General features: G+C 37.4%; 2 protein-coding genes and 1 long non-coding RNA gene across 16 annotated transcripts; 1 reads left to right on the forward strand and 2 right to left on the reverse strand.

The window, feature by feature from the left end:
* Positions 1–984: 984 nt before the first annotated feature.
* On the reverse strand, positions 985–68,992 carry RGS10 (regulator of G protein signaling 10). Of its 2 annotated transcripts, none has more exons than XM_072623997.1 (5): positions 68,216–68,992; positions 46,094–46,212; positions 43,874–43,960; positions 27,107–27,250; positions 985–2,124 (listed from the first exon to the last, which is right to left on the reverse strand). In XM_072623997.1, exons 1-5 carry the CDS (start codon positions 68,262–68,264, stop codon positions 1,978–1,980), a joined length of 546 nt encoding a protein of 181 aa, XP_072480098.1. In that variant the 5' UTR covers positions 68,265–68,992; the 3' UTR covers positions 985–1,977. The 2 variants fall into 2 exon arrangements, with proteins under 2 accessions (XP_072480098.1, XP_072480089.1); XM_072623988.1 differs by lacking the exon at positions 68,216–68,992 and adding an exon at positions 53,600–54,007.
* Positions 68,993–100,987: 31,995 nt separating this feature from the next.
* On the reverse strand, positions 100,988–120,028 carry TIAL1 (TIA1 cytotoxic granule associated RNA binding protein like 1). Of its 13 annotated transcripts, none has more exons than XM_072624124.1 (13): positions 118,625–118,846; positions 116,051–116,111; positions 111,912–112,008; positions 108,728–108,877; positions 108,427–108,481; positions 108,193–108,280; positions 106,225–106,300; positions 104,812–104,920; positions 104,206–104,301; positions 103,973–104,057; positions 103,518–103,641; positions 103,064–103,203; positions 100,988–101,363 (listed from the first exon to the last, which is right to left on the reverse strand). In XM_072624124.1, the coding sequence occupies exons 2-13, from the start codon at positions 116,089–116,091 to the stop codon at positions 101,246–101,248; spliced, it is 1,179 nt and encodes a 392-aa protein (XP_072480225.1). In that variant the 5' UTR covers positions 116,092–116,111; positions 118,625–118,846; the 3' UTR covers positions 100,988–101,245. The 13 variants fall into 13 exon arrangements, with proteins under 13 accessions (XP_072480225.1, XP_072480178.1, XP_072480195.1 ...); XM_072624077.1 differs by lacking the exon at positions 116,051–116,111 and adding an exon at positions 117,455–117,559 and having other exon boundaries at positions 118,625–118,738; XM_072624094.1 differs by lacking the exon at positions 116,051–116,111 and adding an exon at positions 117,455–117,559 and having other exon boundaries at positions 108,728–108,826; positions 118,625–118,736.
* LOC140514113 (uncharacterized) lies at positions 119,922–137,730 on the forward strand. The gene is made up of 2 exons (XR_011970440.1): positions 119,922–120,057; positions 136,588–137,730. It is a non-coding gene; the product is annotated as an uncharacterized lncRNA (long non-coding RNA).
* Positions 137,731–144,179: the final 6,449 nt, after the last annotated feature.

Here is a 144,179-nt window from a genome sequence, read left to right on the forward strand (position 1 = left end):
TCTCAAATTTGAAATATCTCCTTTCAGGATGGGGTAGACTCAGAAGCAGAGGAGCATACTCTAAAATCTTTTGAAGGTGGGGTCAACCGTCAGCTTGTGTTGCTAGCACTTAAACTCTGATGAAATAAAGGGCAGACCATATAACTGAGAATTTCGGTTAACTGAAAGTTAATCATAAATGCTTTTCATGATAATCTCTCATATAGAGAGGAGGGGGCTTTTAACCAAGAAACATAAATATAAGGCTTCAGACTAACCTGGGTAAGTCACTTCCTACTAACAGAACCTCTGTTTCTCCCTATAGAAATATAATTTTTTATCTCTAAGATCCCTCCCAGCTCTGAAAATCTATGATTCTAAGACTGGGTTTGTTTGTTGTTTTTTTTTTTTTTTTCAGTCAGTCCTTGAGACATCATAAGATAGGTCACAGAGTAATTGAATTACTGGAATTTGGAAAATGGAGATGTTAGGTTGGAAACTCCACCGTATGGTTTATTCTTTGTTTCTAAATACATGGGTTTAAAGCTGGCAAGTGAGCTTTTTTAAAAAAAAATCCATCCATTTTTCTGGACTAGACAATTATTTGGGAACTATATCCATGCCTGGAGGGAAAGCACCAAAAAACCCACTCACCTCCTAATTCTATTGCCCTGTCCTGAAAAAGGGAGAACAACTGGTCTGGCTTGGCCTGACCTGGCCTTGCTGGGCATCTGGCCAAAGCCTCTCAGCCTGGTGTAAGGAGATCCTTGGATCTACTCACCCCCCTTTCCTTGCTGAATTCTCTTCTCCAGTGTGAGGTCTCCCAAAAAAACCATCATCTGACCTCTTACACTCAAGGAAGCTATGCTTTAAGGGGAAAAGTCTCTTTTGGGGAGGGAAAAGGGAGGAGGTTGGGGAGAGGAGAGATAGAGAAAGTAGGTAGAATTGAAAAGCATGGTTTTGGAGAACCATCTACCGAAGAACAAGAAGAACCAAAAGTCACTGTTGAGTTTCAGCATGCATTTAATGTCATTCTTTCACTACACTATAGCTTATGTTGCTATGGGGATCCTGCACCGTTTTCCATGTATTTATTTATTGTTCACCACTAAGATCTTATTTCTGTCAAGATGGGCTATAAGACTGGGTTTCCCAGAAAGGTCAATAGCCTATTGCATGAAATGTCATGAACCATGGGGAAAAGCAGAAGAAATAATAACCCATTGATTACACACACATAAATCCACACAGAAGAAATAATAACTCTTTGATTACATGGACATATAGAGCTCCCCAAATCTTTACAAGCTGTTGACAATTCATTTCTTTCCATTAATATATTTGCCTTCAAGAAATATTCAGACCCAAAAAGCATGGCTGCATGGTTGATAAGCCCTACAGTGACCAATAAATAAACCATCCAAACAAGTAATTCCTGAACTAATTTGCAAGGCAAATTGGAGAAAATGTCCCAAATCTCATCCTGGGGGCATCTGGGTAAAGAACAAAAAAGCAAAGCCTATCTATTTTCCCTAAGCATTTTACTTGGCATCAACTAGCTGTGTGACCTTACTTAAGTCCCTTCCTTTCCCTTCCCTGGGCCTCAGTGCCCCATTCTGCTAAAAAATAAAATAAAGAAGAAAGTCTTTAATAAAAATGATCTCTAAGGTATCTTCCAGCTCTAACATTCTGTTATCCTAAGTGAAGACAAGATTTTTTTGGAAGTATCTTAATCCATACAATTATTGAACATAGTCAATGCTTTGAGAGTCTCCAGCATGTGGAAAGAGCTGGAAAAACTTTTTCTTCAAGGGCATTGGGCAAGATTAGCTTTCATGCAAAACTAATGGCTCAAGCAATTAGTAAGATACACACAATACCACAAATAAGTTTCATATTTCTTAGTCCACATATAGATAATCAAGCAGTTCTATACACCACATGGTTCCTGAGAATTAAAAAAAAAAAAACTGTTGCCAGTCCTCATTCTCCTCCAGATCATGTGTTATAAATTCTTGAAGCTCTTTTGGCTACCGTTTGGGAATCAGATGCATCTTCTTCCTCTTCCTCAGTTCGTTTGTGTTTTAAAAATAAATCCGATTTTAAGAAGCGACTGTAGCTGTCATACTTCATGAGATTAAAAATCTGAGGAGTGAAAGAAAAATAAGTCTGAAGACTGAGTCAACAAATACTTAATCTAGAATTACAGTTATCTGTGCATGCATCCCGTTCATAACCATCTATGGCTCATTTATCACTCAGGAAGGCAGGGGCTAAGTCTTAACTAAGTTTTTATCTTGTTCAGTGCTACCCACAAAACTTCGCTCACCATGGGTGTTTAAGAGGTGCTTGGTCAGGTGAAATGCAGCATCTCCACGTGCTTTGCTTGTAAGGTGCTATGGGGCAGCCACAGATTTCTACATGACTAATGTCCCCTTCAGTTTACAGTTACAGTTACGTAGCAATTCACAGTTTTTCAAAAGCTTTTAGTATTCATTATCTGCTTTAATGTTCAAAACTACTCTAGGAGATAGGCAGGGTGGGTACCCGCAGCCATTTGAAAGATGAGAAAACTGAGGTTCAGAGAGGTTGAGTGACCTGTCCATGATTATCCAGTTTCTATGGCAGCAGATGGCACAGTGACTAGAGTGCTGGGCCTGGAGTCAGGAAGACCCCTTCAGAAACTTGCTAGCTATGTGACCCTGGGCAAGTAAGTCACTTATCCTCTGTTTGCTTCAGTTTCTCAACTGTAAAATGGTAATAATAACAGCACCGACCTAACAGGGTTCACCGAATGAGATACCACTTATAAAAGCACTTAGCACAGTGCCTGGCGCACAGTTGGCATCATATAAATGTTTATTCCCTTCCCTTCTCTTTCTCTTCTAAAGGCCAGAGACAGAACTTGAATGCACATTTTCTGACCCGTCTAGTGCTCCTTCTGTGTAACTCTACAGTGTCAGGAGACATTTTCTGCTTCTAGTAAGCTTACTTACTGACTGGATTGAGAAAAAATGCATACACAGAGAAAAAGAAAACCAATAGTGTAAGGCAATAAACAGCTTGTACCAGGTAAGCATCTTCCCTGGATGCTTTTAATCAGTGTGAATACATGTACGAGAATATGAAATATATCTGTGGTTTCTGTTCAGTTGTATCCAACTCTTCATGACCCTGTTTGGGGTTTTCTTGGCAAAGATACTGGAGTGGTCTGTCATTTCCTTCTCCAGCTCATTTCACAGATGAGGAAACTGAGGTAAACAGGGTTAAGTGACTTGCCTAGGGTCACACAGCTAATAAGCATCTGAGGCTGGGTTTGAATTCAGAAAGATGAGTCTTCCTGACTCGAAGCCTGGTACTTCATCCACAGCACCACCTAGCTGTCTGCTCTGATCCTCAGTAGCTGTGTAAACTTAGGCAAATTCTCAACCTTTCTGAGCCTTAATTTCCAACTTTAAAATGGGGATACCTGTGCTATTTGCCTCACAGAGCTGTGTGAGAGTTGAATGAGATAATTTATGAAGTATTAAAGAACTGCAAACAATAAGGATATCTCAATGAAGAGAAAATCTATGAAAAACTTTAAAGCATCATGTATATCTCAGATATTATTATAGCTTTATTTTTGCCCAACATTGATTTATAGTGTAGTATCAAAAAGTCATTTGTAATTCTAATTTACCTGGAAAGATAACAGAGGTCTTATTTCACTTAACTTCTGAAAGGTTTGGGGCATTTTAGGATAGAAATCGTGGCTGTAGAAATATTGGTCACAGTATAATTATGGTATCATATGACATGATTCCAATATTATGATGATGTCTGAGATTCCAAACATATCTGTGATTTTGCCAAGGAACAATACAGTTGCATATTCAGGGTAGGAAAGCAGCAGTCTTGCCAGGGAGAGACTCTCAGGAGGAATTTGTTTAAAAGAAAACATGAGAAGTCCTTAGACAGCAAAAAAGTAAGGGGTAAGACTAGCTATGTCATCTGTCTCTGTGAAGGAAATCATTCCAATCAATCATTTTACCAAGAGCTAAAAGGATCTTGAATAAACAATGAAGAGAAAGAATGTCTGAGCCACTGAGTTCCAGTGGAATGTGCTGTGCTCAAGCTGAAAGTTGGGGGTTCCAGACTCATCATCTCTGCCTGAATGAACATTATTAAACCTCACTTTCCCTCTTCATTAAAAAAGAAATAGTAATATTTACATTATTTGCAGCAAAAGTTTGCCCAACAAAGAAGATGGAGCATTTAAAAGGACAAGGTAGAAAGAAGCATTTTCTGACTGATAAAAGGATGTGGCCCATAAGGGGAAAATCCCTTTACCACTGATATCTATCATGGGCTTTTAAACATGGGTTTTGGCATATTCAATAGGGAGATAACAAAATTAAATTATCATGAAAATGGAGATAAGAAAAGCCAGTTTTTTGCTTGCATCAGATCACATTCAACAAAGTGGAATGCTGCCCAAGCTTCTCAGAGCTCAGAGAATCACAGGGTTAAAAGGACATTAGAGGTCACCTAGTCTCATCGGGGCTTCTGAAATTTTTTGTCTCATGGACTCCTTTGACAGTCTGGTGAAACTTGCAGTCCTTTTCTCAGAAAAAAAAAGTTAACATATGGAATAAAACAAGCATTTCTATAACACAGCAGAATTTTTTAAAAGATGCACGCGTACGAAACTGCTAATTTATTATATACAATTTGTTATTCCTTTTAAATATATAATAAAGTCATCATATAAATTTCTTATGTTTTCTTCCTTCCTCCCACCATTAGATACAAATATATGTGTGTGATATATACATATACACACATACATATATATGTAAAATCATTCTATACATACTTCTATTTATCAATTCTTTCTCTAGATGCAGATAGCATCTTCCTTCATAGGTTCTTTGTAGTTAATTTGAATACTTATAATAGTCAAAATGACTCAGAATAATGTTTTAAAATGCATAGGATTACAAAGGAAATTATATTGAGTTATCAAAATATTTCTTAAAAGCCACATGTTCGTGAACCTCATGTTAAGAACCATGCCCCTGTATGAAGCATGGACCATCCCCTACCATCTCTAACAAGTGGACATCCAACTTCTAGAACCCCTCCAAAGGAGAGCTAGAGGAAGAAGGGGAGAGAAAGTTGGTTATCCTGAAAAGTGGTCCAGGGCACTTTTCTAAATGCTTTGTCTATTTATCAAATACATGCTATTAAAAAAAATTCTATAAGTGATTATCTTAAACATCTTCAAAGCACTTATTTTACCATAAGTATGTGTGTTCATCTTTCATTGCCCAAAGAAGACCATGCTATCAGAGAAATGATGACACAACTTGTTTTGAGGGAGGGAGGGCTGTGCAGGTCACCAGCCTCACTTCTCCTCCAGAGTCATCTGAATCCAGTGACCAGATATTCATCAAGATGACTGGAGATGACCCAGGATGAGGCAACTGGGGTTAAGTGACTTGCCCAAGGTCACACAGCTAGTGAGTGTCAAGTGTCTGAGTTGAGATTGGAACTCAGGGCCTTCCTGACTCCTGCACTAGTGCTCTATCCACTGCCCCACCTAACTGCCCCACCATAAGTATGTAATTCATGGAACAAGGAAGGACTGTTATTCTTGTTGCTTTTTACCCCAGGGTATGTGTGTATCCTTTAGCTGTGTGAATCCCAAAGATTCCTTTCAAACCTTTCCTTAGAACTCTAGTAATTGTATTCAGAACCTACTCCCCTAACTGGAATCCCCTTTTCATTCCTTCACCTCCTTAACAACAACTTCATCTTTGACTTCTGATGGAGTTTCTTGGGAGGAGGAATGAGAAATAGTACAGTATATAATTATATCTTGCCTAGATTGGGAGAAATTTGGGGGAAAAGATCCTTGGAGAAAAGGCAAAAAGTGTAATTCTTTTTAAAAAAGAAATAACCCATCACATAAGTCTTCTCTTGCATCACCTCTGGGTTCCAGACTCATCACCAACTAAGCCATGAGCCACTATTGACTACATTTCATAGTTCTCCAAGTCACTAGAGTCTCCAAGAAGAATTTGTGGATGTTTGGCTGGTTTAATAAACAGGATGTGCCAAGCGTGACAAATGAAAACAATCTTACAAGTCTCTCTCAAGTGTTGCATTTGCAGACTTAGGGGACAGGGAAGAAAATGTCTTATTTTACACACACACACACACACATACACACACACACAGCATTCCTGTTTATACAGAAAAAAAGACAAATTTAAGTTGAAGACACACAAATCAAAGAAAGATTAAGTATAACCCAAATGTTTTATGGGAACTTTCCATGTGTGTGGGTGTAACATCCTGTTTGCCTAAGGTAGATGCTTCAGAGCAACTCTCTCAGAGTGAAAAAAAACAAAAAAAACAAAACCCCAACACTTTATTTGGAGCCATACCAGGTAGGCAGAAGAGGGAGGGGAGATAAAAGAGGTAAAGTTTGTCTCATTTTAGTGAAAAGTGCGAAAAGTCATGGCAAAATGTCTAAATGTTTTGAAGGAAGGTGACTTTTAACAGCACCCAAGAGAGGGAACCTCCAAGTGGGTGTGGACCATGGAACACAAGGATGAGATATTTCGGTCAATACCTCCTTGTGTAATCAAATACCATTTTGTTGGGCAGCTCTGGTGCACCCTAAGTATTTCACAAGAGAACGTAAAAAACCTTTCCTGCCTTGTTTAGATGTGAAATGCCCCACTGGTCAAAAAAAAGTCTTCCTAGATTAGGCCTGGAGTTCTGTCCTATACTGAATAAATGAATTTGTAAAGAGTTTATTATGTGCAAAACATTAAACTAACATTGGAGATACAAAAAGAAAACTAAGACTGTTTCTCTAGAATTCGAAGAGAAAGACAAAGCTTCTAAGAAATTTTAGCTGCATGTCAGATGGAAAGGCCCAGTGGTCTCTTGACCCAATAGCAAGGTAGATGTTAATGTATCTTCCTTGGTGCCATTTTCATTAACAAAAAAACCTATCTGCTTCTGATACGGAAATCATCGAAGGTGCCAAGGATTTTGATGATGACAAGCTTTCTTTCTGGAAGTTCAGTAGCTGTGCCTTCTGAGAAGACAAGAGCTATGGTTCCAAAAGAGGCAGTACCCAGAAGTCGCATGTCTACAAGGGATTGCTTCCATGTATGATGGGACCAACGGAATGGGGTGAGATAGATGGTGTGGGGAAACTCTGTTTCATGGCTTTGGGGCTCATCCATTTGTAGCAGTTGGGTTTGGTGGTAGGAAAGGGGATGGTAGACACTTCTCCACAGGGGTTGTTCTCCTGAATGAAAGCTGTAAAGTCCAGCCTGGGAAAAAAGAGTAAGTGATCTAATACGGTAGGTGTACTGTTCTTCCCAGAGCTCTTGGACAGAGTCTTGGATTTTCTCTACTAGGGTATGAGGGGAGTTGGGGGTTGAAGCAATGATTTGACCCAGGAGTGGAGAACCTGTGGCCTCAAGGTCACATGTGGCCTTCTAGATCCTTGGGTGTAGCCTTTACACTGAGTCCAAGTTTTACAGTTCTATGAAGTCTTGATTCAGTCAAAGGGCTGTACTTGAGTTCTTTGAGGGTCACACGTGGCCTCGAAGCTGCAGGTTCCCCACCCCTAGTTTGACCCAATTGGCACATTATCTATCTCTGTCTCTTCCTCTGGTTGCCTTATTACCTCTTTAATTTCTATAACTTAGTTATATTGAACCATTTTGCTGTCAGTCTAAGAACCATACAGTGTTGAGAGGAAAGGTATATGTCTATGACTAAAGCTGTACAAAAATGCAACGGGATACCTTGGGAGGACAGGGGGTTTTTCCTCATTTGATATCTTCAAGCAAAAGCTGGAAAACCACTTGTTGGGGTACATTGCAAAGGAGATTCTTGTTCAGGGGTCAGTCAGACTTAATAGCTCTGAATACTATGTCTTCATCTTTTTGAGTTATAAGATGCCTATTATATTCACTCACTCAATAGCGTCCCAAAGATCTAAGACTTCCCAAAAGTCCTTCTAATCAAAGGGTGCAGTACCCAAGGCAGCCTTGCCTGCAGGCTGTGCTCTGACAATAAAGAAGTCTTCTGTAGATGGATCCCAGAAAGCTCTTGATTACAAGTCCTTGATAGGAAAATGAGTAAGTGAAGACAGCTAAAAGGCAGTTCTACCCAAAGACATCACACAAACCTGATAAGCTGGACTGATAGATTCTAAGAACTAGAAAGGACCTAAAAGGTCGTATAACAATAATATTGACAGCCATGCCTTTGACACTGACACCCTGAGCAAGTCACTTGCTGCCTGTTTCAGTTTCCTCATCTGTAACAAAGGAATGATAACAGTAACTACCTATCAGAGGTGTTATGAGGATTAAATGGGATAATATCTGTAAAGCCCACGGCAAAGCTTAAAGAGCTACATAAACACTAGCTACCATTAGGTTATCACTTAGCTACTATTTATAGAGAGATTTAAGCATGACTACCTCATTTGATTCTCACAACAATCCTATGAAGTAGGTGCTTTAAGATGAAGAAACTGAGATCTGAAAGAAGTAGAGTTACTTTTCCAGGATCACAAAGCATATATCCCAGGCGGGGTTTGAACATAGGTCTTCCTGATTTCTAAGTCTAGCACTTTACTGTGCCACCTAGTTTTCTCCTGTTACAAATGGCAAAAGTGAAGCCTAGAAAAGTGAGTGACTTGACCAAGGTCACACAACTGGTGAGTGGTCAAGCCCCAGAACCAGGACATACATACATACATACATATGTGTGTATATATGTATATGCATGTATGTACGTGTATGTACATACATACCAGGATGTACATACAATAAACCCAGACATATATATGGGTGTATATAACGTGTACAGTTGTGTATAGTTGTACGCATAAATTTATATTTACATATAGATCCTATCCAGACCAATAATATTAGGAGCTCTGGCTACATTTGCTAGCTTATCATTAATTCTGAGCTGTACCACAATTACACTGGGAAGAGGGCAATCAAGAGTCAAATTATTGACTGTTTGGGGAAAAACAGAAAAGAATTGGAGAGGCCAAAAGGAGAAATTTGTCAGGATCTGACTAGAAGACTAAGTAGAAACATAAAATTAAAAGAACGAGAATAGAGAAGAAATGAAAAAACCAGGCTGCCGATAGATTGCGGTCGTGTGCCCCTTTTTTGGCCAGATAACTGTGGCCCAGAAGGGCTTTGGGTTTTGGCACACACACTGCTGGCTGCCTGTGAGCTGTGGGCCTGGAATGTAAATTGTTGAACTTTGCTGTACTGGAATTCAGCCCTATAAGCAGCTGGAGGTTGGACGCCCTCTGAAAAATGAGAAATGATCCTTGCTGCAGACATGCAACTTCTCACAACCATTCCACATCAGAAAGGGAGCAGCCTTTTTCATGACCAGCAGCTTTCCCTTCCACCCTCAATTTCCCCTCCCAATCTTGGCTCTGATCTTTCCCCATGTTTGCTGCAAAATTAAAGTGACATCTGAAAGTATTCCTCCCCCCCTAATTGTTGAATACTACCATATTTAGTGTATGAAAGAAAAAATCTAAAGGTTAAGTTTAAATTTTCTAAAGTTCACTACGTTGTGATATAATTCCTTTACAGAGATATATATAACCATAGCATATGAAAAATGAAAAGACTAAACTGAAAGTCCATAAGTACTTAATAAAGCCCCTTGAACCAAAATTTACTACTATTACTTTACCTTTATGGTCCTCAGTTTCCTCATTTGTAAAATGAGGTCACATTAATGATCTTTAATATTGCTTCTAGCTCTAAATTCTATTTGCTTGGCAAGTTATATTCCAAGACTAATAAGAATTTAAAACTTTTCAAAAATAAATACCTGAAGGACCTAATGAATCCTCCCCTCCAGCAACTTGTTTCTCCTTTTTTGGCGGGGGAGGAGGCTCATAATCTGTCAAAATCCTTCATTATATTCATTTCAGGGAGGCATAAGCAAGAATTGAGAGGGAGAAAAAATTAGCAACAAGTAAAATATAAACATATTTTTAACATGACTGTTTATAACTTGTGCAAAAATCTGATTGCAGTTGAGTAGATTGGAGCATACCTATAGTTGCTATATTTTCCAAATCAAAAATCAGGATATATGGCGTTATATGTCATTTTGTTTTTTGCAAAGTTCTTGTGGGGAAAAAAACACAACCACTTTCTTTTTTTAAAGTCGAGACTGTCTCAAAAAGAAAAAGAAAAAATACAGGATGTGTAGTCTCTCTCAATGTACCCCGCAAAGCATTCTGACATTTGAATTGCAGTTTGTAGACTCTTTACAAACACACGTGCTTTAAGCAGGAAAGGGCAGAGGAACATTTCCACACAATAAAGTGATTATAGGATTGGCACAAGAATATGAAGGGTTCTGGTTTTGTGAAATGCAAAAGGATTATATCACAAGGTTCAGACTGAAGTAAGGAGGGAAGTTTGCTTGCAGAATATGGGAGGGAAGGTTGAAATTAAGAACAGGAATGAAAATAACAAAAACTCTTACTTCAAATTCTTTCCTGGAGTTTCCTGAGGAGGTCTTGTAATGGGTTGGGGCAGAGATATCCAGCTCTTTTCAAACTGAACTCACAATGTTCTCCCAAAGGGAATGAAATCACAGTGCCAAGACTTTATAAAAGCTTTCATAGAGATATTAATGTACTGACAAAGTCTGGACATTTTGACCTATAGAGGCAGATGCTGGCACTAACTTTGCTAGCTCAGAAATTACCTCAAAGGCTAGTCATTTTAAAAATTCTTTCTTGTCTGGAAAAAGATAACGGTGCTTTTAAGAGGAAGATAACCAGATTAGTGCTAGAGGCTTAAGATAGCCAGAGTCAGTGTCCAAAGAACAGGTTTTCAACTTGAATCACCAAAGCAAAGGCAAAGAGTGGGGTTGGTTTTAACCTTGAGTCCTTTTTCCACCTGTGTTCTATGCTATTTATTCTCCTTTCATTTTTCATACACTTTTATAGTCCTTTTGGCCAAGCTTTTTTAAAAGGAGAATTTAGCACCTGACCCTCCCCCCACTGATATCCAATATGAATTTAATTCTGTAAAAAACTTTTTTTAATTCTCAGTTAAGATGGCATTGGTAATAGCCGTAGAAAAGTCTGGCCTTCCTACATAAACTCCAGCAAATACTTGGAAAAAGCCTCAAAAAAGCTGATGAAAGGTCAAGAAATCATAAAAGACACGGAAACTCCTCCTTCCAGTCCAGAACTGTCCAAAAAGATGGCCAGAAACAGGAAGAGACAAGGAGAACGGTAGAAGCCAACTCAAGGCAAAGAGGGAAAGGGAGTCAGTAGAAAACCCCCACAAATGGATCGGGAAAAGAGGATTAAAAGCCAGTGCCAGGTCCAGTAACTGGGTGGCTGAAAACAAATTCCAGTCCTGGCCTTTCATAACATAAATGGGTGACAGAATCATCCCCAACAGGTCAATGAGCAGGGATACAATGCCAGTCAGTATACTCCTTGGAGCACTGAGATCTACAAAAGGAGACAAAGCCAACCCAGGCCTTAGATGCCAACACCTGAAGGTGTGGAAACCCGAGACCAAAGTTTTATCCAACAATGCATTGAGGCTTCATAAGGCCAGAGTGAAAGGACAGAACCAGCCTTTAATTGAGGATCATGCAAAAAGAAAGAGAAAAGAGACTAGCTGGGGTCTGAATCTGCACTGGGACACCAGGAAGTTGAGAAACAAGTCAAGGATTGAAGCACAAGGTGAGACCTAATGCCAGCCATCCAATTCAGCAATAGCAGCAGCCTCCAAACAGAGTGGGCAGGATAAAACAAGGCCTACCCAACTGATCCAACAGGGTTTGAGGGGACTAACCTGAGCACAAAATCCCAAATGGAGAACTAAACAAGCTAAAACATGGGCATAATTAAGAAATAAATTGTGTTAGGAGAAGTCCAAGAGGTAAACGTAGAAGAAGAGAGATACTCTATATCAAGTATAAGTAAAGTCTCAGAAGAAGAAGAAAAAAAAGATTTGGCCTCAAGCACCACAAGGGAATAAGGGGGAAAAAATGAAGAGGAAAAAAATGAGAGTTTAGGAAGAAAAAAATTTAAGAAAAATAAATAGCATAGAAAAGAAGTTAGAAAACTTCATCCAAGAAGCAGACTTTATGAAAAACAGAAAGAGAGAAAAGAGAATTCAATGACTAAATGCTAAGAAATATTAGAACAAAGTCAAAAATTGGAAAAATAAAAAGAAAATATAAAACCCCTTTTTTCAAAATTCCTGGAATACAGGTCAGGGGGAAATAATTCAAGAATCTTTGTACTTCCTGAAAACCATGACTATACGAAAACCTGGATGCCATATTTCAAGAAGTCATATATGACTATTAGAACTAGAGAGCAAAGTGAAAATAGGAAGATTCCACCAATCACCTTCTGAAAGGAACTCCAAACTGAAAACATCAAAGAATGTTATAGCTAAAATCCAGAGGTTCCAAGTCAAAGAAAATTAATGCAAGCAACCAGTAAGAAAGAATTCAAGAACCAATGGACTACAATAAGGATTGGCTGATCCTTGGCAATATATCACTATAAAGGAGAGAAAACCTGGGAACAGATTTTCCAAATGGCAAAGATAAAGACTTACAACCAAAACTAGCTTATCCTGCAAAAAAACTGAGTATAATTCTACTGAAAAGACAGTCAAGGGTAAGAATGGATCTTAAAACAATCTTTCAAGAATTCCTGAGGAAAGAGCCAAAGTTAAGCAGAGACTTTGAAATGCAAACACAGGAGTCAAGAGAAAGCCAGAAAAGTAAAGACATTTGAGCAATTAGAAGGGCTGAAACAATGATAAAGTACTCACATTCTAATGGAGGAAGAAGACCAAATTTCCTTCAGAATTCCCAATGTCTTCATGGGTCACAGAGGAGGTTAAATAAGACAAGCATAGGGTCTGGGTGTGCTTTTGTTGTTTTATTGGCTTAACAAGAGGAATGAAAAGGGAGAGAAAAAGGAAGATACTAGAAAAGAACAGAGGAAGAAGAGGAAAGCCCCTGTTTCATATAAATAGAATGCCAAAGAAGAGTATAGAAATCTATATTCAAAATTTCAATAAGGAAATTGTAAGGAGACTGAAGTTCCCACCCACCCACTCAAAATAGAACACCAAAGCACTGGTTTTACTCCCATCAGATATGCATTGGTGGATGGAGAACTATGAAATTTGCCTTACCTTCTGTCCAGGCTCAAATCACTTACCTGCCAAGCCAGAGAGGATTTAGGGATTATCTAACTCTAGATGAGACAGTTGTCTAGAACAGACAACTGTGATCTCCAAAGGAGTAGAAAAGATTTACTCTCAGCCTAAGGATGCTCTGACTTGACTTTTGTTAACAGAGCAGAGTGGCTATGACTGAAAACCAGTCAGTTTGCCCTCATCATCAGAAGGCTCTAGCTAGACCCTCACAGACTCATGCTGCCATAACTGGCAAGTAGCCTTGAAAAAGTGGAGCCCTAAAATTGGTACCAGGGAACAACTCCTAGCAGACTACTCACCCAGCAGTTACTAGCAGCAAGACCGACAATGTATCCAGCAAACACGCTACACCCACCAGGAAGGAAGCCAATGAGAGAGGTGAAGTAAAATCCCCATAAGACTCGGAGGATTCTGTATTATCAGAGGCAGGAGTTACCTCTCTACATTTGTTTGCTGACTACGTGTCCCCACCTCCCACCAGAGATGATCCCTAGAAGTCACGTAGTCCAATTCTCTCATCTCCCCATTTCACATGAGGAAAATAAAGTCTAAATAGTTTCAGTGACTTGCCCAAGGTCACATGGATAACAAGAGAGAGTTTGTACTTGAATTGGCATCCTCTGCCTTCTAATCTGGCATTCTCCACTGTACCATGCTGCCTTTTCAATTTTCCTTGTATTTGAATCTAAAATCTGCTTTTCACATTTCTGTCCTGATAATGCTGGAAAAAAAAATATATTTCACATGTGTATATATAATTGGTATATATATACAACTACGCTATTTTGTACTTTGAATTTAAAATCGATTTTTCACCTTTTTTTATTCTGATAATACTGGAAAATACATATATGTGTGTGTGTGTATATATATATATATATATATATATATATATATATATATATATTTCACATACATGTATAATTGGTATGCACCTACAACTATACTATTCTGTATTTAGATTTAAGAAATGATACCGTTTAGCATGCATAATAAATCAAGGTAGAATGCTCACTAGTAACTGGTACGTTGTTCATAACTAAATTCAGGAGATGGCAACATAAACTGGAAGAACAGGTCAAAAACCCAGGGTCTTTCTAAAGTAGTCTAATGGCAGATGGGAGGGGTCCAGTAAAGGGTTCCAGGTAGGAAGTCCAAGGAATAAAGGGCCCAAAGGAAGAAACTGACTGTTCATCCACAAACTTGCTATCATGAAAGCTTGTCTAAGGTATGAATGAATGAATAAAAGTTGCCTTTATTAAGCCTTTCCTGGGTGCCAGGCACTATGCTAAGCCCTGGAGATACAGATATGAAAGCAAGAATGCCCTGAAGACATTCTAAGGGGAGAGATAACACATGTTCTCTCAATATTATTCTTTTAGTGACACTACCCTTTCTGAATACTATAATTTTGTACCAGGAATAAAGGACAAGTAAATGCATTTGGGGGTTATCACTTAGACACTTCACCTTGAGGAAATTCAGTTTCCATATCTGCAAAATGGAGATACTCATCCTTCACAGACAGGTTGCCTTTATAATTGTTTGCCAATTGTGATTGATCTGGGAATTCCCTGATCAATCTAATTAGCTTACTGCTAAGAGCTAAGTCTCTGTAGAGGACCTTGGATGGGCCATACCTCTCTCCTTGAAAGCCCTACTGGAATGGAAGAGAACAGAAGACAATTTCTAATTAAATTGCCCTGACTAGAAGATTAGATTCTGGCATAGCACTACCTTCCTCTAATTAAGAGGCAGAGGTGCAGAAGTGACACTGTCTAGGTCAGAGGGGTGGGGAACCTGCAGCCTCAAGGCCACATGTGGCCCTCTATGTCTTCAAGTGCCTCGTGCCTCCCTTTGACTAAATTCAGTTGGACTGTCTAAATTTCTACTCTTTTTGAGGGGGAGGCAATTGGGTTTAAGTGATTTGCCTAGGATCACAGAGCTAGTGTCAAGTGTCTGGTCCAAGGCTGGATTAGAACTCAGGTCCCCCTCATGCCAGGGCCAATGCTCTAACTACTGTACCACCAAGTTGTCCTTTTGTCTTGTTTTGTTTTAAAATAAATATATTTTATTATTCATAGCAGTATCAATATACATTTGAAAAATAGTAAAATAACGCACACATATATATATATGAGACATGCTATTTAATCATTCTACAGAAGATATGTTTGCTTTTCTATGAGTTCACATATGAAAACAAAGACTATTTATGATAACCCTAATCCTCCAAGTTTCCATGAGGACCCAGAGGGTTGGAAACTGCTGTCCTAATGTATTTGTGTCTATTTGAGAAAAATAAATAAACTACAGAAAGAACTGTACACTTTGGGAGAGACAGAAAATTAATTAAGTAATGAGCATTAACTGTTTATCTATATTTGCCTTCTAAACCTAAAGGTCATCACCATGGGTCAGGCTTTGCACTATCATATTCCCTTTGATATTACATTAAAATTCCTGTGGGCATAAATTTACTGATCTAGGCTGATAACAGTGCTTGAGATAATAAAAGGATTTCTGTTTCTAGTCCAATACTCATCATCCAATATTTATCACTTTTCATAAGCATTATTCTCCCAAAGAAATCAGGAAAAAAAGATGTTTTTTAAAATTACTTTTATTATGATCAGTCCAACTAGATTCAGTCAAAGGGCCACATTTGAGGACCTAGAGGGCCACATGTGGCCTTGAGGCCGCAGGTTCCCCACCCCTGGTCTAGGAACTTGCCTCTTACTCAGTTGGATTACCTATGTGTTTTTGCCCCAAAGCAGCCATTAATGGTCTTGGGAGTGGAGTGGGGACAAAAATCACCTATACTCCTGAAGAAATGTTCATGGGCCAAGTGAAAAAAGGAGCCAGAGAGAGGTCTGCCATTTCTTTTTTACAGGCCAGCTCAGGGACAACTTCTCTGACAATAGTCCCAAGGTCCCAGTCCACCAAATCATCTAGGGGTCAGCCCTTTCCAAGAAACTTAATCAAGAGCTGCCTTTTGTCCTCTTAATAAGGTGATAAGTATATCAAAAGAGACCCAAAAGGAGACTTACATCTTATCAAATTGAAGGTAGGAGGGATGACTCCCTTGGGCCAGATAAAAGCACTGTAAACTTCAAAGGGTCATAAAAAAGGTGAGTTATCTTATTTTTTCCACCACTATCCCCCACCTTGTAAAAAGATAATGATTTAACCTTCATTTGACCATCTGGGAAATCAAGAGAATGTTCTTTGTGCTAAGAAGGGTCACTCCATGATCCTTTTCACCAGGGTAGATAGGGAGATGTGTGTATTAGACAACTGTTTGGATGGCCACACTCAATCTCCATTGGAGTACCTTAGGGATCTGTGCTGGACCCCGTGCTATTTAACATTTTGTCAATTACTTAGATAAAGGTACACTCCTCAAAACTGCAGGTAGCATAAGGCTGGAAGGAATGGGAACCACAGAATCAGGATCCAAAAGAATCCTAACAGACTAGAGTTTCTTTAGGGGGTCCAGGAGCTTAAATGGTTTTTTAAAAATGCATCTTTATTTTCACTGACCTCAAAGTTTGCACTTTCCTTAGTTATTTAAGAAATTATTCTGAGCAGAGATCCATAGGCTTCACCAGACTATAAAAGGGATCTGTCACATAGAAAGAAAATTAAACATCACTGGACTAGAGCACTGGGCTTAACTTAATGATAATTATTTAATAATAATTTCTACCTTTCCAGGCTTCTTACACCTTAATTCCCACTACATACTATGATCCAATGACTTAGGTCTCCTTGCTGTCCCAAGAATAAGACATTCCATCTCTAGCCTCTGGTCATTTTTTCTGGCTGTCCTTCATGTCGTCTCCTACTGACTTCCTTTAAGTCCTAGCTAAAAGCCCATCTTCTACAGGAAGCCTTTCCCAACCCCCCTTATTTTCATACCTTCCTTCTCATGTTGTTTCCTATTTAACCTATACATAGCTTGCCTGTACAAATTTGTTTGCTTGTTGTCTTCTCCATTAGATTGTGAGCTCCTTGAGGACAGAGACTATCTTTTGCCTCTTTTTGAAACCACAACACTTAGCACAGTGCCTGGAACACAGTAGGTGCTTAATAAATATTTATTGACTAATAATATGAAATTCAAAAGGGATAAATGTACTTGGATACAAAAAAATCAATTTCACAAGTTCAAGCTGAAGGTGAGTGATGGTATTAGTGGACACAAGCTCAATAAACATCAGCAATATGATATGGCAGCCAAGAAAACTAATGGAAAAGATATAACTTCTAGGAATTGGAAGGGAATAGCCCCTCTGTACTTTGGTCTGGTCATTCATTCATCTGGAGCAGTAGTCCTCAAAGTGTGACCCAAGATTATGTTGAAGTCCCAAAGACCCTTTCAGTGGATATAAGAAGTCAAAAATATTTTCATAATAATACTAAGAGATGCTTTAATTTCTAATATGATAGATATCTATAAACATAGTCCACATAAACAAAAGCTCTTTGGGAGGACTTTGAAAAAATTTTGAAGTATAAAGGGGTCCTGAGACCCAAAATTTTGAGAAACACTATCCTAGAGTAGTACTGTGTTTACGCCTGGCGCACTGACACAATGTCTTTTAAGAAGGACACTGAAAAGGTAAAGTATATCCGGAGGAAGGCAACCAGGATACTGAAGGGTCTTGATTCAATGTCATAATGGGATTGAAGGAACTAGACAATATGTAGCCTAGAGAAGAGATAAGTTAAGGCAGGAGAGGAGTAGTGAAAAACATGGAGACTGGATACAAAAGATGTCTTGAAGTGTTTGAAGGGCTATCAGGAAGAGGATGGCCCCAAAGAACAGAACCAGGAACAATGATACAAGACGCAAAGAGACAAATTTAGGGTTGATACAAGGAAAAATTTGCTAAAAATTAGAGGTGTCCAAAAATGGAACAGACTATAAAAGCACTGGGCTCCTCTTCTAGACAACCACTTGTTGGGTGTTACAGTGGAGTTTCCTTTCCTGTATAAGTTGGGTCAGATGGTCTCATTCAATTCTCCAATTCTATGATTCTGTAATGATTTTTTTCTCCCAATTCCCCTGATGGAGGGCCAAGAGGAAGAGTTGGTAGAATCTTTGATTCCCCCACCACTCCTGGATCTTCTCCCTGCCACCATCACTCAGCATCCATCCATCTTCCTTTGAAGATCACTCAATCCCCAACAAACATTTGTTAAGTAATTACTTTGTGAAACGCCCTGTTCTAGGTGCCAGGGATACAAAGACAAAAATGAAACATTCACATAGCGATTTGGGGGAGGGAGAGAAGCACTAGCAACTGTGAGAATCAGGAAAGACTTCTTGAAGAATATGGTCTTTGAGTCAGGCTTTGGAGGAAACTAGGGATTCTGGGAAACAGAAGTGAGAGGAGTGCATTCTGAGGGGGCAGGTGAGGGGAGAGAGGCTCTACCTGTGCCAGCAAGGAGTATGAAGAGGGCACACAGCAAGGTCAGATTGGCTGGATCATAGAGTGCACAAAGGGAAATAATGAATAATAAAACTGGAAAAGTATGTTGGAGCCTACTTGAAAGGCTTGAAATACCAAATAGAGAAGTTAGTATTTGACCCTATGGGTAACTGGAGGCCTCTGGAATTTATTGTCTTTGCCCAGATTCTTGGTGCTGTCAACTCTAGTCCTTCAGGTCATCTGAACTGTCCCAAATAAGTTCAATACCTGATTTGTTGGTGTTTTCTACCCTCATACCCTTACCTTTCCAGGATCTCTCTCTTCAATTCCCATGACCTGTGTCTCCAGTTTACTTTAATAATACCTAAGCATACTAATACTTTAGAGGATGATTCCTCCCTTCCCTAACCCCACTCAAATGAATTGCCCCAAATGCTAAATTTCCCAATTGTGGTTCTGTCTGTGAGGAAGAAAAGGCAGGAAGTGACTGACTCATGGTCATAAGGTAAATTGTAGGTTCGCATATTCATTCATACATGTGTGTGTACACACCAATATACATACATACATATACATACACACATACATATATATACATATACGTAAGATAGATAGATAGACAGGCAGATAGATAGATAGATATAAACTCTTACTGCTATAGTGACCTTTTCTGGATAAACTGTAGCTGACAGCAGACTCTGACCCTAAAGTGTACAGAGGAGAAACTGAGGTTCTTTCTATCCCTTGAAAAATTATATGCCTATCTCAATCTCTATAAAAGGGTGTATGCAAAGAAATCACCAGTTACAATTCTATTTCACAGCAGTAGCCCTGGCAAAAATCTTCTCCTCATTCCAGAGGAAATAGCGATAGGGTTCTTTACAGTACAAAGAGCACTGGCAGGAAAGGGGCAGAACTGGTGCTGAGTTGCTACTTGGACAAGAAAGAAAGAAAGAAAGAAACAAAGAAAGAAAGAAAGAAAGAAAGAAAGAAAGAAAGAAAGGAAGGAAGGAAGGAAGGAAGGAAGGAAGGAAGGAAGGAAGGAAGGAAGGAAGGAAGGAAGAAAGAAAGAAAGAAAGAAAGAAAGAAAGAAAGAAAGAAAGAAAGAAAGAAAGAAAGAAAGAAAGAAAGGAAGGAAGAAAGAAAGAAAGAAAGAAAAAAAAAAGAAAGAAAGAAAAGAAAGAAAGAGAAAGAAAGAAAAGAAAGAGAAAGAAAGACACAAAGAGGAAGGAAAGAAGGAAGGAAGGAATCTTTCACTTTAAATCCTTCACACCCATGTCACCATGAAGCTCTTTTATTTTAAAATCCAGCATCCTGAGTGACAAACAATTTTCTTCCTCCCACTACCCACAATTTGGTCAAATACATGCTGTTTAGTAAGAGCCACTTATTAGGATGTCCTTCTCCAGAAAAACTGTGGAATCCTCTTCCAGTGGAAGGTACTTGTAGCCCCTCAGATCCCTGCCAATCACATATTCTAGGCAGGAACATGCTTAATCATGTTGACCCAAGATCTGATGGCAGTCCAGACTGACCCTAACATTTTCTTTTCCAAAGAAAAGTGTTTGTTAGACTGCCTGTGACTAATTGGTCTCTTTTCACATTATAAGTTGAACTTTCAAAGTTTCCATTAGTAACCAGGGGAAATACTCCAGAACCAGCCTGGCTTTCTTAATGTCAAACAACAATGAACACAATCGTCAGAAATTTGATGGAGATGTTTGCTGCATGAATACGTGCACATATAATAACAACAGCAATAATAATAACTAGCATTAATATAGTGCTTTAAATTTTGCAAAATGCTTTACCAACATTTCATTTTTGAACGTTTTTAAACAAATAATTAAGAAGAAACTTCACTATAGACCAGAAAGAGCAAAAGTTATGAATGTTAAAAAAAAAACAAAGAAAGATGTAGGTGCCAATAAAATTTTTGTTTATGTAGATTTAATTCATAAATGTCTTCATCAAATTCACTGACTTTGATGATGTAGGCACCTATTATTAACTACATTTTAAAGTGAAGAAACTGAGGGACACAGAGGTGAGTCATTTGAACCATGCCAGATTATGCTCAGAGGGCCAGTCTTTTGAAGCCTGAATGCCACATTCCTTGTGGGTGCTGTTCGGTCCTGTCAGTAATGTTTGATTGTTCGTGACCCCATTTGGGGTTTTTTTTGCCAAAAATACTAAAGTGGCTTGCCATTTCCATCTCCAGCTCATTTTACAGATGAAGAAACTGAGGAAAATAGGATTAAGTGACTTCCTGATGCCAAGCCCAAGTTCTCTATCCATTGTACCACCTAGCTGCCTTCCTTTTGTAACACTAACATCGGGGCATCTAAAGGATAAATAAGGGGAAAAAGAAAATGTGATTATCATGATTTGTGAAAAGAGATAGGATCACTGGACCCCAGTGGGCATTTTCACAAGCACAGTGCTTTGGGCTGGTTTCAGCCTCTCTCTACAATCTTATCTAGCATTACTCTCCTTCACACAACCCACATCCCAGTCACCCTCACCCACCGGGTGTTTATCCTTCTATTTTTGGTCTCAGTGTCTTTGACTTGCTCACCTTCTCTAAATTCTTAACTTCCTTTCAGTTCAGCTCAAGTGCCATCTCTTAGCAGAAGTTTTTCTTGATGTCCCCTAATTGTGAGTGCTCCCACCCTCCTTCAATTATCTTCTACTCAGTTTTCTGTATAAATGTTGTATCTCATAGTAGAATATAAGCTCCTAGAGGAAAGGGATTGGTTCTTGGTTGGTTTGTTTGCTTGTTTTTGTCTTTGTCTCCCTAATGACTTAAATGTTAGCACACCTAAAATAAATGGTGAATTCTGTTGAATCTACAGTCCCATGAGATGCGATAACAAAGCCCATCTTAACAGTTAGACACTTGTTGGAAAGTCAGGTGATTAATCTGACTGCTGACTCCTGACTGCCAGCTTATAAAGCCCATTTATCTTTCTAATAATAATTATGGATGGTGCTGATGACAAGAAGGTGGCAGATGAATCAGACTTTAGTATTCAGAAAGAAATGAGGAGAAAGAAGTATTTCACTTTTTTTAAAGGTAGTATCCTTAGTGTACAAAGATGATCCCACCAAATACTTAGAGATTTTTTTTTCAGTAGAAAGGATATATTTACACTGAGATAATCACTCCTACTGAACAAAGACACACTTGCAAGTCAACTGGCCAGAGTCAGACCAGAGAACTGAAACTGGGCCATGCAGTAATCAAACCCAGGATCTTGGCCTCACTGGCATCATTTTCTAACCAACTGAGCTAAGTAGACTGTGTGTGCATATAAGAGTCATGGCCACTGAAATAAGTGGTTCTTTAACAAAATGAAGAAAATGTTAATTGACTGTTGCTTCAGGAGCAAGGTAGCACAGTAGATAGAGTACCAGGCCTGGAGTCTAAGTTCAAATTCTGCCTCAGACGTTTCCTAGCTGTGTAACTCTGGACAAAGTCACTTAACCCTATTTACCTCAGTTTCTTCATCTGTAAAATGAGATGGAGAAGGAAATGGCAAACGACTCCAGTATCTTTGCTAAGAAGATCCCAAATGAGGTCACAAAGAGTCAGACACGTCCGAAAGACTGAACAACCACAAAAGCAGGAAATGAAACAAATGAAACAAAAAATAATATGTTTAGAGTCATGAAAGTATTGGAGTCAGAGGAAACGTATTCAGATCCCTACTTGGCTACTTACTCCTGTCAGTTCTTGGCAAGTCACTCAGCTTTTCTTAATCTCAATTTGCTCATATATGAAACGAGGGGATTGAACTGAGTAATTGCTGAGGCCCCTTGAAATTCTAAATATATGATCTTATAAGCATAATTCTATTGTGGCTGGATAACATTCAAAGGGCAGCTAGAATATTAAAGGGCCTATGAAGATCAATTAAAGGACATTTAGAATTGGAGCCATTTAGTTCTTAGGAGGTCCATGTCAGCCATTTACAAGAACCAAGATGGAAGAGAAATTAAACTTGTTCTGGCTGGTCAATAGAAGTTGCAAAGAAGGACATTTATCCTTGAGAAACAGGGAAAAAAGAAAAGCTTCCTATCAACTATAGCAACCCCAAAATGGAAAAGACTGCCTCAGAAAGTAATGGGCTCACCCTCACTAGAAGTCAGTCACACACACACACACACACACACACACACACACACACACACACTTGTGTGCTATGTTATAGAGAGTTCTTATTCAGTTATGGCTTAGACTAGATGCCTTCTGAGGATCCATTTCTGAACTTGGGCAATTGTGAACATCAACTATTTTATGATTCTGTAATATACTGATGCTCTTAGGAACTATTGAGTTGTGTAGGGTTATTGATTACCTTGCTAAGTTAAATGACCTAGACCGCTGAGTTATTCATTTGTATGTCTGGTTTTGTTTTGTTTTGTTTTTTATCATTTTCCTATGTCTTACATCAGAATCAGGTTGTCAGATATCATGTTACTGCTGTCAGGACTGAGTTCAATTCAACCAATATTTAGATATCTGTTATCTAGATGGGAATTGAGTAAACTGAGGAATTGGAAAGTTAGGGCATTTGAGAAGATACCAATATGTACGAAAGAAACTGTAGAGGTTATTCAGTTCTAATAACACAACCCTAGGGTATACACAACAAAGGAACATCAGACTGGGAGGCAGGAAAACTTAACATTTGAATCCTACACACTAGCAATGTGTGCCTACACACTTCGCCTCCCTCAGTCTCAGTTCCCTCTCCTTTATATTTAATCTCTTCTAATAAACTGGATCCTCCCCTGCATGTCTCTCTCATCCATGAAAAACAAACAAAAAGCCCACCTCACTTGATCCAACTATCTCTGCTGACTATAATCCTATATGTCTCCCCTTCAAAGCTAAACTCCTTTAGAAAGCCATCTATATTATGTGTCTTCTGTCTTACTCTTTTCTAAACCCTCTGTAAACTGGCTTTTGTCCTCTTTCTTCAACAGAAACTGCTCTCTCAAAAGTTACCAAAGATCTCTTAACTGCTAAATATAACAGCCTTTTCTCAATTTTTATTGACTCTCAGCAGCATCTGACACTGTTGGCCTCCTCCTCCTCCTCCTCTTGGTTACTATCTCCTCTCTAGAATTTCATGATACTACTCTGTCTTGGTTCACCTCCAATATTTCTAATTGCTCCTTCTCATTCTCTTTTATTGAGTCACATGACCACTGTGAGCATTGGCTAGGGTTCTGTCTTGGGTTCTCTTTTCACTCTATATTATCTCACTTGGTGATTTTGTTATAATGTGAAAAGAGACCAATTAGTCACAGGCAGTCTAACAAACAATTTTCTTTGGAAATTAGTCATAAACTAGCCATTTAAGTGATCATTCAGTGCCTATTTGTTCTTTAAAGAAAACAAATCAGAATTTTTGAAAATGTAGTTAAGCAGTTTCTTGGACTGTATCTGATTAGAAGCAGCAAAATATATGGGGTGTGGGACTTATTAAAGGGACACGAAGAGTCATCTACACAGATTGCCTCTACTTCCTCACTCTGTATTTATTTAAGATACATACATACATATCTGTGCAGGTAGGTGGTGCAGTGGATAGAGTGTCAGTCCTGGAGTCAGACACTTACTAGCTGTGTGACCCTGGGAGAGTCACTTACCCCTGTTTATTCCTCATCTCTAAAATAAGTTGGAGAAGGAAATGACAAACCACTCTAGTGCATTTGCCAAGAAAAACCCACATGGGGTCGTGAAAAGTCAGATAGAACTGAAGTGACTGAACTGTGAACTGTGAACGTTTTAATATCTGTTTTAGACAGTCGGAGGTCTTTTCCTTCAGGTTCTTAGTTGTGTTCTGGATAGTTGAGGCTGTCAGATAAGTGAAGTGCTTCTATACTTGGATGCAGACCTAAAGACATTCTAAATTTTCCCTGATGAGTATGTTCTGGGAGAACTGAAAGTGCAGAACAATCTATTCTGGTGTAACACAAAGCCAAGAGGCCCCATGCAAAGCCAAATCTGCTGAGATGTGCTTTTATTTTAAACTGCATGAAATCTATCAGTTCAAAACATGCCCCTGCTTAGTTTCTCCCTCTTTTACTTATGGAAACAGGACTCATATAGGAGGCCCTTTGGGAAAGAAAGAGAACTAGAAACCATTCTGAAAGTGTATTTTGGTGGTTGCCAACAAAACTTCTCCAGAGCTAGAATTTTAAAGAAGTGAAATGGGAACCAAAGTGTGTTTGGAATATTTGTTTTAGAATCAGTCCTGATTTTAAAGAGGGCACTTTCATTCATATATCAATTTGGAGAGAGTGAACTTTTCCATTTCCTCAAACAAAAGGTTTTAACAAGGGGCCCTAGAAGTTACTTACTTTTAGTCACTTAAAATTCCCTCCTTCACCACCTGTACTCCACACTGCTACATGTGGCTCAGTCCCATAGCATGGAACTGAACAAAGCCATCTGCTTCTTCACTTGTGCCAATATTATTCTGATTATTTCAGTCTCAGTTTTAATGTCTTTTTGTGTATGCATCTAGAAAAAATTTTTATCCTTCGAAGTCTGCTAGTTAGTCAACTGTTTAGCAACTTCGGATCAAATTTTCACAAGCTATGCCACTCTCATTTTTCTTTGGAATGACTTAAAATAATTGCATTCTCTCTTATAATAATAAACATAATAGTGAAGGAAAAAAGTCCTGCCATCAGATTAAAAAAAAACACAATAAACCATACAAGTATAGGGGGAGGTGGAATTGGCCAATAACATGTATGAAGAAGATTTCTATGGACTTACAACCTCAAATGGTACATCACTCAGATTACCCAGTTGCCAATACAGTCTTAGTTTCCATTAAAAAAAAAATGGATGGTGTCCAGAAAAAAGAGGTGCATATCTTACTGCATTCTGTCTTGATCTGACCACCTCTCAAATATAGTGATCAGAGTGGAATGTTGTTTGTAAAATAAGGAGGCTGGACAAGATGACCGATAATGGAATGCTTAGCAACTAATTAAACCAAAGGCCAGTTTTCATATGAGTATACCACAGGAAGGAATGCTCATCACACATGCAACGATATCGTTATCTTCAAATAGGACATCACTGCTATATCTACTTTATGTAGATACAGGTCTATAGAATAAAGTTAATGAATGCAATATTCTGATAAACCAAACCTATAAATTTAGTCTAAAATTTAGAAATATAATCACTTCATTTATCAAGCATAAACAAGGGAATGATTTATTGCAAATAACTGATTTTTTTCTCAGATAACAAAAATAGGAAGTATTATATCATGAAAAGAGCACTGAACCCTGAGTCAGGAGACCTGGGTTTGAATATTGGCTTATTAGCTATGTGAACACAGTCTCCTCATCTGTAAGTGATGAATGTAAAAATATTTGCATTTCCCACTACCTATAATTGTGGTAAGAAAAGTGCTCAGTAAATCTCATGTCAATTTACATTTTACAGCTTTAAGTTTAAAAGCATAAAACTACTGTAAGACTTTTGGAACACCATAAACACATATATACATGCATTCATGTATGGGTGGTACAGAACACATGACTTCAATACTTTAATGGAACTGGATTCAAATTCTAGCTCTGCCTCTCATTATTCATGTGACCTTGGGAGGCATTTAACTTCTCTGGCTTCAGCTTTCTCATCTATAAAATGAGAGGGATGAGATATATGGCCTCTAAGGTCCACTCTTATTCTCTACCAAAGCAAGACAATAACTGTTCTGCAACTTGGGGGTGCAAAATGTGCCCTATACTTTTTGGAGATGGCCAATGCAGGAATTTGTTTTGCTTGCCTATAATTAGTTACAAGGGTTTATTCTCCCCTTCCATGGCGGGGAAGGAGGCAGGGGAGAAGGGAAAGAAAATATATCTTCGGGATTTTTAAAACTTTTATTGCTATGTTTTGGTTTTTACATTACAAACACTTAAAGATTAGTTCCACTTCCTGACAGGTCTCTTCTAACAAAGCAAGATAGTTAAGTAAACCTAGTACAGTGACCTCATCTGAAAGTGTGTGCAATGCTTCATATCTCAGCAAACCCCCACCCCCAACTTCTTAACTTTAAAAAATTAACAGAAATCTTTTCTCTCCCTCCCAACCCCACCCCATGAAGGAGAAAAAGAAAAAAGAAAAACAAATTCCTTATAACAATTATGCATGGTCAAAGAAAGGAAATTCCCTCAATGGTTTTACACACACACACACACACACACACACACACACACACACACACACATTCACTCTGTATCCAGAGATTTGTTACATCTCTATAATGAATAACATATTTCATCATCAGTCTTCTGGAACCATGAATGGCACTGTAGATCTTTGTTCATTAAAAAAAAAGTCAGTTGAAAAAGGAAACACATTACCTGGTCCTGCAGCTTCTGAAACATCAAGGGATGAGGTTCCTCTAGGATCTTCTCATTTAGGCGAGACTGTCCCTCCACATTAACTTGTGATGAGGCTTTACTGGACAAGAAGGTCATGTAGATGTCTTTTGCCTTTTCCTGCATCTACAAGAAAGCAAAGCAAAGACCTATTAATTATCTGCCAACATAGCTCTTTCTACAGCCCTTCCAGGCTTGTCAGCATCTCCTAACCACGTACATATGGCAGCCAGAGGGTACAGCCATGTGAAAGGAAAGAATGTATCTCCCCCTGCTTCTTCCCTCCGACTAAGACCTATATAATCTATATTTGTCACAGCAACTTGTTTTAACCCTTATTTTCTTTCTGAATGACAGCTAAAAAGTGGCTGTCATTTCCTGGCTTTCTTACTGAAGGTCCTTAATGAAATATGCAAAAAAGTACATATGAGAAAAGAAACAATGCTTCTAAAGAACATAATTCAGGGTTAAGATACTGCCCAAATGAAGCAACGAAACATCAGATACATGATATGATCATCGGTGAGTAGAAAACCCTACATCAATCAGAAACAATAATTCAACAAAAATGTATTAAGAGACTACTATGTACAGAGCAAGTGTGCTGCGCACTAAGGACACCAACATAAAATGACAAACGGATGCTCAGCTGCATCAACCCCAGATGTTCATTCCTTTCATGTGATATTCTTGATGGTTCAATATGTTACTGAGGCCAAGAGATGTTTGGCTCTTTTTTAGGTCAGTAGGTTACACAGTGAAAAATACAACTTACTTTTAAACATAAAACCAAAAGCCAGGAACAGTCCTGCTGAGGAGACTGTGAAGTCAAATGGGAATCCTCTTATGAAGGGCTTTCCCATTCAAAGATTAAACAAGGATATTCAAAAACGGAAGTTATGGAGGAATGATTTCGCACATAAAATACATTGTAAGCTTCAAAGTACAATATAAAAGCTATTATTATGACTAAAACTCAGAGTAACTGTTGTCATATAATGCGTGTAACAATGAATAAACTACATTGTAGTAAGTATACTTTGTTTAAAAAACAAAACTGTAGAACTCTGTTGACTAGATCAAAAACCTCAAAGCCCTTTGTCTCATCCCGTACAATTCTTGCCTGATTCTTTCCTCTCTATTGGCCAACTAAAGGGGGAAAATGTGGGGGCAGGGTTAGGGGAAAGAGCTGTGTAGTTATTTACAGAAATTCTTACAGAAAGAGTTGGAAGGGGCCTTAGAGTCAATCTAACTCGAAGCATTCTTTCATTCTACAGAGAAGAAAAAAACTATGCCACACTGTCTGAGAGAAAGGAAGAGTTTTGATTTTTTTTTTTATCATTGCCCTTGAACAAAATATGAATTTTCATGTCAAGTATAAAGTCAATGAGTTGTTTATCTGTGGTGAGATGCTATATGGGCTACAGAAGCTTGTAGGTAGCCAGTCTTATAGACTCCTGATTCTCAATGTATTTTTGTCATGCTGGTCCTAAAAAACCTCATTGTGCTCTTACAGTTACAAAGTTTTCATATTTTTCACCTTGGGGAAGCTGACAGGAAATTGCTACTACTCTCCTCGGATGACTGAAAATCCGGACTGCCTGGAAAAGAGTTTGAGATGTGGTTCTTGAAATTCCTCCACTGGGAGACCCACTCCAATTAAAGAGAAGAGATCCCAGAATGAGAACTTAAAGGGATCTTGGAAGTAATGGCCATCAGAGTTAAGAATGGGGGAGGGGGGCATAGGGAGGGTAAAGGAAAGATAGGAGGATTTCCTAAAGATCACATAAGTCGTAAATGGAAGAACTGGAATTTGAACTTCAATCCTGACTTCAGAGCCAATCCTCTTCTCAGTATATCATCATGTCTAATCATGTGCCTACTTATGCTTGAAAAAGTTTACCTTGAGCCTTCTGGCTCAAGAGGAGATCCTGAAAAATACCCTCTAGGAATACTCTAAAAAAATGTATCAGAAGGAACAATTATAAATAAAACCAAAGAGAAAAGACTATAAGACCCTCTATGCAGTCCAGGATTTAATAAGATTTCCAGAAATCTGTGAGGGTTCAGTAGGTAAAAGCACAGTGTACAAGCTACCCATACCTGCAGCAGGAAATAGGGCCAAATCAGCAGGGCTACAGTAATACCCAGGCAGCTACTGACCAAGATATAGCAGGTGATAGAGCATGACCAGTTACTAGTATCGGACATCTAGAGCCCATCAGAGCCACATCAGGACAAAAGGCTAACACAGGACCAGACCAGCAACCAGGAAGCCTATGCCCAAACCATTGTGAGAACTAGATTGTTTCTGGGCTGTTGAAAGAGCCTGGGCTAATATAGCACCTACCAGAGCAATCAATATCTTTTTGGGGCCAGTCATACTTTCTCAAGAACGAAACATAGAAGAGGTTGAGGTCAAAACCTAAGTCAATCCACCAGAAGCCCATGCCAAAACCATGGAACTCCTATAGAGAATGGAGTCTAGTGTTGGTCACAGTACCCAGGACCAAGCAAGACCTACTCACAGCAACCAAGATTATAGAAGGGAGCAGATCCTGGCCTGAGTTTACAATCCCAGCCCAAAAAATGAAGTTGGAGCTATGAGTAAACAGGAAAAAAATAGTCAACATGTTAAATACTATGGATTGAAGGTAGCCCAAAGTACAAACCCAGAAAAAAGAGAGTAACTCCACAATGAGTCCAAATAGAACCTCAAAGGAAAAAGGACTCTTAAGACAGGAAGAAATTAATCAAGAGACATAAAATTCAATGTTAAATGAAAAACGTAAAAGAATGGAAAAAAGAAGTAATAAATATAAACCTAAAAAACAGAGAAATATTAATTGCTCATGGGTAGGCTGTGCTAATATAATAATATTACTTAAATTAATTTACTTATTTGGTGTCATATCAATCATAACACCAAAGAATTACTTTAGACAGCCAGAAAAGATAACAACAAAAAAAGAAAACAACAAAAAGATCAAGAATCCCAAGGGATATGATGAAAAATATGAGAAAGAAGGGGGCATAACAAGTACCATTTCTCAAATTATACATCATCAAAACTATGTGGTACATTTAAAAATAGATGCCAATTACTGAAACATAACCTACAAAATCAAGCAAATATAATAGCATAGTGTTCAATAAATCCAAAGACCCCATCTCCTGCCATAAAGATTCACTATTTGACAAATACTACTGGGAAAATTAGAAAGCAATATGGCATAAATTAGGTATAAAACAACAACTCACATCATATACAAGCCCAAATGGATACAAGACTTAGATATAAAAAGTGATATCAAAAAATTAGATAAAAGGAAACACCTTTTGCAGCTATAAGTAGGGAGAAAGTTCATTAGCAAACAAAGGATAAAAAGGATCACAGAAGATAAAATGAACAATTCTAATCATATAAAATTAAAGTTTTTGAGGAAAGCTGATACACAAGTTTCTCTGATAAAAGTGTCATATCCAAGATGTATAAGAAACTGATGTAATATAAAAGAACAAACACCACTTTCCCATAGATTAAGGTCAAGGGATGTGAACAAGCAGTTTTCAGAGGAATAACTCCAAGCTATCAATAGCCAGTTTAAGAAAGTACTCAAAATCATGAATAATTTCAGAAATGAAAATAAAAGAAACTATAAGGTTCCACCTCATACTCATTAGACTAGCAAAGACAAAAAAAAGCAAAATGATGATTGTAGGATGGACTGTGGGAAAAGAGGCACATTAAATGTGCTGCTGGTGAAGCTGTGAACTGGTCCAGCATTTTGGAAAGCAACATAAAACTATGCCCCACCTCAAAAAAATACTCACTGTGCATACATTTGGACTCAGTAATACTACTAGGTCTATACTCCCAAAGGTATCAAAAAAAAAAGGAAAACGACCTCTATGTACAAAAAACATATATTTATGGAAGCTTTTTTTGTTGTCATAGCAAAGAATTGGAAAGTAAGGGGTGGTACTGCAATTGGAGAATGGCTGAACAACTTATGATAAAATAATGGAATGGAATACTATTGTGCTGTAAGAAATTATGAAAGAGATAGTTTCACAAAAACCTAGGAAGACTTGTATGAACTGATGCTGAGTGCAGTGAGTACAAAAGGAAAACTATACCCACTGTAACATTAACATTGTACGAATGTACAACAGTTTGAAAGATTTAAATACTCTGATTGACGCAAAGATCAAGCATGATTCCAGAGGACTAATGATGAAGAATGCTATCCTGAGGGAGAAGTAAGAATAGATTAAGAAGCAGAATGAGACGTATTTTTGGAAATGGCCAATATGGGAATTTGGTATACTTGACTATATTAATTTGTTACAAGGATTTTTTTTCTAGTGAGAGGAAAGTGGAAAAGAGAAAAAAATAAATGCTTGAAAATTGAAAAAATAATTTAAAAATTATGAAAGGGATAGTTTCAGAGAAATCTGAGACTTGTATGAATTAAAGAGCGAAGTGAGCAGAACCAAGAGAACAATAACATGGTAAAAAATGGTTTACTTTACAAAGTAAAATAAAGACAAATATTTAAAGACTTAAAAACTCCAATCAATGCAAAAGCCAGCCACAATTAAAGAGGACAGATGATGACAGAAGTAAGTGATGGGGAAGTGTAGGATGAGACATACATTTTCAGAGATGGCCAATGTGCAAACTTGTCTTGCTCAACAATATATATATATATATGTACACACACACACACACGCGCGCGCGCGCGCGTTTCTTATGAGAGTTCTGTTTTCTTTTATCAATGGGGTTGGGGGGCAGAAACAAGACAAGGTAGCAACAGGGTTGTCGAAAGAAAAAACCAGATCATTGGAGCATTTTTTTAAATCATAGAAGAGAAGCTAAGGAAGGTAAGTAGGAGAACATAGAGAAGCAGGACAGCTTTGAAAGATGCATGACTCCGTCATGTGCTTCAAGGAAAAAGTCTGGAACAACAGAGATTTGCAATTTAACACACAGCCCTCTTTTTGAAATGTCTCATCTTATTAAATGTTTATTAGGTTTAGAATTAAAAAACAAAAACATTTCTTAAAAAGAAAAAAAAATCACCTTACTAGAATTAAGGCAAAAAGAAGCTGTATTTTGGAAGAGATACCAATGAAATGATGTCTATTCTTAAAACAAATAAACAGGACATCTCAAATAAAATGATTCATTTGTGCTAGGAAAAAATAAGTACAGGCAATACCACATTATAAAAATCACTGCCCCCTAGACTTGAGAAGATGTGGGTATGCCACACGTTTAAAACCATGAGACCTTCAAGCCTTGCCCTAGTCAATAAAACCATAACCACCCTCACTCCCTCTACACACACACACACACACACACACACACACACACACACACACACACACACACACACTTCAAGATAAATTTCAAAATCATCTCCTATTTCCAGGGACCCTTCATACCCTCAATAAGAGCTGAATGTTGCCAAATACTGGAAGACTAGCAAAGTATAAGTAGAGCCATCTCTTGAGAATCCAAGTAAAATCACACTTTGGGCTCTGTTTATACTACCTCCTACCATACTCCTCCATCCCTGTTCAGGTGAGATCAGATTACAATAACCACCTACAAGAACTGTGAAACTGAAAAGAAATTACGACAATAAGGCAACCTGCCAAGGGCATGAGTGGAAGTAGGAAGGGGCAGTCCTTCTAGTTTAGCTTATAAATATGAAGGAATTTTGATAGCAGCAATGATCATTATGGTTTGCATGTGTGAGAGTCAGGTGATACATACATGCACATATTATACATGCACACAGCCATATGTACATTGAGTGCACATGTCTGTGTATATGCCAGTGCATTATGCATGGACATACATCTTGTGTGCACAATGCATGTATGTATGTAGAATATATTGTATGTCATATAAGTTTGTGCCATTCATACACATATATCTAATATATGCCTCAGGACCTCTTCCATGCCCAGTGCCATGCCAATATGGTGGTAGTCAGGCCAGAGTATAGGGACTAAACAGCCTGCCCACTTTCTGGACCCTAGTTATGGCTTTGCCTACAACCAATAACTTTTTTTTGCCATTTTCTGTGTTTTTTGTGCTGTATATTTTGGTCAGAATGGTTTCAGCAGCAGTTCTTATCTTGGTCAGGATAGGAAATGTGACTGAAAAAGGAAACACTCAAATAGTTAACCACAAACAAGTCATGGGAATACTCCATGTTCAAGCACAGAACAGCTCACAAAAAAGAAGAAGCACGTCTGGCTATTTTGGTGGGTTTTCCGGTGCTTTGTTAACCCTGTTGTAGCTCCTGTAGTGTGTGTGTGTGTGTGTGTGTGTGTGTGTGTGTGTGTGTGAGTGTGTGAGTGTGTGAGTGTGAGCGTGTGTGTGTGTGTGTGTGTGTGTGTGTGTGTGTGTGTGTGTGTAGAGGACTGGTGTCCCTGCAGCACACTATACCATCCTAGCCTGCCCAAGCTGGGATGGACCTCCATGATCACCATCAAATCCAACTCTTTCATTTTACAGACAAGGAAAGCGAGAGTCAGAAAACAGGACTAAGTTGCTCACAGTCATGCAGGCAGCAAATGGAGATAGGATGTGAACTTAGTAAATCATTCCATAACACCCCTTCCATTTCTAGATTTCTGGGATTCTAACATATATTGGTATATTTCCACAATGTCAGTTGGTAGTTAGTGAAAACTTACTCCTCTGGATGTCACATGAATTTCAGAATCTCAGAGCCACGAGACACCTCAGAAGCCATTGAGTCCAACATTTAAACTGACCAAATAAAAAACGCCTATCTGACCTATCTGACAAACGCCTGTGACAGAACACGAGATCATAGAATCATAGATTTAGATTTTAAAGGGACTTTAGAACTCATCTAGTCTAAGCCCTTCATTTTACAGATGAAGAAACTGAGGCCCAGAGAGTGTGACTTGCCCAAGGTCACCTGATGTTATAGCCAAGATTTGAGCCCAGACGCTCTGACTCCAAATCTTGTTGGCACCACACTGAACCTGCCACTTCCCATGCTAATAATACAGGCCATACTGAGCTAGCTCTACTAGGAAAAAAGAGTTAGTCAAAAAGGTCTTCATATTTAAGCCTTTCCTTTCCCCTCCAACCACCAGAAAAATGCAATTGAAAGCAACCTTGGCTCTGGGTTTAATAAATGTACCTTTATCCCCAGCACTGAATACAGTATCTGGCACATAGGGATGGAATAAATTGCTGACTGATTGATCTTTATGGCTGCTAGGAATGACAACATATTATAGACAACTAAGGTAAGTAAAGTATTTTCCTCACAACAAATCTATGAAATAGGTAAAAATATATTGCCATTTTGCAGATGAAAAAAGTGAGGCCGAGAGATGCGAAATGACTTCCCTACGGTAAGGTGTTAGAGGTCAGATACAAACACAGGTCTCTTGATGACAAGTCCAAGATCATTTCACTACATCCTTCTGCCTTTCAGAAGAGAAAGGCAGAAGAATTGAGGCAGCTAAGTGGTACAGTGGATAAAGTGCTGAGCCTGGAATCAAGAAGACCTAAGTTCAAATCCTGCCTCAGATACTTACTGGCTAGGTAACCTATGCAAGTCACTTAACCTTTGCCTGCCTCAGTTTTCCAACATGTAAAATGGGGATAAACAATAGCCCCTAATCTCACAGGGTTGTTGGGAGCATCATATGAAATACTTCTAGAGCGCATACTACAAAGTAGGTGTTTAATAAATGCTTTTTCCCCTTCCCTTCCTCCCATATTGACACTCTTTTTTAAACAGCTTAATGGATCTAGAGAGTTGTTTAGGGTACAAAGAAGTTAAATGACTTACTTAGGTTCATACAACTGATATAAATTGGAGGCAGCAGCAAAATAGGCTCATTATATATGGAGGGGCTCACTATTAGGTTGGCTTCAAACTGAGAAGTTTTTTGGCCACAGAAATTCTTAAAGATAAAGATAATTCTTAAAAGCATGGAGGGAATGTAATCCCCCAGGTGCAATATGCATGTCATCTTGATATCCCAGATGACTGACATATTAAGTTTCATTATTCATTCTCCAGAAATGGCTAAATTGGAATCCAACTAAGAGTTGAAAATTATGTTTATACGTGTCAACTTTGTAAAGAAAATTGCAATCATTTGGGATGAATATGCTTTGTCCATAAATTTGTAGTGTTTACTGCTGCTGTGAATGGATGGAACTGGAGTCAATGTGTTGCTCCCTATTCCCATGTTTAAAAATCCCCAAATCTTAGAGCTGGAAGAAAGCTCATAGATGTAGCCCTACATATTCAGCTGTGGATCAGGGAAAGATGGTGGAAGTAATTTGGAGGAGAAGGATTATTTGAACCTCACGTTTCTTGACTCCTACTCTATACTTCCTACCAGTAACAGGTCAAATGAATATAGCACCTTACAAAGGACCATCTTCATAACTATCCTATGAGGTAGTTAATGGGGAATAATGACTATATTTGTAATTTAATTGGTACCACGAATGCCTATAAGAGGAGATTCCCTCTACCAATTCAGGTTGGCACATTCTTTGTAACTGACAGCTTAAGAGAAGCATTAAAGGGTTGTGTGATTTGTCCAGGGTCTCCCAGGTAGAGTCAGAAGTAGTTAATGCAAGTGTTATCATCCCCATTTTGCAGATGAAGAAACTAAAGCATGGAGATGTTAAATAACTTGACCAAGGCCAAAGAGTTAGTAAATATCAGAGCCAGGACTCAAATCGAGGTCTTCTGACTCCAAATCCAGGACTCTTTGCCATCACTAAACGGTACCACCATCTTGAAAAGGAAATATTTCCCGCTGTTAGATCATTCTTATGCACTGCCTATATTGATGCTTAAAGAGATCATTTACTCATTCAATGTGGATTTATTAAACATCTATTTGCAAAGAATTGTGCTTCATACTTTTATGTGTTCCTTAAAAGTACTTCTGCCTCAAAAGTTAGCACAAGGTATATACTCATTTTATAAAATTAAACAGCTGTTTAATCTTTTAGTATGTGGTCTGGTAGCTGACAATAGACAAATAGTCTAACACCAAGTCCACGTTAATTTACCAACAAAGACATCAAATAATGGACAGATATAACACACATTTGCAAGACCTATACTGAAGCTAAGTCCTGATTAATACAAGTAAGGAATCCCTGAAGTGGACATAAATATTCAAATTTGCACTATTCAAAGTTATAATTGTGTAAAATATGGTCACAGTTTCTAACTCAATGGAAATCTGCAGGGCAAATTCAATTAACGCAACCACTTCAGGGCAATTCATTATTTGTCCCAATCAGGGATCTAGTTCCATTGGTAATAGTTTGTATCAGTACTAAACTGAATACTCATTGCTATTTCTATTAGAAAAGTCTTGGAATTTTCTTCTTTGCTTCTGCCTATCCCTCATCCCCTCACTCACCCAACTTTGCAGTCAAAATATTGGAAGGTGGAGAGGGTCTGGGGTGTTTTGTGTTTCTATATATTTTAGTATAAACCACACACATTCAGCTACATTCAAGGAATGGATTAAAAAAAAAGTCTGGGGACTTCCTCCATGGTTCATTAAGAGATAAAAAGCTGCTTTGTTAAATATATCCTTTACGCTAACTCATGGGGAAGAAGCACTTTTAAACAACATCTAAAAATATAAAGTAATCTCAAAAATAGTTAAGCTGTGTTAGAAGGCTGAACACACAATGCAAGCACTGACAATTCATTTCATTTCACTACTTTAGTTATGAGTGCAAAGAACTCTCCTTCAAATGGTTGTAACTGAAATGTTTAAATGAAAGAGATCTACAGATTAATCTTTAAAGCTGATATGTGATGGGGTGGGGGATATGTAAATGTAGATATGTAAATACAGAGAAATATAGAAATACATTCATTTAGAAAGATGGGGAATATAAACAAAATAAGAGAGACAGCACAATACCGTAAGAATCAGACCTAGAATCCGAAAACATGGTCCCAGCTTGGCTATCAATGAGCTGTGTGAATATGAGAAAAATCACTGAAATCTCTCTCTATGCCTCAGTTCACATCCTCACAATGGGGATTTGTTAAATATATCTGACATAAATAAACATACATACACAGGAGTGAGGTGTATATATATATACTCATATGCAGATGTGTGTGAATATATATTTACACATATATACATATGTGTACATATACATATATATGTACACATATACACACACATACACATACCTGGGAGGGAGGTGTATCCACATATACTATATACATACATACACACACACACACACACAGATATGTATGCCTCTCTCCCAGGTTTGTTGTAAGGAAAGGAGATAGAGTTGGGAAAAAGACCCAGGATTTCATTAATAGAGGGAATTTCCTGGTAAAGAAATTCTATCCACTAATGCAGGTCAGCACCTTCTCTGCAATTTAGAGTCTTAGAGAGCTCCCTGGAACTCTGAGAAGTTAAGCGACATATCTATACAGCTAGTATATGTCAGAGGCTGACCTTGAACCCAAGTCTCATGTCATTTTAAGATGCATTCCCTATTTACAATTATTGAAAAGTATTTTCCAGTCTTGTAAAGAGCCACCCACACTGTGTGGCAGCAGAAAGAATACTTGATTGAGAGTCAGACAATTTACATTCTACTCTAATTTTACTATGGGGACAGACAGGTGGGGCTATGAAGTCAGGAAGATCTGAATTCAAATCCAGCCTGAGACATTTACTAGCTATATGACCCTAGACAAGTCAATTAATCTAGTTTAACTCAGTTTCCCTATCTGTAGAATGAGCTGGAGAAGGAAATGGTAAACCACTCCAGTATCTTTGCCAAGAAAACTCCACATGGGGTCATGAAGAGTCAGACACCCCTGAAAGCAACTGAACAACTAGCTCTGTCATAAACTAACTCTTTTACCTTAGATAATCCCTTCTAGGCCCCAGTCTCCTTATCTTTTAACAGAAAGAACAAAGCTTCCCCTATCTGCTTTCCAGTGATGCTACAAAGATTAAATAAGATAAAGGACTTGAAAATTCTTTAAAGATCTGTAGACTTATAGAAAATTCTTTAAAGATCTAGAAAAAGTCAAGGTATCAATATTATTTATGTAAAGTAAAGCAGCTCTGATGGTGTAACAAAAATAGTGTTTGCCTTAGCATCAAAGGACCTGTGTTCAAACCCCAGCTTTATCACTTACTAGCTAACTGACCTTCCCTCTTCCCGGTCTCAATTTCCTCATCTATAGAACAAAAGAACTGGATTAGATGGGCTCTAAAAATGATGCTCCTGTGAAAGCATTTCATTGATTCAGGTGAGCTACCTTGTACCAGCTGTGATAACAAAATGTAAATGCATAATGAAAAGCCTCTACACTCCCTTTTTAAGTATGCAAATAAGTATCCACTCAGCACTTAAATCTAAAGTAACACAATTTTTCCCCTAAAATACCTTTCACCTGAAATTTTCAATAAAGTGATAACTTCTAGTGAAACAAAGCAGGAGAATTCATAATTATCTTTGTTAATGGTAAAAAAAATAAACAAATAAAGAGGAAACCCTGTTGTCTTGTGTCCACTCAAGAAATTAATAACATTGGCTCAGATTTCTCTCCCTTCTGGGAATTCTAAATGGATTTCTTTGCCTAATTCTATGCGTATGAAGTGAAAGAACAGACTCTGGTTCCCCCTGCTTCCTCCCCTCCCACCTCCCTAGCGAAGAAGAGACAAAGAAAAGAGTTTGTTGACAGCTGTGGATTCAGAGAAGTCAAGCGTCCTGACACCAATGTGTCCGTTTGTCTCTCCCAGCTAACCAGTGCCATCTTTCCCAATATGGCCCACTGTCTGTGGTTCTTTTCCTCCTCAAGACTGGCCTGAGTGGACTCTGTTCAGACGACAACATTTATTTCCTGAAAGCCTTTGAGAGAATCACAGTACTCTTTTTTTTTTTTAAATATAAAGTTAGTTTTAAAGTCTTCTGTGTACTTTTATTTTTAATTCATGGAATAAAACAAGCATTTCCATAACATAGTAAAAAAAAAAGATACGCATGAACTTTTAACAAAAAAATAAAAATCTTGGATCTCATTTTATTTTCTCAGGCATCTTTTGTAATTGTCAGTAATACTTTTGTGTTTTGTAGATTATCATCCACTAAAATAACTGTGGTGCAAGTGAGGAGGCCCCTGACTGTGGGGTGGAAGGATCTGGGCTTTGTTCTCAGCTGCGACTTAGTACCTGGGAGACTCTGAGCTAGCTACTGACTTCCCTTCTCTAAATCTCTCACATCTTCTAGGGCTGGCATTCTACACATGAGTCTGACATTTCCAGGATTATCATTCAGGCCCCCTGGTTTGGCCCAGCTTCTTTCCTTTTTGTGCAAACTCTTGGATGATCCAAATGCCAGGAAAATGTAGCCCCATCCCAACCCTCTGCTCCCTCCACACTCCTGGGAGTCAGGCAGGGAAAAGGAAACACCTTCTGCTGGAGGGCTAGTCACTCAACCAATGACTACAGTTTAGCAGTTCACTGACTGGTTTCACAAGGGAAAGAAATGAAGAATTATGAAGGTCATGTGAAGGAAGCCTAACTTAACTTGTACCAGACCTTCTTAATTCTGGTATTAGCTCAGTGGTGCAGTAGATAAAGTGCTGGGACTAGAGTCAGGAAGACTCATCTTCTTGAGTTCAACTCTGGCCCCAGACACTTACTAGCTGTGTGACCCTGGGCAAGTCACTTAACCCTATCTGCCTCAGTTTCTTCATCTGTAAAATGAGCTAGAGAATGAAATGGCAAACCATTCCAGTATCTTTGCCAAGAAAACCCCAAACGGGGTCACAAAGAGTTGGACATGACTGAACAATAACAAAAGTACTAATAATAGTAAGTATAATAATAATAGTAACATGTAGATAGCAACTTAAAGTCTACTAAGTCCTTTGCAAACATAAGGGTATTTGACCACTTACATTTGAAAGCAAAAAGCAGACTGTGGGATGACCTTCCTGTCCCACAAATGCCACCTGAAAGTCCTGGCAGCTGAAATAGCATCAAATTAAAATACAGGAGCAGGAACTTCTAAGAACTTAGTTCTCTTAGTTCTTTTAAATTCCCAATCCTGTCTATTTATATACTTAGAAGGGCCAGAAACTTCCCAAGAGACAAGCAGAAAACAAAGAAAAATCATTTTTCTCCCTTTGAGGGACTCTAGGAAAGGGTCCTAGGGTAGCAGGCAGGATGAGTAACTTTTCTAAAGAAAGAATCCTAACAAAATACTGATCTATTCAGGACTGGGTTGAGCCTTTTGCCCCCTTGAAATTGTGTCTGGATGTTGGAAATGGAAAGGAGAATTGAGACAATTATCTCAACAATCTACTTTTTAAGAGACCAATGGGACAAAGACTTTCAGTTTTCAGATTTGTCTGAAATAACTGAGGCCAAAGTTAGTTGCTCTTTGTGTTTTGTTTTGGTTTGCAAGTTTTTTCTTTTTGGCCTGATAATTGCCTTCATTTGCCAGTGCAGAGGAAAAAAATCATGGAAAATTTCCAGAGCAGTATTAAGTGTGACAGTCATAATTTTACAATTCACATGAGCCCAATTCTGCCCGAGTAGAAATGTGCAGAATCACAGAATCTCAGAGGCTGCAAAATCCAACCATGACTGAACAAGGATGTTCTCTAGATTCTAGAAAACTGAGAAAAACACTATGGGCTACTGAGGAAAGAGCTGAACTTGGATCCCATCTCTGATACTATCACTGAGATCATGAGCAAGTCACAAAATCCTTCTCTGAGCCTCAGTTTCCTTATTTGTAAATGGATAATACCCATAGTACTTATCTACCTCCAAAGGATTGTTGTGGAAGCAAAATTAAGTAACGTGATAAATGATTTTGTCAACATTAAAGTTGTATGTAAATGTCAGCTATGAGAGTATACCCAACAAATAGTCACCCAGACTTCACCTAAATACCTTTCAGGAAGGAGAACCTCTCACCACCTCCCACTTCTCCCATCCTTAACAGCCCATTCCACTTCTAGATAACTCTAATTGTTCTACATTAGCCTCTTCAACTTCCACTCATTGCATACAGCTTTGTCATTTGAGACCAAGCCGAACAAATAATCTCTCTTCCATCGGACAATCTTGAGTGATTTAAAAAGAGTGATCATCTTCCATCACCTCCTCCCCTACCCAGATTTTTTCTTCTCCAGGTTAAACATTCCCAGTTCCTTCAATTCACCATCTCAGGTCTTCCTCCTCCTCTACCCTATATCATCCTGCCTAAACTGTGTGGCAAAAAAATAAACAGAGTTTATTTCCAGATGGCATGAATACTTCACTAAGAAACACATGAGGGGACTACTCCATAAAGTTGGATTTAGGCTCACTGGGGAATGTAAAGACCAGAATATTACTCATCCAACAAATTATCTCATAAAAGAAAGTAAGGATTAAGTCATTTCAGACTGAAGGATTGTAGACATGTGGACATAACCACTCAACCCAATCCATAACACCTTTCCATGAAGGACTAGAAGACTAATCTGTTGCTTTTTTTTTTTTTTGAGGATGCCTTAGAATTTTATGCAAATGAGATTAAAGCACATATTATGAAATTGAGGAAGTAACATGGTTTAGCGAAAAGAACATTCAATTAATCAAGTCAAAAGATGGCTGAATTCAAATCCTGCCTCTGATACATGCTGTGTGACTATTGATCAGCAAGTTACACACTTGTATGAGCCTCAGTTTTCTCATCTGTGAAATGAGAATAATACGTCCAGTGCCTACTTCACAGGCTTTTCATGAAGATCACATGTGTGAAAGGACTGCGTAAATTTTAAAGGGTTTAAAATATCAACTCGTAAATTCAGACCTGGAAATTCATCCCTGGCATTTACTTCCTTTTTTTATATTAGTATTTTTGGGTCCTTTTTTTGTTTTTTACTCAATCAGGGTTAAGTGACTTGTTCAGGGTCACACAGCTAGTAAGTAGCTGAGGTCACATTTGAACTCAGGTCCTCCTGACTCCAGGGCCAATGCTCTAGCCACTGTATCACCTAGCTGCCCCTTTTGTTATTTACTTTCAAAAGTGAAGAGTTTGGTTTAACTCCCATTGTTCTCATGGTATCTTCAAACTTCCCTACCTCTCCAGCTTAAAACCTGTCTGCGTACAGCCACTCTAATGGCAATGGTGGTGCAAACATCCCCAGGCTACCTCTACGTTCTGATTTTCCAAAGCTTTGTTTCTCTACTGCCCTAGCAATCTAACTGCACAGGACCTTCAAAAGAGGCAAAAATCAGCTCTAGGATGGTCCCGCCTCTAGAAGATACATGCTTCCTAAGGATGCACACAGCTAAATGAAGAGAGGCCATCACCAGTACTGGTCCATGGTGACGAACTCTATGGCCGTGGAAATCCACTTAAGGTCACGTAATACAAATTCCCTAATATATTATAGAACACACATTTGCCAGGAAGAACACTTAGAAATGTTCTAAATAGGGTGCATGCCAAATGCATGATGCCTCATAAAAATGGATATTAAATAATTGACAATCCATCTAACAATACACTCGGCTTTTATCTCTAAACATCTGGTTACCATTTACTATGTCTGTATGCATTCTTAATGTGGCCCAGTAAGGGAAAGGCATCCTTGTAATTTATTCAAAGAACAAAAGCTATAGCCAAAATCAAACTCTAGATGACATAAAGAATAATTTATTCTAAAATTTTGTTAATTTAGTCTATTTTTATTATGATTTTTTTTTTTATTTTGAGGAGTCTTGTCCTGTGATTTTATTGGCACAGGGAACTCCTAATAGGGAAACTCCTTTCAACATGGACTGCCACTCTTGAGCAATTTTTTTAACCTTAGAGAGTTGTCATGATTTTACACTAGATGCAATCATCACATTCTTTCTTAATATGGAGTACTTAGGGTTATAGGACCATAGAGCTAGAGCTAGAAAAGACCTCTGTGGCTACAAAGTCGAGGCTCTTCATTTTACAGATAAGGAAACTGAGGCTAGTGACTTATTCAGGTAAACAAAAGCAGTGTTGCCATGTACATGGTACTTTACACTTAGAAAGCATTTTTATGAAGATTATATCATATCATCCTCATGCCAACCCTATGACTTGAGTAAGACAACATTATTATGCCCATTTTTCAAATGAAGAAATTGAGGTACAGAGAGAGAGAAAAGCAGAATGGTACAATAGAAAGAGCAACATAATCTGGAATTAGAAACCCAATCCCAACTCAACCACTATAAGCAATTTAACTTTGAGAAGTCATTTAACTTCAGCCTCAGTTTCCTCATGTGTAAAATGGAGATAATAATACCTGTAATATCTTCCTTCACAGGTATGTGACAAGGAAAACAAATTTCCAAAACTGATAAAGCACAGTATGAATATCAACTGTTATTTTGTTGGTGATTTGTCCAAGATCACACAGTTAGTTCATAAAAGACATTAGGAGTCAAACTCAAATCTTAGGGCTCCAAATACATTACCCATTCCAAAATACAAGGAACATGTCAAATTCATTCCAAATGCAGTGTCTGCCAATTTCTCCAAGCATTACAAATGTGTCCTGGCATGACAGTTACACCTACTTGAACTTTTTTTTTAAAGGAGAGAAAAACAATATATCCCAAGAGAATATTACAGAAACTCTTGGCTGATAACAGCACTGAAGGAAATACCTGTTTCTTATCTTGAATTTTCTTAAAGTCTTCACATGCTAGCCAAAACAAGACATTTTCTTCACTAAATTCTTTTTTCAAAAATTCCTGGGGAGAAACAAGACAAGAACATTATACACTCTCCTAATTTAGTTTCTCTCTTCTTTTTTTTTCCACATTAAACTGATCAACTATTCAACACTGTGCAATCACCTTCTAATAAGTCCACAGTAAATGCCTTTGTTTTCAGAGAATTTTGTTTAAAAAATGAAAAGGATTATGGAGATTTTATAAACATTTGGATTTGCTAATTCTGATGTCATAAGGATGAGGAAAAAAATGGGCAAGTTTCTAAAAAAATTCTCACTGATAATAAATGAACCTAAAGTAAATTAAAATGGAAACCATATTAGTTCTTCCTAGACAGTGTTTAAACAAAGTACAGTCCTCGAAAAGCAAGATTATTTTTAAAAGAGAAGAAAAACATATCAATAGACAAGCCTTATCGATGAAAGAAATGATTCAAACATTTTAAAATCTGAGGTGCTTTTATTTTCAAGTGTGAAAAAAAATTAAAATGTGAGCTTTGTACCTTGCCAAAACAGTATGTGATCATTTAGAATGCCAATAGAGCTATGTTCTGCCCCTATGAAGTGTCCTTCATATATTCTTAGGTATTTTCCTGATGCATGTAAAAATTAACGCTAGTGAGAAAAAGTTAGAGGGAAGCAGATTTCAGCTCATTATGAGTAAAAACTTACTAATGATTAGAGCATCTCCCGAAATGAAGAGCTGCCTCATTAGCTACTGATTTATCCATCACCAAAAACATCCAGGAAGGCACTGAATGACCACTTTTGTTGGATATTTTACAGTGGAGATTCATAATTCAAAAGAGCATTGGACTACATGACCTCTGAGGTCCCTTGCAATTCTCATTCAGAGCCATCAAACTTTAGGGCTGAAAAGGATCTTGGGAATCCTCTAGTCCAACCCAAGCATTTTACTGCTGATGAAAGTCTCAGAGTGGTAGAAATGACTTGCCAAAGGTCATACAGTAAGTTTGGGACTAGAATCACATTCTCCTGATTCTCAGTTAAGTAGTTTCTTCATAACACCATGCCATAACTATCAAATATGTGCTCACTAAGACATGGAAAAAGTGTGAAGTTGCTTCCCAGCTTCTGACTGAGCACAGTATGGTAGGAAAGAAATACTGATGGTGCCTGTCTTGTCCTATTTGATTTTTCAGTCAACTGGCTCTGAAGAATAGGTTTGTTTAGGTAGATTCTGCACTTTCTTATATGTTTGCTTGTAGTGCTTTTAACTGGCTCACAGTAGAACTTGGCAACTATTCCCTCAACCAAATCTTAGGAAAGATCACCATTTCATGAATGCTAGTTGACAAATACATAGTAAAAGAAATAAATTTCGCTGTTTATATTAACCTACTTTTTCCTCTGCTTTCATAGTTCATGGGATTTAGAACCAGAAAGAACCTCCAAGGTCCTCTAATTCAACCCTGTCATATAGTTTTGTTCAATCAATAAGCACTTATTTATACTTGTATGTGCTGGGCACTGTGCTATGAAGAAAGGTCTTGATAGTCCTGACTCCAACCTCCTATTTTAAATCAGGAAATTGATGGCCAGGGAGGTTACAACTCCATAAATAGTAAATAGCAAAGCAAGAATTCAAACCCATGTCCTCTGACTCCTGGTCCAATGATCTTTTTACTAAATTCTCTGCACTTTCTGTGAATATTGAGGTAACTTGAAATGTACTACAAAACACTTTCTATGCTTCCATCAGTAACATGATCCTAAGAATGCCTTAAGTACAAGCCTGCGAAAGTAATTTCCTCCTTGTGAACCTCAGTTGCCTCATCTGTTATATTAATGGTCTGAACCAGATGATGTCTAATGTTCCTTTTGGCTCTTATGGTTCCAATAAGACTTTATAGTAGGCAGCCAGACAAAGGCAGACAGGCTCCTGCTCCTACCTGGAATCAAAGAGCTAGAAATTCTTTAATCATTTTCAAATATTGTTCTCTACCCACATCCATCGTCATCCCATAGTATACAGTGTTTGAAATGTACTATCTTCTACTTGGTCTTAGTAAAGCTCTACTAATAAAAATATTTTCAATTCCTCAACTACTATGTAATGAGAAACTCCTTAGTCTTTCAGATATGACACACATGACTAAACCCTGTCAATATCAGTAGTAAAAATAGCAACCCTAAATCTTTTAATTCCCTCTGGGTCTTCAAGTAAGTTCTCCAAGGACGTTGCCCATTTTGCAGTGCCTTTTACATTCTGATGGCTGCTGCTAGGAGTCCCATCACCATCATGTATATCTGAAGAAAACAAAAAACAAAATGCAGGTTACGCACATGGTTTTCCTAAAGATAATATTTTTTAAAAACCTGGATCTTATCCAACATCATTTGCACCTACTGCAAACCTTAGGGATCTCTTACTTTAGCTCAAGTAGATTCACCAACTAAAATGTTTTACCATTTAGTTTTTACAATCTGATGGGTCTCTCATCAGAATCTACTAATTGTGACTTACATGAAAGGGAGAGAAAGGAACTTGTATGACTAATCAATCAATAAACATCTATTAAGCATTTACTATCTGCCAAGTACTATGATTAGAAGGAGAATCAAAGTGATAGCAAATAAAGGTTAGCCTCACTTCACAGAACACAATGGTTTCCTTTTATTTTCCCCTATTATTTCATACTTTAAAATCCTCCAATCTCCACTCCCAGATTACTTTCATTTCATTGGAAATTTATTTCTACAGAAAAAAATCAAACCTCCAACCGTAACAAAATAACAATTAAGAAAACAGTAAAACTTTTAAAAATTAAATATTTAAGAGAAAATCATTTTAATAAACATTAATACTTACAGAATAGCTAGGGATAGAATTTTAAAATGTTAAAGTTGGAAGGAATTCCAGAGTACATAAAGTCCAACCTTTTCACATTAAAGAGAAAGAAAGTGAGACTCAGAAATAACTTGCCCAAAATTACATAGGTAACTGGATTGAAGCAACAGCTAGATGGTCTGAAGAAAAAATTAGAAGATCAGATTCAATTTAAAAGTCATACTGCCTCAACAAAACTCATAGGATTATCTCAATAGATGCAGAAAATGCTTTTGACAAAATATAGCACCCATTAATAATAAAAACACTAGAGAGCATAAGAATAAATGGAGCTTTTCTTAAAATGATAAGTAGTCTCTAAAACCATCAGAAAGCATTATCTGTAATGAGGATAAACTAGAAGTCTTCCTAATAAGATAAGGGGTGAAGCAAGAGCGTCCATTATCATCACTATTATTCAATATTGTACTAGAAATGCTAACTATAGCAATAAGACAAGAAAAATAGATTGGAGGAATAAAACTGGGCATTGAGGAAATAATATTCTTTTCAGATAATATGATGGCATAATTAAAGGATCCTACAAGGTCAAGGAAAAAGCTAGGTGAAACAATCACTTTAGCAGAGTTGCAAGATACAAAATAAACCTACAAAATTCATTAGCATTTCTATATATTATCAACAGTACCCAGCAGGAAGAGATGGAAAGAGAAATTTCATTTAAAATAACTACAGATAACATAAAATACTTGAAAGTCTACCTGCCAAGACAAACCCGGGAACTATATGAACACAATTACAAAACCCTTTTCACACAAATAAAGACATCTAAACAACTAAAGAAATATTAATTGCTCATGAGTAGGCCAAGCCAATATAATAAAAATGACATTTCTACCCAAATTAATTTACTTATTTAGTACCAAACCAATCAAGCTACCAAAGAATTATTTTGTAGATCCAGAAAAAAATGGTGACAGAATTCATCTGGAAGAATAAAAGGTCAAGAATATCAAAGGAACCAATGGAAAAATATGAAGGAAAGTGCTCTATTAGTACCATATTTCAAACTATATTACAAAGCGGTAAACGTAAAACCAATCTGGGAGTGGTTAAGAAATAGTAGTGGATCAGTGGTATAGATTAGGTACACAACAGTACAATACTACAGTAATCTATTGTTTCTTAAGTTCAAAGATCTGAGCTTTGAGGGCAAGAACTCACCATTTGACCAAAATTGCTGGGAAAATGAGAAAGCAGATTGGAATGGTTTATGACTTGCCCAAAATCACACAGTAAGTGTCTAAGACTAGATTTGAACTTGGGAAGACTCATCCTCCTGACTCCAGTCCCACCGTTCTATTTATTGTACCACTTAACTGACCATAATTTTTATTACATAAAATTAAATGGATTTTACACAAACAAAATCAATGTAGTCAAAATTAGAAAGCAGGAAACTAGGGGAAATTTTTTTGACAAGTTTCTCTCAGACCTTGTTTCTCAAATCTACAGAGAACTGAGTCAAATTCATAAAAATAGTCGAACTAGTCTGTAAAACAATTTGGAATTATGCCCAAAGAGCTACATAATTGCACATACCCTTTTACACAGCTATACCACTTCTAGGTCTGTAAACCAAAAATAGCAAAGAAAAAGAAAAGAACCTATACGGACAAAAATATTTATAGCAGGTCTTTTTGTAGTGGCAAAGAATTGGATATTGGAAGAATGCCTATCAGTTGTGCAATAATTGAACAAGTTGTGGTATCCAACTGTGATGGAATACTATTGTGCTGAAATGAAAGAAGGATGGTTTCAGAAAAACCTTGAAACAATGAACTGATGCAAAGTGAAGTGAGCAGATCTAGGAGAACATTGTACACCATAAAATCAATATTGCAATGATGATCAACTGTGGAAAAACTTAGCTACTCTGATCAATAAAGAGGTCCATGGATTTCTGAAAAGACTTATGATCAAGAGTGGTATCCACCTCCTGAGATAGAACTGAAGCATAATTTTTTCACTCTATTTTTCTTTAACTTTTTTTATTACAACATGACTAATATGGAAATGTTTTGCATAATTTCAAATGCATAATTCATATCATATTGCTTGCCTTCTCAATGAGTGGAGGAGAGGCTTTAGGAAGGGAAGGATTTAGAACTCATTTTTTAAAAAATAATGTTAAAAATAAATAAATAGTGCAGGTTTTTTTTTTTAGGGGAGGCACATACCTTCTAAAAATTTCTTATAAATTGGAAATGTAAGCTAGTTAGATGGTCTCTTCCAACTCCAAAAAGTCTCTGAGACAATAACCTTATTCCCTTCTCTAACATCCTACTGGAGAATAACAAGAAATTATTTTTTTTTGCCTGATCCCATTGCCTAAGTCTTGTCAAAACTTCTGGCCTTTAGAAATCAACATGTTGACTGTATTATAATCATTAGCATTTATGAACTAGATGGGGTAGACTCAATGTTAGAACTGGTAGAAGGTAGTCCTGAATAGAAGAGGAGACAGAGAAGTCAGGCTTCATTTACTGGAACAAACAAAACAGTTAATGAAGTCAAGAAAGTATATTTATAGAACCACAAATGGACCTGAAGATTCTGGTAATGCAGAAAATTAAATACTCAAAGAACTCTGACCACATGATTGTAGGAGGAAGGAAAGTAAGACACGCCCAAACACCCCTCTCCTTAACAGAGAAGTAGTCAAGAGGTGTGGAAGGAGGCACAGATTGTCCAGTGTGGTCAATGTTTGGGTTTATTTTGCCTGTCTGCAATTCTTTGCTTCAAGTGAGGATTCTCTTGGAAATAAGAGTAGGAGATGGTGATGAAGATGATGAAGAGATGGTGATGAAGAAAGAAAAAAAAGCACCAATAAAGTATTTCTTTTTAAAGATTATGTAAAGTGGTAATACATCTAAAGGTAATACACGTTAAATTAGTTCTCTAGTTTGCAAAGGCTAGAACATCTATTTTCAATATATTTTCTCTTGGGATAATAAGACACAAATACCTTTGAAGAATCATTAATGCTGCAGTCTTCTATTCAACAACTAACTTGTCCTGTTCTTATGAGAAAATGTAACACTATTCTGTTATTCTTTTATACAGCAAAATTTAAACAGTAATTTGCCAAAGTTTAACTAGTCAATTGTCTCTTCAATATATGTGGAGATCTGAGTTCGTTGTTCCCAGAAGTTCATCGTTCTTAAGAAGCGACAGAGCTTGGCTAACACTGCAGGGCATTTATGTCTATGTCTCTGATTACTAGTTTTCAATTCAGATTTGAGATATCTTCAGGACTTGGTCCTTCTTTAAAACAAAACACCAAAAGACTCATGATGGAAAAAGTGCTATCCACATCCAGAGAGAGAACTATGGAGTCTGAATGCAGATTGAAGCATACTATTTTCTTTCTTTTTTTTTCCTTTCTCGTGGTTTTTCCCTTTTGTTCTGATTCTTCTTTCACAATATGACTAATGTGGAAATATGTTTAATATGACTGTACAAATATAGCCTGTATCAGATTGCTTGCTGTCTTGGGGAGAGAAGAGAGGAAGGAGGGAGAAAAAACGTCGAACTCAAAATGCTGAAAACTATCTTCAAATATAATTGGAAAAAATAAAATACCATTAAGTGGATAAATATAAAACAACAAAATAAAAAAAAACACACACTTGATATTCTGCTGTGAAACTGTAATCATTTAACAAATATATACATATAGTAAACTAACAGATATCCGACATTTCTTCTGAGCCATGGCCACATTCCAGTTGACTAATCAGACTCCTGCTCTCTGTGGCATTAAACTAAATACCTCTCCCTTACCCTTGCAATGTTTCCATTACTTTGCTCATAATACTTCTACTGTTCTCCAATTCACACAACTGATCACGGTTTAGATTACTTCAAATCATTTTAAAGGAAGGTGTTCTCTCCTGCTAAAAAGAAAACTTCACAACGTCAGTTTATTTCCCAGAAAATTAGTTTCTTTTAAAAGAAATTTAAGCAAATCAAGCTTATAGCCAAGATTTAAAATACTGTAAATCGAGAACAACCTGATTTGGAATGCCGTGGAGTCACACAGCAGAGTTATGGTTTAGATACAATAGAAAGGAAAACCTCTTAAGATTTAGTACAATCAACAAGTATGAGGCACTCTCTTGGGATGGAGTAGGTTTTCCCTTATAAACACAAACAAAGGTTGTTAGGAATGTGATAGGTGAGATTCTTGGACAGATACAGACTAAACCATGTGAATTTTGTGGCTCCTTCCAATTCTGAGATCCTATGAAAGTTAACCTTTAAAGCAAACTTTAGATATATTAGTCTAAGAGAGAGAGAGAAAGACAGAGAGAGAGAGGAGAGGGAGAGAGAGAGAGAGAGAGAGAGAGAGAGAGAGAACTAATTAACTATGACAGTAAACATATAGATGTTAAACTTATAGACATATGGGAAAACAGGCACACTGACACACCCTGGAGTGAGCTGTGAATTGGTACAGCCATTCTGGAAAGCAATTTACAACTATGGGCAAAAGGTTACTAAACTGTGAACACACTTTAACCCCGCAATATCACTAATATACCGAGACCTGAAAGTGATCAAAGAAAGATGAATAAGTTATATCTGTAAATATATATATATATTTATAATAGCTCTTTATGTAGTAGCAAACAATTGGAACTGAAGGATGTCTTTTAGCTGGAGAACAGCTGAACAAATTAATTATAGTACAGGAATATAATGGATTATTATTGTGCTGTAAGTAATTTCAGAGAAATCTAGGAAGACTTATATGGATTGATTCAGAGTAAAGTGAGCAGAGCCAGGAAAACACTTTATACTAAAATGTTAGCATTGCTAAAATGAATAATTTTGAAAGACTAAAGAACTCTGATCAACTCAAAGATCAATCATGATTCTGGAGGACCAGTGATGACAAAGACTACCCCTATACACATAGGTAATTGACTAATATGCAGAATAAGAAACATATTTTTGGATGTGAACATTATGGGAATTTGTTTTATTTGATTCTGCTTATTTGTTATAAGGGTTTGTTTTTTTTTTTCCCCAGTTGAGGTAGAGAAGGTAGTAAGAGAGAAAAAATACAAATGTTTGAGTTGAAAAATAACATTAAACTTAAACAGCAACAATAACAACAACAAAAAGGTACATTCAAACTCATTATGACTCACTGACAATCCTACTTTCCTGTTAATTGGCTAATCTCTGTTAAATGCTGGGTTGTTAATTTCCTTGTAAAAACTTTCTCTAGGAAAGTTAATACCCAGTGCTTATGCTTTAGGGAATTTTGTAGCACTTTACAATTCTGAAACCTGCACATAGACTAATAATTTTATTTCAAACTTTAAAATCTGGATTTTGATACATTTATCTTTAAATATATGGTTACTATGAAAATTTAAGTTTTACAACTTGATCTTTATAAGAACAGAAGCTAGAATATAAAAGACTTATGAAGAAACAGAATAATTTATATAATTACAGAATCCTAGATTAAAGATCTCCAAAGTCATCTAGTCCAACCCTATCCCATCCCAATTTACATATGAAGATGGATAGGTGAGCTGGTTTACTTTATCTTATGTGGAAGAAAAACATGTGAAAAGTAGATGTCAGAAATCACCAAATTTTCAAGCACAAATGTAGGTAGGATCAAAGATTTAGAACCGGAGAGGTCCTTAAGGTTTTCTAACCCAACCCACTTATTTTACAGATAAGGAAACTGAGACCAAAAAAATTAAATGACTTATACACAAGGTCACATAGGTAGGTAGTAAGGAACAAAGTCAGGTCTCAAACCCAACTCCTTTGACATCAAATGCAGCACCTGTTCCACATGTCATGCCACCTCCTAATGTGAATTCCTTAGAAATCAATATCAAAAAAGTATCTAGAACATTCATCAGCATGGAATTCTGGGAATCTGAACTACTAGATTGAGGAGCATGAAATTCTATGTGATTATCTGTAGCTAAATAACTTATAAGAGTTAAGTAATATTTTAATAATTATGGTTCCCCAAAACCCTTGAGTCACCTCTGTATCTTAAATGATCTAGTTTCAGGTTTTCCCTAAAAAAAGTTTTAAAGTTAGGCTGATTGCCCAAAGAAAACGTAAACTGTGTACATCTCTGTGTATGTCCACACATGCACACATGTGCGCATACATACATCTCTTTAAATAAACTCTCCTTTGCAGCCACACAGCAAGAGACAGTTCAGAAATCTGTATGCTCCACAAAGTCTAGTCAAAGCGAGTCACCTTCTTAACACATTTTCCCCTACATCCACATGGAAAAAGCATGCATTCACACTCATGACCAAAGAGTGAAAGCCTATTCAACACAACTGATCATTTATGAAAACAGCTTTTTGATTTCCTTAATTTATGGAAAGAATCCTTCTAAAGATTAATCGTTAATAGCTACAGAATCAGACTTCTGAAAACAACGTGTAATTCCCCTGGGTAGGGAACTGTACATGAACTGAAGTCAAACTGAAAAATGAAATGAAATAAAATAACAAATACCAATATCCATCACAAAAACAAAACATAACAATGACAACAACTAAAACATCTTTTCATGAGTGGGATAGAGGAGAATCTCTTGAAAGAAAAAAAGTATCATAAATACTATACAGTCCTAAAAGGAAACCAAGTTATTATCATAAAAGTCACACAAAAATCAAAGTGTCCAAAAGTACTCAAACTTCTTTCCCATTATCAACTGGAAACCAATGCTAGAATAACAGAATAGTGACCAAAAGTAGACATCTACTATGGGAAGCCATCCCTTACTTTCCATCCTCTGAGTATTACTTGAATAGCTCCCAGGTGAAATGGATGCCCATAAATCTGCCCTTGCCATCTCTGAGTTTTCAAAGACTCTATGTCCTAAAGAAGCAGAGAATTTGTGTCTCCTATGCACCCTTTGACTTGATCAAAGAACAAGCCTCAACATCCTCTTTTGAATGGACTAAACAACAGATGTTCATTCACTAACTTCCAGTTTGAAGCAGAAGGAAGGAAATAAAAAAGGATGAGCTGCTGTTATTTGTAGCCTCTATAGAATCCTTGCTTTCCAGGCAGACACCCAGAGGACTAGACAAAAGCCCTACATAATGGCACAAGTGCGTGGAGGAAGGGGGAAAGGCAGCTCCACAATGTAAACCATAAAATACAATAAGTTGAGTTGGGATTAATGACGTAAAATGTAAAAATAATTATTATTTTATTTTATATAATTTATTTTAAATTTTTAATTATATTTTATATATAATTGTATAATTAAAATTTAGGTAATTATAAATATAATTTTATAAGAAAAATGAATATTATAGTTCCTTAAATTATGGAGAAGAGAAAAAATTTACCAAGCAAATGGAAGAAATCATTGGAGAAAATGGGTTTGATTATTGTATAGTCATTAAAGAATTTCTGTATGACAAAAAGAAATTTCTCCAAAATTAAAAGGAAAGAAAGAGATTGGGGGGAGAAGCACTTGCAGTAAATGCAGTTGATAAAGATAAGATATCCAGATTTTGAAGGAATCTATAGGAGTAATAGATAGCATCACACTAGAGAGTAACGAAGATATATTTTTGAAGAGGGGAATATAGTTAATAATCACATTAAAAACTATAATCTCTACTAGAGAAACATAAGTTAAAAACAGCCTATTTATCATCAAATGGACAGGCAAGAAAAGAATGAAATCCAAAGTTAGTGATGGAAAAGAAGGCTTTTATTACTCTGCAGATAAAGTTACACAGAGTGGGGCAAACTTTTGAAGAGTAGCCTAGCAAGAGATGAGTCATAAAATTTGTCATATGCCCTTTGACAGCGCTATGCTATCACTATTAGGATCAAATTCTGAAGACATCACTTAAAATTTTTTTTTAAAACATGTCTGTACAAAAATATTCATGGCTGCCTTATTTTTTACAGATTCGTGGAATCTCAGAATTGAAAGGGTCCTCAGAGGTCAACTAGTCTCTGAACAAGACTTTCTTTTATAATATACCTAACAAATGCTCATCAATCTTTTCCTTGAAGACTTCTAATAAAAAAAGAACCCTCTACCTCCTTCCAGGTGGACCACTGCATTTTGAGATAGCTTTCATTGATAGGCACTTTTTCCTCATGTGAAAGTAGTTTTGTGGAAAGAGTGCATCATTTAGGTTTGAATTTAGCTCTGCAACTTACTACCTTGGGCAAGTCACGTCTCTCTGGGCCTCAGTTTCCTCTTTGTGATATGAGATGATTTCTAAGGTCCCTTCCAGCACTAAAATCCATGCTCCTATAAGCAAACATAAATCTGTTTCTTTCCAGCTTTCTCCCACTGCTCCTATTTCTGCTTTCTGGAATTAAGTAGGACAAATCTGATTCCTCTTCCACATGACAGTCTTTCAGATACTTGAGGACAAATCATCTTGTTCCACTTAATGTTTGCTCCCTACCTCATTCTAAGCAATCACCATGCGTCATGATCTCACCATCCTAAACAGACTTCTCTGGATATTCTGAAATTTGTTAATACATTGGTAATAGTAAACAATACAAAGTCTATATTACTAATAATTAAGGAATGATTGACTAAACTTTTGCAATATCCACTATCATGGTGACACAAAATAACAAATATGAAGAAATAAAAGAAAGAACTATCCATATGAAATTATGCAAACCATGGTCAGCAGATAATACCAGCAAAGACCTAGACTACATCTACATTTTTAAAGGCAATAGTTCTTCATAAATATATAAACAAATTCTGAAGAGAACTGAGTGATTATATTGTCATTGTTTTCCCAATATGAGCATTTCTATTATGCTGTTATTTGTAAGAGTGTTGGACTTGAAACTGAAAGATTCAATTTCAAATATCCATTTATAACACTAGTTGTGCGACTTTTGAGGGCCAGGATGAAGTGCAGTTGACAAGTTCAGGATAGACCTTCGGGGAAACTGTTCTTTGAGACTGTGCTCATTATCATCCAGAATGGCTCTCCATGCCCCCCAGATGTTGCTGTCTCCATGAAATAGACAAGAGAACTACAGAATATAAGGGATATGTAAAATAGATGCCCTCTAGGCTAACAGCCTTTAAGACAATAAGACTGGCCAAATCACTAGGACAGGAGATGAGCAGTATGTCATGTAGACTTGCAGTTTCTGTCTATAAATACCCTGACCCTCAGATCAATAAACGGAGTTGGCCTATCTACTTCCACCTGCCCAAGTGCCTTTCTTCTTCACCTCTGTCACCAAGCCACATGGGGACACAGGCCACCCGCCACATGTGACCATGTGCAGAATTTAGAATTTAAGGATGCAGAGGTGGGAAAAAAACTGATAGAACAAAATCAAAAGAAAATATGATGTAAAGAATATGAGATTTTTATAAAATAGGGAAACTGAAATAAGTGGTGAAAATATATGAAAAAGATGTTTTCAAAGGAAGAAATGCAAACTATCAGTTCTTTAAATCACAATAACAGGAGAAATGAAATGCAACTCAGTATATTCCAACTCAGTACTCATCATATTGGTGCAGGTAACAAAAAGGAAAATAGTTAATAGAGGGGCTGTAATAAGACAGGCTCTGTTAGAGTTGAGAATTGGTTCATTTTGGAAAATAAATGAAATTATACTAGAAAATTCACTAACATAGAAAGTCTTTGATACAGCAAATTCATTACTATTATACAACCTGAAAGAATAAAACCAAAGGGAAAGAATCCATATAAAAATACAATTTATACACAATATACGTTGAAAATAAAGTGGGTACCCATAAAATGAGGAATGAACACACTGTGACATATGAGTGGAATGAAATATTTGTTTTTGAAATATTTTTATATTTTCTTATAACAAATATTTGTTATAAGAAATTATACTGTATAATTTTTGTAATAAGACTTTGCTATGCATATTCAAATCACCTAAGATAGAGGTGGTTGGTTAATTGTTGTCCTTCATTCTCAAAGAGGACCAAAATGACATCATTGTGCTAGAATCAAGTTACAGTGTTTCTGACTGTGGCTGATCAGACCAATATGAGCTCGGAATGTTCTACCACAGGTTGAGCACAAATAGTCCATGTGAACATTTGGAGTGGATTCTCTAAATCTGTACATCTCCTGTTTCTTTTGAGCTATTTCAATTCTACTTTGCTCATAGAGCACAGCACCCTCTCTGATGTGGGCATGCCATGGTGGGCATGCCATGCTGAGCGGGCTTGTGCCAATGTCTCCCACATCACACGATCAGTTCCAAAGTTCTTAAGAGAGACCTTGAGAGTCATCTACCTGAGAACCACTGTGGTTTTAAAAAGGGCCAAGGAATGGTTGATATGGTGTTTGCTGCCCAACAACTCAAGGAGAAATGCCAGGAGCAGAACAGAGCTCTGTACACGTTTGTAGATCTGATCAAGGTCTTTGATACTGTCAGTCACGAAAGCTTATGGAAAATTATGCCAAAAGTTAGTTGCCTAGAAAAATTCATCAGCACTGAACATCAATTTCATGATAGAGGTACCCATGGGGAGGTGGTAGGAATCTGCTTCTGGAAAAAAATCCTGTGCTCCCCTACCATATGGGTTGTTGTAGCTGCTTTCCATGACTGTTCAGTCAGAACAAGCTGCATCTTTAGAAATACCAGAGTGGAACAGTCTTATTCTCTCTTTCTGGAAGTACACAGGGGAGCTGAAAGTCTTATTCACCCACAGCATAGGCACCGTGAAATAAGCCAAGTAGAGGGAAGGGCTAACTTCCCCTTCTCCCTTAGGCCCTGGGTTCTCAAGAATCAGGTTTGGAGTTTTTGTCTACTCTACTTGTCCTTTTCCGTTCTAGATGTAGGCAGCAGAGTCGCTGGACCTAGGAAACCATGACAACTTTGGAGGCAGGATTCCAGACTAGCTGCCAGCTCAGTGGGGATTCTGAGAAGCCAGGGTGCTGGATGCCAGCCCATGGGGGCTTTGCACTTGGAGGGACCATGCTTTATAGGAACTGAGGAATCTTCTTTTGCTCCCAAAAGGCTGAGGAAGTGTAAGAGAAAATTTTGCCCCACCCAGGAGTGTGTGTGTGTGTGTATGTGTGTGTTTAGGGTGTGAGGTGGGTTAATGTGTTTCTTCTTGCTACATTTTTAAAGCAAATATTCCTTTGTAGAAGCTCGTCTGACCACTAGGTGGTTAAATGGAATTGAGGTAGAGGAGACTCCTAAAATCAGGGAAATACCATCAGTAAGGGCTTCATCTAACTGTGAATTTCCCAAACTCTCTTAAAAGTACTGGAAAACCCTGGGGGAGGGGTGAAACACAATGTATTTGGCCTTCAGGAAATGGGGGTCAGGGTAGTCACTTTGGATCCTGGCCCTAAAGAAGACATGAAGAAATGCATCTTCTTTTTGGTGGAGAAGCATGGGGCTATGTGTGCAAATATTCATATACTATATTAGATACATTGTCAAATATGTTGGTTGAGTTTACATAACAACTTTCTCCCTTGTTACAAAGTAAAGACTCACTGGCCATGAGAGTGGAATACGAACAAATGATCCAGAAGTGACTATGTTTTAAAAACAAAGACAGATATTAGATTTAAAAATTCAGAAAAGCTTGTGAGAATTTACATGAACTGATAAAGAGCAGAGAAAACAGAAGAAAAGGAAAAATTTACACAGTGGTCATAATAATGAAAAGGGAAGCAACTGACTGATGCGGTGAAACAAAACTACCTGGAGGCAAGGACCACTTTCATGTTCAGATTTATATCGCCAATATCTGGCGTAGCTCTTGACATGTTAAGTCAATTTCATTTAGTTAAGTAGTACCTATTTCAGATTACTCCTAATGAAACATACCTCCTTCCTCTCAGCAGAGAAACTGGACCATAGGGGCAGAATGAGCCCATAATGTCAAATATGGTCGATGTCTTGGTGTGCGTGTTTGTGTGTGTGTGTGTGTGTGTGTGTGTTTGAGTGTGTGTGTGCATCCCTACTTCCTTTTATACCACAAAGGAATGAGAGATAAAGACAAAAACAGAGAAAAAACAAAAATAAAGTGAGACAGAGACAAAGACACAGAGATAGAGACTTGGAGAGAGACAGAGCGAGAGAATGAGAATGAAATTAAATTCAAGATATTTGGACTGAAATTAGATAATCAGAAGAGCAGCAGAAAGACTCTGTGGGAGGAAACTAGGTTAGTAACCTAACCTTAGGGATAAAGTATCTTGACTTACAAGAGGGAGAAAATTAGCATAACAATTTAATGGAGGAAAATATAAACTTAGAAATGACAACTTTAAGTATGAAAGGATCAAATTCTCCATTAAAAAGTCAGAAAATGGCAGAATGAATAAAAAACAAGGTCCAACCATAAGAAATATATTTAAAATATAAAAACATACACTAGTGAAAATGAGGGGCTGGAACAAAATTTATCATAGTCCAAAAAAATCCCCCAAAAAAGCAGAAGATGCCATGATGACTTCATGTAAGGAAAAATTAAAATGGAAAATGATGACAAAGAAATACTACATTAAACATAAAGTCACCATAGATAATCAAGCAGTATCATTATTAAATATGTGTACCAATAGCATATCAGCTGAGGTCTTAAGGGAAAAGCTAAATGAATTACAAAAAGGCTTTGAAAATAATCAACCAGCGAATATTTATTAAGTACCGACAATATGATAGACATGGTATGCTAAACACTGGGGAGAAGAGTTATTGGGGAAACTTTCCAAATTTGAGAGAACTCTATGGTTGAAACTTTTCTTTTAACTAGGCCTGTGATTTCGTCAGTTGACAGAAATGACCCCTGCTATTGAGCTGGTACTTTGTCAGGCAACTTAATTTTTTAGAAAGTAGCCTCGTGATATTGAGAGATTAAGTAATGTGTCCTTGATTACAATTCAGTTGGCATCAAAGGCAGAACTTGAAACTAGGTCTTCCTGACTCCAAGGACAGGTCTCCATATACTATATCATACTGCCTTTCATGGGTAAAGTTGCTTACTTTAACTGTCATTGGCTTTGAGCTCAGTGATATATGCATTATAGTAGAATTATGATCACAGTAATTCACATTTATATATTACAATACAATAACTGTAGAAAATTTTAATATTTTTTCAGAGCTGGGTAAATCTAGCAGAAAGATTACCAAAAAGGAAAAACATAGAAATGATCAGATATTTGGAAAATCAAATTACCAATTAAAAAAATGAGAAAAGTGAATTCATAACCACTAGAAAGGAAAGACAGGATTAACAGAAACTATTATACTATATAAATGCAAGAGATATCAGCACAAATTAATTTCTTCAAAAATTAGTCATTGAAAAGCTTCATAGAGCATTGTCAAGTATCATCAATACTTCCTAAAGGTTTTGACTGAATCCAAGTTTTACAGAACAAATCCTTTTATTAATTTTTTTTATTATCCTATCTATTACTATTTATGTAAAATTTGAATTCAGTCAAAGGGCTACATTTGAGGACCCAGAGGGTCCCATGTGGCCTCAAAGGCCATGAGTTTCCCATCCCTGTTTTTGTCTCTTCTTTGCTGATGCTTATTCCTCTTATTTTATTTAGTCTTTTTGTTATAGTTAGAATTTTTAGTTCTATACACGACTAATAGTGGGGATAAGGTATATTCTTGCTTTATTCCTAAACTTACTGGACAGGTTTCCATTTTTTTTATTGCAAATAATACTATATCTTGGTTTTAAATATGTACTTTTGATCAATTAGGGAATGATTCTTCCATATCCATGCTTTGTAGGGTTTTAATACAAATGAGTACTTAAAGACATCTGTGGCAGATTTTAATAGCATCACGTGATTTTTGCTGTTAATTGTTTTCCCAATATTACACTATTTTATATCACCTGCTTTAAATTCAGTTTTGTCACAGTGAATTATTTATTAGCTATATTGTTCTAATTCTTTTACTAATATTTTATTTAAATACTTACATTAATATTAGTGATAATGATTTATATTTTTATTTTTCTAATTTTTTCTTACCTTTTTTTTTGTAGCAGTGCTATATTTGTTACATAATGGGAAATTAGAAAAATATTTTCTTTCTGAATTACTGAGAATAATTTTTCTAGCATGTGGATTAATTGTTCTTTAAATACTTGATGGAATTAGTTGTAAAATCCATCCAGATAAGGTTTTTTGGTAATTTATTTATAGTTTGTTCAATTCTTCCTTTTTGAGATTAGATTGTTTGAAGTTTTGCAGGTTTTTTTTTTATTAACTTGAATATTTTGTCCCTTTAGGTAATAACCCATTTCCCTAACATCAGTTACTTGTCACTGACTAGAAAAAGAGCAATAGAAAAGTGGATAAAACAACAGCTAAAAAAAAATGAGCATGGTAGCCCAGATAGACTTCAGAACACAAACTATTTAAGGAAAGACTCCAAATTCAACATAAATTAGTAGAAGGAGAGGGTAGGGAGGAAGGAAGCTAAACAGCAGAGGGAGAGAAATTCAAACTGTTAACCACCTTACAAAAAAATGTTCCAAATGACTACTAATAAAAGAAATGCACATAAAATGAATTTGATGCTCCACCTCATACCCAGCAAATTAGCAAAGATGACAAAAGATTGAAATAGTCAATGTTGGAGGGATTGTGGAGAGATAGGCAAACTGATACATTGTTGGGGGAGCTGTGAAGTCGTAGACCCATTTTAAGAAAGCAATTTGAAGTCATCCAAATAAAATGGCTATAACATCCATTCTCTATGACTCAGAGATTCCACTGATAGATATATATCTCAAGATTACTGATAAAAGGAAAAGCACAATATATACCTAAAATGTTTGTGGTAGCAAAGAACAGGAAATAAGGTAGATGTTTATTGACCGGGGAATGACTAAACAAATTATGGTAGATGAACATAATGGAATTATACTATACTATAAGAAACAATGAACAATATGAATAAAAAAAACCATAGATCTAATTGAACTAAAACAAGAGACAAAAGCAGAGCCAAGAAAACAATATACATGATGACTACAATAATGCAAATAGAAAGAACTTCAAAGGAATTAATGAGAAAGCACTTTCCCCAACATCTTCCTAGGGGTAAGGAGCCTACATTGTGGAACACTGTATATATTGTCAGGTTTTTTAAAATATATTGATCTGTTCTACTCATTTTATCTTCTTTTTCTTTTTTTAGAATTATTTCTTTCATGTGATGACTGGGAAAGGGGAAGGGGAGAGATACAGTGGGAATTTAGGCTATATAAAAACAAATGACATTCATAAAAACTTCTTTGTAAAACATAGTTGTGGAGAACAGTTTGGCATAAAATAGTCTTAGAAGAGTGTCTTACATTATATAGCACAATAAAGTCCAAATGCATAATCTAAATATAAATGGTAACATCATTTTTAAAAAGATTTAGACTAAAATGAGTGTATGTCACAGTCAATGTTAGAGGAATTCATAACTAGATAAGGGATTGTAATCACAAAAGATAAATGGATCATTTTCATTTCTAAAAATTACAAAAATTCTGTTCAGATAAAATCAATATAGAACAAATAACACAAGTTATTGGGGTGGGAGAGAATTGCATCAAACAAATAAGAGCAGCCGTATGGTAAAGTGGATAGAGTGCTGGCCTTGGAATCAGGAAGGTAAAAGACTAAATTCTGCTTCAGACAAGTATTAGCTATGTGACCTTGAGTAAGTCTTACAAGCTTTCTTGGCTTCAGCTCTTCATTTGTAAAATATGGCAGTTGAACTTGATACCTTTTAAAGTCCCTTTTAACTTTAAATCCATGATCTTATGATCTCAAGTAGCTCTGATAAAAGTCTGATATTTAAACTCTATAGAGAATTGACTCAAATATATAGGACAACAACTATTCTCCAATTGATAACTAGTCAAAGGACAGATGCAAAGAGTTTTCAAAATGCAAACAATCACATGAAAGCCATGCTACAAGTGATTAATAAAGGAAATACCAATCAAAGTAACTCTCATGGATCACTTCATACCCATCAAGTTCACAAAAATAATAAGACAAAGAGACAATGTTGAAGGACTTGTGAAAAGATGGACACACTGTTGGTGAAGTCTTGTAGTTCAATAATTCTAGAAAATTTGGATTTATGTGAGAAAAGTTACTGAACTATCCATATTCTCTGATCCCCGTGACCCCAAAGTCAACAAGATAAAGGCCCCATATGGACATCATAGCATCACTGTTTATGGAAGGAAAGTCGATATCCACTGAGCTGGGAATGACTGAATTAATTGTTGTACTTCAATATTCTGGAGTTTTTTGTGCTGTAAAGAATGACAAAGAAAAAGACTTCCAAGAAACGTAGAGTTACATGAACTGACGGAGAGTAAGAAAACTGAACTTAGAGAATAATATGTGCAATGACTACAATAATGTAAATTATGACAATGCTAAAAGATAACAGAATAAAGGTCAAATACAAAGGCCAATGTTGGTTCCAGCAGGCTTTGGTTGGAACACATTACCTTTTTCTGGTTAGAGAAGTGGTAAATCTGTGGATACAGAGTGAGATATATATATACACACACACACACACACATATATAGTCAGTTACAGTCACCGTAACAGATTGGTTTTGCTTATTGGCTTATTAGTATTTTGTTCTGCTATTAAAAAAGGAAGGGTACTGCTGGGATGCAGCTTGATACAGTGAAAAGTATGTTTTATGTGAGTCAGAAGACCTAGTTTTAATATTCATTCTTTCATTTACTACCAGTGTAAGCTTAGGCAAGTGCCCTAACCTCTATGGCCTCAGTTTCTGCAGGTGAAAAATCAGGGGGTTCACCTAGATGACCTCTAAGGTACATTCTGACTTTAAATCTATGATCCTAATGGGAAAAGACCTTTTGGGAAATTATCATGATGTTTAAAAAAACTCATCAATAAAAGGTAAAGCAATTTTATTAACCCTAGGTGAATTTTTCTTTTCTTTTTAAAGTTAAGAAAGGCAAAGGCATCCTGTACTGTGAGATCTCCCCCAGGTCCTGCTCTGTTCTGTCTATCATTGGATAAATTCCATGAAACAGATCCAGCTTTACTTTACAAAAGTCAGCAAACATGCCACCTGAAACATTCTGCAGGGAAAGCTTCCACCCTCAGAGAGGTTGCCTTTCTGCTGGGTTGTTACAACAAAGATATTAAATTAAATGACAGCATACACAGTCATCTTTAAATAAGAACTCAAGTCTAGTAATAAATCTGAAAATATTTCAAAGTGTTTAATGAGATAATCGTTAACAGGCCTGGGGAAAAGTCTGAGAGCTTGGAAGGAGTTGGGAATCCTACTATATACTACTCACTACTATATACTCAAATACAATCATTAGAATTAAATTAAATCATTAGAATCAGAGAGGCCTTAGAATTCAGAGCATCTAACATACCCATTTTCAAAAATTGAAATGACTTGTTTAAGGTCACTTAGCTAATAGGTAAAAGAGCCAGAAAACAGAATTCAGATCTTCAGACTCCTAATCTATCCACTACTCTTTCAATTGCTTCTCTATGGGGAAAACTTATTGTTCATATTTCTTTAGGTTAGTGGATTAGAGAGAAGTCCCAAAGTCATCCAAAATTATGAAGGGCTTCTTAGGGAGGAGAGGAAAAGAGGTGAATTATTAAAGTTTGGTTAAGGAGAAAGAGTAAGGCACGCTCACCTCAAAAAAAAAAAGTTACCTCTTTTCATTCTTAAACAAGGGATAGAGGTGTTAAGAGAAAATAGATCATTTCAACTACATAAAATGTAAAAGCCTTTGCATGTACCAAAATAATACTGTTAGATCAGAAAGAGGAATTTTCAAAGGAAAAAAAATTTTTACATCAAATATCTCTGATAAAAGTCAGAAATACAAGACACATAGAACATTAACACAAGTATGTAAGAACAAGATCTATAGAATTACAAATTATCCAAAACCATATGAAAAATTGTTCCAGATCAGTAAAATAAGGGAAATACAAATTAAAACAACTCTGAGGTTTCATCTCACACCCACCAGGATGACAAAGTTGGACAGAAAAAGGAAATGGTCAGTGCTAGAAAACCTATGAGACAACAGGTATCTACTCTTATGGAACTGAACTAGTCCAACCATTCCAGAAGATAATCTGGAATTATGTGAGAAAAATCTATAAAACTTATAAGTATAAATAATCTATAAACAGAGATCCCACTACTGGAGACATATATCAAGGTGGTCAAAGACAAAAAGAAAAGCCCCATTTAAACAAAAATATTCATAGTAGTAGGTGTCCTCTGATGTGATAATCACAGGACAAATGAATGAAAATTCCTTTTCATTCATTGTGAGTGAAATGGAGTATCACAGTACCATAAGAAACATGAGGAATTCAGATAAATATGGGAAAGTTTATATAAACAGATACACTGAATAAAGCAGAGTATGAAGAACAATAAATGACTGCAATAATACAAATAAAACATTAAAACGAAGTCAAATGTTAAGTAATTATGACGAATCTTGACCCCAGGAATGGAAATGAGGAAGTGTATCTTTCTTTTCAGCTGGGAGGACTTCAGGTATGGTACATGCTATCAGATGTGGGCACTCTAAGTTGGTTTACCTTCATTTTTTCTTCGTTCCACAAAAAGACTCTTGACAAGGGGTGGGGAGAGGAGGTGGGTAGAAAGCATATTCAGAAATGTGCGTGATATCAAAACAAAAGGCTCCAAACATATTTATCTAAAGATAATAATAAAACAGTATGAACATTGAATAAAAGGGTACAAAAACATAAGCATCAGTTTTAGGGTACTTCTTCCCATCATTTTTTAAATACAGTGCCTTGACCATCAGAAACTTAAAAATATAATGACATAATGCACATGGCAGACTCAGGGTTGTGGAAAATACTTCAAAAACATATACTCCCATTTTCATCCATTCATCCTTAGATCACAGAATGTTAGAATTGGAATTTAGAGATCATGATTCCAAACCCTCTGGTGCATCTTTATTTTGCACACCACACCAATAATGACAACATTAGCCAATGGGTCTCATGTTCTTTCATGCTAGACTGTGCGATTTTCAGTCTCAAGATTTCAGTCTAAGTATTAGGTAATCAAGCATGGTACCACAAAAACTAGCCTAGGCATTCATCACTGTATTAGATGACACTGTAAATACTATCAGTCTCACCATGGATGACTTGAACATTTTTTAAAGTTCAACTAATGTTACACCCAAACAGGTACATTGATAGGCATATTGGTGGAAGGATGAGGAGGGTGGTTGATGAGAAGGGGTAAGGTGGGGGGGCTCTAAATTGGTACATTCTTTCCAGGAAGCAATTTGCTAATATATAACCCAAAAAAAGATAGACAACTGTTCGTACTTTTTGCCCTGGCAAATTTTTTCAGAATATTCTCCAAGGGAATAATCCAAAAGAAAAAAAGTAATTTGTACAACAATGTGCACAGAAGTGGTGTTTTGAAGAGTGAAAAATTAATACAAATCAATAGAGAACAGCTGAGTAGACTAGGGCACAATAACACAATAATACACCTCTTTAAAATGACAAACATAAAGACTGTCAATCACAGACTGATGGATTTATAACTATAAGGAACCACAGGGATCATCTAGTCCAACCCTGTCATTTATATATGAGAAAAGCAATGCCTATAGACCTGCCAAAGGTCATACAATTATCAAGAGCAGAGTTGGGATTTGTACCACATTCTTCTAATTCCAAATCCAATCACATGGAAATAGTTTGTTGCTTTTGCTGTTTGGTCATTTCAGTCATGTCCAACTCTTCATGACCCCATTTGGGGTTTTCTTGGTAAAGATTCTGGAATGGTTTGCCATTTCCTTCTCCAGTTCATTTATAGATGAGGAAACTGAGGCAAATCTAGAGAAGTGATCTTCTCAGTCATACAGTAAGTGTCTGAGACTGAATTTGAATTCAGGTCTACTTGACTCCAGGTCCGGCACTCTATGCCCTTCACCATTCAGCTGCCCTAGAAATGCTTACTGCACATGAGATAACATTAAGGAAAAAAGCAGAGCAAAGGATATAATATAAACAGGGATGACGACTATGTAAATATGTACAAGATTTGAAGATAGAGAAGAATCTGAAATAATAAAACATTTAGAAATTTAATGCTCATTAGGTTCTTGGGGGGTGAAATAGGGTGAAAAGAGTAGGGAAAATATGATTAAGATCCTAAATTTTAAAATGCATTACCCTAGTCAAGTAAGTGAGGACTATGAAACTCAAGTCAAATCCTGAAACTTCAGCGCTCCATAGCCTTGTGACAGTCCCCATAGGGTCAACCTCTTGGTGGAATCTGGCAAAATGAAGGGATTAAAGACCTCTCTTTTGTCACCATGTCTTTTCCTGAAAATTCAGATCAAAGTCACTATATCCCCAGTTACTGACACTGCTTAGTTAGTGCATAGCAAAAATGAAGATTTGGGCTGTTGTATGATCTCTTCGGAACAAGGACAGAGATAGCTCTCTCTCCCTCCATACCCATATCCCCGTCTCTCGTCTTTTTCTCCTTCTCTGTTTCTCCTGTGTATCTATCTCTGTACACCTAACAAAGACACAAGAACTAAGGCTGGAAAGCTGAGGATGAGATCCCTGTCTAAGCAGCGCCTAACCTCATTCCTCACCACCACAACCCCCCCAACCCCCCAAGGTAATAAAAGAATCCAAGAGAAGTCCTCACCTACTTCTGTTTTTTCGATTCTAACTTTCAATGTGCTTAAGGGTTTCTCTGTGTATGCGTACGTGTAGTTTCTTCCCAGACATTTAGTAAAAAGAAAACTGCTAGTCTTCCTCTTTCAGCCAAACTTCCTGTTCTGAGAGTTTTTCTCTCCGAACTCATCTTAAAACAGCTCCCCGCCTCCACGGGACTCGAAACGAGAGAAAGGTTGCTACTGCTTTTCGAGTTTTAAAGCTGAGGTCCCTGAGAAGGGAAGGAGGAAAGGAGAGGAAGGAGAATGGAGGGGGAGGAGAGTGAGCCAGATCTGAGGGGGCTGGACGCAGCCTCTAAGTGCGGGACACGACCGTGCCAGCCTCCCTGCCTGGGGTCGGAGGCTGCTGTCTGAGTGATGGAGGGCGCTTTCCAAGCACCAGCTGGAGAGCTGTTCCCTCTTCTGTCAAACTTAGGCAATAGTTCCCCTAGGCACTACCCCAAAACACACACTACTCTCTCCTCCGGGCGCTAAGCAGCTCACCCCGTTTGCACAGAGCCAACTTCGCGGCTCCTATGCTGACTCCTCGCAAGTTCGAGATCCGCTTGCCAGCCCTTGGCACTCCCCTGTCTGTACCCCATCCCCGGCCCCATCCCCTGGGCGCACCCATTTACCTGAAGGCGGCCGCTTTCTGCTGAGCCTGCTCACTGCCCGGTTAAACATCTCCAGCTGCCGAGGAGAGAGCCGGGGCTGTGGGAGCCGAGGCAGCAGTGGCAGCGGCGCGAGCTGGGGAAGAGCTGGAGGAGGTGGAGCGTGCGGCGCCCCAGCCCCAGGGCGAGGCCCCCACCTCTGGAGGCGCCGCGTGGCGCGCTCCGTGCGCCGCCGGCCCACTACGCGCTGTGCGCGCGGGGGCCCTTCGCGGGCTCCCTCGCCCCCTACCCCCGCCCTTGGCTTTTCCCGCGCTCCTCTTTTCTCCTCCGCGGTACTCCGAAGTGGGAGGATGGCAGTAGCAGGTTGAAACTTAACCACCCCCTCCCAGCAGCCCTTCTGTCCACTCTCCCTAGTGAGAGACCTCGCCTGGAGGCACTGCCGCCCACCCGTGCGAAGCTGGATTCAGGGCAAGGTGCACCTTTGGAGAAAGGAGAAAGAAGGGCTAAAGGAGGAGAGAAGAAAAGGGAGGAGAGGGAGCTGGAGAAGGGTGTGGGCACTGAAGGAAACAGAGCTCCAGATGTTGAGTCTGGAGCTGCTGCTGCTGCCAAGCTAAACTGGAAGACAGTACCGTTCTCCCGCCCCCGTTCTCCTTGAGTCTCCCCGAGGTTGTCCTGAGGAGAGATGAGTGAGGACAGCTGGGAAGTCTTGACACCTGTGATTCTCCTCTCTGTTCCGATTGGTCCGAGATAAGAAACTTCTGCCCAATTTTAAACCCTAGGTTCTGTATACGAGAATAAAAATTAGGAAGGCACCCTATTTGGAGTGCTGTTACAATCAGACCTCTGAACTGATGGTTAAGCTAAGAGATATGAGTTCTAGTCCCAACACAACTACGAACTGATCTGAGACCTCCAGGGTGTATTTTGACTTGGAGCAGGGTAGAACGGGAGATTTAGTTTTCTCATAAAATGAGAGAATTGAACAAGATGATCTTCAAGATCTCTTCCAGATCAAAATGTCTATGGGTCTTTCCATTTCTGTAGGATCGGCTATACATGCTCTCTTCTCTGTCTCTTTATTTCACTTTTTTTTGAGGGGTGGAGGCGTTGGAATCTGCGTATTGACTTCCCGGCTTAGTAGTTCCCTCTACCAATACAGATGGCAGCTGCTCACCAAGGCATATTGAATAGAAACCCGAACTTGGAGTGCAGAAAATGTGAGTTCAAAACCTACCTCACACGCTTTCTAGCTGTGTGACCCTTGGCAAATCACTTAGCTTCAATTTCTCCTTTTGTAAAACGGAGCTTGAGAGAATCAATGAGATTAATAACTTCGTTTTATCTTTGTATCCCTGGTATTTAAGCACAGCGCCACTTACATAGTAAGAGCTGAATCAATTTTTATTTGTTAGAAACATAAGGCGTTTCGCCTGGAGGTACTGGAAGGTTCCGTAACTTGTCCAGGTTCGAAATATTAATGTGTCCAAGATGGGAGACAAGCCTGGGTCTTCCTGATTGGTGTGCTGGCTCTCTTATTGGTCACCGTTCTTCTCAAAGGTTCTTGTTCTCAGGTACAGTATTTCTATTTTCCTTTTCCACCTCTCTTTTCTTCCTACTCTCTACTCCACAACTATAGGCAAGCCATGAGAAGCAGTAACTTTACATTCTTGTAGAATTGCGGAAATTGCGAAGCACTGAATGTGCATCCTTTCATCAAATCCTTACAGCACCCTGTGAGTAAAGAACAGTTATTATGATCTCCATTTCACCAGTGAAGAGGCTGTGGCCCAGGGAGGTTAAAAGATTTGTTTAGTGTATCACAAAGCTCTTCAAAGACAATGGCATTTCAGTTGCCATTTTGGTAGCAGAGAACCCAAGTCACCTAACTCCTTATCCTTTACTCCTCACTCTATTTTATGTAATTGTTTTTTAAAAGTATCTTATTTTTACTAGTCTTTTGTTCTTATATCAAATTTTCATGCAATACATTCCTCCCTCCTTCCCCTTATGCCTTAGCTAGACCAGATTATAATTATGAACAACTTTTATATAGTGTATCCTTTATATCCACAGTCTCAAAGAGAGGAAGACCTCCATTCTTGTCCTACCTTTGATATATACTGAGTCTCTGACTGTAAGCAATTCATTTAATTTCTCAGTGTTCTGCTCAGCTCTCCAAAATCTCTTAAGTTACAGGAAGGGCTTAGACCTGTGTTGATGGAAAAAGCTCCTTACCCTGGAGTTCCCTATAGCAATGAAATCACAGGAGCCGGGTCTGTACTATGTGTATTCTCTTTAAATGATAGTGTATCCATTCAACCAACAAATGTTCGCTAAACATCCACTATATGCTAACCACTGTACAAAATAAATAACAGTTCCTACCCTCAGGAACTTCCAGTCTAAAAATAATGCCATTCAATTCATATAGTACAAAGTGATTTGGAAATTAATGGAGGGAGACATTATATTTAACTCGTAGGTAGAAGGGAGTATGTCAGGGAAGACTTCAAAGGAATTTGCATTTGAACCTGGCCTTGAGAGACAGAGTATTTGGACACAGAGGATCAGGAAGACAGGAGAAGTCCAGGAAATAGGACAATCCAAGCAGAAGAAGTAGCACTTGGAATGGCAGCAAGCCTTGTGCCCAGGTGATGGTAAGTTTGTCTGATATGCACTGTGAGAGTTTTAGAAAGGTCCCAGCATCATAGATTTAAATGGGGCTTAGAGGACAGCTAGTGTAACTTCCCTACCCATTTTACAGATGAGAAAACTGAGACACAGAGAGGTTAAGTGACTTGTCCAGGGTAATGGCTAGTGTATCTGAGGCAGGATCTGAATCCAGGTCTTCCTGATTAGAAGTCCAGATCTCTATAATCTGTACCAAGGTTGTAAAGGGCCTTAAATGCAGAATACAGCGTTTAGAATTTGTTTAATAGCTAAAGGGGAGCTTTTAAATTCTTTTGAGCTATATTAAGGGTATTTTGCTTGCACTGCACATAAGAAACTGTACAGAATATCTGTCCTACTAGAAGGAAGCTAGTGGCAAGGTAAATAGCACACTAGACCTGAAATCAGGAATACCTGAGTTCAAATCCAGTCTCATGTTTACTAGCTATGTGACCCTGTGCAAGTCACTTAACATCTAATTGCCTACCTACCACAGAGGGTTGTTATGAGGATCAAACAAAATAATAGTTGTAAAACAAAACAAAGAACCATAGCACAAACAAGCCTAAATGGGTATACACACAAAAACACACACACACACACTCAGTAGTCTTTGGCACATAGTAGGCACTATACAAATGCTTATTCTCTCCCCTTCTAAGTGCTTAAATTCTAAGACCATATATGTCTTTGAATTATCAAATGTTCAGGAATAAATTTTTGCTTGTTTACACTCTTGAAAAAACATGGGAACACCCAGCTCACACTGATATATATTAACTTGATGTTTGTGGCTTTTTAGCTCAAATATTCCTAAAACGCGTGAGGGGGTAGGACAGATGCTGTTGCCTCCGATGCTGCTGCTGCTTCTACTGAGAACTGTGAATAAATGAGCTTTTTTAGTATCTCCAACAAGCTTGTTGCTGGACCAGGCAGCCACAGTCCCTATTTCCTCTCTTCCATGGCTATTTTTAACAACCATGAGACAAGCTGGTCTCTGGTTTTATCTCTCCATGTCAGAATTTCAGGAGGACGCTAAGTCACAACCCTGACATCAATTACTCTGCAGGGCTGGTGTGGGTGAGCAAGAAACTGAGCAGCTGATATAGGAATGCTTGAAGTAGCTTTGTGTTTTTTGCTAAGATCAGGATCCAAAGGTTTCTCTGAAAGGTTTATTTAGACATTTAAAGTTTGGGGGGATAGGGGAAAAGGAGGGGAAAAAGTAAAGGCTGCTGTCATTAATGTATTTATTAAAGAGCTATTATTTTGACAGTGCTAGTGACCATGTATCTTACTTATAATAAGTCACATGGAATGTACTTTCTTCAATACAGAACCTTGTAAGGGCAGCAGTACATATTTTATTATCAAATGAGATCAGGTACATAAAGCGCTTTGTAAATCTTAAAGCACTATATACGTCAGCCATTATTAACTCCATGTTCCAGATGGGGAAAAGCACTAATACTTACCAGTTATTATTAACCCTATTTTCTAGATGGGAAACCTGAGACCCAGAGAGGTTAAGTGGCATGCCCAGGGTCACCCAGCTAATAAGTTTTGGAACTGGGATTAGTTAGAATCCATTTTTCCTGATCTCCAGTGATTTATTCTTCCTGTTGCACCATTGTTGTTGTTCATTTGTTTCATATTGGAGTGGTTTGCCATTTCCTTTTCTAGCTCTTTTTACAAATGAGGAAACTGAGACAAATAGTTAAGTAATTTTCCCAGGGTCACACAGCTGGTAAGTTTCTGAAGCCCACTTTGAACTTGGGGAGTTGAGTCTTCCTGACTCCAGGCCTGGTACTCTATCCACTGTACCACCTAGCTGACCCCTATTGTACCATACTGCCTCTCAACTACAAAGTCATCTTTTAAACTTTTTCCTTTTTTTCTGAACTTAATAAACAACAAAGAAAATGTGTGTGTGTGTGTGTGTGTGTGTGTGTGTGTGTGTGTGTATAACAGAAAAACTGATTCTATATGAAATTGCAGCTCTCATATACAGTGTGCATTTTCTTTTTAAATAGAATAAGATCAATCTGCAGTTTTCTCTCTGCTCTTTTCTCCATTAAAAAACATGTGTCAGTGGCCTTCTTTTCTTTCTTTTTCTTTGCTACCTTCCTTCTATCCCTCTTTGCCTCCTTATCACCACCACTCTCCCATTTGAAAAGAAAAAGAAATGCAAATTTATCTTATTTACTGCTAATTTTCTCTGGTCTTATTTTTACCGGGATACCCTGCCTATTGTCATTAATTGATTATTGAAAACAATCATAATGTTAGGCACAATTATGTTAACCAAGACGGTTGAAATGTTATCAATGGACAGTTGGGTCAGTGATGATACCTGAAGAATCTGTGATAATAAGGAGGATTTGGTTATAATTTATTAATGATGTTGGGGGCTAACATCATACAAAGTATGTCTTTGAGAAGGGGGAGGGATTTCAAATATTTGGGACTCATTTAAAAATTATTTTTGAAAGTTGAGCTTTAGGAAATACCTCTGGAATTAGGTAGTTCCAAATTCCCAAGTACCCAAAGTATTCCAACCTAAGTATCCTGCCATGGGATTTCTTTAGGAATATCACAAATTAACAGCTCTTCTCTTTCCCAAGAATTGGCTACATGGGACTTGTCCAGTAGGTTTTAGTAGTATTAATATTGGTTGGAGTCTTTAAGCAGTGGCCCTTATCTCATAATAATCTAAATAATTGTCAATGCTTATAGATCAGTTTTGTCTTCATTCTTCCTTTCCCCCCTTCTTTCTTTCCTCTTCCATTTGCTTGGGGTTTTTTTTTATTTGTTTGTTTCATGAGGGATTTGCTTTTCTGCCATTTCTTACCCCCTTCTCTGTCTATTTGTCTTTGTCTCTAAATTGACATTTATTTTTAGTTACACTAATTGCTATCTCTCTAAGCTGTTCTCTCTCTATGCCTTCTCCCCTACCCCGCGTGCCCATTTGAATTTCTCACTGATTCATTCTTACTAGGGGAAACTTTCCTTTATATCTGCTTTTCTGGACCACACCCTCCCTTCATTCCATTCTTTCAACTAAAACAATGTTTACTAAATATAGTGTTAAGTGGTGGGGGACTCAAGGTGGGGGGGGGGGGGGGGGGGAGGGTAAAGAGGAAGAGATTCAAAAATAAAGAAGAAATGGTCCCTGCCCTCAAGTTGCTTCCTTTTGACTGGGGGAAATGAGACAACTAACTACAATACACTCCTTTTTTATTTTCTCTTTCCCTATTCTCTTTTTTATGTCACTCAATTACGCATGTGCTGTCCTGCCTGGTTTCAACTCCTGAGAACAAGATGCCCCTCCCAGGATAAACTCATCACTTCTAAACTCACCACTATGCTGCTAATTCAGGCCTTGATTGACCCCACCTCCCTCAGTCTCATCTCCCCTCTGATTGGAAGGCTGGGGCTGGGTGGAGTACCAAATTCCTCAAATGCTTTCCTTTATAAAGACAGAAATTGGACTTTGGGTCACTTTTTATTCTGCATCTGCTATCCTGCCTGGTTTCAATTCCACTGAACCAGATGCCCCCATATGAGATACCCTCTTTCCTTAAGCGCAGGGACTGATCTTTTCTTTAATTGATCCCCTGCACTTGGCACCATGCCTGGACACTGTGGGTATTTAAGGGCAGCTAGGGGGCACAGTGGACAAGAGGGCAAATTTATTCTCCGACACTTACTTGCTATGTGACCCTGGGTAAGTCAACTTAGCCTCAGTTTCCTCATATATAAAATCAATTGGAGAAGGAAATGGCAAACCACTCCAGCATTTTTGCCAAGAAAGCCCTGAGTTCATAAAGAGTTGGACACAACTGAACAGCATCAACCAATGTTTATTTAATTGAATTTCCCTAATTTAACATCTTTCTTCAGCCACTAGTTCTCATTCCTCTCTATTTTTTTCACTTAAAAAGTCATGTTTGCTTATTGTATTTCAAAGTACTCTTCTCAAGTTTTGCATGTTATTTTTATCCAAAAGGTATAGGAAAAGGCATTGTAAATCATTAGAGCTGGAAGATAAAGATCAAACCCTAAAAGACATTATTTTTTCATTGAGGAAATTAAAATATATCCAGATACCACTCTTTCCTTCATTCCATGCCACCTCAGCCCTTGATTGTGGGGTTAGGATAGGGAAAGGCATATGAAAAGTTTTAGTTAACACATAGCACTTTACATATGTTAAGTCTCACAACATCCTTGGGAGATAGGCATGATTATTATACCATTTTGTAGATGAAGCTGAGAAAGGTTAAGTGATTTGCCTGTAATTCCACAGCTAGTAATAGTCTGAGGCAGGCTTTGAATTCAAGTTTGCCTAACTCCAAGGCCAACACTCTCTCTACTGTGCCAAGCTGACTCAATTTCAGAACTCAGAAATATCCTGCAAACTTCCCTTATGACTGATGTTTACTAATATTCAGCTCCTACTAGGAAAAAAGTAGACTGTGAAATTTAAAATATAGTTGGAAAATGCAAAGGCAAGTTTGAATTACCACGATGCAAAGGACAAGGAGATTGCTACATGGTAGCTTGGCTGAAACCAGTTCAAAGATGCCTGAAGCCTTACCTCCATATGACCCTCAAGAGGCAGGATGAGATCAGCCTTTCCCCACCATGCTTTGGTGCTGAGATGACCCCACTTTTCCTTTGGTTGTCTTAAGTAGTTGGACTAATGATAAGTTAAGATACAAAGATATAAATGGTCAGAAAGTACAATGCTTAACTCCTCTCATTTGTAGTCTCTGAGGACTTGGAATTCTCCTTTTTTCAAGAGCAGGAATTTTAAACCCTGGCACCCTATCCCGGTTCCAAAGGAGATAATTACATTTTTATGATAACAAGTAAATTTATGTAGCATATTTTCTCCAGAAAACTGATCCACATACCTAATTATAAGCAATCTTAAAAGAGGAAATAAGGAAACAGGCACAGGAGTGTAAAAAAGTAAGTTAAGAGAGTTTATTTTTAAAGTGGTAGCCAGCTCCACCCTACCCAGTCCTGAAGAAACCTAATTTGGGCTACTGTAGTGTCTAACCACTGCAAGAAGAACAGGGGAAATGTTAGAGGTAGGAGGGGCCTCATAGCTCTTGGAGACAGTGAAACTGAGGAATAAATAGTTAACATCATTCTCATATAAAGGAAAAGGAAAATGTTTCTTCTACAAATACCTTTTCCTGTCTTTTATCTAAATGGGCAGTAAATGTCACAACAGAGAAAACTATCATGGTTTAATATAAACAGGTTTTTTCACATTGGATTTTTTTTTTTGAGTTGAAGCCCATGTTTGGAGTCTAACTATAAATACCTATTTTATGTGTTAAAGGTTCAAATGCTAGCCTTCCTTGTGTAATAGAAGGTTTCTACTTTGCAGAAGGTCAAGTTTTCAAACCTCACAGATGGTAAGGGTAAGTAAGTTTTCTCAAGCAAAAAAGAATACCTTGAAGATAAAGCAGTTCTAAAAGTTTGCATTACACGTTCAAGATTAATTTAATTTAACAAGCATTCTTGGGTACCTACTATGTGCCAAGCACTGTACTAGATGCTTTAGCTTTAAAGACAAAAATAAAGCCGTCTTTGCCATTGAGGAGATTCCATTGTATGGTAGGAAGATGACCTGAAAACATACAACCAAATGCAAAATGTATTAAAAAAAATAATTCCAGTGGGGGAACACCAACAACTGGAGGGAGGGAGGACCAGAAAAAGTCTCACATAGGAAGTGGCTCCTGATCTGGCCTCTGCAAGAGTTAGGAATTCCAACAGGTGGAAGCATGGTCATGTGATAATATATCTTTGAATGGGAAGGGACTCTAAAGACCTTTAGTCCAACCTCTTTGTTTTACATATTAGGAAGTTAAGGTTCAAGGAGTTTTAACAATTGTCAAAAGCTACCTCTTGTTCACTCAGTGGAAGCCAGTGGTAAGAAAGGAAAAAACAAATATTTAGTAAGAGCTCACTATGTGCCAGGTACCGTGCTAAGTGCTTTAGAAATATTATCTCATTTGATCTTCACAACAATCCCCAATATCCCAACTTCTTTATAAGCCTCACTAGAATAGCAGGTATGCCCATGATCTTAACTATTTCATCCATCTAGTCACCGACAGGACCACAATAGTGGGCCAATCAGAAAGCAGTACCAACAGGATGCTTGACCACTAAATCGCAGAACAGGCTTTCCCTAAGTAGGTGCCTGTACCATAATAGCAAAGACTGTCCTTTAGGTGAACTTTTGATGTAGAGAGACTTATTATAATGTCATTACCATACTATTAATGTATCTAACCTACCATAGGGTTTTTTGCATGCATTCTGGGTAACCACAGGCACAGTTCCACCAAAGTGAGAATCTCTCTTCATTTTAGCAAACCCCTCGTATATTTTAAGGTTTACATAATCTGTAAATTGCATCATTTGTTCAATAAAAATCCCTTTCTTGCTTTGCTAAGCTGCTAGCTCCTCTAAGCAGCCTAGCCCACTGAGAAAGCATAATCCTCAGTAAATGCCTTTGGTTGAGTTAGAGGTGGTCTGAGTCTATGAATTACTTCAAGATGACCCTACAACTGGTTGATCCACAACACTATATTATCCCCATTTTGCAGTTAAGGAAACTGAGGCCAACAGAGGGTTTGCTTAGGGTCACCAAGCTAGTAAAATGTCTGAGGCTAGGTTTGAACTCTGCTCTTTCTGACTCTTAGCCTAGGGCTCTATCACTGCCCCTAGTAGAAAACCTTGGAGGCTATTTTGAATATTATCTCTTTTTATCCTCCATTTTACTTCCTCACCTGGGTGGCCACTATGTTGCCTAATGGTGCATGGCTTCTGTCACATCTTTTCTTCTTTCCTTTTCATAGGACATAGGATGGCTTTGATCTTCTAAGCTTTGTAAGGTTAGAATGATGAGCCACCAGAAATCTGTGAACTGGAAATTTACTAGAAGTCAGAGAAGTAAAGTCCAGAGTGACCAGTTTGATCTCGCACAGGTTAAAGGAAGATAATGAGCTACCAAAACTCATCCATCAACCATGCCAAATTCAGAAATGAACTTGTGGGGCAAATGCTATATGGAAATTGCTTTAATACTGAACTAACTCTCCTCAGAGACCAAGGTAGTATAAGGGAAAGTATACATCATAGATGATGGGAGAATGCTTATAGTAACTTTCATTTTTGCTTTATCTGTGTATTAAATAGAAGCTAATTGATATTAATTGATTAAATGAAACTGGGGCACTAACCAATGCTGGTTAACATTAGGAAAGACATACCAGAAGGAGACTTCAGCTGATAGAATTAGAGAAAGATACAGCCAACCCCTTAGGGGTACCTCTAGAACACTGAGAGGGAAGTGCAGCCTGTCTCACTCTGGTCCACAGTCTCACTATACCCTCAATCCAGCAAAAGAAAAGATGGCTAAGATCATGTTGAAGACTTTTGACACCCCAACCACGTATGTTGCTTATTCAAGTTGTTCTTTCTGCATGCCTCTGGCCATTATGGATGCTGGTGATCATGTACCTATTACCCACACTGGTGGGCCCACACTGTGCCCATCTATGAGGGTTATGCTAGCATTCATCTGGACTTGACTGGCCGTGACTAGACAGACTACATCATGAAGACATGAACAGAAAGAGGGTACAGTTCCACTACCATTGCTGAAAAGAAAATTGTTCACGATATCAAGAAGCTATACTATGTTATGTTGGACTTTGGGCAGAAGATGGCTATTGCTGGTTCTTCTCCATGGAGAAGTGCTAGAAGCTTCTCAATGGCCAGGTGATTACCCCTAGTAATGAGAGGCTTTCTTCTAACCATTCTTCCCGGGTAAGAAATACAGGCACACACTTATATATACAAGTATGTGTGTATGCACATATATGTGTGTATATGTGCACACATGTGCACATACACCCCCCAATATAGTATAATTGTTGACAGAATGCAGACAGAAATCAAAGGCCTGGCACCTTGCACAGTGAAAATTAAGATCACAGCTCCTCCTAAATATAAATACTCAATGTAGCTTAGTGGATTTATTCTGACTTCTCTCATTCTCTTCCAGCAGATATTGCTCACCAAGCAGGAATACAATGAATCTGGTCCATCTGTTGTCTAAGCAAATGCTTCTAAATGGTCTATTAGCAGACATGTAGCATTTGCTGCATCAGTATTCACAAAGTATAAATTTTCCCTGGCAAATATATACCTCATGTTAACCTCATGAAACTGGAATAAGCCTTCTTTGGAAAGAAGCATTATTGGGAAAGTCTGAATCTGACGTCAGACAAATATGAGCACTTCTTAAGTTGCTGAACCATTACTGATGTGATCTCCTATTTGATTTGACCTTATAGTCAAGTGTTCTGTTCATTTATATTGTTGTTCAGTCATTTCTTAGTTGCACCTGACTTTTCATGACCCTATTTGGGATTTTCTCGGCAAAGATACTGGAGTAGTTTGCCACTTCCTTCTCTGGTTTTACAGATGAGGTACTGAGGTAAACAGGATTAAGTGACTTGCCCAGGGTCACACAACTAGTGTCTGAGGCCAGATTTGAATTCAGGAAAATAAGTCTTCTGAACTCCAGGCTATGCACTCTATTCCCTGGACCACCTAGCTGCCCCTATTTACATTTTGGCACACTATAGATATAGATGTAATGTCTGATATAGATCACTTCTTGTGAAATGAAAAAGTAAAAGTTAACTTCTCCGTAGAGAATTAGTCTGGAAATAATGGCAATATAAGTCTTTGGCTTGTTGACACATTTTTTTATTGTTTAATTTCTATAGAGAATCAGTTGTCAATAGGATATCTGAAAGTCAGATTTCCAGCATCTAAAAGAGTTGACTTTTCTAGAATTTCTGCCATAAGGCCAGGTAAGAATGAGTTTATAAATGAGTGTTACATTTTTGGTACCATCACAGCAAGAATCCACACTGAATTTAAGTCGTAGGAATTACTGCTTTGTTATTGTTTTTCCCCCTTGACCCACTGTTTCTCCCCAGTGTCATGAGGCTAAGTTATTCAATTCCAGGATGCAAAAAAATTTGGATTTACATAGTTGTATATTTATGCATCTGGGGAATATGGGTGTTCAGGAGGAGCAGTACCACTGGTATGAGGGCTTACCAGCACTTTCAAGGCTGTTCATGCATCTTTGGTGCCCACCTGATTCACCCAACCTGTGGGCTCCAAGATGCTGTAGCATGCCCAGCAACCACACCCTGGTGTGTGGCAAATGGTCTAAACCAGTTTTAGAGAAACTGACAGGCCTCACACTCATCAGTAAGTTAGAAGGATGTCTAGCCCGAACATGTGAAGCCTTCTTCCAGCAGAATGTGCAGATGGGGATAACTGGTTTCAAGAGCCATGAAGGCAACAGCAGCAGGTGCTGTGGAACACTTAGTGCTTGGTCAAGCATATGCTGCATCCCCAGACATCACCAGTTATCCTTTTGTCTTGGCACTAGACTTTGATGACTCTGGAAGAATGAGGCTGACAACTTTGTACAACTCTGCCTCACTTAAGTTCAATTCACATACATGCCAATACATCACCAATGATGTCATTAGTCCTTTTAAAAAATAAAAGACAAACAAAACCATTTGTGCATCTGGTTAATTTGAGCCTTTTTTTTTTAAACATGGTGCCTTAATGTTTTCACATGACAGTAGAAAACTACAATTTTAAAATCATCTTAAGAGTTGAGAATTGTAGCACCAAAAATAAAGCATCAAGAAAGGTATTTGAGCCTGGGTCCTCTTATTCCAGAGCTAGTGCTTCTTCTGCTGTGCCACACTGATGAGGAAGAACATTTCAGTTGTGGGAAATAACCTTTGAGAAGGCCCAGAGGAGGGACAAGTAGATGTACAGGGAACAGCCCACTCCACTTCTGCATAGCTCTCATCCATGAGGATGAGGATAGGGTTAAAGGGGAGGGACTACTTGTAAGCAAACTGAAGGGGAGATTAAAAAGAGTTGGGGAGAAAATAAAAGACCTAGAAACTAAGAGGGTACTCATCAACTGAGGAATGGCTGGACAAGTTTGCAACATGTGAATATGATGGACTATTATTGCGAAGTAAGAAATTACAAAAGAAAATATTTCATAGATCCCAGGTATTACGCAAAGTGATAAAAACAAGGAAAACAATTTATATGACAACACTGTAAAGAAAAATAACCTTGAAAGACAACTCTACTTAATGGTCATTAGACTAGCCATATATCAGTATGAAGAAACATGTTACACACTTCTTGATGTTTTGAGATGGAGGAGACAAACGTTTTTTGGATACCACCACTGGGTAAATTACTTTTGCCTGACTATGCTACTTATTTGCTACAAGGTTTGGTGTTCTCTCTCTCTCTTTAATGGTAGTTGGGGGTGGAAGAGTTAGCAACAGTGATGCCAAAAAAAAAAAAAAATTATGAAACATTTTTTTAAATTTACAGAAGAGAACAAAAGAAAGTTCAGAAGGAAACATAATTTTGAAAATAATATGGAATTCTGTATACCTTTTTTTTTTAAAAAAAAGGATAGGTATGAAATGGATATTCATGGTATTACATATAGTCTTCTTTCTGTGTTGCTATGTATTAAAATGCTCTTTTTATGGTGTTTAAATTCAGGATTAGGGGGAGGAGCCAAGATGGCGGAGTAGAAAGATACCCATATGCTAGCTCCGAACCCACAGCCCATAAAATACCTGTAAAGAAGAACTCCCAACAAATTCTGGAGCAGCAGAAGCCACAGAACAATGGAGCAGAGGAGATTTCTGTTCCAGAGAGACCTGAAAAACTGACGTGAAAGGTCCGTCGTGCACTGGACCTGGAGCGGAGCCTAGCCCTGCCTCGGCTGCATGGCACCGAGAGGTGCAGATCTGAGCAGGCTTCAGGGACAGAATCTCCAGCAGCAGCACAGGTCTCTCTACCCACAGGTGCCAAAAGTCAGTGAGAGGGTCTTTTCAGCTCACCCCAAGAGAGGAGCAGGGTGTCTCCATAACTCAGGCTCCCTCAGGAGGCAGCAGCAGAGGTAGCAGCAGACAAGGGCTCCCAAAGCAGGCAGGAGCTTGGATCCATTGTTGAAGGTCTCCACACAAACCCCCTGAGGGAACTAAACCCTGTGTGGTGGCCCTGTCCCCACCTGAGCACCTGAACTTAATCTCACACTGAATAGCAGCCCTGCCCCTGCCAAAAGCCCTGAGGCTGGGAAGTAGCATTTGAATCTCAGATCCCAAGCACTGGCTGGGTGGATCTGGAGTCGAAGTGGGTGTGAAGAGAATATTCAGAAGTCAAGTCACTGGCTGGGAAAATGCCCAGAAAAGGGGGAAAAAAAACAAGACCATAGAAGATTATTTTCTTGGTGAACAGATATCTCCTCCCTTCCTTTCAGATGAGGAAGAATAATGCTTACCATCAGGGAAAGACATAGAAATCAAGGCATCTGTATGCCAAACATCCAAAATAAATATTCAATGGGCTCAGGCCATGGAAGAGCTCAAAAAGGATTTTGAAAATCAAGTTAGAGAGGTAGAGGAAAAACTGGGAAGAGAAATGAGAGAGATGCAAGAAAAGCATGAAAAGCAGGTCAACAGCTTGCTAAAGGAGATCCAAAAAAATGCTGAAGAAAATAACACCTTTAAAAATAGGCTAACTCAATTGGCAAAAGAGGTTCAAAAAGCCAATGAGGAGAAGAATGCTTTAAAAAGCAGAATTAGCCAAATGGAAAAGAAGGTTCAAAAGCTCACTGAAGAAAATAGTTCTTTCAAAATTAGAATGGAATGGATGGAGGCTAATGACTTTATGAGAAACCAAGAAATCACAAAACAAAACCAAAAGAATGAAAAAATGAAAGATAATGTAAAATATCTCATTGGAAAAACAACTGACCTGGAAAATAGATCCAGGAGAGACACTTTAAAAATTATGGGACTACCTGAAAGCCATGATCAAAAAAAGAACCTAGACATCATCTTTCATGAAATTATCAATGAAAACTGCCTTGATATTCTAGAACCAGAGGGCAAAATAAGTATTCAAGGAATCCACTGATTACCTCCTGAAAGAGATCCAAAAAGAGAAACTCCTAGGAACATTGTGGCCAAATTCCAGAGTTCCCTGGTCAAGGAGAAAATATTGCAAGCAGCTAGAAAGAAACAATTCAAGTATTGTAGAAATACAATCAGGATAACACAAGATCTAGCAGCTTCTACATTAAGGGATGGAAGGGTGTGGAATATCATATTCCAGAAGTCAAAGGAACTAGGACTAAAACCAAGAATCACCTACCCAGCAAAACTGAGTATAATACTTCAGGGGAAAAAATGGTCTTTCAATGAAATAGAGGACTTTCAAGCATTCTTGATGAAAAGAGCAGAGCTGAAAAGAAAATTTGACTTTCAAACACAAGAACGAAGAGAAGCATGAAAAGGTGAACAGCAAAGAGAAGTCATAAGGGACTGACTAAAGTTGAACTGTTTACATTCCTACATGGAAAGACAATATTTGTAACTCTTGAAACTTTTCAGTATCTGGGTAGTTGGTGGGATTACTTACACACACACACACATACACACAGCACAGAGAGACAGAGAGCACAGAGTGAACTTAATAGGATGGGATCATATCTTTAAAAAAATGAAATTAAGCTGTGAGAGAGAAATATATTGGGAAGAGAAAGGAAGAAATGGAATGGGGCAAATTATCTCTCATAAAAGAGGCAAGCAAAAACTTTTTAGTGGAGGGAAAAAGAGGGGAAGTGAGAGAAAAACATGAAGTTTGCTCTCATCACATTCCACTAAAGGAAGGAATAAAATGCACACTCATTTTGGTATGAAAACCTATCTTACAACACAGGAAAGTAGGGGAGAAGGGGATAAGCAGGGGATGATGGAAGGGAGGGCAATGGGAGGAGGGAACAATTTGAAGTCAACACTCTTGGGGAGGGACAAGATCAAAAGAGAGAATAGAAGCAATGGGGGGCAGGATAGGATGGAGGGAAATATAGTTAGTCCTACACAACAAAACTATTATGGAAGTCATTTGCAAAACTGTACACAGATATGGCCTATATTGAATTGCTTGCCTTCCAAAGGGAATGGGTGGGGAGGGAGGGATGAAGAGAAGTTGGAACTCAAAGTTTTAGGAACAACTGTCGAGTTCTGTTCTTGCTACTAGGAAATAAGAAATACAGGTAAAGGGGTATAGAAAATTATCTGGCCCTACAGGACAAAAGAGAAGATCGGGACAAGGGAAGGGAGGGATGACAGAAGAGAGGGCAGATTGGTGATAGGGGCAATTAGAATGCTTGGTGTTTTGGGGTGGGGGGAGGGGAGAAATGGGGAGAAAATTTGGAACCCAAAATTTTGTGAAAATGAATGTTAAAAGTTAAATAAATAAATTTTAAAAAAATACAAAAAAGATAAATTCAGGATTAAAAAATTTTTAAAACATTAAAACATGAATGAAACTTGCAGTTACATATTTGATTAATTCTTAAATTTATACAGCAGGAAACAACTCCTGTACCAATTTTCTTTGGCTCCAAAATTCAATATTACTTTACTTGTATCTGATTGCTTAAAAATTGTAATTACTGTTCCTCTTTTGGCAGAGAACTTTTCCATCTAAAAGAAAAAAAAATGTTGTAATGCATTAAGTTTGTAGACCCAAAAGACTAGGGGAGGAGGAAGAGTAAAAAGTCTCACTCTAAATAAACAAAAACAAGTTTACAGCCATCAGGGACAATAAAGAGAGCTACTAGAACAGCATTTACATCATTTCAGAGGAAATCTATGAAGTTTACACCTCTTGAAAGCAGTTATTTATTCCACATTGACACCTGGTATTCATCACCTCTCAACACCAAAGGCATTCATTCATTAGAAGAGTTACCCTTAGGAAATGAACAGTGGTATCTCAGTATCACAGAAGAGCTCTGTGGATAAGGGTGAAAGATTCCATGCATGAGTCTGGCCCTAATTAAAAGTCGGAGTACATTTATCTTAGATAAGACATAGAGAGAATTCCCACATATTTCTATGAATTCATAACATACTTGAGGTCTCATATTTGAAACATTGGGATACATGTATTTTATATTCAGCCCATGTTTCTACACGACTTTTAGGTAATAAGTAAAATTTACTTTTAGGAAGAATTTCTAGTTGCAAGATTCTCTAATTGGAATACATAGTCACCTCTTCTCTCCCCACCTCCAACTAGATAAATGTTTGTTTGATTTTCCTCTCCAGGATCACCAGGAATTCCTCTCATCTTGAAAAAAACAGCAGTAAATTTTCCAGTTGCAAGCATACCACACTTGACATAACAGGCTGAGTTGATTTACGGATGTTTTGAAGATAAAAACTAACAAAATCATCACCTGCTAAATTCTGCAGCTCCTTGACCCTGTATGATCCAGACTGATCATGGATCATTCAGCAAGCATTTATGAAGTGCCCTCTAGGTGACAGGCACTGTGCTACAAATTGAAGATGCATTCAAATAAGAAACCAAGACGGTCCTGCTCTTCAGCAAAATTCTGGCAGGAAGAACACACATGTTTAGAGCTATAGAGGATAAAGAATAGTGATAGGGGAGATGCAGGGGGAGGGAAGACAAGAGTCCTAAAAATTGCAGGCATAGGACATGACCTTTCAGGTGTTGGCTTGAGTAGGTCCTAAAAGTACAATATAGTTATCAGGTGAACTGCTTCACATTTTATCCAACAACCCAACCAGACCATTTCATCATCTGCCTGGCACTGCTGATCTGTTCTGACTGGCTGATCAGACCAATACGAGTTTAGTGATATCTTTTAATTCATGAGTAAAACAGATTTAAGTGAGGCAAAATCGCAAGAACTCATCAACTTCACTCTCTCTTCCAGAGCCATCATAGTCCAGTGGCAGGGCAGAGTCAAGACGACTGACGATGGCTCAGGCTGCAGTAAATGACCTTGGCATCTTTGGTATCTAGCCAAGCTCTAAGCACTCCACATCACCTGCTTCACCTGCCTTCATGGCCATTGGAACAAATTGTTCTCATCTGCCCCATTCCACCAGAGGAAGTCTTCACATGCTTGGGGTAGACAACCCCCTAACTCACCAGTGGGTCTAAGTCCCTTTGGTTACCCTCAACTTTGTTTGGCCTGTCTGCCGAAACAGTTTACCAGGCTGTGGCCGCTGCGCATGCTGTAGTTTCTTGGAGCCACAGGTGAGAGTTGGGTAGAATAGCTGAACACCAAAGGTGGAAAGAGCCCCCAAAAGGGCTCAGCAACCATCACACTAAGGTACTGGTCCTCCCTGAACACACCCTGCACCCCACAAGAATAAAGTCCAAATGGATACATGAGCAAGGTATAAAGACTGCTACTATAAACAAATTAGGGGAGCAAGGAATAGTGTATTTGTCAGATTTATGGAGAATGGAGAAATTTTTGACCAAACAAGAGATAGAGAACACTACGAAGTGAAAAATGGATAATTTTGATTACATTAAATTGAAAAGTTTTTGCACAAACAAACCCAATGCAACCAAGATTAGGAGGGAAGCAGAAAAGTGGGAAAGAATTTTTGTAACTAATGTCTGTGATAAAGGCCTCATTTCTAAAGTATATAGAGAACTGAGTCAAATTTACAAGAATACAAGTCATTCCCCAACTGATAAGTGGTCAAAGGATTTGCACAGGCAGTTTTCAGAGGAAGAAATTAAAGCTATCTATAGTCACATGAAAAAATGCTCTAAATCATAATTATCAAATCAAAACAACTCATAGGTACCACATCACACCTATCAGACTGGCTAACATGACAAAACAGGAAGATGATAAATGTTGGAGAAGATGTGGGAAAGTTGGAACTAATTCATTGTTGGTGGAGCTGTGAGCTGATTTAACCATTCTGGAGAGCAATTTGGAACTATGCCCAAAGGGCTACAAAAATGTGCATATCCTTTGACCCAGCAATATCACTTCTAGGACTGTGTCTTAAAGAGATCATAAAAATGGGAAAAGGTTCCACATGTACAAAAATATTTATAGCGGCTCTCTTTGTGGAGGCCAAAAACTGGAAATCAAGGGGATGCCCATAAATTAGGGAATGACTGAACAAGTTGTGGTATATGAATGTAATGGAATACTATTGTGCTATAAGAATGATGAACAGGAAGACTTCAGAGAGGCCTGGAAAGACTTATATGATCTGATGCTGAGCAAAAGGAGCAGAACCAGGAGAACTATGTACACAGCAACAACCACAGTGTGCAAAGAATTTTTCTGGTAGACTTAGTCCTTCACAGCAAAGCAAGGACCTAAAACATTCCCACAGGACTCTTGAGGCAAAAAGCCTTCCACATCCAGAGAAAGAACTATGGAAATGGATTGCAGAATGAAGCAGACTGTTTTCTCTTGTGTTATGTTTTATTTTGTTTTATGGTTTCTCCTATTCATTTTAATTCTTCTGCGCAAGATGACTAAGGTGAAAATGTATTTAATAAGAATGTGTGGAACCTATATAAGATTGCATGCCATCTTGGGGAGGGAGTGGGGAGGGAGGAGGAGAGGAGGGGAGGAAGGCGAAAAAAATCTAAGATATATGGAAGTGATTGTAGAAAACTGAAAACAAATAAAATAATTTTATTTAAAAAAAGAAGAAAGAAAACAGAAGGGGAAAAAAAATAGCCAGGAGTTTGAGGTTCATAAATTCCCTCACAGGCCAACTGACAAGCAACTGTCACCTCTGCCATGTCTCCACTTGGTCTTCATCATTACTGTTCCTGAAGACAGAAATCTATCCACACCATACTAGCTCTTTCCCTCCCAACAGCCCTGTGAGATGAGTTACACCACAACTCTCCCTCCTCTACTTCTGCATTTCAGTCTGGAAATCCAAGAATTCCATCTTATTTCTTAATTATAAATGTCTTCTAGTCACAAATAACTTGAAATCATGAGCGAAAGAAAATAACTAAGTGGCCATTCATTGTCAAAGTAGATTATGTGACAGTGACACGTTTTCATGAGAAAGGTTCACATTACAAACTTAATCACAGATGAAATTATTTATGTTTTCTGCCCAATTATTTAAGATCTTCTTACAAAAGGTCTTTGCTACTTAACCTGAGTTTCTCATTACAAATTGCCCTTTCTGTTCCCTGATATCCAGCTTTTACCTGGTTACTTAATCTATCCAATAATACACCACCACCTTCAGAACATTCTTAGTATTTAAAAAAACCAAAACAAACAAACAAAAAACCCCTCCTTCTGAGGAATTCAAAAAACACATAGTGGAAGAAAAGTATAGTAGCATCCAATAAGAGTGCCAATGTCAATTTAAGTCAGCGATTTGAGAGTGAGGAGGACATAATTCTTACTCCAGAGGATCAATGATTTTATCCTCATGAAGATTCCCTCCACTGCTACAGATAGTAAGCCATCTGTATAGGACTGTGGGGATCAAATGGAATAATATTTGTACTTGGTGTTTGGCACATAGTAGGTGCTAGCTATATAAAATTTATTCCCTTCCCCCCAACCTTATCCCGTTCGATTCTTGACTAGGAACTTTTGTACATTCTAAATAAGGTTGTGTGAAACACAAAGGAAGCCTTTCTTCAGTTTATTTAATGTTTCATAGACACTAGTTGCCCATACAGGCAGGCAAGGCAAAAAGCATATATTAATCATTTACTATGTGCCAGGTACTGTGCTAAGAGCTGGGGATACAAATACAAGCAAAGAGAAAGAGCTTGCATTTGAATGGAGGAAGCAACACCTAAAAAAGAACTGGAAAGCCTCAGTGGGGTGGGAGAAGACATCCATTTGAGGATATAGTGGCACAGGGGCAAAGGCCACCATGCATGTGATCCCTCATTCTTGTTATGTACTGCATGACTAGCTCACTTCTTCGTGCTTCCTTAGCATCTTCTAGCCTATTTCTCTTCTTTCTCCAGTACTTGAAAATTTACAAAGGGTTTCTCCTGTCAATAAGACAAGTCCTATAAGGTAGGTTATGCAAATGATATCCCTATTTTTATAGGTTCCCAGATTTGAAGGCGGGAAGTACCTTTGAGAACAAGTTTCAACCCTTTCAATTTTACAAATGGAGAAATTGAGGCACAGTGAAATGAAGTACCTAGGATAATACAGCTAATAACTATAAGGTGGAATTTTAAGTGAGGTGTCTTGCCTCCAAGTTCAGTGCCCTGTCCATCATTCCACGCTGACACTGTGGTCTTAAGAAATCAAGTTATATTACTATAATTAAATGCCAGGAAACAACAGAGTCAGAACTGGAACCCAGAGTCCCTGATTTCAAGAGCAATGCTTATTTGATTGCACCACACTGGAAAAGGGGATGGCCCCTAGGGTACCTACCCTGGGAACTGTAGCAAACACAAATTGCTTCTCCAAGAAGCTGAGAAGTAACAGAAAGTTAGTGTACTTTCTTCCCAAAGTGCTTAAAAGTCCCGAGGTTGCCACTAACATTAAGCCTCAGAGAGAGGTGTTCAACGGCTCTTTACTTTAGGAAGCCCAAAGGTGCAACAAATGTAGCTCAGAAAGAATCAGCTCACACAGTTTCCTATTCACATGTTAACTCCTGTAAGCACAGCTATTCAGGTTCAAGGTCCCTCAATAAGCCACTTTTTAATCCTCAATGAAGATCATTTTCCTCCTAAAAATCATACAAAACTGTGACTGGCGTGACAGTGTCACCTGTCAGGAACAATTTTTTGAATTCCAGTCCTGTGTACTTTGTCAGCTAATCATTTAAAGAGGCTTTACTAGCTATTTGTACCTGTGAAAACATGCAAACATATTTGAATTTCTGCAGCTATGACTTCAGTGCCTCATTTAGGCACTGAGATGATCCTGGGTTCACCAAGCTGAAAAGGTTAGAATCCAGGCCTGGAAACATGTTCTATTTGCCACATAAGAACAAGTCTGGCTAAGCTCAGAGATCCATCATCATGTAGGCCACAGCACAATAAATTGTTTTGCCCAAAGCAACTCACAGAGAACACAACTATCAAAGTAGGGGGAGACTAGGATGTGCTTCAATGAAAGGATCACTCACACAAACAGAAATCACAGAGCCAAATCATTTTGTAGTGTATTTTAGTCAGTCAATATGCAGTTAATTAAGCACCTGTTCAGCGCCTGGCACTGTGCAGAGCGCCAGGAATACAAAAAGAGGCAAAAGATAGTTCCTGCCCTGAAGGAGCTCACAATCTGACAAAGGAGACTTTAAGCAACCATATAGCTTATATACAGGATAAATAAGAAATAATCAAGAGGGAAGGCACTAGAAATTAAGCGGGCCTGACAAAGATCTCTACAGCAAGGTAGGATTTTAGCTGAGAGCTGACACCAGGGAAGCGGGGAGAGAAAATAGGAATGAATATTGCAAGCATGGAGGCCAGCGAAAATATCCCAAGCTGAGATAGTCTATCTCATTCTAGGAAAAGCAATGATGCCAGTGTCACCGTATCAAAAGTACCTGGTAGTACGAGGAAACTGGAAAGGTGGTGAGAGGGTGTCTAAGTGATGAAGGGTTTTGAATGCCAGGGGGTTTTATATTTGAACCTGGAGAAGATAAGGAACCACTGGAGGTTACTGAACATTTGTAGGGGCAGGGTGACATGGCTGAACCTGAGTTTTAGAAAAATCACTCTGTCAGTTTAGTGAAGGGTGGAATGGAGTGGGGAGAGACTTGCTGCAAGTCAACCAACCAGCAGACTATTGTAATAGTCCAGACAGGAGGAGAGCCCAGGCAGGCATAAAAGGCCTGCACCAGGGTAATGGTAGTATTAGAGAAGGGGTGTATAGTGAAGAGATGTTGAAATGTTGAAATCAACAGGTTCTGGCAGCAGTTTGGATATGGAGGGGTGGGAAGTGGGTAAGAGTGAGAGGACAACTAGGTTAAGACCTTGTGGGCCTGAGAGCTAGTAACCTAGATGATAAAAGGGAAGTTTGGAAGAGGGAGGGGAGGAAGAAAATGAGGTCAGTTTGGGACATGCTGAGTTTAAAATGTCTTCAAGACATTCACTTTGAGCTAATAGGCAATTAGAGATGTGAGACTAGAGGTCAGTAAAAAGGCTAAGGCACTATAGGGAGATTTGAAAATCTTCAGCACAGAGATAATTGAATCCCAGGGCAGGGTTCTGTGGGACACCTATGATTAGTGGGCAGGACCCAAATAGCTTCTAATTTTTATCAGACAATTTGATAAAGATCCACCAAAGGAGACTAAGGAATAGTAATATAGGTAAGAGAACCAGGAGAGAACAGTGTCCCCAAAATATAGAGTACCAAGGAGAAGAGAGTGATTAACAGCATCAAAGTCTGCAGAGATGTCAAGAAGGATGAGAACTGAGAAACTACACTGGATTTGAAAATTAAGATATCACTGGTATTTCTGCAGAGGGCAATTTTGCTGGAATGATGAGGTTGGAAGCCAGACAGTGAGAGAAGAGGAGAGTAAGAAAGGAGAGGTATCTACTGATCGACTGTAGAGGGCCTTCTCAAATTTAGCCATAAAAGGCAGGATATGGGACAAAAGTTGGCAGAGATAGATAAAGTGAGAGCTTTCCGAAGATTGGGGAAAGAGGAGGGAATGAGTATGTTTTAGGTAGTAGGTAAACAACCAGTAGAGAGGGAGAGATTGAAGATGTGAGAGAAGAGAGATGACAAGAGGACCTCAATTTGCTAGAGGATGAGATAGAAGGGGATCACTAAAACCCAGGTCAATTTCGCTCATGTATCTGACACCAAGCACAAAACCTGGCCAACGTTCAGAGGCTGATATGTGCAGGTAAACCACAAAGTCTTAAATGTATGTCTTTTATAATAAAGGAATAAGGATTCAAATTCAATAAATTTGTTCATTGTTCCCCACAAAGTCATTTGTCTACAATGGAAGATCTATTTTAGAAATTTGTTCATTGTTCCCCACAAAGTCACAAAGTCTACAATGGAAGATCTATTTTAGAAAACCTTCAGCACTCACTGTATTCTTGGACTGACTGGAATTCTTTTGATATAAAATCGATCACCTCATTCTTTCCCATAACTCAGGAAAGCAAACCTCAATTTCATCCTCATAATCACTGAAAATTACACAGCAATGTATGCGTGTTCTCAGTTGATCCTCACAATAACCCTGGTCATGTTTTAGATTTGTCATTGCTACACGTAATGACTTCTTATTTGAAATTGAATGAAGACAGAACCTCAATTGCTTCCCTGAAAATACCCTGTGGTAAAGAGAAACCTACGAAATACAACATTTGTATACAATACTCCAATAGGCAGGTAAACTGCTCTTTATTAAAGAAAATGTATTAAAAGATATTCAAGAGGGAACACTAGGCTCAATAATTGAGATAAGATTTATTACTGGGAGAATAAGCAATGTTGTCACTTAATACAATCAAGTTTATACATATTTTTACACTTATCAATCTGTTATCCTCATCATCCCATATCTCCCTCAAGATGGGATAACCTCTCTGCCACGGCATGCATTATTTAATCCAATAAGCACTTTTCAAATGCCTGTTACATGCAGGCATTAGGAATATATATGTGTGTGCATGTATGTGTATGTACACATACACATATACATGTATACACACACAAAATCTCTGCCCTTATGGAACTTGTATATGTGGGAAACTATATACGTAAAATATAAAACATGCGAAGTATGGGGATAGGTTTCCTATAGAGCATGGCACCTGTGCTGCCCTTTGCAGGAAGTTGAGGATTCTGTGTGCATTCATCCTTCATTGCCAAAGACCGTGCCTTCAGAGAAACAATGACATGACTTACACTTGACTTCGTTTTGAGTGAGGGAGGGCTGTGCAGGTCACCAGCCTCACTTCTCCTCCAGAGCCCTCCGAGTCCAGTGACCAGATACTCATCAGGATGACTGGAGATGACCCAGGATGAGGCAGTTGGGGTTAAGTGACTTGCCCAAGGTCACACAGCTAGTGAGTGTCAGGTGTCTGCGGTGAGATTTGAACGCAGGTCCTCCTGACTCCTGCACTGGTGCTCTATCCATTGCACCACCAGAGATGAGTAGGAAGTGCATTTCAAGCATGAGAAATAACATATAGAAATGCAAAGAAATGAGATGGAATACCTTGTACAGGGAACAGAAAGCAGGCCAGTTTGGCTAGACTATGGAGCATATTTCAAAGAGCTTTAAAAGCTAAATATGAGTTATGAAATCAAGCAAAGTAGGAACTTTTGCTGTTTTTGTTTTAGTATAATCAACTGCCTCTTATCTTGCCTTTATCAAACAAGAGCCTTTACTAGGAATAAAGTACAGAAACAGGAGTTTAACTAGAAACAGTATATGTATTTGTATTGATAATTATTTTAATGTGATTAAAGATCTTCCCCACCCATTAATGAGCCTGGGAAGATTGGTAGGAAGGTCCACACCTTTTGTTAATGAGACATTAGTTCCCAAGGGTTGTGATACCCTCTGGCTCTAAAAAATGTATAAATACTCTGAGGGTGAGGTTTTACTTGGAGGCTTAGCTTTTGGAAGAAGCTTTGTGTGCCAGATGAGATTCTGGGATGCTGCTAAGCAGCTCCCTCTCTCTCCCCCTCCCCCTTTGAAAACCCAGATGTTAGTACCTCCCTCTCTGGTAACTTTGTATGTCAGGCACTTGCATCTGTCTATTGATTTGTGATGTATGCATTGCTTACTGTCAGACAGTTTGGAAGTGCAGCTCTGAACTTCAGGGTGCTGACTTTTTCTCCTGAACTAAGTGAATGATACATGTGCTTGATTAAAGTGATTGCCGATCCCTCCAAAGTTGCTTTCCTTTTAGAAATGCAGATCTAAGAACCTGTGAAAGTAGGACCCCCTGTGTATGCTGGAGTGCTTACTCATATAGGAGTTTGTCCTAAAGACACAAGGGAGTCACTAGTTTCTTAAGCAAGGAAGTGTTATGGTCAGAATTGTGCTTTAGGAATATCAGTGTCAGGTAAATGAAGGTTAAACTCTTGTGAGGGAAGACCAGGAGTGATTAAATGGGGTCTACTGTAGTAGTCTAGATAAGAGATAAGGAGGGCCTGACCTGGTTGGGAAAGGGTGGCTGTGAATTAATAGAAGGGGAATCAGTGATATATAGAAGTAGTAGAATGGTCTTGGCAACTGATCAGATGAAAGGACAGAGGAGGTGATAGATGACTCACATTGTGAATATGACTGGAAAAAAGGAGGTGTCTTCAAGAGAAACTATGAAGGGGGTGATGTGGGGAAAGGTTTTAGATGGGGAGATGAGTTCAATTTTGGGCACAAGCTGAAGTATCTACAGAATCTCTCATTTGAGATCTCTAGTAGACAGAAGATGATATGGAGGGCCCTCAAATACACCCATCTAGAGGTAATGGTCAAGGATGATGAGCCTGCACAAGATATTAAGAAACTGCCAGATAGGATCAGTGTTATGAAAATCCAGGAACATGTTTTTCTTTATCCATTACATCTCCCTTCTCCACTTACATAAGGTTAATTGTGATGAAGTCTAAATAAATTCCAACCAAGGTACAAGGAATTAGGTTACAATCTTAACAGTTTGGCTCTTTAAATTAACATATCTATACATTAAATTAGTACTAAATATGCATATTAAAGTTTGTTTCTGGCATGCTAAAGTGCTAGATATTAAAATGTTAAAATTATTGAAATCCTCACATACTTCATTGCAAAAGGATCTGGCATCTCATCATGGATCATCTCATTTTCTGGCACAGATCACCATGTATCCAAAGTTTTTTTCATCCTGTGTAACTGTTGTTCATATTTCCTAGTAGATCCTCCACAGGGCCAACATTTTAGAGCCTTCAAATCTTTTTCACATTTTACGTGTACCAGTGAAGCACTCAAGCTGTTATCCCATGCTTGATATAACTGATCCTTTTCCAATCATAAATTTCATCAATGGCATCCTTTTTACTAGAGGAGTCAAACACTAGTAGCCCACAACACTGAGTGTAGCCCAATCCAGATTAAAATGTAATCAGGAAATATTTAACAAACACAAATATAGTAAAACATAAATAATACATTTTGCAGTCCATAGGAATCCTTATGAAGCAATCAGTGGCTCCCATTTCTATTTCAGTTTGACACCACTGTTCTACATCATTTCCTGCTTAAAACTTTGAAAACATGCTGCAGTATACCTGGGTCTAGTATGCATTTCTCCATTGCCCTTCAAGTCACCACCATAACCAGGAACACAATTGTCTAAAAACACAGGTATCTGCACCAGAAGCAGTTTAGGATCATTAAAAGAACTAATTTCCAAAATACAGTCTGGTCTACTCTTACGCCTATCAAATTTTGAGCCAAATTTTTTTGCACATTCATATACATATGTAAAGATGCATTAATTTAATAGGCTGGTCAGCAACTAGATGTAATCTGGACATTTAAACTTTTTTTTTAAGCATTTAGTTTTTCTTATTTGAATTGCTAGTCTCACCTCTATGACTCTGTAAAGTTTGGGGGTTTGGTGCAATGGCATTTGATCTTACCAAGCAGAGGCAAGGCAACCAAGAGCTATGCATATTTGGTATACAAACACATTTGTAAAACAATGCTAAGGAAAATAGTGAAAGACTGCTAGCAGTATTGCCTCATAAAATAGCCAAAAGTAGAAATGAAAGAAAAGGTCTAGAGCAGAGGTTCTTAACCCTTGTGTCATGGACCTTTTAGCAGACCAGACTGCCAGGTAGACTCCTTTTAAAGTTTTATATGCATAAAATAAACACATAAAATTACAAAGGAAACCAATATATATATAAAAAAAAACATGTTCATAGAAAACTTAGCATGATATTCATGTGGGACATACCATCCCAGGAGCATCCATGGAAGAACCTGGCAGGTCAAAAAAGAGCAAAAATGTGCAAGGTCAAGCACAGATTAAAGAAATCTGGAAGCAACACAATCTTGGAAAGCATTAAAGGTTTCATTTTATAGAATATCATGGAAAAGATATCAAAGGGAGAAAAAGAAAAATTATATTACTACCACCAAAAAAAAAAAAGATCATGGAGAAAACATCATGGACCTACACTGCCATCTTTACAATTATGAACTACGTCTGAACTGAGCCTAGAGAAAAACACAAGAAAGGAACAAACTTTTGTAAACAATTTTCTAACTCTGACCATATCAAGTCATACACTTGACCGAAAGGTACAGAAAATTCCAGATCCTCTTGTTTAGTGACGACTTTTAAAAAAAATTCATTTGACTTGGGAGAGCAAAACAGTCTTATAGACTTAGAAGATTCTTTGATAACTGCAACCACAGAGAATGGCTCAATGACCCTTCAGTTACTACAATAAGGCACAAAACAAGATGTTATATTTGCAGAGGCTGTTCACCTATCATGGAGTTTGCCTTGCATAAAGTCCAAATGGCAGATTCCCTACAGATGAAGTGGTCACCCCAGCAACCCAATTCCCTCTGTTAGTGCAGGTCAACAACTGCTTTTCAACTTTTATTCTTTCAATGATACCTGGAATGCCAAGATGTGATTTGTCTCAGTATGTGACACAGGTGAGACTTGAACCTAAATCTTTCAGACTTTAACATCAATTCTCTATCCTTATGACTTTTTGCTTTTCTATACTGATAGAAAATGTAAAATAAAATCAAACAGTGACACAATCAAAAAGATAACCATAAATATTAATTAAAATGATTTGGCCATTTTATAGTCAAACTTGGAAATTTGGATAATTTGCTATCAGTTTCAAAGTATATGTCTAGTTGTAGTGAGTAATTGCCTGCAACATGGTCTTCTGTCTTTTCATACAAAGTCTTCTTCAAAGGGCCAAATAAATCTAAGGCATGAAGACAGTCAAAAAACAAAACACTACTGTTATTTTCTACTGATAGGTATTACTACACATATAGACTCTATAGCTGAAAATAAAGAACTGTACGTAAGTATTCTATTCTGTAGAATGCTAAATAACATCTCTGCAAAACTGTTGTCTGTGCACAAGAATAAGGCAGACAATCCCATGCATCAGGTCCAAGGCAACCTAAACACAGCTGCAAGAGCTATATATAGTCAGCTTAGTCTTGACAGATTCTCTGTAAATGTACAATTACTTTTACTTTCCTCTAACAACTGTCCACCAGCACTTCAGTTTTATTCAAGTTTAGTAAATTTAACAAGATGACTTCAAGGTAATCAGTTAGGAACCATTTCCCCAAAAGAAAATCTCATGTAAAATGACTGTTAAATTGTGAAGGTTGCAGCAATCTGAATGCATTGTACTTAGTATTAAATCTTGGCACAAGTCTGGAAAAATTACTGGAATACTAAGAAGAAAAGCTGTTCAGTAAACACCTTTTGTTAAGTTTCCCTTTCACATTCTTGTTTAGACAGACTATGACGGTTAAGTGAATACAGTACAGTTTTCTCTCTACACCCAATATGCCTAATTTCCAACTTTACAAGTGTCAATGTTTAACTTTTAATTGGCATTTCATTTTAAAGGTGAATTAAGCCAAGTATTCCTCTTCCTACCCTATCAGTTCTATACAAATAAACCTAACGTATTGAAAGCCATCTAGAGCAGCATTTGGAAAATTCTTAATTAAGCACATTAGTATGCAATTAAAAAAAAAGTTAATATACTATCATTGTATGTACTCAACTTACACCCAAATAGAAGTTCTTGAACCAAATGGGATGCAGCCTGTCTGGACTTAATAGTTTTCACTAATATTAAATTATGAGTATGAAATGTTCCTACTTCATAATATAAAGGCATTTTAATATCATGCTGGCATGCTAAATTTCTTAAATGATATTTAGGAAATTATGTAGAAATAATTGCCATTTGCATGCTAATGCATTTTTAAAGTATTTACTGCAACCTATTTAATATTCCCAAAGTGAGAGATGACACATTTTCAATAGTGATATAGCAGAATGCTTCATTCTTAAGCAAATTTACTACTTCAGACTAATTACAGAGAAAAGTAGTCCCAATTGGTAAAAACTTTTAAGTTACAGTATATTTTTAAAGGTTTTAGTTACTTTCTAGTATACTGGAAAATGAAAAAAAAATCTAATACAATTTCAAGTAGAGGTCCTCCTGGAGCTGCCTAAATTATTTGGTAAGTTTTGTTTGTAAACGTTAATTAGTAAATGCCTTAAAGTACATGAACATATATGTAGTGAAAACATTTCCTGAAAAAAATATTTTTCCTCAATTGCCAAACTAACCTTTTTTCTCTAACTACTACAAGGATAAATTTTATTCCAGATATGGTCCAATTATCTCGACTTCTAAATTTTTGGAGTCTAAATAAGGACATCTCATTCTATTTTTTAAACTGAAAAAGTCATTTCAAGGGAGGATGCAAAACCTCTATCACCCAGAGATTAAATTTTAGTTTACTAACAATTATAGTTTTGCTTCATGAAACATATATGGTATCTAGAAATATATATATCCTAACATACAAAGATTAATGAAATATTTAGATTTGAGAGTAGAAACAGGAAGAATTACAAATGACAATACAGAATAAGTCACTTGTCATACAGTCCAGTCTTTATTTAAAGACTTTTTTCAACTGTGATTTACAGCTTTGGCATAAATAGGCTAGTCACTCAGCCACTAACTGCCAACGGTTGTAGAAATAAAGTCGTGGTGGCATATAGGGAGTTAGTACTAGTAAATAAATTACCAGAGCAAAAAGAATAGCAGAGTAAAAACATATCACTATAATAAACCTCCACAGAAGTTTGCCCTGAGGCTTTTTTGAGTGTCAAAGGCAATCTTCACTGATGCTTTTATGAACACTATAGAAAGGAAACAATTCTTAGCCTGAATTAGGATGAATAAAGTAAAAACTCTTATTGTTAAGAAACAAATCAGTTAAACACCTAAACCTTTATTAGTCTGAAGGCTTTATTTGAAAGGACTGGGAAGGAGAAAATGTTATGTCACTTGAACAAACTTCATAAAATAAAAATGGCTTAAATCATTTTCATTAGCTGATCATGAAATCTTGTCCTTCATCCTTCTAGATTAAGGCTAAGGACACTTCAGTAATGTGCCCATTTATAGTAATGAAGCTGTATGCTAAATGACTTTTTTTTAAATCCTAGTATATTGTTATCAGTAAATACTGATGACAATAGCTAACTAACATGGTTGAGTATCAAAATTGTTGCTTTAAATTTATTTGGATACCTAAATTCAGAAGGAATTAATTAGAAGAAAAAAGTATTAAAAACTATCTAGCTGACAGAATAAAACTAGATGATTTAATAAGCCTTTTTTATTCATTTGTATAATAAAAAGTTCAGTTCTTAAAATTCAGTTAATTCTTTAAAGTCCTAACTACAGAAAACAAATGATTCTCACTTGGACATTCTCCATTTAATGTATAAAACATCTTTTTAAAAAAAATACTATCCCTCAGGATATTTACCTTAACTGGGTAAGTTTTATAACAGAAAAGCATAGCTGCTGACTAGTACAGCTCTTTTCTAACTCTCCATTTCTAACTGAAATGAAAGAACTTTATCAATTTATCAACTTGGACACAACAGTCACAACTTGAGGTCCTGTGAATTTATAAGGAGAAATAGACTAGATTGAGTTAAACGTATAACTAAAGAAAAAGGGAAAAAATACAGCAACTTTTACTTATAAAATTGTCTATATTAAACTATATCTTATATACTCTGAAACTTTAACTTTTAAAAATAGCAATTTGTCAGTACAAGTTGTAACTTACTTGACTGTTAAGTGTTATTTTCTAGTTTTGGGGCTTCTGTCTCAAGTGTATTCAAACGCACAGCTGAAACATTTGCACCCCCTAGCTGTCATTTTCATATAGACAGAACTGCCTAGTACACATTCCTGTTCAGCTACAAATATGAGGCAGTTTTAAGTCAATTTATCTAGAAAATTATTCAGAAATAATAAGCAATCTAAAACACCTTCATGATTTATCCATTTATACACAGTACACAAGCAACCCCACCTCTGTACAGGTTTATCACATGCAAACCACCCATTAAGACATAAACTTTAAAAATAAGAAAGCCATAACTCAGTGTACTGTTTCAATTGTATCACTGTTTTCCAAATGGCACACTAAGTAGTCTAAAATAGATGTTTTTAACAATCTTATTTAAAAAATTCTTGGGCAAAATATTTTCAGAATTAAAAAACTCCCCTAAAATTTTCAAAACACTCACTATCCAACTTATAGTAACCCTAAAATACATTTACAAGGCTCTGAACCAAGGTATTTACATACCAAATAATATAAAGCAAAATAAAATGAAAATTTAATGATATATTTAAATGCATGAATGCATTAAAAATTTATGAAATTAAGATTAAGGCTCTCTCTGAATAGTAATTTATATAGCTTTACATAATAACCAACTTTTGAAACATCAGTCTTGCCCATTCTTATAAATCTACCACTTGTAAGCAGTAGAATATATTAAGTATGACTTCAGATTGCTAATTCTATATGGGAACATGCTTCTAAAACACTAGAGTTCTTAAATATTTACAATGTATAGTTTTTAATCTTTATGCAAAAGCCCAAGTGTGACTGCCTGACTTCCATATAAACATTTTTGCTAAAAATCTGCTTCCAAAATTAAATGCAATATCATTTCAATAAGAAAAACACTTCCGATATGTGCTATATGTGGACCACAAATAAATCAGACAATACTGTTCTTTTAGACTGCCACATTTCTATGTCAAACTTCAGTCTCTATGAGCATTCAGAAAACAAATGCTCTTCAGTTACTTCCAGAGGATGTATTTCTTCTGAATGATAATAGTCTCTGACTGAAATATCTGGTCCACCATTAAGAAGAAAAAGATTCCTTTCTAAGTGATTCACTCTATTTCCAGATCCCCAATTTTTCCTTTTAGAACAGTGATATAAAACAGTGAAGACAGAACAGAAAAAAATGGAATGATAATATAAGAAGCAAAATTCATAACCCATTTCTCTGCTGCTACTATATCAAAATTTGTAGTCAGAATTGTCTTTATTGACTTTATTTTTGTTTTTGTACACAAAGAAAAATCATGTTCATATCCATCATGAACAAAAACTTAAAAAGGCAGAACTAGAAGACATGTGTGTCCTTCACCAAAGCAAAGCTGTGCTAAAGGTTCCAAACATTTCCATTTTAAAAATAAATATTTCCATTTCTCGATGTCTACGTTCCCATCTTCACAGAGTGTCACTGGAAACTGAAGCCTATCATGAATTACCCTTTTGTTTAAAGAGTCCAAGCTCACTGTGTTTGGAAACTCGCCATGCCATATCCAGCTTGGTTAGGTATTACAGGAGCAGCTTGTCCTTGGGCAGGCTGAGCACCAAATCCACCCATCCAGGCTGCAGATGGAGATTGGCTATAAAGAAAGATTTCATTTAGAATTTATCTACGTTGAAGATACAGAATCTAACAGTTCTTTGATAACAAAAAACTTCTTGCAGCAGCATATTTATTGCAAAATTTTTAAGGAGATGCTAATAAAAAAATATACTTGCTCTACATAGGTTTATAGTTATTCGAAACAGAAAGATCAAAAAAGACAACAGAACCATAGGAAAAAAAACCATCTTCGGGCTGCATGCCCCACTAGTCTACAAAAAAAAATGGTTTAAAATAGTGAAATTTTATATACACTAGAAGTCACATATAACTAGATATGGGCATGTTCTACTATACAACCTCAGAGTACTGCATACATAGTGTAAAGCCCATAGGAGATTTTAAAAGGAAGGCTTACGGTTGTCTGAGACTCAAACATTTCCTAGCAACTCATTACCCAAAGGTGGAAAGGGCTGCCTCAGGAGATGGTGGCCTCCACTGCCTTGAAGGTTAAAAAAAAATTTTGCAACACAGTCATTTGTTGGCTTGGAAGTGAGAGAGATGGGGAAGATATTTCTATCCAAATATAGTTTGGGAATAGCTTGCCTCTGAGGTTCCTTCAAATTCTGAGATTCTGTGATGTTGAAATAAGCCAGGGACTAACTCATGGGAGCAAAAAAATAATAAGTGCTACATATTCTATTTGGTATCAGATAAGCTTTTCTATTTATTCCATATATAAAGTAAAATCTCATTTCAGAACTATATAAATTTGAGAAATTAAAATGCAAAAAAATCCAATTAAATAAAGGCATGCTACCTTATGGCTTACAGATTACATCACACAAGTGAAATCACTCAAATTTATGAGAATATACATCAAGCTAACTACACACCACATTATTCTAACAATGCCTAGTAAGACTCAAAGCTAACACTGTGCAATGACTAACTATGACAGACTTAGCTCTTCTCAGAAATACAATGATCCAAGACAATTCCAAAAGACTGATGATGGAAAATGTTAACCGCATCCAGAGAAAGAACTATGGAGTCTGAATGCAGATTGAAGCATATTATTTTTACTTCATTTTTTTCTTTCTTATTGTTTTTTCCTTTTATCTCATTTTTCTTTTACAACGTGACTAATGTGGAAATATGTTTAATGTGATTGTACATGTACACCCTGTATCAGATTGCTTATTTGTCTTGGGGGGGGAGAATCGAAGGGAAAGAGGGAAAAAAATTTGGAACTCAAAAGTTTACAAAAATGAACTATCTTTACATGTAACTGGAAAAAAATACTATTATTAAGACTCAAAGCTAACTAATCCTATCTTCCTTATATGACTAAACTGCATTCCTTAAGAATTCAGGAGCAGCTGGAGTACCGTGTGAAGACCACCACAACGTAGAGACATTTTAACCTTTTCTTACAATCCTCAGTAAACAGTGAATACTAGTGTAAAATAAATTTGAGGATTTTCAATTTATTATGCATGGGTTTTATTTGGCACTATTTTAGAATGTAATAAGTATAACTAGGAAAAAGGAAATCTGCTGAATCATTCACCACTTATGACTGTTAGGCAATAAGGATTAAAAAAATCTATATCAAACACATTCCTATAAAAGGTTTAAAGTCTTCACTTTTACTACAATTTAACCAACCAGCAACTCAGAAAAGTCAGAATAGACTTGATGGAGATTTTTATCAAAATATGAAGAGAAACTTACTCAACTCCAAATCCTTGCTGATTCCATGCTTGCCCATACATTCCATAAGATGGCACTTGCCATCCATTCGCCATATACTGTCCATACTGTTGTGGATTTCCATACACCTGGCTCCACTGACCCCATTGACTATAGTCAACCTAGAAAAAATAAATAGCTTAGATAACATGTAAGAAACAAATCTTATTCAGAATTTTGTGAGAAGACAGAGGACAAGAGAAAGAACATATTGAGAGAAGACTCTCATGGTGTAGGGCACTGTTAAGAAAATTTTTAAAGGCGACACCTGTGAAGAGATACCAGCACAACTTTAAGTTTATTCTCTTTTTAATAACATTTAAAGACATTTAAAAGTGTTACTATGCTTTAGATTTTTCATCAAAAAGTTATAAAACTCCCTCTAGGACATATTTTAACTCATATAAAACAGTGTGAAATTCATGAATCCAATTACCTGTTGGAAGTTTTTAGTCATATCAGGAGATTCTTTACCCCAATAACACTTAACTACATGTCCTTCAATTGTCGTACCATTTACTGAAACAATAGCATGGGCTGCACTTTCATGTGTTGAAAATCTAAGAGGTGAAAAATCAACATGTTAAAACTTTTATTTTAAGGCACACAGTTGCAAGGTTTTTTTTGTTGTTGTTTGTTATAGACTTCATTTTGGATGTATGTGGTTTTATTTTAAAACTTTGCACAATGAAGCATGCATGCAAAATGACAGCTTACAGATATGGCTCCTATCTTCTAAGAGGTAAATCCTATGGGCCTATAAAAAGATTTGCATTGCAAAAGAATGCTAGCATATGGCATGTTGGTATTATGGTGCCAATCAAAAACAATTCAAAGGAATGAATCAACATTTTTTAAAGCAACAAAAATGTCTATATGTGGCAACCTTACCTGACAAATGAATAACCTTTTTCAGGAAAAACTCTTATTTCCATAATCTGTCCAAACGGTGAAAATGTCTGTCTCATGAGCTGATCTATAAGAACCAAACCAAACCAAACAAAAAAGACAAAAACCCCCATAACATTTAAAGCAGATTTGTACCATGAAATGGTGTCATACCATGAAATGATGTCAATGATACAGAAATATCCACTAGAACAAAATAAGAAAACAGATCCTACCTGTTAACCCAGAAGCAATTCCTCCACAGTACACAGTACAATTTTTTGGACTTGACTGATTTACCACATCTTCAAATCTCAACTGTTTTGTGTTATCTTTTTACAGAAAGAAGATGGGAAGTTTGCGTTTTATTAGCTGTAAAGTTCTACAGAATTCAGCTTTTGAGAAGCATAAATTGTTTAGACACAATACTATTTTGAACTGTTATATCAGCATGCAAAAGTGAACAAAGTAATTCTACAAAAAGAGAAAAAAGGAAGATATGAGTCTTCCTCTCCGTGTAATTATATCACCTCATCTACTAATTCTAATCTAATTAATTTTACATTACTTCAAAGAACATGTGCTCAAAACAAACCCCATTTTCTCAGGAGACAGTAAATTTAGGATGAAACCTAGAATTCTGAGGATAAAATTATTATAATTGGTTGGTATTACTGAGACCACTATGACATGATTCTGTCCTGATGCCATGAATCAGAACCCAATTAAACTGTCCATGCTATGGACATGATTCTATAATGGATCCATAAATCAGACCCCAATTAAATTCTTCATGCTACATATGGTGATCCCTATAACCTTAACAACAGTAATTGTCTTACTTTCTTGTGTACTTTTAGGAGCTGGTGGTTTACGTGTTGCCCAATTGGTCCGTATTTGACGACCTCCCAGCCACTGACCTCCCATATGTACAATTGCATTTTCTGCATCCTACAAATTCAAAAACAAAACAATAATAATAATAATAATAGAAGGCTGAGAAATTTGAAACAATTTACTAGACAAAACAATTACCAGTAAATATAGTCTCTTATAAGGAACTAGAATTTTGGAATTGTGCAAGAATTCAAGAAATCACATCAGTAAGCTTTAATTCAAAGATATCCCAAATAAGTCAAAGCAACAGTCTGGTAAATGGATTAAAATCAATATATTAATTTCAACTCAAGTGATTCAAAACATTTTTTACTTACCAATTTCAAAACACTGAGTTGGTAATCAAGGAATAGTTTATTCTTAAAGTAAAAACGAAAATTAAAAAAAAAAACCCTGATCCAAGAAAATTTTAAAGTGTCATTACAATAACAACCTTTCCCCATCATAAACTTAAAGTCAGATGTTTCTGTGAATAAAATTACATATTTAAAAACAGTTTTTTAACATAACTGATTTCAGCACACCTAAAAATGAAGCCCATCTTAACAGAAAACTACATTATTCTAAGTCAATGCATTATAACATTTAATCATTCATGACTTAGCTAGTATAATTTAAGTGCTTTAAAAAACCTGTCACTAGTAATTGAGTTTACATACTCAAAATTTCAGTGCTTTAATGAAATGCAAAGGTTCTAAGTTCCTGAAACAAAAGTTTAACAATTTTTTTGAAAATTGTTTCTAAAAAACTAGTATCAGCTTTTGGTTTAAGTGTCTCAATTTATATTTTATGGTCAATAAAATGTTTAGACATTAGGCTATATCTGATTTTTTTTTTGCTAATAAAAAGACCACACACAGTCTGCTTTATTTTTCATTCCAATATTCTTGTATAGCCTTAAATTCCCAGTTACAAAAAGAGATAACAAATGGGAAGTAGAAAAAATAAATTACTGTTATTTATAAAGCAGAGAAAGCAGTACTATCCAAGAAAATATGAAAAGGTTAATTTTTTTATTATCCTACTGTCAGCACATTACTAGTACCACTCAAGTGTGGTTACTATTTCAATAGATGTTACTGTAGCCAAATTTCTGTTCTAAAACTATCATACAAAGTACCCACTTTACCTATGCTAACATTTAAAAAAAATCTTCCTTATGTTTACCAACTAATATCATGTTCCTATATTCAAGTTGAAGGACAAAGAATGAGGATGGTATGTTAAAAAACAAAGAAACTACCATATACAATAAATATCTAAGCTAATAGATTACATATCAGGAATAGTTAGGTTCCAGATACATCAGTGACTAAAATTTCTACCAGAAACAAAATTTGGAGGTAGAAGATACTTACCAGTTTGTTATAAAACGATACAAAACCATAGCCTTTTGATTTTCCAGTTGCCATATCTTTAACTACCCGAGCATCCCTGTGAAAAGAAGCACAGCTAAATGAGGGAAATAATAATTACCTTAAAAATAAAAACTAAAAGGAACCACACACACTGTATCGTGAGCATATTTTTATATAAATTTCCAGTTAACCCTAATTAACTATATAGCCATTCCTGAACTCTCCCTATTGCTTCTTTACCTGTTAGAAAAAAGCAGTAGGACAAAAACATGTAATAAACATGCAACCTATCAAATACAGCCTGTTCTTTCTAAAACTAAATGCTCAAATTTGAAGATTAAAGGGAACAATAATTTCCTAATCTAATATTCTATTAACTATGGTCTTCTAAGGTTTACTGTTCTATAAATTAACTTTAACAATGCTAACTACTTTACCATGCAATCTCTAAATAGTTAAATGTCTTCTGCCTAGTGATACAAAATATATGAAATATTAAAAAATTGAAAAAGAGGAAAAAAATAGGAATTAAAAAGGCATACATGGCCTGTTAACAGATTTCTTTATTTTTCTTGGTCAATTCTCTACCATCATTTTGGAGTTTGGGCAGCTGTAAATTTTGAAAAATTGACATTTTCAGAAATTTAAGAAAGGAGAATAAAAAACTAACAACAATGCTAAGCACACCAGTACGAAAACAACAAATTTACACAGAAATTTTTAGTGAGTAAGTTAAAATGATTGGAAATATAGAACTGCACTGAATATAGAATGTTAAAATGTAAATACTAAAATATGTATATATAAATAATGTATAATAAGAATAAATAGAAAATGAGAAAAAAAATCTACAACTGAGTTCCAGTGTGCACAGTTCCTTGCAGTTAGCCTTCAAGATCCTGTCCATTCTTATGAGCAATTCTGCAAAATAACCAGAATGCTATTACTTTTAATTGTGACTTGGACTTTAGAAAAACTGCAGGTCTCAGGTATAAATAAAGATTGAGAAACAGCAACCTGTATTATTCTTTTTATACTGATTTTTAAAAATAGTATTACTTACCACACCTAAGAGATTTAAAAGCAAAGCAAACACCAAAAATAGAAGATTAACAATTAAATATATTGGTCCATTAAAATTAAATATACAGAACAACAAAAACTGTAGAGAAATGAACATTGTTGTTCTTAGCTCAATTATATTCCTGTAAAGTCATATTAAATGTTCATTAATTTAAATCTGTAGAAAATAAATCTACAAAATATCCTGCTTTTAAACAGCAAGACAAGGTATACTTTTAGCACTTGCAAAAATTTTAATTTTCTAATACACTTGATCACAGAATATATTGTGAACTTTACTTTACAACATGTGTTAGAGAAAGATCAAATGGCATTTTCCCATTTCTAGCATAATCATGTATCACCAATAAGAATATCTATTCAAATATAACAATACCTTTGACTCAGACATTTTAATACTAACAAAATTATTACTGACTAAATCATAAAAACAACATATTTTACATTTAAGCAAAAATAATCTCCCCAAGTTCACTCTACTAAATTAATAACATAAAACATTCTAAGATTTTACCTTATTACTCCTCTCCCTCTCCTCCCGCCAAAGCATTCATACACAGCCTAAATCACAGTTCCTTTCATTTATCTTTATCTAACACATTTTCAAAACATTTTTAAAAACTTGGACCTTAGGTTAGCATTTACTTATAATCTACTAAACATATTCTTTAAAGTCAACATAGAGAACAATTTCATTTATAAACATACATTATGCACAGAATTAGTTGAAAACAAGACTCAAAAACACTAAAACACCATATTTGCAGTTTAAATAATATAATATAAAACAATGCTAACCGGGGGGAAAAACCTTAATTCTGAAATAAGTCAATCTTAAACAACTTTCCTGGCACTACTAAGTGAGATACTGATAATAATACTTACGATATTTTACCAAAAGGAGCAAATGCTGATTTGATATCTTCTGTTGTTATTTCTGGACTCAAATCTCCAACAAATACGTGGAAGTGATCTGGAATCGAAGCATTTTATGATAAAAACACTCAGGAACTTAGTTAGTAGACCTCAGGATTGGAGAAAACATGATTAAGTAGGGATTCATAAAAATGCTACCATATTGATCCCTGACGTGTACATTAATAGCTACAATATACTTACTAGAGGTATCTTTTTTCTGGCTACTTGGTGTTGTTGCCCAGTTTACTTTGACCTCCTAAAAATAAAGATTGCATTTAATATAATTAGTCATTTCACTGTGGTCAGTGACTTTAAATTTGGAAGGATTTTTTTTTTTAATGAAGTGTATCAGACTGAATAAAAGCAAAAACATATTATGACTTAGGAGTTCTTTTGTGTTTGAAAAGTCACCAAAAATTAACACAAACCAAAAGTGGTTAGCATGCAAACATATGTGTGTGGAGTTACTTTTTAAAATTTACAAAATGTTCTTCAAACTTACCTTTCCCAAAATTTTTCTCCCATTCATAGCCGCTAATGCAGCAGCTGCATCTCTGTGTTCATAAAATTCCACAAAGCAATATGGGTCATTGCTTGTATGCTGCAAAACAGAAAATCCAACAGAAGAGTTGACCCTTCTGCTGTCGGGTTGCTGAGAAGAAAATCCAGGAAAAAACATTACTGACAGCTAGGAATTTTAAGTGAGATTGCAAATAGCTAATGAAGCCTAACATTTTAATTTAAGAGTAATAAGAAGAAGAATAGTATGGTATTCTTAAAGAACTATAAAAAGGCCTATAATGACAAGTCTATATTAATTTTAAATTATCAGAATGTAGTCTAATCATTTTGTAACTTTCTAATAATTTAACTTTATATCAAAAATTATTTCTGATAATTTTGGTGCTAATAACATTACAGTGTTCTTTATTAAAATTATTAGTACATACCAAAGTGCTTCAACATTTATCACTGGTATTAGTTAAAAATATTGGACCAAGGATTAACAAGTAATCAACCATAAAGTAATTAATGAGAAATACATAAAATTCAATTTCTATAATAGAACTAGTTTAAAGACTATTTTTGCCAATGATGTTCAAAACATAAAATTAAGTACACCAAGAATGAAATGATGCTGCATACATCATTAAAGGCAGTGCTGAATAGCAGAAGAGGGTGGAGTCAGAGAGACTCCAGTTCTAGTTCCAGCTCCACCACTAACTTTCCTGGGTGTCTTTGGGCAAGTCATTTCACTTCCTTACTTCTCAGTTTCCTCATCTGTAAAATGAGAGGCTTGGACTAGATGATCTCTAAGAGCTTTCCAACTCCAAAAGTTAAACTAAAAAGAACTTGAAATTTAGAACAGAAGGGTGAGGATCACTAATTACTAGTGCTTTTCTCTCCTATGTGCATCTGAAATGGATGAGGTATACTCATGCATTATACTCTTGCATCTTCTAGACTTTCATGAATACAAAAAAAAGTACAGGATAATAAATTACAAAGCAAGTCTTTTCCTTTCTGGCTTTCATCAGTACCATAGGATATTTCCTATGGTACTGGTAGACTAGATTACATATAATTTAAAAAAAATAAAAATTAATAAAATTTATAAAATATTATAAAAAACTTATAAAAAAGAAAAATTAAGAAAAAGAAGCAAAGTCTGAGACTTTTAGTACCTACTGAAACAAATTCTCTAAGAATAAGTCCTCCTAGAATTTCACAAATCTAGTTCAGAGATCTTCTCCAAAAGAAGTTAAGGACTGTCTATTAACTTTGAATTTGATCTCAGTGATCAAATTTTCAAGTATTTTCTGAAAATGCAAATAAACAATGTTTAAGGACATGTCTACAAGTACACAATGTGACAAAAAATTGTTACAAAAACAATTTTGCAAAATTAGATTCTAAGTTAATTCATAATGGCACAGTATATATAATAAACATACGATTCACAACCTTCCCTGATCACTGCCAATGCTACTGAATTATTGAATATGTGTCAAGGTGGACTGAAAGACACAACACCAGGAAACTAAAAATTTTTCAACCACAACTGTTTTCTTGTGACTGGAAAAATTTCAGTAATGTGATCCCAAAATGGGACTCTTAAAACAACAGTGACAAAAACAATCAGATTACATTTAATCAGAAACAGAGAATTGTGATCATTAGCTCTGGCAAAAAATCCCGAGGTGTCATACAAAATCCTATTATTGGAAGTGTCAACATTATTCTCACTTGTGAAAACTGAGAGAAAAGAATTCAAGTCTTACAACAAATTTAAGCATGCTAATTAACAAATATTAATAACGCTGATAAAAGAGAAAGCTAACAATGGAGATATGGAGCTAAAACTCTATGGGTACATAGTAGTCCTCTGACTCTTTACAAAATCTGTTAGTATTATTTACTCTTTCATTCCTACCACTAAGTAGTCTCAGAGTTATCTAGCACAGATTGTTAACTGTAGAGAAATATATAGTCCATTTCTAAAACAGTTTTGGAAAAAAGAAGAATAAAGTCTTCATTACTTGTTACCTAAAAAAAAAAAAATGCTATAGGCTTTTGAAAGCTAAAAGCATTAGCCTACTTGCAATAGCTAGCTAATTTCATGTTTATTTAGTGCTTATAGTGTGCCAAGTGCTCTAAGATATGCACTCTAGGAACTAATATTTTAAATAAATTTATTGCATTATGCTAAGTTGTAAAAACTTTTGATATATTATGCCTAATAACATAAATAAAAATGGTTCAAAGTCTATTTTGTTATGTATAGAACCTTCTCAAAAGTACCTCAAGATTGCAACAGGAAAATAAGACTCTAAGCTTTAAAATGAAACTACTTCAAAAGTGAAATAAATTACTAATTGTTCAAGGATCTTTGGATTCTTCCACTTCTACAGCTCTACAACTTTAAAGGGCATCACTAAGTAACACTTGAAACAACAGCAGTGAATTGTTTCCTTTACACTTGTTAGTGACATCAACAATTATTGTTAGATGATGGGAATTCCAAATTTGGAAGACAAAAGGAAGTTTAGGATTATACAACTTAACCTATATAAATCCAAAGTAACAGAGGAGAATATAGGTTAATTTAAAAAGGATGTAACAAAAAAAGAAAAAATGAAGGAAATACTGTTTATAGACTTTGTTCCAAACATCTTCCTGGTAGTTTCTTTTAAATATAAGAATAGATTCCTACTTTATAAGTGTAGCTGTATACCAAGCTGGTCATTATCAATCAGTGGTTACCAAATATTCCTAAGATGTATTGCATAGTACTAAGTATATTACAATTTCATGTGATTCCATACAGTATGACTCCTTAGTTTCATATTTTCATTTAATTAGTAACATTTTTACTTTCAAATAACTTCACTCAGGTTTTCAACATGAGCAGATGCAACATCAAGAACAACACCTTTTTATATTCAGCAACTTCTGAAGACAACTATACAGCATGAAGGGTGATTTTAATTGAAACGTCTGAGCACAGTTTGACAAAAGTATCTAAGTAATAGAACCAATCTGTCCAAACTTTAATTTCCCTTTGACAGAGCTCTTATTCCAAGAGCTTACAGCAAAAACCCTTACCTATCAACACATGAATCACCACATTTTTAAAATGAAAAAGCTATGGTAGCTGATGCCACATTTTATTGGGAAGATCTTACCTCTGTTATCATTTTACAGCTTTTACATGGTCCAATCTGACTGAATAACTGAAGAATAAGGACTTCTGTCACATCCCTGGAGAGATTTCCTACATAGCTACACAAGAGGGGGAAAAATAATATTTTCACAAATATTATCATCTTACTTGCCACTGACTAGTTTTTAGACAATTTAGGATATTTCATTATCTTGATAAAATTTCTCAGTTTCTTAATGTTGGGCCTTATCCTACAAAGAAAACGTGAATTTACTTTTTTCTAAGTACCAGAAAATTTTCTGCTACTGATGTAGTTTCTGAGAACTTTAAGAGCAACTTTAAGTTGTGGCCTTATAGTTAATATAACTATAATTATTTCAGTTCTTTTCTATCTGCAGAACAGGCTTTTTATTTCCATAGACTATTTGAGAGGAAAAAAGGAAAACCTCTCAAACTAAGATCTGTATTACAGATAATAGCCCCCAAATAGTCTCAACTCAAAACAATCACTTGTATTATAAACACCAACCTCCAAGAATTAAGATGTTAACAAGCCAAAAAGGGAACAATTTATAAGGTGGGTCTATTTTAATCCCTAAATAGTATTTTGGGAGAATTCCAATATAAATATATAATTCCAACATAAGTACATATAGACATGTACACACTTCTTTTTAAAATATGGCCAATATCACTGAAGACTTATGGAGATGGGAAAATGAAATAGTGAATTTCGAAACAAAATTTTACATTCTTATTAGTTTAACTTTGTACTTTACTGAATTAAAATTCACATGACATAATCTAAGTAAAAAAAGTTAATATGCTATATTATGCATCTTTACATAGTCATTTCACCTTATTCACCTAGCTATACTTTGCATCAGATTCCTTATAAAAGTATAGTTTTGAAGAGAGTAAGTTTGAATATTAACTTTCTTAAAATCAAATATATAACTTTTATGGAGATACAGGGAAGAGAAGGAGAAGTAACTGGGGGAGAGGGAAGATCCTAGAAGATTCAGAGAAACAAAAAAGTAAACCTAATATGCCTTCTCTTATGGATTTTTAAAAGTGCTTTATCTCCAGAATTTATAAATCTTCTAGGATTCACTTACTGTATGTAAAGATGGCCACTCTTCCATAAAAAACAAAGAACTTACATATAAATAGTATCCTTCAATCATATAAACAAAACAATACAGATAAAATATTCACATGCTTTATTTAGCTTTTTTGGAAGAAATTATATAAGTTTCATTATCACTATAATACACATCTGGAAAACCAGACAAATTTCTGAACAAAAATAAGTCCTATGTGCATCATAGATAGTTTTAAACCATCTATATTTCTCTGAAATTTAGAAATCCAAAAGAGAAAATGACACAAGATAAGGTAAAATTATAAAAATCTGATGGAGATAATAAACAATTTTTAGTTGTACTAAAATGTTTACAGTAGAAACTATTGATATACATGTTTAGAAAAGGCAACAAAAACAATCCCTTAAATGACATATTTTTTCTAATAGCAAATAATTTCAACCAAAGTTTCTTATAAAACTGATTCCTCAAACATAAAATCAGAAACAAACTTTGCTGATGTCCCATACAGTGGCATCCACATACAACATCACTGATCCAATAGAAGACCACATATTGTATTGCCTTTTTCCAGCAGAAGTAATGGACTTATAAATCATCTATATTCATTTGCTTGGAACTACCAGTATTAATCTGTGATGTAGTTTAGTGGCCATAGCTTTCTTCTATGCAGTTACCTGAGCTATCCTACAATTGAACCTTGTGAGAAACTATGCTTTATTTAACCAAAAGAACTAGTTTAATTTTTCAGTTAAAATATGAGACTACACTCTTATAACGATTACAAATAAATAGGTTCTATCATTTTTATTTGAGACAATTTAATAATCAACCTAGAAGCATATGTATTAAAAAACTATGTTAAAGTACTAAAAATTTTGAAAAACTATGTAAAACTTTTTGAAGTTTAGGAAATGTTTATGGAAAATATATAGTTTCAAGAGGTTATGATCATAAAATAGTTATTCTAGATCTATTCCTTTTTCAGACCACTTAATTCCAAAATGTAGACTTTATGTCTCAATATATGTATAAAGACATATGTGTGTGTATGTGTGTATATATATATATATATAGAACCGGTTTTAAAGAATTCCCTAAATGAACAATTAGATAACTGTGTCCATTTCTAGTAATGAGATAGCACTATATAACAATTTTCAGATCAATTTTATTATCTCAGAATAGAATATAATTTACAATGTAGCAACCGATAAACATTTCTATATCAGATTTCTCAGCTTTACTTTCCCCTCCCCCAAAGTCCTCATTTTATAGAGAAAAATGAATAGCCTAGTTTTTACAATGCACATAAATGTTAGTAGTGAACGTTTAGTTCCAAAAAAGTCATCACTAAGATCACTCCTGTAACATTAACATCCTAATGTTAAGAGGGTCCTAATACAGTCTCCTAAATTTTTGCCAAAATCTGATCACCAGTTCTTTTGCCTATAACAGCATAACTTTCAAAGAGTCGCATACATCACATATTACATGATGCTTTAAAAAAAAGCAGGTGATATATTTCTCTTGTGTTACTATTAAAAAACCCACCTACACTATACTATTTGGTTTTACATCATCACATATTAAATTTTTCCTAGAAAATACTACAAAACCAGTCTTAAGACATTTGTAATAGCCAACTCAGCTCTACAGATCACTTGTACTTAAAAAAATATATTGTGTAATGGGAAAGGTAAGTTACCCTTTTCTTCTACCTTGCAAAATATAGCTGTCAGTGTTTCCCTAGCCCCTTTAATGCTCATTACGTGAAATATTCATTGAACAAAATTTTACTTAGTTACCTGAAGAATCTAAAATACTAGAAAGATTCTACACTGCAAATCCTTGCATTTGAAGGGAAATCAGCGTACAGGTGAAAACTTTATAGGAATTCCAAAACAAAGTTAGTAAAAGGGTACACCTGACAATTAATTAGACTGCAGGAAAAAACGAAGGGCATACCTTAGTGCACTATTTTCTCTTCTAAGGGCAGGAACTGTAGAAATTGAAAGTATTAAACTGAAAATGATATTTTTCATCTCTAATATCAGAGTTAAAATCCAGTTCAAAAAGCTGAAGCAAAGTTGTTTAACAGCAACACTCCACATTACCAAACTACCACCTATGCCTGTAAGGTTGATGGTACTTATTTTAAAACACTATTTTATGGGAATACAGTGGTCAGTGTTGTTAGTCCCGGGATGCAGAGGGGATGGAAAGACAAAGGACTGAACAACAAAAGAAAAACCAACCTATTTTGTTCTTACCAAATCCCCGGAGGTCAAATAGAGCATCCTTAAGTAGATCCCTGACAAATCACTTATTCAAAGTTGCTTCCATAGGCCAGACACAACTATTTTATTAGAGTGGGAGTGCTGCAGTCAGCAAAGCAGACATACTATGTTATGGTTTTTGATATTGTTACTAGGATATACAATACATATAATGGAGGAACCGATTTAACAATATAATCAAATCTTTGATGTCATGAAGTTCTATAATGGGGTCCTAATACAGTTTTTCCTATTAATAATACTGAATTTAGATTTTTCATACTTTTAACTGTTTCTCAGTTATATGGAAGAGTCAAATTAAAGCCTTCTACTTTTCACTATCAGTCTGATTCAATTAATGTGATTTTTCTAAATCCATAATTCCTTTAGAATCTGGCACCTCAGGTAAATAGTAAAATAAGATAATATAGTAGGACCTCCCCTATTATAATAAAGAGACTTATTCCCCATAGATTCAGCATGCATACAATACGTGAAAACATATTTCCCTTCTTCCCTGAAAAAAGCTACATTCAGTATTAGCCTGGATGGTGTAGTCTTATGAGGCAGGTTTCTAGCATGTTTCCATACCAGTTACCTACTGTCTATTAAACAAAAATTAATGTCAGATGAAAACAATAAAAACATTAAAAAATAAGCATTTCAAGTAGAGTATGGCAAATATAACACTATTCTCAATAAAGCAATCCTATACCACTTTAAGCACTACAAAATAAATAAATAATACTATAGGTAATTAACATTTAAAAACCTACCTATTAGCTAACACCACATTGTTTTCTGATGATAGAACCATATGTCTTAGCTTGTGTGTGTCTGTAGGGAAAAAACCTCACTAGTAACACACAGGCATGTCAGGGTAACAGACAAGTCTTGATTAGAGCACATGATTAAAAGCATCCTAACTGCTTGAAAACATATTCCATAGATCATATGATCAAAGTAATTAAGGAAAATAGACACAGTATCTAACATTAATCCTTTTAACATCTTCAAACCTGTGCCTGCAAGTATCTTTTAAAGGAAAAACCCAGAAGGTATATTTCAAGAAAAAAATAGCTCAAACTCATTCTTTTTTTTCTGATACATCACAAATCTGAACTTACTTTATCTTAAATTTTTATTAGTGATTTCTATGATATTGAATAAAAAAATGAAACATCCTGTATGAAATAGGGTTAACTGTTTATAATGAGAACTAGGATTTTTTGCTAGCTATACTTGATGAAAGGAATACAATCAACATAAAACACTGAGTAGATATTACATAAAAGACAGTGTACAAGGTGTAATACATAGGAGGATGGATGAAGTCTGAAGAGAGCTTACCACAGCAGAGTCAAAGAAAGAAAAAGGGAGACAGGGCAATGAAACATGAATTGACGAACAAAGGTATGGATAGAGTTTACAGGATTTACTTATGTATATATACACAACACATTTGTACATACCTGTAAACAGATAAATCCATGTTTAGGTGAGTGTCAGAGCATGAGATGAGAAGGTATAGGAGGTAGGGGTAGAAATTGGTGACATAAAAGTGGTTAGCATATTAGGTCTGTTGGATAAAGCCTGATGAGACTTGTGGAAGTAAAAATATGATGTCTTACGTGGAATGAGTGAAAAATCTCAGTAACACTGCTCTGTTTCTAGAGGAAAATAATTTTTGGTCTAAATAGTAATTGGCAAGTGTGTCAATTAAGATACAGCTATTTCTTCAGAATCTGTTATGATGTAAATAACATTTCAGATTTTAGACACAATGTAACTTCTACCTTGTTAAAGAAATTCTAGCTAGGGGTTAAACTCAGTTCTTCCAAATACCTCAAGTCAAAGTACACATCACTAACTAAACAATAGAACTTGACTTCATTAGCAAATAATAAGTTTCAAGATTGCTTCAGTTCTCCTCTTTCTGAAAAGAGAAGACCAAACTGAAAAGACAACACAAAATATTAATACAAAGTTTCCACCCAAAGGGGCCTTTCATTCAAATATTCCGTCTGCTTAAGTGGGCCCTCATTCTAAAAAATCTAAGATGGAAAATACTTCTCCTGAAAAGATGGTGGGAGAGGGTTAAGTCATACAATGTTTACAAGAAAATAAATAGTAAAAAGGAGAATAATTTTCAAATTAAAATATATTACTGGGTCACTTACTTTTTTGGTTAGGGTAAACCAACAGGAAGCCAAATGTTCAACTTGCTGGTGTAACCATCTTAACCCCATTCCAAAGAAAGTAATTTTCCCACAAGATCGTTTGGTCTATTAACAGGGACAATTAAAGTAAACTCTAAATTACGAAAACCAGACGTAAGTATGAGAGTAGGAATCTAACTCGGAATGCTCAAGACGGAAGCGCAAAGCAGAAAACTGATAAAATAAAAGATACCCAACAAAACAAAAGATAACAGCTGCATTCCCCATTATAAATATTCAGAATAAACGGATAGAAACGGGAGCAGAAGGGCGAATGAAAGGAGTGCCACCACTACAGAGAAAGGAATACAAATGCTGAGTCATCACTTCGGAAAAAAGACAATAAAATTAAGTCATTAAGAAGGGAGTCCTTCGTCTGCTTGGGTTTACGAAGCAAAAGCAAAAGAAAAGAAAAGGCCAGACATCAAATGAAAAGCTCAGAAAAGACACCCTTTTCATCCAGCTCAGAAAACTTGGGGATAACACACGGATTGCAAGTGACCAGGGAGAAGGGCACGAAGAGTTCCACAAGTGGCTATCCGTTCGGAAGAGGCGGCTTTCCAAGGGAATTGCGGAAAACAAAAGGAAAGGCAGACGCCTGGGTGACAAGTGCACGGCCAGGAGGTGATCGCTCCGGTCAGGAGAGTCAGCACAGGGAGGCTGCACGATGTGGAGGGAGAAGGCGCAGTGACGGACACACGAGGGGATGGATGGAAGGTGATGAGACAGATGCTCCGCTAGCTATGGCCCTGCGCCCCTAGTCCTCCCCGCCCCGCCACCCCGCATCCATCCCCAAACCCCCTCCCCTGGGGCCCCCCAGTTTCCTCGGACCCCACGGAACCGGGGGCGGTGAGTGTCTTGACAGCCTCAGGCTCTCGGATGCCGGGGCAAGGGGAAGGGGCGGCAGGCTCCGGGATGGGGTGGGAGTGGGGAGGAGGTCTCTGCCCCGGAGCAGAGAGGAGGCGGCGGCAGCGGAAGAATGTGGACGTGTCCGCCTCAGCTAGAGGCCGCCGCCCCTGCCCCGGCCCGGCCCGGCCCGGCCTTGCCCCCTCCCCCTCACCCCCCAGTCTCTCCGGCCCCCGGGGCCTGGGCCTCGCGGCCTCGGGCATCCCTGCCTGCTCCAGTACTCACAGGGTCCGGGGCTGCCCGTCGTCCTCCATCGCGGTGGGTGAGACGGCGAGATCCCGGGACCGGGGGGCGGGGGGTGGGGCGGGGGGAGAGGGCAGGATTGGGGGAGGGAGGGGGGCGGGGTGGGGGAGGGAAGGGGGAGGGGGCGACGGGCTCTGGCTGGGGACAGAGGAGAGGGTGCCGAACCCTGTTCTCGGACTCTCGCTCTCCCCCCAGCCCGCTCGGGACGCTGCGCTCAAAGCAGGAGGAGCAGTAGGAGGAGGAGGAAGAGGAGGAGGAGGAGGAGGAGGAGAAGGAGGATGGACAAAATGGCCGCCGCCACCAGCCAGGCAGGAAGCTGGGCAGTGCGCAGGCGCGGCCCTCCCGCTCGCAGCTTTAACCTAAGACACCCAGGGGCAGCGCGCCGGGGCAGAGGGGGGCATGTCTGAGGAGAGATAGAGGGTCGGGGCGGCTGAAGAAGCTCAGTGCTCAGTTACACTGTCTCCCCCCGGACTCGCCGGCTGACCCCAGCTCAGCCCGCCCAAGACGGAAGCGACGAAAAGGGTATATAACAAGCTAGCTGAGATCTCTGGGAATTGTGGTTCTAGAAGCGAGCAAAAGACCACTCTATTCCCGGGGATTTATGGGAATTGCAGTCCTGAGTCTCTAATCCGCACGATCGCCGTGGAGCGACGGGAAAAAGAAGTTGGTTTCTGGGTAGGGTAGTCGTACATCAGGGCAAGCATCCGACAGGAAGTAGGAGTCCCTGGAGGACGCGACGTGGAAAGGCGGGGAAATAAACTAGGAGAGGAGCTGTTCAGAAAGTAAACTACATATCCCAGAGTGCCGTGGGCCCCTTCAGCTTTTTGAGAGCTGACTTTAGCACAGCGCCCGAAAGGGCGGAGCATCCAGTAGGAGGGATCTGGGGCGGAGTTTCCGCTTTCTCCTCCCCTCATCTCCATGGAGTTTCTAAAGCCGTTGAGCCGCCTTACTTCTCTCTGAAGCAGCTCGGTTTTCTGATTACTTGGTTGTCGAAGAAGGGAAATATATCGAGGGTCCGGGAGTCGTTGATTAGACCCCGTTGAATTCATCGGACACTTTTTAAGCGCTGACTTCTTGCCAGGCACCCTCACCCCCACAAAGTAACCCGTCGATGGTACCGAGACTCGTCCCCCAGGCCCTGCCTTCGAGGACCTTCCCTTCACCTGAAGAGGGACGACGCACCCGCACGACGGTGATGCCAGTGGAAAGGAAGGAGGAGGCCAAAGCACGGTGCTACGAGACCCCGGGGTGCGCAGAGATGAGCCCCGGCTGGGGGCAGCGAGGAAGCTGGGGAGTTGGGCCTGGAAGAAAGAGGAGGTGGCAGGTGGGGGAAGGGCCATTCCGTGGCCGAGGAAGAGCCTGAAGAAAGGTCTGGGGAGAGCCCCCTCGAGACAGTTGCGGGGGGATAGTTACAGGTAAGTCAGCAGAGGTATCGGCAGCTAAACTGTGGAAAGCCTGGAATGGCGCTCAGAGATGGTAGATGAAGGGACCATCTAGTCAACCCTTTCATTTCATTTATTTAAAGTTTATTTATAAAAAATTAATTTTTCCCAATCAGCGAAAGTCTGCCTTCTCTCTCTTCCCAGCCCCCATCCCCACCCCTACTCACATTGAGAAGAAAGAAAAACAAGACCCCTGTTACATACAGCCTTGGGCAGTGGAGTCAGGAAGATCTTTATTCAGATCCAGCCTCACATGCTATCTAGCTTTGTGACCCTGGCCAAGTCACTTAACTTCAGATTCCTCATCTGTATAAGAGGACCTACCCCACAGGGTTGTTGTGAGGATCAAATGAAATAGTGTCTGTAAAGCACTTAGCACAGTGCCTGTCACAGAGTAGGTGCTTAATAATGCTTATTCCTTCTTTCCCATATATATATATATATATATATATATATATATATATATATATATATATATATATATATATATATATATATATATATATATATATATATATATGCACACACGCACGCACGCACGCACGCACACACGAATTCCTGTTTCACACTTGGTTGGGCCAGTGGATAGAAAGCTGGATCTGGAGTTAGGAAGACCTGAGTTCAAATCTAGCTTCAGACACTTCTGTCTGTGTGACCCTGGGCTAATGCTTAACTTAATATGATTCAGATTCCTCTTCTGTAAAATGGAAGTAGTAATAGCACCTACCTCCTACCTTGTGGGAATCAAATGAGGTGATATTTGTAAAGTACTTAGCACAGTGCCTGGCACTGAAGTAGGTGCTGGGTGCTCAATAAATGGTTATTCCTTTCTTCCAAGCTTGAAAGTAGGAGAATGCAGGAAAGGCAGTATAATGTTAGTTTGTAGAGGGTTTTGCCTCTACCAGCAAGATAAGGAGTTTATTTAGTATGCAGTGAGGATGAATGATATGAATGCAATTAATTTCCTCACACTTTAAAATAATACTTTGACCATTTTTGTGTCAAAATATGACTTTTTTAGTATTCAGAGTCAGATTCAAATATTAAGCACTTTGTAAGTGGTACAAAATTTAGGTGAGGCAATATTTGCTCTTGCAGAACTTAGAGATTAGTGGAGGAATAAGGCAGGATCTGTGAATTTTGTGATTTTAAATAATCTTTTCACCAGTTCAGCTCACAATCCCTCAGTGATTTAGTAGGTAGTCTTCAAGAGCTTCCCGGGCCAAAAAACTACCCTGTGGCCAACCTGTTGATTAGTCTCTTCAGACTTAACTAGGTAGATCTTTAGATGACGGATAAAGTTCATTACCTGTATTCAAAACCTTTTTAGCTTGGTAGGGCAGGACAGTTTGGTATAGCTTTGGAGAATCCTGGGTTGCCTTCATGTCATAATGAGGATTTAAGTGAAGGTGATCATCAGTACTTTTTTCTCCAGATAACTAATATATATGCTGAGGGCATAAGAAAGGTAAGAACAGAGTGCTGTATGAAGTCCTAGGGAGAAAGGTCAAGAGCAATTGGTGTTATCAAAGAAGATTTCTTGGAGAAGTTGGCATTTCAGTTGGGCTTTAAGGATAGGAGGAATTTCAGCAGGAGGAAAGGAAGGACAACATTTCAGGTGTGGGGTGCCTCATTAAAGGCATAAATGAAAGAGAGCCCAGGTAGGTATAATGACCATGAGTTGTCCTTCTTTGACTAAACCATACTATACTTGAAAGGGAAATTGAGTAAGACTAGATGGGTAAGGGGTTGCCAGGTTGTAGAGGGTCTCCACCATCAAGATAAGCAATTTGGACTTTATTTGGTAGGCAGTAGGGAACCACCTCTTCCTCTCAGTCACTAACTTGTTAGAGTATACACAACTTTAGATTGTGCTAGCAGACAACAAACACCAAGGGCCCACCAATGTAAGCCACTGGAGAACTCTAGTTCATGATCAAATTGGTTCCCCCACTCTTCAGAAAATTTGCTTCTCCCTTGATGTCTGCCATACTGTCTACGTCATAGCGACTTTTCAGATTCTTGAGCACTCTAAGAAGTTTGGGACTTAACATTTGCTTGTAGTAGTGCCAGCTTGAAGATCCTTATGACTTTTCATTGGATGGTAGAGTTTAGAAGTAGAAGAAACTTAGAGACTATCTAGTTCATCATGGTATGAATAAGATTATAGGTCTAGAACTGAAATTTCTTCTAGTCGAATCCTCCTCTCATTTTACAGAGGTGGAAACTGAATAAAGGAGAGTTTAAGACTTGGCCCAGGTAACAGAAACTCATTTCAAACTGAGATCCTCTGTCTACCAGGCTCTTTTCACAATATCAAGTAGATTGAACTCAAATAAGGAAATTAGCCCTCAAGTATTTAACAGCTCTATTGCAATGTAAATGATTGAAATAAGTCTACATTTGAGTCAAAACCAATTCAGTGTGAGCACCTAGTACAACCAACAAATTATACATATCAGAAAATAAGAGGAAATAAAGTGTTTGGGAAAATGACCTATTGTTCCTCAACCTCTATACTATTTTCAGAAACTAGTATCTGAAATTCTCATATGATAATTAGGAAAAACTGATGGTTTGGGGGAACCATTCGATTCTCAAATGCATGGTCTGTGTATGACCTCTAAGATAACAAAGTCAGAAGACACAAGAAAATAAGATGTAGAGTTGAGTACTGTCTCTGCTATTTGTTAGTTGCTGACTAGTCACTCCATCTCTTGAGGGCTCAGTTTACCCCTCTGTAGAATGAAAAGATTATGAGGTCTCTTCCAGTTTTATAAAAAGAAGAGAAAAATAAACATAGTAAGCATAGCACTTTGTCCTAATTGATGAGTGCCTCTTGGGCCTATGTGTCAGCTTCCAACCCTTCCTCTCCCCGCTTCTAGTTTTGTAACCATAAATCAATGATGTCTTTGCTGCTGTTAGAAAGAGTGTATAAATCTACTCCCTTAACAATCCCAGTGATTTCAAATTGAAATACTCTTTCCTGCTGTCCCCCATTAATATGTAAGTTCCCTGAGGTCAAGAACTGACTTCTATATTTGTATCTCCAGGCTTAGCACAGTATTTGGTACATAGTAAGCACTTAAAATTTTTCATTCATTCAAAGAAGGCCTTTATCTTATGTCCAGAGGGTACCTTATTAGGATGTGAATTTAATGAATTTAGGGGGAGAAGCGATATCTTATAGTCTTAGGATTTAGACTGCTTTGTGACTTGTTTTGGAAAGCTGTTTGTCTTTTGAATTATTTTTAACTTGTTTATGTAAGTTGCTTGAGGGTAGGAACCTTCTTTCCCGCCTGGCTGGTGGGGTGGAAGGAACCCTGAAAATGGAGTTAGGAGACCTGAGTTTGAATTCTAATCCTGCCACCTCCTGGCAGTTAACTTTTCACAATCATTAAGCCTCTAAACCTAATTTTCTTTATCTGTAAAATGAGCATGGTTCCTGCACCACCTAACTCATAAAGTTGTAAGGATGAAGTACGATTAGTTTATGCAAAGTGTTACATGGATGTCAGCCACTGATTGAGAGATATCCTAGAAGTTGCCACAAGATGTAACCTTATGGATTTTTTTTTTTTCACAAAACTTTTCTGCTTGTGGAAGTAGGAGCTGCATTTCCCCCCCCCACCCCCCTTCTTCCAGTATCAGAATAATAGATCAGATAGTTAAACATTGTTTTGTCTTTTTTTTTTTTTTTAGCCCAAAATATGCTTGGGTAAGTGTGTATGTGTGTGTTAATTTCAGGTGAAACATAACCTGGAGTTGTATGGCTGCTTATTTTATCTTATATTTGTGAAAAGTATGTGGTTCTGTATGATGCTGCTTTTCATTCATTTAATATGTCATAAAATGTTTTTGTAGATTATTGGTGATTTCAGAATATTCTCTTTCTAAAATGTAGATTGGCATGAGAATTTGAAGTTGATGATGATTGAAAAAGGCTTTCTCTTAGAAAAACTTAAAAAATTTTGTGTCCTCAGAAAATTATAACCCTTTATACCATTAGAGGGAGTTTTAGCACCTTTCTTTGGAGACAATTAATATCCTTGAGGCTCTTCCACTAGATAGCCTTGAAAGTTATCTACTAGACTTCAGTTTCTGCATCTCTAAAACAGAGGTGGTATCTGTTCTGCTGATCTCACAAAGTTATTATAAAGATCAAGGGATATATAAAATAGCTTTTTAACATATTGATTGCCATATAAAATGATGAGCAGCTAGGTGGCATAATAGATAGAGTGCTAGACTTGGAGTCAAAAAGACTTTTCTTCCTCAGTTCAAATCCAGCCTGAGATACTAGCTATGCCCTGAGTGACTCAATAACAACAAAAATCTCCAGCTCATTTTACAGATAAGGAACTGAAGTAAAAAGGGTTAAGTGACTTGCCCAGGGTCATACAGCAGTATCTGAGGCTGGATTTGAGTTTAGAAAGATGAATCTTCAAGATTCCAAGCCCAGTGCTCTATCTACTGCACCACAGAGGTGTCAGCATGCACTGGAAAAGGAAATGGCAAACTAGTCCAGTATCTTTGCCAAGGAAGTCCCAAATGGGATCATGAAGACTGAGACACAACCAAACAACTGAAACAACCAAACAACGGCAAATATAAAATATTATATTTCTGTATCAAATATCCTGTTCCAGTGCCTCACTCTGAATAGAGGTGACTCTACATTTTCAAAGGCTATACTAGTGGAATGAACTCTGCAGTTTCTACCAAGCTAGAAAAGCCTTTAAGTACAGACCCAACCAATGGCTATATTAATTGTTCAAAGACAGAGCTAACTAAGTTAACAAAAGACTCATCTCCAAAATGTTGAGTATGACATTAACGAATTTCTCAGACTCAGCAACTCACAAAGAGTACTTACAAAGGTCTGTTATGTAATCTGCATTAGGAACACACACTGATGAAATCATGAATCCTGGAAGTACTAAAGTATGTATAATTGTTTAGATTTATTATTATTGAGGTAAATATTGTTCTGTAAGCAGGAAGGGATCTTAGAGATCATATTGCTCAACCTCCTCATTTTACAGATGAAGCTGAAGCCCACTGAAACATACTATTTCCATCTCATGGCAGAAAGTTGGAACAGAAATTGTATATATTGTCAAAGTTTGTATGAAATGTTTTGCTTTGTTCTTGTTATTACAAAATAAAGTGGAAAATGACTGTGATAGAAAGACAAAAGACTTCAAAAATGCATTAAAAATCAAAACCTGAAGTCCAGAGAAGTAAAGTCATATTCACAATTTCAGAGTAGATACGGAAGTAGAATTCCATTTTCCTGACTTTCTATAAAGGCATATAGTGAAATAAAATGTTTTTTTCCTTTGACTCCCAAGTACCAGCTGCAGAAAAGACCCTTTGGGGCTTAATTCACAAGACATCCAGATTACTTTGTTGCAATAGAGTTGCATTAAAATGGATAAATTCATTAAAATAGAATTTTCGGTCTAAAGTTCAGGTAAGTAACAGCGTAGCTTAGCTTTTGTATAGTGAATTAACTTGTGAAAAGTGCTTTCCCCATACAGTAAACAAAGAAAAGAGATGTGAAAAAGAAGAAGAAAGGGAGGTAGAGAGGTGTAAAGGACAGGTTTTACCTACATTGCCATGTTGTTGAGGCACATAATGCCTTTAGCCTGCATACTGTGTGTTGTCTATCAATAATGTGTAGCCCTGTATTTCATTTTTGGAGTGTGTGTCTGGTCTCCTAAGTGGTTTTGTAAGCCAGGGCCCAGGCCATAATATTATTGAATTCAGCACAGTACCTACTAGCATACTGCTAGGACCATACCAGGAGCTGGATAAATATTTTGTGGCTTAACTCCTTAGAAAACTTTGACTATATCAGGAGGTTCCTGGCTAACTGATGGTGAAGACAAGAATAGCTGTGGGAGAAAAGCAGTATAATCCTCCTGGTCCCTGTCACCCTTTCTAACAGCAAGTGCATTGTATTCCAATCTTTCTGCTTCCCAAACTAAAATCCTTCGAAGGTGATTAGGAGTAGATTAGGAGGTAATTAGGAGTAAGGTCTACCCCTGGTCTCAGTTAATTCAGTTCTTTGTTGATCACAGTTCTTATGTTGTCTTCAGGCACTTCCTCTTCAATTAAGACTTGGCAAATTCTGAGAGGCCTTCTGCCAGTAAGATACTTACTTAAGAGTACCTGATAGCCAGCTGAAAGATTTAAGAGGTTTTGTTTCTTTAGTACTGTCATTAAAACATTGAGCAGATAACTATTAAATCTACTTGAAAACTTTATTCCGTTTCTGACTTGATTTGAAAGTGCATAGTAGCAAGCGACTTAACCTTCTCCATTGCATGTAAATGTCATAGTCTACATAGTACTTAATTGTGATATTTGTGTTTTGAAAATCTGTATTCTTTATTTAGAATGTGGATCCAGTTAGACTCATTTATGATGAAAATAAAGCTTCATTTACTAAAATAATTCTTATTTTTTGTTTATATGGTCTGTGAATATGTCCACTATCATTTTATGGCAGATATTTTTTTATTTTATTTTTGAGCTTTATATTTATAGTGCTTTGCAAGTGATAGATTTTAATGCTCGTTGAAGCTCTGCCACCGTAACTTTAGCAACATCACTCTCCTTCTCTGGGCCTCCTCTTCCTCATCTGTAGATTGAGGTTTAGAACTAGGGATGTTCTCTAATGTGCTTTCCATCTCTGACATTCCATATCCAATATGTGCAGTTGGAAATTAGTGCAGTTGCCTTCTTTACTGAAATAAGATACCTTGCTGAAGTCTGCAAAACCAATATTATAGAATATGAGAGCCTTAAAGGGACATTAAAAAATGTTGCAATAGAATTGGTTAAAATTAGGAATTGAGACCCACAGGTCTAGTGTGACCCAGTAGAAAGAATACTAGGCACGGAATGAAGACAGACTTAGATGCTTACTAGTTTTGTAACCACGGAAATTTGCATAGCAGGCCTTCCCATGAAAGCCCTTGGGTCAAAATCATTTGACTTCTCTGAGCCTCAATTTTTTTCATCTGCAAAATGGGAATGATAATATCTCACAGAATTATTGTGAAGATCAAATGAGGTAACGGTTGTAAAGGGCTATAAATGAATGGATGAATGAGTGAATGAAAAAACTTAGTGTTATGTGTAAGACAATGTACTGAATACTGGGGGTTACAAGTAGAGAAGTAAGATAGCCCTTGCTTTCAGTCATTCAGTAAACATTTAGTAATCACCAACTATGTTCTAGGTACTGTGTTAACTACTAGACATTCAAAGAAAAATCAAAGACAGTCCCCACCCTCCAGTTCACAATCCAATGGCAGAAGACAACAGATATAAAGAAGCTGTAAAATTGAGGTGGTACCTGATACGGTGGACATCAAAGGTCCTGCAGTCTTCTGGGAAACAATGAAGTATCCATTCTGGGTCACTTCCTTAAATAGAGAATCTAGGAGTAACTCTGACAGCCCCTGCTCTCAAAGAACTTATCTTCTGATTGGGGGAGACAAAACATACAGATTTTCACTCCAAGTCAAATGGAAAGGCACCATGGTCTTTAGAGAACAACAGCAAAGCAAGTGATAATGCATCTTTAGTGTCATTTTCATTAAAAACACCATATCAGTTTCCAACATTTATTTGAGAGTACAAGGATTTGGATGAGAATTTTCTTCCATTGCACAGTGCACAATATGAATGCCCTTTGTTATCATTTTAAAAGTAATTTACCCAAGGTCATATAGCGAGCCCCTATTGTTAATGTCACAAAACATCACATAATACAGCAACACTTGATTTATGCGTGCTAGGGCTTGGTGTGTTTTTCTTATCTGATGTAAATTTTCAGTGAGTGTAACTGAAACTGTTTCCAGGATGAAGAAATCATTTCCAGAATTTAATTTCCATGGTTGCAATCTGAATTGTTCACATTGATGGCAAGAAGCTGTGATTTTTCCACGATAAATGAAAAGGAATGTATGCATCTTGTTGATCTTATGTCTCCCTGTGATGTGGTAGATGCCCACTTAAAAAACAACTGACACTGATAATGTAGTTGAACTGGATTAGAAGGTTAATTGGATCTTTCTTTAAAACATGCGTTTAAACCAATAGATCCTTTCAATACCCCATTTTTGGTAAAGGAGGACTATTTCAATAACTGAAAAAAGTGCCTGTCACAAAAAAAATATGCAAGCTTTGCTCTTTAGGTGTATTGTAGAGATAATTCTTTTTTTTTTCCTGAGGAACCTTTAATAAGAACTAAACCAGGGTTAAATTGTGAGGGTGTCCATGTTTCATCTGACTTGGGATGACAGCTCAGGTGTGGCTTCCAAGGAAAGCAGGGGCCTTCCTATGACTCTCACTCATCCTCATATAGAGATAATTCTTATTCAGGTATGGTTTGGACTAGATAGCCACTGATATCCCTTCTAAATCCAAATTTACTGGTTCTACTCAGAAAAAGTGCCACAGGTATTATAAATTGTTTGAATCCATCATTTTACAGATAAGAAATTCTTGAGGTTCAGACTAGTGGATTGCGAGTGGGGGTAAATGGTTTCTTGGGGATCATGCAATTAATTATATCTCTAAGGTCACTTGGCTTTAAACTCCTATGCTAAGGCAGCCTGACCCAGTAGAAGGCACTTAGAATCTGGAATAAGAAGACTTAGGGGGTTTAGATCCTAGCCATGTGACCTTGCATAAGTCATTGTTTAACTTTTAAATTTAATTTCTTCATATATAAAATGAGGGAATTAGTCAAGATGACCCTTAGTTAAGATCCTTTCTAGATCCAGTGATCCTAGTCAGAATTAGGTATCATATATGCTTCCTGGCTGTTATAGTGTTTGCTGCTGAGATACTAAGAGAACACCTACCTCAACTGAATTATGTCCTTGGGTATTGAAAGAGTAGGCAGATGAGATTGTTGAACAGTAGTACATAATCTTTGAAAGATTTTATAGTATAGGAGAGGTACAGCAAATTGAAAGGCAAATGTCCTGATTTTCAAAAAAGACATTAGAAAGGAATCAGCAGAGTAAGAATGCAGGAGATATAAGTCAGCATACTTGACTTACATTCGAAGCACAATTCTGGAATGTATATGTTAGTGAATATCTAGTACAGGTGAGTCACAAAGAGCCTCAAGAATTGGTCATAGCAAATTGACTTCATTTTCTTCTCTTGATAGTTACTAGATTTGGGGGATGCTGTAGATATAGCTTATCTCATTTCCTCCTTTTACAGATGAGGAAACTGAGACTCAGAGACTTACCCAGAGTCACACATCAAGTAAATGACCACTCCTCAGCTAGAACCCAGGCCTCCTCATTTCTCAAGCTTCTTTCCAGGAGCATAGATAGGCCCAGGGAGTTTTTTCCCAGGGCAGGGAAATTTAAACGACCTTTGATAGCATTTCTTGTCCCTGAGGAAGAAGGTAGTGTTAGAGTCAGGTGATGCCAAAAGGGCAGATTTAATGTCACATCCTGATGGAGCAGAGATAGGACTTCTGCCAGAGCAGCCGCTAGATTGTTTCCTGGGGTTCCAAGGTTGGAAGCCAAAGTTGACTTTGTTGTTGTTGTTGTTTAGGGTCCCACAGGGCCTCCAAGTAGGAATAAGGAAGGAGATCTAGCCTTGCCTAGTGACCCTGTCCCCTCATTGCCAAACAGTGATGGCCCTACAATCTGAGGGGCAATGAATCCAAGAGGCAGACAGTAAGGCAAAGTTGAAATTGGGATGTACCACTGTGGGAGGAGGGAAGGGTGCTTTGTGGCCCCTCGAAGTTCTCTGCTGCTTCTCTGTATGTTCTGCTCTGGGAAAAGAGCATTATAAAGCTGAGGGACTGACTTCAGGGTGGGTAAGGCAGCACCACGCCTTCCTAGGAATGGCTTTTCTCTTTCTCTCAAAGCTTTGCTCAAGAAATGAATAGGAACTGGGGTGGAGTGAGCATTGGGGCCAGGTTGTGCCTATAAGAATGTATGTCCCTGCTTAACTGTATGTCATAAGTAAAGGGCCAAGGATTGTTTCTCTAGAGGGATCCCCAAGAGAGTCCAGCTTTCAACAATCTGGACAAAAGAGTGCTGGCTGGGAAGTCAGAACTGAGTTCTGCTGTTTGCTCTAACACTATGGGTCTTTCCTTCCCTCTCTGTAAAATGGGGATGTTGGGAAAGGTGGTTTCTAAGATCCCTTCCAGCTCTGACAGTCTGTAAAGTCCGAGATATAGGCTGCATTTGATTTCACCACATCCCAGCCTTGATGTAGTAAGCATTTAATGAACCTTTCTCTGTGACCATGGGCAAATCATTTCCTCTCCCTTGAGCCCCATATTTCCCACCTGTAAAATAAAAAGTTAAAACTAAATGATCCCTAGGGTCCGTTCTAGGCTTCACATAATACTTTGAGAGTTTTGGAGGGGTTGGCCTCAAGGTTTCTTTGAGTTCTTCCACAAAAGCATCTGTGTGTTCTAAGGGTTATCAATTGCCCCTTTCTCAGAGGGTGAGCAGCAACCTTGTGTATGTTGGAGTATCTGCCCCTTTGGTGGGATGATAACCAGTACTCCTCCCCCACAACTTTCCCCTTCCCCCCCAAAAAACAGGGTACCTTTTGTGCCTCGACTTGGATGTGGCTTGTGGTTCTTCCTCCAGGTATACACATTCCTAGTACAGCTCTGTATTTTTCGACCATATACTATGCTGATTTCATTCACCCTTGTGTTTGGACCACTTTCTCACGGTAGCAAACAAAGCTGATTCATTAATAGGTACCTGCATTAATCAGTACGCAGTCAGATCTCTCAATGACTTTTTCTGTACTAGAAACTGTAGTAATCTTCTCCACAGGAGGCAAATTTTGGAAAGCCACATGATACTGGCACTGAAGGATTCTTGTGACTCATTAACTCATTTAACAACCTCCTGATGACATACAGGGTTGGAGGTAGGAAAGACTGGAAAGAAGTATCACTTCCCCACTATCTTTGGAGTTTGTCCCTAGGCTAATCTGCTTGGCATCCAAAAAGTCAAATTCACAGTCTTGCTGCCAGAAGATACAAATTGAAAAGCCTTTCTCCTAGCGTCCTATTCAGCTAAGCTCAGTGTCTGTGATTCAGCAGTTATACTTTATTCTTTGCAGTAAGTTCTGTTTCAAGAATTCAGTAATTATTTAATGTAGCATTTGAAAGATATTTCTGGAATCATTCAACTCAGTCCCATCCTTATATTAGTACTTGTGTCTGAAATTATTTTTAGATACTTTATTCAAATACAGTTTAGGTGAGCAGACAGTGTGTTTAGTAATCATGTCCTCCATGTATTCCTAAATTGTATTATAAGCTGCTTAGTAAAGTAATGCATAAAATTGCTGAACTACATCTCTCTTCCCAGATTGACAGGGCATCTACCAAAAACCATTTAGAGACTTGTGTGTGACCTTGAATCATAGTTGGCCTTTAGTTAAGACAGTGAGCAGAATAGACCAGAGAGTGTCCAGTTTGCACTTAGCATTTGATGCAAACAAACCCTTATTAACCTGTTACTTCAGCGGAGATATCCCACAAAGAATTGCTGGCAGTACTTAGAGAAATGCTGATGCAGTTTCTCAGTTTGCTTCTACTCTTACCTCTTGATACATAACTGAAAGTGACCCTTTCCTCATCTCTTAACACTGTACTACTTTTACACTTTTGGTCAGTACATCTTGTTTTATCAGCTTAATGAACTCCTTCCTATGGAAGGAACTTTTGAAGAATTTTCATGTAAAGCACTACGTTAAGTGCAGAAGTAGGGCCGCTGGGTGGTGCCATAGACAGAATGCAGGCTTGGAATCAAAAAGACTCATTTTCCTGGGTTCAAATCTGGCCTCAGAGGCTTACTAGCTATGTGACCCTGGGCAAGTGACTTAAGTTCTGTTTACCTTAATCCACTGGAGAAGGAAATGACAAACCATTCCAATATCTTTGCCAAGAGGACTCTGTGGACCATGTGGGCCATGGGGTCATGAAAGGTCAGACACTACTAACAGCTGAACAGCACAACAACAAAACGGTACAAGACTGGGTCCAGGTGCTCACAGTGGCATCCAGTTGTGGCAAATGTAGAAAGTTCAGGGGACTAATTTCAGGTCCATTTATGAAATCTGATTTGAGACATTCTGCAAGAACAGGTGATTTCCTTTACTTTATGGACACTTCTTGACTCTTTGTTGCCATTTCTAGACCCTCTGCCACCACCATTACTCAGCAACCTCTTTTCCTTTGCTGTTCATTCCATCCAAGAATGTATCAAGATCCAGATCCTTATGGAAATCATGTGTCAGCTCCCAGGGCATTTTCCCTCCTTTCTTAAAGAGTCAACTACCCAGCTCAGTGTCTTTCTCTATACCTCAATTCCTGCCTTTTTATGGTTGGGGACTATGTGTTATGTCTCCCCAATACTCACAGAGGTTGCTGTTTGTCCTTTGTTCTTGAAATGGAGCATGACATCAGGGAGATGATGCCATGACATGCAAATGAATTGGATTTTAGTGAGGGACGAGCTGCCCACTAGGGACCAAGCTTCCAGTTAGGCAACATGACTTCCTTCCTTCCTTTTCTTTCTTCTCACCAAAAGGGTATTACACCCTTACCTGCTAGTGTTCTGCCCAAAGGGAATATAAATTTTAATCTCTGACACTTCGTTTTTTCTTTTTCTTAAAGACCAGCCTTAACCCCAGATCACTCTGGTCCCACACGTACTTGCTCACTATTTAGGCCCTGATTGGCTCAGAATGAACATAAATAACAGTTGTTTCTGTTTTGGTCAGAAACCCTGATGGTCTTCTCTTCCCAGATCTTTTTTTTAAGCAGCCACTCTTTACCTCATTTTTTAATCCCTCTTATGATTGCTCATCATTAAATATTTCAAGGCTTCACACTTAAAATCAGTCATGGTGGTGTTAGCAAGAACAGACCTTCTTCTAAGTGCTTCTACAAATTTGTGTTACTTTGACAATGCTCCATAAAAAAATGGATTTGGAACTGTAAGGAGTACATCTGTTTGCTCAGGGGTTAAAGTTTGAAATCGCTGAATTTTGTCTCCTGGGCTCAGCTGAACCAAAATATGACCTGCCAAAATCATTGTCCTAGGTTTATTAATAGATGAGGCTATTATGCCTCCTTGAATGCAGTAAAAAAATGGTGCCATAAAATCATGTCTTCCTTTTCTTCCTTAATAGAATCCAAAAATTCTATATCCCTAGTACTGCCTATGGGAACATAAGGAATCCAAATTCCTTTCAGATTTCATCTGAACTTGTACAAATTGCAGTGCTATTTCTTTGAAATCTTGCAGTCCTATAAGTAATAGTTCTTTCTCAATGACAAAATAAAATTACCCTAATTTCCGTTGACCTTCCAAGCAACATAAGATAGATTTAAGTTAAGATGAAAGGTTTTTTTTAAATGTTAAAAAGCCTTTTGACATGTAGCAACAATATCAGATGTGCAGATACCACCCTGATAACAGAAAGTAAAAACATGAAACCTCTTGATGAGCATGAAAGAGAAGAGTGTAAAAAGCTGGTTTTAAGCTTAACAGCAAAAGAATTAAGATCTTGGCAACTGCACCTGCTGGCAAATAGAGGGAGAAGAAATGGAAGCAGTGTCAAATAGATTTTATATTCTTGGGCTCAAAAATCACCACAGAAGGCAACTTGCAGCCATGAAATTAAGATACTTGCTTCTTGGAAGGAAAGCAAATGGCAAAGTGGCAAATCTGGACAGCTTACTAAAAAGTAGAGGCATCGCCTTGCCAACAAAGATCTGTATAGTCACAGCTGTGGTTTTTCCAGTAGCAATATGTAGCTGTGACAGTTGGACTATAAGGAAAGCTGGGTGCTATAGAATCGATGCTTTTGAAATGTGGTGCTGGAGAAGACTTGAGAGTCCTGTAGACAGCAAGGAGATCAAATCCGTCCATCCTTAAAGACATTAATCCAGACTGTTCACTAAGTGTCAGATACTGAAGCTTAAATACTTTGTATACTTGAGAAGACAGAATTCGTTGGAAAAGACCCTGACATTAGGAAAGATTAAAGGCAAAAGGAAAAGGGGATGGCAACAAGGAGATGCATAGATAGTGTCATGAAAGCAGCAAATATGAGCTTGGACAGACTTTGGGAGACAGTGGAGGCTAGAAGAGCCTGGAATACTATAGTCCGCAGGGGGTCATGAATCAGATATACTGAACAACTGAGCAACAGCAGCAAAGACTTTGGAAGATTGGAATGGTATATGATTGTTTAGTATTATAGTAGCTCTTCACTTCTACAAATACTAAACATTAAAATAATTTATATATATTCTTAATAGCTAATGTTTATGTAATATACTCTGTATACATTATGCCATTTATCATCACAACAACCCTGTGAAGGTAGCTGCTAGAGGTGTATACCATTCCCATTTTACTGAGGAGAAGCTGAAGGGGTAAAGTGGCTTGGTCACACCACTAGTGAAAATAAGAGATAGGATTTAAACCAAGGACTCTTGTGATACTAAATTCAGCGCTTTTTCCATTGTACCTACCTCACTTATTCCCAGCCTTAGCACATGCAAATAAAGAAACAAACAAAATAAATAATAAAATCTCAAATAGGACTATCAAATCAGAACTATTTATATTGTGATCAAATTTAAAAAAACTTTAGCATAATAACAGCACATTTGGTTGAACTCCCCTTCTAATCTCTTTTCCACCTATATGCTTATAAAGTTGCTGGATTTAAAAAAAAGTTGCACTTTTAATTGTTTTATAGCTGTACTCCATATATATGTACTGTTTTCTTGGCAACAGCTCACTTTGCATAGGACGGAGGTGGGGAACCTGTGGCCTTGAGGCTCTCCAGGACAGCCCCTTTACTAAATCCAAACTTCACAGAACAAATCCCCGTAATAAAAAGATTTGTTCTGTAAAACTTAGACTCAGTCAAAAGGCTGCATCCAAGGACCTGGAAGGCTATATGTGACCTCAAGGCCGCAGGTTCCCCACCCCTGGTGTAAGATTTTGCATTTTTTTCCCCATCAGTTTACCAAGAATTTTATTCACATATTTGTCATTTTATAATGCATTAATATTGCATTACATTGATATTGCACAATTTAATTATTCAGCCATTCCACAACTGTTGGACATATAAATGCTTTCTAATTTCTTACTATTACAAATGAAGTAGCTATGAATGTTTATGTACAGACAGGCATTTTTCCCCTTTTAATAACATTCTTAGGATGTTAGAGACAGAGTGGTATGATGGAAAAAACACTAGTCTCAAAGCCATAAAATCTAGGTTTGAGTACTAGCTTTGTGACTTTGAACAACTTATTTGACCTCTCTGAGCTTCAGTTTACTAATTAATAATAATTACAACTTAGATTTACATATGAGTTATTATATGCCAAGGCACTATGCTAATTACTTTAAAATTATCTCATTTTATTATGAAATAAGCATAATATTTATCCTATCTAACAAATGAATGTTGCCAGAAAAGTGCTTTGTAAACTTTAAAATACTATAGAGATGTGCACAATTGTGGATTGATTATCTTCTTTTGTTATTTCCCACATATTGATGTTGTTTAGTGGTTTCAGTTTTGTCTGACTCTTCATGAGCCCATGAGGTTTTCTTGGAAAAGATACTGGAGTGATTTGCTATTTCTTTCTCCAGCTCATTTTACATATGAGGAACTGAGGAAGATGGTTAAGTGACTTGCCTAGGGTCACACAGCTACTAAGTATCCACTGTACATATTGTTAGTTGCCAATTTGTATCAATTCTGCCTTCCTAACATCTCTCAAATGCATTCCTCTTATTTCCACTCATTACCTCTACCATATTCAGGTCCTCATCTTCCCTTTCCTGGGCCAGTGTAAACTTAGTCACTCTTAATTGGTTTCCCTGTTTGCAGTCTCTTCCTGCCATCTAATCCATTCTCCACATAGTTGTCAAATTAATCTTTCTAAAGCAGAGGTCTTGTCAGTCTCTAAGACTCATTTATCAGCTTGGTTTTTAATGTTCTTCACTATTTCTCCAACTGACTCTTCCTGACTCAGTGTGACTCCCCTTCATGTACTGTAGGTCCTGGCCAAACTGGACCACTAGCTGTTCCCCAAACTTGATATTACATCTCCTGGCTCCATGCTTTCTCACAAATCTGTTCTTCATGGGTAGAATGTATCATATCTTCCTCTCAGCCTTTCTCAGTCTTTATCTTTCTTAACCGCTCAGTTCAGATACCATCTAATAGTGTCCTCCTCAATTCTCAGAATATAATGTATCTACTCATCTGTGTGCTGAATTATTCCCCCAAAGTAAAACCTCTTGAGACCAGGGGCTATTTTGTTTTTGCCTTTTATTTCTCCTCTCCCACCAGTACCAAGCGCAGTGCCTTAAACTGTGTTTCATAAATGTTTGTTGAATTGATTTTTTTCTCTTGGTGACTTTCCTTTTAATATTACAGTCGTTTCCTGATATACCCCTCCCCAGTAACAAAGACCAGCCAAGCAAAACCAGCTGAAAGAACAACTATATTTGACAGCATGTCCACATTCCTCAACCCTCCACTGAAATGAGAGGTCTGCGTTAGAGTTAGATTGCTGAGTATCCAGGAGGTGAGGAATGACTAAGTAAATGTGGTACAGGAATATAAGAGAATATCATTGCAAGAAGTGATGAAAATGAAGAATTGATAGACACAGGAGAAGACTAATCTGAACTATTGCAGAGGAAAGTAAGCAGAAAAAGGAAAGAATACACGTGACAAGAATTGTAAACAAAAATGTTAGAAAAACCAAAACCAAACACTGTTAAGTACACTTACACATGGCCCTTAGAAGAAGAGTTGAAGAGATGTATGTATGCCTCTCTCTCTCTCCCCCTCCCTCCTTTTCCTCCTCCTCGTCTCTCTCCTTTCTTCTACTCCAACTCCTCCCTTTCTCTTTGTAGAAGTTGAGAGGATTACAGATGTAGAATATTGCATATATCATTATGACTGGTGATGTTTTAGTTGATTTTGCTGACCTGTTTTTTTCCTTTTTTAAAAAAATTCTTTGTTGTGAATGGCTCTTTGGAGAGGGGATGGGAAAGATCTCTATTTGGCAGTGAAGATGATATAAAACCCAAAGCTAGCAATAAAAACATTTAAAAGGAAAAAAAATTAAATTGTTAAATAGTAAATATGATTGGTTTTATCATTCTTTAATGTTATCAGATTGCTGTTCAAAAATATTGCACCACTTTTCTGTTCTAACAAGTGTAATAAGGTGCCTGTTTTCCTGTAGCTCCTCCAACATTAAATTTTTGTCACTTCCTAATTTTGCCAATTTAATGGATATAGGGTGGTACAAGTTGTTTTAATCTGCATTTCTCAGATTAGTAATCTGAATAATTTTTCAGATTATTAAATACATATATGTGTATGTGTATGTACATGCATATTTACTTATTTTAAAAATGCTTTTCATGTCCTTTGGCCATTTATCCATTGGTTGTCACTCATAAATTTGTATCAGTTCCTTATGCTGTATTTTTACAATAAACACAATTAATATTAATTGTTTTTATAGTTTTCCTGTACTCCCTGATATAATTATAGATAAAAGAAGATTGCCAAAAAATGAAAATTTTGAATCAGTGTAAGTAGTTCAGTATAAAGACAATATGGTGTGATAGAGAGCTGGACTTGGAAAGACCTATGTATGACTCTACACAACTGCTCTGAATCTGTTTCCTTATCTGTAAAATGGACATAATACCCGTAGTACCTAGTTCATAAAAAGGAGCATGGTATGATGGATAGAGGGCTACTCTTGTAGAAAAGACCTGGGTTCAAGCTTAGCTTCTGACACCAACTGCATGACCCTGAGGCAGGCAGGTCTTTCTATGCCCCCAGGTAATTCTCTCAAACCGAAAGATAGGAGACCAATTGAGGAATCTATGTGGAGAAGCTTTCCCACAAGAAAATATCTGTACTCATGAAATAGGTCTGGGGAGGGGGAAACCTACCTCAGAATTATTATGAGAATCAAACAAGGTAATAATGTTTGTAAACATCTTGGTAGACTTTAAAGTGCTATTTAAATGCCAGCTATTATCATCTTGAAGAAAAGAACCTACTGAGATGTGGAATATAAGCTCTTTGAGGGCAAGAAACTTATAGTTTTTTATCTTTGTCACTGCAGCACCTGAAATAGTGATTGGCACAGAAAAGGCTTTTAATAAATACTTATTGAGTTGAATTAAAATTTACGTGTTCATTGGTGATTCCAGGTACTGATAAAAGTTCTCAAAAATCCTAGAATTTTTTTTTGTTTTTATATTATCATGGACTGGTGTTCACCAGGGTCCCCCCTTTCATTCCTATTCATGCATTAGGCTAGATTTTCCCTAAAAGGCAACACAGCTAGTATTCATGGGAAAAGGCTTCCTCAGCTTGTGCCTCCCCTGGCAGTGTTGAGGGTTGGTTTTGATCACCTAGAGACATAGTGAATGCCAGAAGACTGCAAATGCCTTCAGCCAGCCCTGCTGAAGAGATGCTTTTTCCACATGGAGATGGGGGAGAAGGGGGGTCCTTTAGAAGCTAAGTGTTTCTGTATCATTGTTACAGGTCCTTGCACTGGTGGAGTTAAAGAAACCTCCTTTTGTCAGCTGTTCAATGACCCTATTTGAGCACCTCATTTCATTTTAACATAGGACTTGAACTCATGATGGAAAATGCTAACCATATCCAGAGAAAGAGCTATAGAGTCTGAATGTAGAATGCATACTCTTTTAACTTTTTTTTGTTTTTGTTTTTTCTTTCTTGTGGTTTTTCCTTTTGTTCTGATTCTTTCTTTCACAACATGGCTGCTATGGAAATATGTTTAACATGATTGTATACGTATAACCTGTATCAGATTGCCTGGTGTCTTAGGGAGAGGGGAGAGGTGGAAGAAAATTTTACAAAAATGAACGCTGAAAACTGTCTTTACATGTAATTGGAAAAAATAAAATACTATTAAAAGAAAAAAGGGGGTCAAGAAAATGTTTTTTAATAAAAGAAAAAATTTTAAAAAATAACATAGGACTTGAACTAATAGGATGCCAGCTAGCATCAGACCGTCCCCTGACATGGTGCCTTTATCATGTGTGTGTGTGACAGTAGGGTGGACTTGTGAATGTTCCTGATGCTACAGTAGCAATTGCAGTCTGCACCCAGATTCTTAGATGGTTTTCCTACTTTGTGCAATCTGTCTAAAAGAAGGCTGTCAATTTATTAAATAGGGAATATACTATAGTGTAGCCACCAGGTGGTGCTACCCTCAAGCCACCAGCTTTTGATGTCCTACCATGATTTCCTGTGATGGGGCTCAGATTCCCCGGGAGGTGAAAAGTGTTGCAAACCCTGCTGTGTAAACAAACCTGTAGCAGTCCAATTATGTCACTTCCCTGCTTAGGAACTTTGTTTGCCTCCTTGTTGCCTCTGAGATAAAATAGAAACTCGGCTTGGCATTGAGGCCCCTCCCGGGTTTACTGTGTGCTATTGCTCTTACTCACTCTGTTCCCACTTGCTGCTCTCTAAATTTGGCGCTCCATCTCTTCAAGGGCCAGAGCCCATGCTGAGAAGGTGTTTTTCTATGGGAAGGATTTCCCAATCCCCTTGGTTATCAATGCTGTCTTCCTCCTTAAATTTTCACATATATACTTCTCTGTTTACATGTTCCCTTCATGTATGTACTTATCTATTTCTATGTTCCCTATCTTCAGGAGAATTTAATTTCTTGGGATCAGTCTTTATATCCCCAGAGCACAGTGCACTGCACACAGTAGAGATTTAACTAATACTTGTTGGGTTGGATTCAACAATGTTTAGTAGGATAGTGCTTGATTTTGATTTCTTATCCCTATTTTCATGTCCTCTTTCCCTCTTGTATTTTATCTTTTTCTTCGCTTAATAAGCCTTAATCAGAGAGATGCATTTACTTGTTAAACCACAATTCAAAAATAATTTATTTCTTTTCCTAAACCCCAACCGTAGGAATTTCATAGCTAATCCTCTCCATCTTTCCTGAGTAACTGGTAAAGGCACATTTCTAAGCATGTAGCTAAAACACAGCCTTCTAAATCACCTAATCCCACTAGTGAACACCCCAGGGCACCCCTCCCTTGGTTACAAACAAAAGATCATTTTATTCCTACCTCCTGGTGATCCTCACTTGGGTACTCCAGCTGCATGTAGTTGCATATTAAATTTGATTGCTTTAAATATATACCTCATGTATTTCTCAATATAGTGATATTTAAATATTCAATACTAAAGAAGCTTAAGGAATTTAAAATGTTTTCTTACATATTTGTTTATTTTTCTTGCCTTTTGGGTAAATTGCAGTCTTTGAAGAAATAGAGTAGGCAGTTGCCTTATATAGTATGATTTGAGAGACTCCCAAAAGTTGTATTGTACCTAAAATGCCCCCTTTTGATTCATTCCCCTATATCACCTAAAATGCAAGTGCTTCTGGGACTTTATGTGAATTAGTTTATCACAAGATTTCCTCCAAGACAAGTGGGTCTTGGGTACGTTTGAAGTGGAAAGCACAGAAAGAGGAAATGAAAGTTACCACAATATAGCCTTCATCTACTTCACAATTTTATTGGAGCCTAAATATGACCAAGATATATGTATATACAAAAATGCATACCTGACATATATATATATACATATATATATAATACATGATATGTATATATGCAAAAAACTAAGGTCTTTCTAGAAAGTTCATTGATTTTTATAGTTATCACTGGGAAAATGTAATATTGAACTCTCGGGATATATGCTGTTGTAATTACCAAACTATATAATAAGAAGCCGAAAATATGTAATATCTACTGCTTAAGGGGTAGTGGGAGAGCCCTAATGACAATTTGGGACAAAATTATACCTAGAGTAGAATAAGTGAGGTTTTGTCCCAGGGTCCTGATAACATTTGCACTCCTTTTAGTAGTTTAGAAATAACTGAGTTTAGCACCTAGTTAGCAAGAATAATTGTGTAATGGGTATGAAGAACTTTAAGATGCGACTTCCCACTGTGACAGTGGCATGTCCTTGGTAACTGTAAATAGGGGATAAATGAGTGGAGCCCCCTCTCCTCTCTGCTTCATCCAGTCTTCTGGCTCCATACCAATTGTCTAAAGGTATGTATGCTAAGTGAGGAGCCCAGGAGTACCACACTAAGATATTCCAAAAGGACACTCATCTTAAATAATTCACTGACAACACTAGGAGATCAGTGTCTTTGGTTTATAACACTTTCTTTGCTGTAATTCTGTTTATCACCCTGGGCTGACTTAGATCTCTGTCATGGGCAACAATCCATCCAATTTTTGAGTTTTAGGGAGCACCCATGTACTAACCATACTTCAGCTGGGGAAAGGAAAAGGAATAGATTCATCTACTGAATTTATTTGAGACTTATTTTTCCATTTCCCCCCCCAAATAGCATCATATAACCAAACACTGTTTTTTCTCCATAGCTAAGGGGTATACAATAAGAGTGCAAACAGAAATTACAAGGGGAAAGAGAAGAACAAAAAAGCTAGCCAGCAGTCTACTAGAAATGGACTATCACTTTTTACTATAAGTACTTTCCTTCTTAGACACTGGAAAGGGGGCAGTTAGCATTCCCCTCTGGCTTGGGGTTACAGAGGAGAGAACAGTGAGCAGAACCATTCATCACCTCAGCCACACATAGTAGCAATCAAGTAAGCTTTGGTTTCTCTGAAAGAAGGGAGATGGGGGCGAGAATAACAGTCCTGGGCACATGTTACCAAGATGGAAAAATGTGTTTCAAGTATTCTCCTCCTGCTCCTAACTTCTCTTTCCCGAACCATCTGTTAATAATTCAGAAGGCTTCACATCCAGCTCTCTTAGTAATCCCTATTATAAAACATCCATTTTGGGTAGATTCTAAAATGGCTATACAGCAAGGGCTATAACTAGTTAAAACAAGAAACTACCAAATGACGTGGTTATACACACACACACACATTATACACACACACACACACACACATACACACACACACACACACATCCCTTCTCTGGTAACCATACCCCAGAGGGGTTCAGCCCTACCCTGGCCCTACTTCTCTTCCATATCCCCTATGGGCCTCTTGTGCCCAGGTTCTGTGCACCTAACCACCCCCTAACCTGCTCAAATGAATTTGTCTGTAAAACTTGTTGTTTTTTTGGTATGCTGCTTGTTGCAAGTATCAAAATTGTTATTATACCTCCAACTGGTAGCTCACCCCTCAATTGGGGGAATGAGAGAATATCAGTGCATCAGTGAATGAATGGAGCATTTATTATGTGCTTGCTATACGCAAAGCATTGTGCTAAGTAAGGTGAAGGGATACACACAGAAAAATAAGATAGTCCTGCCCTCAAGGATCTTACATTCTAATGGTGGAGACTTACCTCTGGAATATTTTAGCTGCAAATCAGATGGAAAAACCCCATGGTCCTTAGGATTCAAGTGATAATACCCTCTCTTTAAATGTCATTTCTACTTTTCAAATCATAGTTTCTGATGTTGAAACATTTGATAGTACCAAGGATTTTGATGACCAAAATGATCTTTTCAGGGTCTTTAGTAACTATGACAATAACACCTGCAGGGGCAGTTGCCAGGCTGCATATCCATTACTTCCCAACATTAGACTAGAAGCGCTGCTATTTCCCAAGGCTTTGGGGCTTAGGGTACTGGGTTGTATGTATCATAATATGAAGGGAAATAGTGGTCAAGCTGATGGTGATGGTGGTGGTTAGACTTGCCTGAAACATGCTTCCTCCTGCCTTTCTCTGAGGATTCCTTCCTGCTTCAAGCAGACTAGCTCCCTTGCCCCATTTATCGCAGGTGGTTGACAGTTGAATGGGGATGCTATGCTCTTCTCCACAGGAATTGCTTCTCCAGATGATGGCTGTTAGGAATGGGGTAGAACAGGACTGGTGGTTTGGAAGGATGCTTTTATGACTAACTTTTGGTAGCAGGTGATGCTTTTTTGTTGCTGGTGATGATAATGAAGGCAGGCCCCCTTTCCACCATAATTTCTCCTCTCAATTATGACTGTGAGAACTGGACTGAAAGCAGGTCTGGTGGTTTAGGGGTACTGCTGTTCCCCAGTCTCATAAGAGTGTTGTGCTATCTCCATTAGGATCTGAGGAGAGATGGTGGATGGTTGTGGTGGTGATTTGACTTTTAACAAATTATGATATATGAATGTAATAGAACACTAGTATGCCATAAGAAATGACAAAAAGGAGAGGCAAAGCCAAGATGGCAGAAAATTGCCTGTGCTCTCGCCATTTTCCCTCAAAACAACTTTAAATCAAACCTCAAAATGAATCTGGAGCCGCAGAACCCAGGATGGGGTGAAACAATTTTCCAGCCCAAGATAACTTAGAAGGACTGCAGGAATGATCTATCTCACTTGGGCCCTTATTGGAAAAAGCAACTAATTTAGAAGGTAGATCCAGGAGAGATAATTTAAAAATTATTGGACTATCTGAAAGCCGTGATCAAAAAAAGAGCTTGGATAGCATCTTTTAAGAAATTATCAAGGAAAATTGCCCTGATATCCTAGAACCAGAGAGTAAAATAGTAATTGAAAGAATCCACTGATCACTTCCTGAAAGAGATCCCAAAATGAAAACTCCCAGGAATATTATAGCCAAATTCTAGAACTCTCAGGTCAAGGAGAAAATAATTGCAAGCAGCTAGAAAGAAACAGTTCAAATATTGAGGAGTCACAGTCAGGGTTACACAGGAGTTAGCAGTTTAGACATTAAAGAATCAGAAGACTTGGGACTATGATATTCTGGAAGGCAAAGGAACTCAGATTGCAATCAGGAATCAACTATCCAACAAAACTGAGCATACTCTATTTCTTTTTCTTTTTTTATTATTTCCAATTACATGTAAAAACAATTTTTAACATTTGTTTTTACCTCTCTCCCATACCCCTTCATTGAGAAGGCGAGCATTTCAATATAGGTTATACATGTGTTGTCATGCAAAA

This window comes from Notamacropus eugenii, chromosome 1, assembly GCF_028372415.1.
Source record: "Notamacropus eugenii isolate mMacEug1 chromosome 1, mMacEug1.pri_v2, whole genome shotgun sequence".
In the NCBI taxonomy this organism is placed as follows: domain Eukaryota; kingdom Metazoa; phylum Chordata; class Mammalia; order Diprotodontia; family Macropodidae; genus Notamacropus; species Notamacropus eugenii.

Excerpts from the sequence above, each read along its gene's own strand:
- RGS10 (XM_072623988.1), bottom strand. The coding sequence starts at position 53,669 with ATGGCAAGGGCAGATTTATGGGCATCCATTTCACCTGGGAGCTATTCA. Across the intron at positions 46,213-53,599 it reads TAATACTCAGAGGATGGAAA|ATATACATGATGGTGATGGG; the intron begins GTAAGGGATGGC and ends TGTTTTCTTCAG. Across the intron at positions 27,251-43,873 it reads AAATTCAAGATAAGAAACAG|ATGCAGGAAAAGGCAAAAGA; the intron begins GTATTTCCTTCA and ends GCTTTCTTGTAG.
- TIAL1 (XM_072624029.1), bottom strand. The coding sequence starts at position 119,982 with ATGGCCCTTCCCCCACCTGCCACCTCCTCTTTCTTCCAGGCCCAACTC. Across the intron at positions 104,058-104,205 it reads AATTGCTTCTGGGTTAACAG|ATCAGCTCATGAGACAGACA; the intron begins GTAGGATCTGTT and ends TGGTTCTTATAG. Across the intron at positions 101,364-103,063 it reads CAGCAAGGATTTGGAGTTGA|CCAATCTCCATCTGCAGCCT; the intron begins GTAAGTTTCTCT and ends CTTTCTTTATAG.